This window comes from Hirundo rustica, chromosome 2 (genome assembly GCF_015227805.2).
Source record: "Hirundo rustica isolate bHirRus1 chromosome 2, bHirRus1.pri.v3, whole genome shotgun sequence".
NCBI classification, from domain to species: Eukaryota; Metazoa; Chordata; class Aves; order Passeriformes; family Hirundinidae; genus Hirundo; species Hirundo rustica.
Genome location: NC_053451.1, coordinates 13,031,350 through 13,175,528, shown reverse-complemented (window position 1 = coordinate 13,175,528; position 144,179 = coordinate 13,031,350). Strand labels below are relative to the sequence as shown.

Sequence of the window (144,179 nt, the reverse complement as noted above, 5' to 3'; positions counted from 1 at the left end):
TTTCGTTTTCTTGGTTGTTATTCTTTGATCTCATTTTCCTGTTCTTTGCTTAGTATAAGAATGATGCAGAGAGACCCAACAAAAGGAGAGAGACTCCACAAAGAAAAGCCAGCAAGAACTGGAGAATTAACTGCAAGACAGTTTTTGAAAATCTAAGAGTTCACCACTACCTACTGTTGTCAAGAGCCTTTTTTAAAAAAATAAAATTTCCTTGACAATTAGCATGCTGGGTTATTACAGGCAGAATTCTTGGTGAAATCTGTTCCTTAGTCTTAGGACATCTTTCAAAATTTTCTTTTTATATTCCTTTTATAATAACTTGGAAACAACTTTTTAGGCAGAAGAGACCTATTTCTATCATTTATAAAATGTCCAAAGAGAGTTAATTATCTAAAGCTACTACTTTACATTAAGCACAAATGTGATATTTCCATTAGTTTTAATTGTGAGGAGACATTAAAGAACTGCCTCTCTCTCCACTAGGAAAACATTTCAAAAACAACTAAAAAAAAAGAAGTCTGACAGATGGGGAAAAAAAAATCTCTTAAAGTGCTTATTTAAAAGTAAATGTTAGGTCAATATAATTAAGAGATTCAGCAGCAAATTCATCCTTAGCAGTTTTTTTGTGGTTTTTTTTTTTTTTTTTTTTTTTTTTTTTTTTTTTTTTTTTTTTTTAAATCAAATATCATTATCGGAAGAACATGCTGTTCATACCTAAATAAGGAGCCGGAGTCTGCTTTTAATGCAACAGAAAACACAACATTTACCATGATAATATAACTAGTATATCCTAACATGTACATCCTAACTAATTATCGTTTACCATGATAATATAACTAGTATATCCTAACATACAGGTCTGGCTTGTTTCAAGTTTTAGAATAGTTTTATTCTGGAGACCCTGCACTCAGTGGAGACAGATATACCTGGATCCCAACCCCTAAGCATACAGATTATTTAGGATCAGTTATTAAATGGTGGTGTGGAAACATGTGTCGGTGTAGATATCTATATACATATAGATAGACACACATTTAAAAAAAAAATGCAATACACCTTTTTAGAAGGGGTGGGAGACTCAGAACTGAAAGTGAAGGAAACAAGAAAATAAGCACCTGATTACTGAAACACTGCTTCAGTCAGCAGAAGGCAAAAAGGAAGCTGTAGTGAAGGTTCAGCAGTTCTCCAGAGCACTCCCAGAGCCACATTAATTTTGAAGTCTTTTGAAATTCTATTCCACATTCCCATGCAATCTAGCAGCAGTTGTGAAAACATCTTTCAATCATTTATAATAGCTTTAAAATTATATAGCACCTTTCATCTAAATGGATGTGAAAACGGGCTTCTAGCTTTATTCACTAATTTTAGAATTTATTGTGCTTAAAACAAAGAACTCCGTTAGCTAACTTATAAATAGGCTAATTATCATGATGTGACCTAACTACTGTAAGTTGCCTAGACAGCAAAATATACAACTTTAAAGCTGCAAATCACCTGATTCTTTCTTTTATAAGAATCTGAGTTCATACACTTGCAGAAACACGAAGAAAAAGGAACGACATGCAGTGAATTTTCAAATAAGGGCTCGTTGTAGCCAATTCAAGGTTCTCTATTAAAAGGTTTTTGTTTTGTTTTGTTTTGTTTTGTTTTTTTTTTTTTGTCTTTTTTTTTTTTTTTTTTTTTGATTCATCAGGACCACATGCTGCAGGAAGACATGTCCAATCAGGCAGCAACAAAAAGCCAAGCAGGACTTAGATCCTTTCTGCTTTCACAGCCACCACGCCACCTTCCTACCAATTTTGGGAAGTGGAAGCTCTATCAACGTTTTCATTTTTGACTAGCCAGCGACGGTATGGGCCCCACCTTCAATCTGTCCTCATGTGACATCCCCAGGGAGAGCTGGGGCTTGGTGTGCCAAGGCACAGGGGAAGAGTCTTGTCCCAAGGCCCACAGCTGGAGGGGAAGGCTCAGCTGCCTCCCCTGGCACAGAGATGTCCCTCCCCAGGCAGCTCAGCCCCCTTGCCGGCAGCTCTCCGGCAACCAAACTTTGCTGTCTTTTAAATTACTACTGAAGGCAATCTTCCAAAAGGATTATTAATTCTAGGAACCCACTCTTCTGTGTTCCTTACATCGTTTTGACAATCATTACTCTTCACTTCTACTGTATCTTTACCACAGTCAGTCTCACTCCTCCTTCTGTTATGTTTGTCTTCTCAGCAGGAAGCAAAACTGAAGCAGGAACTGCTGTTTTTATCATGGTGCTCACCAAGCCTATCGCATGTGAGATTTCCATGGCTAATAAACTACCTGTCTAAACAAAACCTCTTCAACAACTCTTTTTCCTTCTCTGACAGCGTCCTTCAGACTGGAGAAACGAGTTGACAAAATGTGCAGTAACTAGATATGTCTGAGTAGGTCTTCATGCCAGCATGGATTATGTGCTTCTTTTCACAATTCATATGTTGTTTTGCAATGCAAAATGTAAAATGAAGTAAATAACAGCAGAATATTCATTCAGTTAGAATAGTGAGATCCAGGATAGGTATGCAGGTGAGCACAAAAACTATTATATTAACTGCTAGCAGAGAGTGTACGTGCTTAAATGAGTCTATTACTATAAATGCAGAACGTGCAAATTAATTTGTGACTGAGCCAAATTAAAATACAGCCTTGATTTTCTGTAAGATAAAATATTTGGCTTAATGCAAAATGTTTTGAACAGTTATGTTAGTAAATAAAATTTGCTATTGAAGTAGAAAGAGTGCCTTGACCAAAGCAAGACCTGTTAAAGATCAATATATATATATATATATATATTTAAAAATAAATAAATAAAAGATATTCAAGGTATGTGAAGGGATGAAAAGTAATAAGGTCTGAATGACTTAGTGATAGCTGTCATAAAAATCTGGCAGGGTATTCTATTTACAATATGTAATAAAACTGTCACACACAGAATTTATAAAAGCATTTGCCCTAGAAAGCTAAATCTTTTTGCCAAGGGCAAGTTAATAACCTCTACAGTTCATTTGAATATATGGGCAAAGAGATGTTTTGACTAATAGGGCATCACAAGGTGAGCGCTAGGCAATCTAAGAGATCTTGTGAGAATAGGATAATCCAAAAATGATGACAACCTGTTAGAATACTGAACAATCTTGTGAACTTCACAGCAATTGTGCTCTATCCTACTAAACGTGCGCTGGGAACATGTGTGCAAATGTGTGAGTTTTGCTGATTGGGGATTACACATGCAGCAATTCCATGTTAGCTGACATTAAAATAATTCCTCCTCAAATACTAAGAGAAGATGCTGACTTGTAAGTAACAAATTGAATGCAGAGCTACTACTCTTAAGATTATGCAGGGCTTAGTGGTTTGAGAGATTTAAGTCACTAACAGATCAGCTAAAATCCAGGATTTTTTTCCCTCATAGAAATCCACACTTGTAAATCAACATATTTTTAAATTCAAGCTGCAATAATACAACTTAATTTAACTTGGAATGATGTCCCACATTATAAATTATGAATCATCCAGGAAAATACTTGGCCAGACTACAAAGCCGCATGCAAGTTCATGGGGAACAAACAACAACCCAGTCCCACCTTTTTTAGGTGCAAAACTATATTCAGCAAGATAATAATCACTGTATTAGAAAAAATACATTTGCTTCTGCCCAAGAACTAGGAACATTTTTCTGTCCTAAGCACCATCGTGCCACAGATTACTATTTCTGCCTGAGCTAGCTAATTTAAAGTTTATTTTGGATAGCTCTAAAACATGCTGCCATCACTGCCGTGACTGCAACTTAGACTCCGTGACAAGTTATATTAACTCCTCAATATATTTGCTGTGGAGCTCTGATGAAAAAAAAAAAAAAAAAAAAAAAAAAAACAGAAAAACAAACAAACAAAAAAAACCAAACCCACAACCGATTCCATTAGACCTACATGACTATAACCCCGCTGCCAGGCAGTTCTTTGTGAGACATTTGGTGCTCTTGTATGGGGGAAAGGGTCCAAATAAATGAGATGAGTTTGAGATTAGGTTTTAGCCATCTTCCCAATAGATATGTTGAGGCAGCAACTATAAAGTCCTTCTGCCTCTGGCTGGTGGCCTATCCCCATGACACAAAGGGAATTTTCCTGTCCTGCTAATGAAATGTCGTGCCTGTGTATCTGGCTGTGCGGATTTTGCTGACTACGAGTCTGTCCTGTAGCAATGTTATTTTACCTTAAAATTTAAAACCTTTACATCAGAAACCAATTTGAAAGTTCAGCTATCATATACCTTTTATAAATGTCACTAACATATCATAGAAAAAGTCACAAAGCCAGAATGAGATGATTCTCCACTCCTGTAGTTCAAATTACTTGATTTATACCTTTCTTGCACTCTTCTGTGCAAGACTGATATCCAGGAGTCTGATGAGCATTTGCTGTTGAAATGATATTATTAATCTCCCTACTTCTTTCACTCCAATCCGTGGGAGAAACAATTATGGTTGATATTTTATTCTTTTACTGTCCTAATGGAATTCCATTGCATGTAATACTGTCAGAGAGGGATGTATCAAGTTTTCTTTAAACTTTACCTGGGAAAAGTGGCAATACATGTGGCCATTCAAATTTCCTCTACATCCAGCTTCAGCATCTCACCTACATGAATCTATAGCTTTTTTTTTTTTTTTTCTGGGAATGTAATAGTTCAGGACAGTTAATGGCAAAAGCGGAACAGGCAATGCCTCAGAGTGATAAGGCGGTCCTAAAGAAGCCATGATTTGGCAAAAAAAGATTAAGCAGCGCACTTATTTGTGAAGTGATGCTGAGTGATGATTCTGTTACTATCAGGTTGTAACATATGTTCAGGTCAGCAGCGTACATATTGCATCCTCAATTTCAAAATTAATTTTTTGGGGAAAAAGATCAGCGCTCCATTTCTGAAAGCCAAAACTTCGGCTGTTTGACTGAGAGAAGCTGGCCCAGGTTGAGGGAGATTAGAAGAAACGTCTGCTGTGACATGTCTGCTGCCACTTCTCAGCTGCCTGCTAATGCCCTGTGCCACACAAATTTAGGAGGGAGCACAGCTGATGCTGGCAGCACTCTGTGATCCCTGTCCTTGCCATGTCCTTGGAATTCCACACAGCCCTCCCGAAAAGCTGTGTCACTTTGCGAGCCCTTGGTCTCAGCCATGGCAGAGTCCCCGCTCCCCAGCAGAGCCCCAGCCCCGTCCTGGCCAGGTGGACAGGGCTGACCACACATCCCTGCTCTACCTGTGCTTCCCATTACAGCTACTGGTGCAGCAGCACCACCCACGAGCTGTGTGCCATCACCCTTTGGCAGCTTGCTCCTAATCAACCAGCCCTCTCCAGCCAGCTTTCAACCTGCTGCTCTTGGCCTGCTGCCCTGTTATCTCTCTGCTTCTTTCCTCCACCAAGCAGACTAGCTGTGGTCTCAGAAAATTACCCTTATTTTTCTCTACTCAGGGACTACAGACCTCTCAACATGCTGCCAGCCACGCGCTCTCCTCACTGGTGAGATGCTCTTTCCCTCACACACATTAGAGCTATGAGTCTGGAGAAGATACTGTGCCTGCAGGGACACAAAAAAAAAAAACCAAAACAACAACCTGGGAACCAATACAGCAATAATAGTAATAGCAACAATAATGCACTGAATGAATCCATGTAAGAAGTGACCTGAAGTGCTCTAGAATGGATAAAGAATATCAATCTTTGATTTATTTTGGATTTAAAGCAACAACCATGGAGCTGTGCAACATGGACATACCCCTTGTGATCCAAACAGGACTGAGCTAAATATAATTTCACAATAAATGGGAATGAATGAGGTTAAAAAATTATTGCCATATCACAAAAATCACCCAAAGCTATCCAGAAATATGCCACAATTAAATGGATATTGGGGAATTGTCTGAATTCATAGACAAATTGCCATAGTACCCCAACAGTTCAAAAAGCAGTGAAAAATGCCTCACATTTTTCTCCTGTGTAAATGCAAATGTGGGTACATATTGCCAAGGACTAGAGGAAACTGCTCCTGCATCAGTGTCACCCTGTTCTTGTGTTAAAGGCTCAAATTGCAGTAAAGTAAGAAACCGTCTCACTATTTAAACAAAACCACAACAAACACCACAAAAACAACTGTTAGACCAAATCTAAAGGTGGAATGACATGACATCAGTACCCCAAACTCACCAGAACCAATGGCCATGCTGGGTGCACCACAAGTTAATGCACCAAGAGACGTAAACTGATTGGAAAGATAGGAGTCTGCAATGCTACATTCAATCGCAGGAGTTTTTAGCACCGAGTTGTTAATTTTTGCTGTTACTATCGTAAGTTTACAGCAGCTGTAATGGAGAGAAAACATCCACCAACACACTCCTTGATGGGCAGTAGATCAAAGCAAAGAAGAGACCTACATTTATGACAAACATTCAAACAAAGTTTTCAATTAAACAATACTGGTAAGAGAGAGAAGGAAAGGCACAACTGCCCTAGAAGGCATTGTTCTGTTGGCAGAAAGCTGTGAATCCTGCTTTCACTGGGGTCACAGGTCCATAAAAACTCAAAAGATTCTCTCTGTACTAAACAAAAGAACAGGTAAGTTCAGGCTCCACATGCTGTCCCTTACTTTGCAGCCAGAGGAGGAGATTAATGAGAAAAATATACCAGTCCCATTAAAAAAAAAAAAAAAAAAAAAAAAAAAAAAAAGAAAAAAAAAATCTGTAAAAGCTTTTTTATTTGGTGGGAAAAAGCAGGAATTGAAGCCATTCATCTCGAAAGAAAAGAGATGAAACTGAAGAATGAACACTTCTTTACTAGGTTTTAAACTAGGTAAAACATTTTGTTGGTTTGTTTTGGTTCAAGAAAAGGAAACTTGGAATCAGATTTGGTTCAACTTCTAGTTTGCTTCCAAACTTGGTTTGCTTTTCAATTTATTACAGATATGACTGCAAATATACATATGGTCATTTTTTATCCTAATTATTGATACACACATGCAGAGGCTATATCTTTAAATAGCAAATACAACAAAAATGATATAAAATATGACCTTTTAAATTAAAGTGCCAGCTTATGAAACGATAAAAGAGAAATAATAGCTATTAATCTGATTTTTTCTAAGTATGACAAACTAGACACAGTGAAGATGCTTGGAGTGGATCAGAAAGAAGATCCACTCCTAGAAAGGAGAAAGAAAAGGATGCTCAAGGGGTCCCAACAGGGGATTGTAGTGAGGTGAGGGTCAGTCTCTGCTCCCAGGCAACAAGACAAGAGGAAATTCTGTGACTCTAAGGTTTCTGTGGTGACAAGAGTGACTGTGCATGTTCATGGGGGTGATTTCATATAGAGGAGACATGTAAAAAAATAACCTCTGCAACATTTGGAGTAAAGAATGGGGAGGAGGAAGTTGGGATAATGTAACTGAACCCAGACCTACAGGAACATCAGCATCTAGTGGTGTTTATTAGTAGGAAACCCTGCATTAAAAGCACTTCCAAATAATTTAAATGAACCTGCAAGGGTTTTTTTAATATTAAAAAGCTCCTCTGCTTTTCCCTTTTTGGGAGTTACTTCAGGGTCAGAGTCAAAACAAGCTTTTGTTTATTTTTAGAGCAGAGATAACAAACAAGCTTCAGCAAATCCCATAAATCCCAAACATAAAACTTTAACTTCAACGCTTTTTATGTTTTCATATTTTAGTTCTACTCCTGCCACTAGAGTTACTGAATCAGAATTGCCTTTTGCTGTTTTTCTAATATATATGAAAAAAAAAAAGGAAAAAAAAGAAAAGAAAAAAAAAAAGAAAACTGAAAAGAAGTAGCTGGAAATAATAAGAAGAAATAACTGGCTATTCTAGCAGAATTGTTCTCTCTGCATTTCAAGAAGCGAAACACAAGCAAATAGTTTGTTTCATGTAAAATTCAAAGCCTTCCTTTAAGCAGGGCTGGGTACATGGATGAGTGATCCTCTCTCTTGTTTATGCTTCCCTGACTCAGATGCTTTCCAAAGTCCAGCTTACACTCCCTTAAAGTCACCCACAAAAATCCCTGCTGGTTTTCATTGGAGCCAAATAGTACAACAAGATTACTCTTTCCACTTGAATCTGGGACCAAGGTAATGAAATTCCAAAGCATGACCTTGAACCCACATATTTTACATGCTGAAGAAACACCTGTGTCTAAACCAACTGGGAAGTTGGTTTGGATTTTTTTTTTTTTTAATAACTTGATATATGTTTCTGAAATGAAGTTTAACTCATCCTATGAAAGCAAAATAAAATGAAAGTCTCATAAATTATTTAATGCTGGACATAAATATTGGCTCCAGCTACACAGAAAAAAAAATCCACAAAGCCTGCCAGGCTGTGAGACAAGAATCTTATGGCACAATATGTTCTTGTTCATTAGTTTTCAAAAACTACATTAACCTTTTATATTCTCATTATGTTGTGATTTGTCTTATTTTCTAAGATTACAAGGAGTGACACAATTGGATTTTGCTACATCTCTTGTCCACTGCTTCAGAAGTATTCAGCATCATTACAAATTAAATGACACAATAACACGGTCGGTATTTCATTTGCTGCTTCACAGCTGTTAGAAGGTGTTTCTCTGATCTCAAACATGAGAGGGGCAGCCAAATCTCACTGGTGCCTCTTGGCTGCAGGTTATTCCAGCATACATGGGTTATTGATAATATATATTTAAATTATCTGCCTTACTATAGCTTAGATCCAATGCAATCTTTCTCTGAAAGAAAACAGTTGGTAAGTATTTTCAAGGATATATTTTTTTTTCTTTTTTCAAGCTGGATTTCATTACTTTTTTCCCAAAAAATAAAACAAATTTTTGATAAATCCATACCAATGGTCCATCAATAAATACCAGCTTATCTCTGCAAGGGAATTACAAAATGAAAGTACTTGAAAAACATTGGTCATGGTATGGGCCTACCTTTGCTCTTGTGAGCTGAACCAGAGTCAGGCAGTTCTAGTCTGGAACTAACAGGTGTGACCCCAAACTTACAGAGTTGCACAGACCCCTGCCCCTCTTCTCTGAATTGACAACTTGGTCAGATCTCCCCAAAATGTAAAATTTCCTGAAGCATATGAATATTTCATAAATGTCCATGACACAGAGGTATTAATAAACCTGGAGAAATGAAGGTAAAGCAAAGGTTCCTTAGTATGTTATTAGAATGAATAGGTTATTAAATTATAACTTTTGAATGCAGCTTCTAGATCCATTTCCCCTGCCCATTCTAAGATAAAGCAGGGATTCTAGAATATCTTTACAGGTATTCATATGCATAGGTACCCACCCATCCATGGAATATTCCTTGTGGTTATCACTACAATAATGTGACCTATTGCACTAAATCAGTACTTTTGTGCTCCATCTTGCAGACTTTACCGATATGGTGTGACAGTTCCAGCATCTCTTAAACAGCCTTCTAATCTTTATTCGTTTTGAATCACACATGAAAATTTAATTATGTGCAATTCTTCCATCAAAGTTGTCCTAATCTACTACAGCCAATAATGTAATATTGTAAAAGGGAAAATCATTAAATTTTACAAGATAGGTATTCAGGCAACCTTTTTTTTTTTTTTTTTTTTTTTTTTTCTTTTTCCTGTGAGATATTTAATCATTATCATAAACTCATATCGCTATCTGACAGCGAAGAGAAAGCAGCCCCATCTTGTAGAATCACGGTGTTAACAAAAATGCAGAGGTTAAAATTGGAGCTGATTGTGTCAACATCCAACCTTATGAGGATTTACTGCCACAGAAAAAAGATTAGCAGGAAATTTAGAATCTGGTCTATATGGAAAGCTGCTTTTTATGATAGCACTTCCTCTATAATAAACATCCTGAAGCATTCCTCTCAAACGCAGAAGATAGAGAAAGAAAGTCAGAAGTCTCCATTTTTGTTTCAAACATAACTTTCACTTCTTGAAAGCAAACTTTCAACCAATACAGCCACTTTTAGTAAAATAGAGCAATAAATTGGATTATGGAGTTTTGATAAAGACTTTCATATCCTGACCAAAGCCTTTGTGAAGTGTTACACGACCATGATCTAAAGCAGATACCAAAAAAAATTACGTTACCAAAGATAACTGTGCACATGGACATTCTCCATGCTTACATGTTCTTTCACACTAGTCTTTGCAGGAATTACAGCACTGATATCAGGGACAGGGTTAGTACTGCCACATTGTCACAATCTGCTTTCCTGCATCTAAGGACAGAACACCTTTTTTCATTATGTCAGAAAGTGTAGAGACAATATTTCCAGGAAATAAAAAAGGAATTTCAACTCTCTGCAGCAAGTAGATTTGTATCAGCTTGCTAAAACAAAATTTCAATTGTAAAAAGCTCCAAATAAAAAATTCTAATAATTCTAGGGGTTTTTTTACCACTCCATAGGAATTTTGGTACAACGAACATTGATCATGATCTGTTCTGCTTTTTATTAACATGCAAAGTATGTGAGATACACTAGCCCCTCTCTCTGGAAAGAGAAGGACACTGGGTAAAGAATTCCTCCTGGAGTAACCCTACACCCCATTTTTAGAAGTCTGAACAAAGGTATTCTATGCAGGATTACACAAAGTGAAACAGGGCAATTACATGTCAAAGCAAAATCTGAGGCAAAGTCCAGCAGGGAAATAAAATCAAGTCGCTCATTTGTGCAGTTCAAAAACCTGGCCTTTCTGCAGTGCTAATGCTCTGATGTTTTCTTCCTGGTAGTTAAAGGATCTTAGCATCCCAAATCAGTGATGAGAACACGATTTTCATTAGCTTTTACTTTTTAAAAAGGTTTTACACTAATATATCAAGTGGTAAATAATCTATTTTTCTAAAACCAGTTATTAGTTTCTCAAATCAGAGATGATGACTCAAACCAAAATTCTTTAAGCACCCCTAGTTAGTCACCAGGGCCTTTCTATATTTTATATTATTGAGAATAGTTTCAAACATGTCATTCCAGAATATCAGTGATAGATTAGAGTGTCAGAGCCATCTCAAACATCAGGTTTTACATATTTCCTATATCCTTCGATAATGAATTATCTTTTTGCTTAATGACTAAAAGTTTAATTAATTTACTGAAAACAGGCACAACTAACCATTCCTTTAATTAAGAAAAACCAATAAAATCCTCAATTACCTTTGAAACTGTTAGAAGTTTAAATGTTACATTAATTTATAAATGCTAATCTTTAATCAAGTTTAAGAAAAATGACAAAGTATTAAGTTAAAAATGACAGAAGTTATTTCAGGATTTCTTTTATGCAATGAACACTGTATTTTAGCTTTCCTTTTATATTTCCCAAGAGACATGAGGACTCAATGCATCCAAGATTAATATCATTAATTAAAACCTGGCACTATTTACTAGCCACAAGTTTGGGTGGTTTTGTTTGCTTTTGTTTTACCCAAAGGTTTTTTTGTTGGTTGTTTTTTTTTTTTTTTTTTTTTTCATATGCAGGAATGGGTGGGGGAAAGATTACAAATCACTTGCACATGTATTAAAAAAATTAAGCATGTTCAGTTGGGCAAAGCTGATTTCACTTTTTATGAACACAGTAAAACTGCTCATGAGTACAGGAGTACATTTCACATCCTTCAGTTTTCATTAGTAACTCAGATTTCATGCTCTGTTTTTTTCTGGTAATTTGCCTCTTCCCTTTCCCAGATACCTGAATTTTCTTCTAAAATAAAATAATTTTTTTAAAAACAAAAAAAAAAACAAAAACAAAAACAAAAACAAAAAAAAAAAAAAAAAAAAAAAAGGCAAGTATGTATTCTTGTTATGTAGGCACATTAAAGACCTGAGTTTAGCATTATGTCCCCTACCCTGAGGTCACTGTTTGCCAATTTACTGACATGTCAGAGAAGGATGTAGCACTGGTTCTACTGAAGTTGTAGTGTAAACACAAGCAGGGGAAGTTCTAACAGAAGCCAAAGACTTTAAACCATAAGCTTTTTCTAAGAGTAAAAACTCAATCATTTTGCCCTCCTAAATGCTGTGAATACTCCTGCTATCTTCCAGTTACACTTGAGCTGCACAGCTACTGCTCTGTTAATGCGAAAGAGAGCTGTTTCCCCTGAAGCTTGAAAACAGCTGAGAAATCCCTAAAACTGGGAAAGGTCCAGCAGTCTATTAGACTGGTAGCTGCAGCAGCAGTAGCTGACAGCGCCCTTTAGCACAGTGAGACACCCAACACTTCAGGAACATGAGTGAACAAAAGTCATCTCAGGTCACTCTTGAATCCTGGTCTGACATTAAGAGCTTGGGGGTGGTGCGAAAAATATCCTAGTTTGATAGTCCTGGTAACACTATTTTAAAAACTCAAGACTTTTTCTCTTTTTGGTCCAGCTTTCAAGTATTCAGAGAGACACTGCCAAAAGAAATACGTCAGAAGTGTATCAAGAATGCTACTGGTTAAAGGCATCGTGAGGGAGTAATTTATTTTTGAGAAAAAAAAATCTAAGTGCCTATCACTTACAGAGTGTGAGATGCTTCATCTGTTAAAATATAATGTGGGGGAAAAAAAAAAACAAACCACCAACAACAAAAAAAGCCTTTTCTTTGAAAGTACAATTCGTTAACATTCCCTGAATTGTACATACAAGCCCTCTGAACTGCTGTCAAAAATTGTCAGAAATTACCTGGAAAATGGAGCAAAAGTGAGATTACAAAGTTAGTTATGGCTACTTAATTATATTTAGTGTCAGTACAATCAAGGACTACCTACAAAACATAAAAAAGCTCCCACATTTCCAGATGAGTCAGCATTAGCATGGCAGAGGATAATCACTGCAGATGAATGGCCCAGTTTGGTCAGGCATCAGGGAAATGTATTCAGCATGAAGGAGCCTGAGTTTGGGCATTTATTTGATCAGCCCTTGATGAAAGAAAGCAATTTCTGGTGTTGGGATTTGTAAGCAAAGCCCAGAGGACAAGAGAGGAGCTGCCTCTGTGGCAGCCTGCACAAGTCAGTACACAGCCACAGGTTGGATGCAGGGAGCCTTTGTTTTTTCTGCATCTCAAGAGGATGCATATACAGAAAAAAAAACCAAAAAAAAAAAGAAAGGTAATCAACTACATCATGAAGAATAACAAATATCCCTGTGATCCTTAAACCTGGAAAACAGATCCTGAGATATAGAGTTGACAGAAGTCAGCCAAAGTCACGAACGGCAAAGAGGAGGACAGCAACTGTTGAGTCCATCCTTCAACATAAGAATCAGGGGCATTACATGAAACTGAAAAAAAAAAAAAAATATATATATATATATATAAAAAGGTTAAAAAAACAGAGATGGATTTCTTCACACACTGGAGAGCTCTGCTGTACCCTGACTAGCTATCCAGCATTATCGCATTTCACATAATTTTAAACTGTATCTGAAGATGCTCTTGGAAGAAGAAGACAGGTCTTTAACTTCCTGAGCTGTAGATTGATAGAGATTGTGAGAAAATTCCAGAAAAATCTTTTTCTACCTGCTCTTATAGTACAAAACTAGAAGCAGGACAGTATGGCTGATAAGTCTGAGGCCTGATCTAGTATTCTCTAATAATCCTAAAACTACTCAAAAATGAAACACATTTAATAATAGCTATGGATTAATTTATTCATAAAATCTATTGTTGCATAAATATTCAGCAATCTGAAATTGTGAAATGCCTCAGCATGCAGGCAGGCATTGAAAACCTCCTAAGCTTCAGATTAGCCAAATTCTTTGACACAGAGAGGCGGCAATAAGCAGATTTCTTTTCCTGTGGCAATCCTTATAAATCTAGTGCAATCTCAAGTTCTAGCTCAGATCAACAGAAGTTTGGTTTTTTTTTTTTCAATATATTTCAATAAAAGGCAAACTTTTAGAAAGCAACAGCAAAACACAGAAGTGCAGATGTGTAAAATTAACAGTATAAACTCAGAAACTGAGTCAACCTTTTTTCTCCTTGTAAAGCATAATTCAATGTTATAAATTTAAACCCATTTGGAGCTCTTTTTCTTTACCAAAAGATCTGTATCTGCATGAGTTCCACAGGTTACCATGCTATTTTGTTGGATTAATGACAAAAACTCCATGCATGTATAATCAGGGTAATGTGGTAGCACATTTCAGTTTCTACAGGTCATTTATAATTTATGCAATTTGTTCCCTCTTTTTTAATGGCAACATTTTTCATCCAAAGTTGTGCTTCCCTCAGCTGCAAAATGGAGAGCCATTCTTTTAATGTATGCAGATGGAAAACAGAAAAAAGGTCAGACAAATTACAGCCTTGTATTTGCAAGAAAAGTAGAATTCTACAGCCTTCCTGGAGAAAACACTCAAAAATATACCTCAAAATACTGCTTAAAACTACAGCAAAGATATTTTTGAAATTTTTTACCCAATAATTGTGTTGAAGTGACTTGAAAAATGTTGCCACTTTCTTTTATGGACTCCAGTGTCCGTTCTGCTTGTTTTGCACTAATTTTGGTCTAAAAGAAGAAAAGCAAAACCACAAAAGCCACATTCAAGATGAAAAATAACGCAAATGCTAAAAGAAATTAAAGGCCCAAATCTCAAAATTATGTTTATTGTATAATTACGAAACATATTTTGAGGAAATATTACATTTTAAAGACATTCTAACTAAAGAGTAATAGAAACTTCTAAAAGGCCAAATTAACTTATGAATGACTAAATATTTTCCTGCTTTAGTTTTAAAGGCTAGTTCAATATTACTGATATAAACTAGATACTAAAATACTTAGTTTCATTTTTATATTTGCATCAACACAAAACTCTTTAACTGATTTTATGCTCAATCAAGATATTGTTAAAGGGTATCAACACCAGATTTCTTATTTTGAATAACTTGTAATAACTTTATCAGAGCTGTCAACTGATAAAGAAAATTACCTGGGTATATATTTATTATATTAATACATTAATGATGTGAAGGAAGGGATATCTGTTTCCCTAAAGCGTTTTTAAAAGGCTTAGTTGAAAATTGTAAATGGAACCCAATCATTTCCATTTCACTTAAAAAAAACCCCCAAAACTCTAATCATAGATTTGTCCATAAATATACTCAAGAGATAGACTTTTCTTTCCCCCCTAAATAGAGCACAGCTTTTCAAAGTTGCAAAGCCAATTGTAAGTCTTCCTGTTTGACTCCTTATTCAGTGGAACACACTGCAAGGATTACAGGGCAAATCTCTGTCCTCATTTAGATCCAAGTTTCTCAGTCACCTTACAGAGAGCATTGTTACTAATATAGTTTTGTTATCTATTTGCAATGGATCAGCTTTCAGACATCCGGTGGTTTGATTGTGTTCAATGATCTTCTCAGAGAAAGGCATACACGTGCCTTCAGTCAAAAGTTTCTTTTTTTTTTTTTTTTTTTTAAATATATCCCTGTTCAATTCCAAGGAGATAGAGAAACAAAGACAAAAAAAGAAAAAAAAAAAATATCATGAAAGAACAGCCTTTTTTAGAAAACTGAAGTTTCTGCACTTTTTTTTAGAACAGAATGCATTCTTAAGTTTATGAAGTCTAAGAAAAGGGTATAACTCTACTGAATCTACACTTTAAATAAAGCTAAGCACTAAAATAAACTAAAAATACAGTAGCATTTACATACTTATTAGCATAGAATTATTGAGCATTTGTCAGCAAAACTGCTTCTGTCAAAATCTTAGCTATCATCCTTTTAAATTTCACTAGTTGCATTTAATGTTCAAGAATTGTGATTTTTTTGGGGTTACAGCATTTAAGTGGTATATCCAATAGTAAAGTAACTTCATTTATAGCTCAGAGATGCATTTCTGCGCTCACAGAATTCTGCCAAACTAGAAGTCAAACAATATTTTCACCATGAGAAAACACCTTCTGCCAGTTCCTCACCATACCTTTGAAGCTATTTGATTTCCTGAAAAAGTGCATTTCAGCTCAATTTTTTAAGTGATTCAGATGAACAGAAGCAGAAGAAAAAAATATCAATGATATTCAAGAATTTCTGGGATGCATTAACTCAACAGACACATGGACTCTGGAAGGTTATTTGCAAAAACATCATCAAGGCCCTGAAACACTGTGGTTTGCTACTAAATATATATATATATATATATATGAAATTAATCAAATTTTGTTTCTGCTTTCTTCAAAATAACAGCTTAAAATAAAATTGCCCATGTCACAAGTGAAGGTAGTTGTAGTCACCCCCCTTATCTCTCGTGTCTACTCATAAAATTATGGTGCAATGATAAATTCCTAAGTAATCCTTCTGTTGTATTATTTTATGAAAAAGCTTCACATTCAGTAAGTTTGACTATATATATATCTTTTTCTCATGTTTAGCGTATTCATTTTCCAAAGATTATATAAGCTAAAATCTCTGGGAACTTAAAAACACTTCTCAGCAAGCACCTCTCCTTCTTAATATTTAAAAGATGTTTCCATTGTCATGTACAGAATTTTGTTTTCTGTTGTTCTGTTAAAAATTTCATGACATTATGCTATGTTCAGAGAAGGGCAAGAGTGTCTTGTTCAAATGGATTGAACCCTGGCTATCTATGAGCTCTTATTCATAAATGGGGTGAGATCCTGTTCTGTTTTGTTCAATTTCCTTGCTACTACATAATTGTAGAATGGAGTACGAGACACGGGGCTTTTGCCTTTCAAAAGAGGTATAATTGTGAAACATAAAATGGGTCCTTGAGAGAACAGGAGGCCTGTGTTGTAATGGCTGGATCTGAAGGGATCCTGACTTTCCAGTTCTCCAAATTCAAGGGATTAGCAGAGTCATTAACTTTGCTATCAGGTTGCAAGCAGATAACATATTCTGAGAAAAAGCTCGTCTCTTGCAGAGTGTAATGTATGTATTCTGGACTTGAAGGTAAAAAATGTGTAGCAGGCTGATGGAGGGAATGTCAGAACTCATTCTCTTTGCCCCGAGCAGAACTGTTGAACTATCAGAAAGAGCAATTCTGAAGTTGAGCCTTTAATGGGCCCCATACTACAGGGGTAGCTGGACTGGCAACGCTGTGCCAGAGAAACCTGGAAATCCACAAAACCGAGCTCTCAGCTCCTTTCTCTTCAGAGGGGGGAAAGTAGATTGAAAGCAACTAAAACGAGAACAGGCAGATGTGTAAGTCGGGGTGTCAAAGAGTGGAGCTGGGAACTCTTCCTCCTACAGAAAGTCTCTGTGATTTCTTGAAATGACAAAATATCTTTAATTCAACAACTAACTGATAGCACGTAAAGAAACTATGAAAATTGCTCTGATATGACTGACTGATTTTTGGATCTGCTGACTGAGATCCATGTCTGATTAAATATTCATGATGTTATTTGTAGGTTGCATTGAGCATCTCAACAATAAAACCAATTCATTAACTATATTAATAAGACTACACAATCATTAAGAGTAAATTCCATTCGAGACAATCTTACAGTAGCAAAATATGTGACTCTTTATAACAGCAGTTAAAGGACTGGGGACTTTTTGAGGATTCACATTTATCACATGTCAGTTCCTGAGATTTAGTTTTATATACAGCAGCATGTTGTTCTCAAAGTAAACCATTACTAGACTTTCAAACTGGAAAATAACATCCATTTGTCCTTGTATAATATTTTCTAAATGTTTGTCCATCTCTTGTGTGAAGCATGCCTTATTTACCATATTTCATTAGGCCTCTCATCTACATTTTCCGTAACAAAATATGTTAAAATTTTGTTCCTTTTTGAGAGGCTTAGCATGATTTTTGCCTTCCTACTCTTTGTATCACTCAAGAGGATGAACATGAGCATTAAACACATTGTTTGAGCTCATTGTGGATCAAACTGTATGCCCTATGCATATTGGAAATTTAGGTCACCTCACTGCCAGGAGTCCCAAGGGGCCTTTTGGGACAGCTGTAAAGTTCTGTAAAACATCATTTCCAGCAGAAGGAAGGTCTGGAAAACTGGCTGCAGGAAAGGCTGAGTGGGAAATTTCTTCACAAAGGTTGTCCTAGTAAGAGCCAATACTTTTCACTGCCTCTTGCAGAAGAAACACAAAGTGACCATGTTAGAAAAATAAAGATATTTCAGTATCTTAGTCCATATCCTGAGAGACTTTAACCCAAACATCCAATATTTTTAAAAATTATTTCAGTACTCTTCATAGGCAAACTCCTCCGGTTTCCTGGCTTTTGTATGTTTGCTATGCCAATAAACACAGACATGAACCACAGGAATTATTCTTACGACTAAATAAAAGAGTAGCCCAAAAGTATGATTCAAAGAACAGAATTGGTAAACAAAGTCGATACAGAGCTGAGACCTCAGATTCACTGCAAGGAGCTAACTTTCAAGAGTTTCTGTTGTCACCAGTGGGGCAGTTTCAAAACAAAATCCCATACAAATTTTTCATGATTTTGAGAATTTGTCCCTATTTCCAGTTAGTCCACCACAGGCCTTATTTTTATAAAGTTCATTTACTGCATGCACGTTTATAAAACAGTATAAATCTGTTTCTGCTGTGTGAGTGCACACATATGGTAGAGAAGTGAAATTATTTGATTACTACCATTGGCCAGCTGGGTAGTCAACTCTTCTAGTGCTAATTCATTGTTATATCCGTACCATTGCTACTCTGATTTTGTCCGTGTCAAAAAATGGTGGGTTTGGGTTGGTTTTTTTTTTTGGTAAATATTTATGATGTTCCTGACATTCATACTATGTGCTAATTAAGGTGGAAATTTGAACGCAGACTGTTAAACTACAAAGTTAAGCATAAAATAAAAACTAGTTACTTCTTTCTAATCGGTCTAGTGTAAAAGTTTCATTAAGCCAGGGCAGTGAATCAGAGCTCCTTCCACTTCAGTTCTTGGGTTTTGCTTTACTTGCTTTTTTCACAAGGAAAAAAAAAAAAAAAGGAGAAAGAAGATGCTCAGCAGTTCATTAATATAATTAAATTCCTAACACATTTTAGTTTTAATAACTAACCATAATTCTAATCTAAATTTACTACAGGTAGCTAACACTTGCTTTTTGAATAAAGGTGAAGAAAAATTAAAACAAAAGTACTTGCTTACTCTAAAAGTACAATCACTACTTTGGAAATACAGGTGCTTTAAAATATAACTGTCCGTGTATCACCTAAGAGTTTCAGGGTTGGGGTTTTGAGTGTTTATTTGGGTTTTTTGGTCAGTAGGGTGGGAGGGGGGGCGCAGAATGTGTGGTTTTGTTTTTCTTAATATTTATAAGTTAGTTAGGACTTTGAATATTCATTGATTGTTGTAGATTTCTTTTTGTTCAGCACTGATCTTCAGAACACACATGCTACTTTTTTTATTATACTCCCCTAGGGAGCAATTTCTAAGAGTTAAAATCCCACTAAAAATGGTGCCTCGTTATCCAGTGATTAAAGTTATGCGACATTCTAGAGTTTCACAGCTGGTCACAAGACAACACAAAGTTGTTAGTAAGAGTGTTTTAACACGTATATTAAATGTTCCAACATGAAAGACTTCAATACAAAAGCTTGGTTTATATTCACATCTAAATGATGAAAAATATACATAAATTGCCATGATCTCTTGCATGTGTTGCCAGTTGGCTGAGGAGGAATTATGATGGATAGGCATCAGTTCTTGTACTGTCATGTTTTTGTCAGTTATCTTGCCAAGTATTATAAGTTTAGACAGGGAATATTTGTTTTATCTTCAAAATATATGTATTTAGTAACACAGAGGACAAAACTAGATATTTTATTCTCTCAGGAAATTAGAGAGACTTGTGACTGATTTTGTTTTGTTTAGTCAAATGTCTCATTAGTGTTGTTGTTTTGTTAACTAATTATATTAAAACCAAAGGACCACTTGTCTAAATAACACAAGTTGGGGTTTCTTTGGGTGATTTCAAATACATCATAACCTGAATTTATTAAATTTTTACTACTTATACTAAAAGCTACTAGTTACTTACCAGTGGCATAGTTTTACTATCTTTCTTGCTTTGTAGTTCTTTTACTTCTTTCCCTTACAAAATGTCATGTCTTCAAATCAATACCTCTTAGAATCACTATGCCATGGCATCCTGGCAAATGATTAGCGGGGCAAATTAGTTTAGGAGGACACAAACGATTTATGGACTGATTTCCTGGGCTGCAGGACTGGGTTAGGATGAGACAATGCTAATTCAGCTCTGTTCTTTCACTAGCTAATGTGTTGAGCACCCCAGCCAAAACACAGGGTCTACAGCTTGTGATGTCTTTCTCAGAAAAATGTTTTGCTGTCAAAGGGTCTTGATTTTACATATGCAAACGTGATATGGAGGAAAGTTGACTATTCAATTAACTGTATTTCTGATGGAGTTAACATCTTTTTTGATCTACCATTGGGGTCAGAACTTTTTAACAGATCATGGAACTTGGCATAACACCTTTTCCATTTGCATTGCAGGCATTTCCAGGATCTGTACTTTCAGAAAAAGTTTCAAATCTTGCTTTAGCAGCTATGTCATCGTAACATTTGCCTTTCTTCCATTCCATGAGTTACCAAAGGCAGTTTTATTTTTATTGACAGATCTAAAGACAGAGTGCTTGGAAAAGAAGAGTAGCTGTCAACTGCCTAATTTGACTCATCACTCATTTTGCAGTATTTTGCACTAAAGTATAAGAAACTATCGGGCATCCTGTATTGCATCTTGATAAACTTAAAATTTGACACCACCTTTATATGTTTAAAAATAACACACAGGTATAATTTCACCAGGACCCAAGTAAATTATTTAAAGAGAACACAGACACCACTTACATTTGAAGACGATTTATCACATTATGCATCTTGCAATGTTAGGCCTTTTCATATCTATATAGTTACTTCATGGTTTACATTTAAGGGTAGAACAACCCCAGTGGCTTTCAGGGCACTAGGCACTGCATCTGACATTAAATACCTGTTCACACCTTTGCAAAACTTTATTTAATCCATCCTATCTTCTACCAGGTTTTGAGACAGAGGAGTCACTAACAAGAAATTGTGGCTTTCTGTATGTGCATAACAATATAGATCTGCTTGGAAGGCCCAGGACTTGCTGTTTCTTCTACTTAGAAAAGCTGGAGGATCCTTCCACTTTTTTACAACTGCTCATAACTTCAGTGTTTAGAAGGGATATCTTCCAACTGTTTTTCTTAAAATGTGAATCACATGTTAAGCACTGCATTTCAGAATCACATCCAGATTCAAACACAGAGCATTTCAATCATCTTTGAATTAGCCTAGCTTTCCCAAAGGTAGCATGACCGTTGAGAAATACAAGTCAGCTTTATAACCATCAATCCTTAAAAGCTGTATAATAAGCTACAGACAAAAAAAAAATCTATTTATTTTATTTAATTGACATATCTTTTACCCTCATAAATATTCCAGTATATGCTGAAAATACTACAGCTCTGAGAAAAACACTTTTATAATTTTGCTATTATTCTTAGCCTTTGACTCATTCTATGAACCTTGGGTATGATTTCCACTTCCTTCTATTTAAAATAATCTATAAAGGTATTAAAGCTTGATATAACACAAAATAATATAATAAACATTTCTAATTATTTTATTGTGCAGTTATCACAAAATGTTTTATCAAGTTAATTAAATATAGTGAAGTCGAGATGGAAACAGATAAAGGAGATTAAAAAAATGAACTGGCTTGTTGTACTAACCGAAAGCAGAACACAAGAAATAAGAATGATATTCTTTTATTCTCAAATTCTACTTTAAGAATGAATCATAAGTCCAGTAGGGGAAAAAAAAAATCTCATATTAATTGACCTATATTACATTATTATAGTTGGAGCCCCAACACACTTCTTCCCCTAGCATGTAGGCAATTTATTTAAGGCAATTCATTATCTTTAAATCTGAACTAAATCCCTGTTTTATTTTATTATTAAAAAAAAAAAATTGCAAAACATTAGTCAAGGACTCATAAGACAACTTCAACTTAGAAACAATATATTTGGTAATATATATGGGCTTATTCCAACAAGTTTAGTCCTAATACTACAAATGTTAAGAAAGAGTATGATAGTTTATTTCACTGAAGCAGCCAAATAAATTAACAGGAACATTTTTGTGTTTGCGCTGCCTTGATTCAACATTCCTATATACAATTTTCTGTGTCAGCCACCTCACTGTTTCTGAGGAGAGGGTGGAAGATAAGTGGGCCCTTCCCCCACAATACCAATTTTTGATTGCTAGTGCAAGGGATTTATCCTAATAGGAAATGTCTAACGTAAAGGCATCTTCCTTTCTGTAGATTTAGAATGAAACCTAAGTGGAACAGAATGAATATTCAACATAAAAAAAAATAAAAAAAAATCATCAATATATTTTAAGACAGGCATAGTGTGAAGCTGCCAAACAAATTATGCTAATTACTGACCATCCCTAATTTTTAGAGCAGAGAATTCTTGTACATACTTCTTACACATACACTGCTCAGTAACATCAAAGGATAATCACTGTGATGAACTGTAAAAAATATTTTAGATGAGAGTAAAACTGGATACAGTTAAATTTCACACCACATTTCACACAGAGGTTGTTTAGTGCACTGAACTGTCTTTAGGGTTGCTCTCAATTTCTTTTCTTCTAACTTCATCTTTTCGTTCTTGCTTTCCTGTCATTGTGCTGCAGAACTGCAGCCTTGAGTCATCCAACACACTTCAGTTTTCATGCAGAGTGCCAAGGACTGGATTTAGCCCCATTCCTTCAAATTTTCATCTAGCATTCGTTTCAGAACTACCCCTAATAAATCCCCTAAACAGCTAAAAAGTAAATCAATACTTATTTCTGGTTCATTTGTTCTCCAATTATCAGCAAGTACTGAAGCAAATAAAGGATACTAATTAAAGGGAAAAAAAAAAAAAAAAAAAAAAAAAAAAAAAAAAAAAAAAAAAAAAAAGAGAGAGGGGGAGAGAGAGAGAGAGAGAGAGAGAGAGAGAAAGAATTCAAATAAACACAAATTCCTGAAAAGAGCAAAAACAAGCCGAGAGCAGCAAGGGCAGCAGCCAGAGGTCACACTGCTCATCCCAGCTGTGCCAAAGGAGATTGGGATCCAGCTGCCTTGTCAGCCAGCTCCATATCCCACTAGAGCTGCTCCTCTTCACCCCAGTTACACTGAGGGGAAGCAGCAAGAGCAGTGGGTGGCAGAAATTAGAAATGTTTTTTTGGCTTAAGTAGTTCTGTAACCAGCATTATGTGGAACAGCAGCTAGCATAAGCATGATGCCTTTGGACAGGACAAGAGCTAAATAGGAACTTATCTCTTGTATATTATAGTTTTTTATTCAAAAAATAATCAGCCCTAAAACAGCTGTTAGTAGCTTACTAACACCCACCCTGTTGTGCTCATTAGTGTGACAATAAAAGCACAGCATCAAAAAATTCATGATCTGCATAAATATATGTTTGCCTCTGTCACTAAAAAATTATAGAAACATAAAAAACCCACCCCCGTCTATCCCATCCCTCCTCTGGCAGATTAAAAGCATGCCTGAAATTCATTTGAAGCCACAATTAATAGGGCAAACACCAGCAGAAGGGAGGATGTCCTTTCCAGCAGGGCACACCCCATCCTTGAGCACCAAATGTCAGCAGGGAAACCCTGAATTACCAGCTGGAAATTTGACTCAGCATGTACAGAATTAGCCAGCTCCCTGTTGCTGGTCAACTGAGACAAAAGTTCTTGTTTCATCACAACAAATGCTTTTCTTAGCATGACTCTGCAAGTCCTTTAAAAATGCGTTTTGCTTTGATTCTGCTATGGGAATTTCCCTTTGACCTGTGAAAAAGTGCATTGGCCCCTCAGATGAAGTCTTCTTGTTCTTAATAGGAAACATCAGCTGCATCACTCAACAACTGAAAGGCATTTGCTCCTGTGAACATAATCCTATTGTTCAGTTGACTAGAGGAGTAATAGATTTTCTATGTTTCCTTCCCCTTGTAGCTAACTATTGTTGTGGCTCACAAGAAAACGACTCATTTAGAAAACAAGTAGAGCATAGTAATTCCCAAACCTTTTGTTTTCCTTCAGCTCTATACTTTCACTGCATAGCAATATCTACAATATTAAATTCACACTTCTTCCACTTCTTAAAGCAAAAGAAAACAAGCAAGTGTAACCCCAGAAACTATATCTAGGGTAATTAAATCCACATGCAAACTATGGAATCTGTACAATTGCACAAAGAATTTTCTAAGGAACCCTTTGGCTCTAATACATTTCAGCATGGCCTCATCAACAGACTGAAGTAGCTTTTTAAGTGGGGAGGAGTTTTTGGCTTTAATATCATATAAACATGCCACAAAATCTTTCTTTCCTACACGCTCCTCTCAGAACTGAGCCAAGTTCACAGCGTGACTGTGTCAGCACCTCTACTGTACATCTTTGTTTTGGTATAAAGGGAAAGGAGAGAGCTTCAGTTTCCTCCATCATACCCTGATCACAGGTTCGCTTTTTGTCTGTTCTGGAAATTAAGCATGCTCCAGCTGAAAAATGCTCTTGTTCAGAGTGCTCATTTTACCCTTTTTCCACCTGAAGGAAATACACATTGAGTGCACTCGGACCGTGCTCAGCTGAGGGCTGCAAGGCTCCAAGGTCAGGTACAAAGCGAATCTGTACCTTACAGCAAACCCAGCTGCTAATGTAGTCACACTCTTCATGAGCCAGTGAATGGATTAAAGTCTAATAATAATGTCAAAACCTAGAAAAGAAGTGCTAATAGTAGATCAAGCCTACAAATGTTCAATAGCTCTTTGAATAATAAAAACATTTCTTTACTCTTATCTACACACGTTCAAACTTAAGGTACAAAAGCTTTTCTGTGGGAGTAAGCACGTTGTAAATAAGCACATTGAAAACAACTATCCCTATTCCACTTTTACTGGTACCTTGGCCAACCAGGGTTTGTTCTTCATGAAGAAGACAGATAAATGTGTACATATTCAGGCTACCACCAGCTAGAGCTGCAATTCCATTCAAAGCTGACACACATCTCAATAAGCTCAACAGCATCCCATCCTCACAGACTGGAAACTCAGATTAGAAAGAAGCAATCCTCCCTGTATGGCTGTGCCTCATGTATTTATGGATAAATAAGATCCTTTTCAGTACTCTGCTTCACTCTGCTCTTGAGGGAAATTACAGATGATCACAGAAGGTAAAAAGCAATGTCACCATGTACTCTGAAAGTGCTTCTAAAAGGCAAGTAAGGAAAGCCAAGGGATTTTTTGTTGTTGTTTTTGTTTGGTTGTTTTTTTTCAATTAGTCTCTCCTCAGTCTAATTCAGAGCACATCAACAGGAGAAGAAAGAGAGGGGGCAGAGATTTCACAACCCACTGATCCTTTTCCCTTGCTGATTGTCACAGGATGACACAGCCCACACAGGAGAATAAATCAAGGTGCTATTTACCATATATTTTGGAACTTGCGTACAGATGCCTCTGCCTGCTAATTAATAAATTAACAAATGAGCAAAAATTTTGCCTCATAGAAATGTGTTGTTCATTCAGTTGGTGTAAGTTAATTTAAATTATTTATCTGTTCACTGAATGCTAGTTTATATGCTAAAATATAGATCATAAAATAATAGGATCCTCACAATGACAGAACACTACAGTAAGGGCTTCTTGAATCTTTGATAAGAAGTGTAGAGAAAATTGTATGCATGTGAGCATAGCCCAACCTTGCTACCTTAATTAACCACACCTTTTTTGTATTATTATCAATGCAAAACTGGATGAAAAATGAGGCAGGGAAACGGTGCAGACCTTAAGTTTCATAGGTAATGCTGTGCCATTCTATGACATTAGACATAATCCACCCTATATTTTACCCAGTATTTTTGCTTTTCAAAATTTGAGAATTTTTTACAATTGTTTACTGGAACAACAAATTTGAAAACTTGAATTAGATTTCATTTTACCCCAAAGAAGTCTATTTCTATGTTTTTGTAGTCCAACAAGGCAGCAGTGCACTGATCCACCCAAAAAAACTATAGAAGAACCACTGAACAACAGCAAATTCCTACGCCCTCCTCTTTCACTTACTGCAATGCATTTGGGTCACATTTTCTTGGTGCATATTCTCAAAAAGAGATACAGGACATGAGTTCAAAACAAGTTGTGTTCCTTTAAATCTTTCTGCTGCCATCTCCCCTTGTGTTCTATAATGGCAAAGGTCCACAGCTAATTGTACGTAGGTGTCCTTCTGGTGAATTACTTGACCCTCCTCCCTGCAAATTATTCTCCACTCACACATCTTTCAAAGCACTAATTCCCTTCATACCAAAGCAAACTTCAAGTTATACCTGTTCAGCATTTAAACTTTAAAAAGTGCATCATGAACACCTGTTTTAGTTGATAGCCATCTGTTTTCTCAAGAAATCAAAACCTTAATAACATGGAATTAACAGATGGAGAGAGAGGCCTAGACTGAGCAGGTTACTGTGTGTGTCAAGATAACATAAAAAGTGGTATTTTTAATGAATCATTCACATCGTCCACTATTCTCTTCTCATCTATCTGGGATGATAACCCATCACCATTCATTTGCTCCTTAAGGGACTTGCCATTCAAAGGCAATTGAAGAACTTTTAGGATTTGGCCCACACTAAATGGATAATTAACTATTGAGAATGCTGCCTGAAATAGGCAATTTCAGCAAAATCCCCGTGGCCAAATTAAAAAAACTAATTGCACAAAGATTTTAGAAGGAGCGTAAAATTGGGTGTGGATGTCTATGTGTGTCTATGAAAAAAAAAAAAAAAAAATTAAATAGCCTAATATACCAGTGCACTGCAACTACATTTCCAAAAGAAACGTCTTCAAACCTGACCGCATCATAGGAAAATCTGCAAGCAGACATTTTCGCTGTAATAAAAGCACCTTTATTTTTTTTTCCTTCTACATCTGTCACTGCTTCGATGACATAAGACCCTCCACAGTAGAAGAGCTTTGATTACCTGGATGGGAGCAGTGTGTGCTGGGCACACTGGAAGGACAGGACTGAGGTGGCAGGAGTAACCCATATGCAATATGGGCCAGTGGCAAGAGGCATGTGGCCAGTGCCACCGGAGCCATTGGCATCTCTTCCCTGGTGCAGCGGCAGGGGGACTGGGACCACGTCTATGCAGCTCCAGTCCAAACAGCCAGCTCAACTTTTCCTGCTCCCACAGAGCAAATTAAAGCGCCTTCAGAAAAGTTCCATTTAGAAAAAAATTTGGGGAAAGTATTGATTTGCCTTTTCTGAATGCTGAGGTTAATGCTGGATGAATTGGAGCAGCTGGCAGAATAGGTAGAAATCAAGGCAAACTTGAGTATTATGCTAAAATTGTGTTCACTGCAGTCTTTAGAACAATGAAACAGACTCTACAGTGAAAAATTATGGTTTAGCTAGATTGTAAATTCTATAATGAATGAAATATAGTTTCATTCTCTCTATAAAGAGAATGAAAATACAACTCACTCCACTAAGCTAGGTCAACTTTAAAAAAAGGGGGGTTTAGTTTGTTAAACTTCCCACAGAGTATTTCATTTCCAAAATACTATAAATTTCAAACTGCTTCTAGTCCAGAACCCAATTAGCATTTGGGTACTTGAATGTCTACTATTGTCGTCTAGATTCCTGTGTCCAGTTAAGTCCTGCACAACACATCAAAATAACAGTTATCAGCTCAGAAAACTAGGACATAAAAAAGAATAGGAACATCATGCATGTAAACACCACTTTCAAAAACACTTTCACCAAATTGATTTTTTCCAATTTAAAAAGCCTCTAGCAAATGACCTTCCTTACCTCACCAGTGTTTTCACTTACAAAAAACCCTCAGGTAATTAGAGCATTCTAAAATAATTTGCAGTTTTTCAGTGGCATATACGTTTCTAAATTATCCATTTGGTTTTTGTTAATTTACATGCCTGCCAAGTTTCACTACATCCTAATCTGTTGGGCTTGTGGTCTACACTTAGCCATTAACACCATTTAACAGTTGTTAAATAGTATTATCGCCTGTTGTTATCCTGATGTAGATTCAATTCCAGTGTTAATTGCTCTCAATGTGCTGCTCATAAAACCCTCCCATGCTGTATTCTGTGCGCTCTACTTGGAGGAAATCTAAAGTGAAATGGACTGTATGGTGGTACCTCAGTAGGGAAATTCAGTTTAATGAAAAAGCCATACACATAGGAGAGTTATGAACTGAATTTTGATGTGATCCCGTTTTGAAACCTCAAAAGAATTACAAGGCAGATTTGGGGTGACTGTTAAAAGTAGGAACTTGGTTTCAAGCCAGCAGTGAAACTGCCCATCTGTTTTTCAGTGATGTGTTAGGAGGTGTCCACACAATCTATTCTTATCACATTTCAAGAATTGAATGGTTTGAACCCCAATTTACCTTTATCACTTTTTAAAATTATTTGAAATCAAAGTTCATGCACTTACTATTGGGTTAGAATGGTGGTGTGGTCTCCAAGTGGGTCAGTGCCCACTGCTGGAATCCAACACCTCCTTTACCATGATGAGAAGTAGCTGCACCAGTGCAACAGCAAAACTTGAGGAAGGAAGATCAAATCTACCATAGGAACAGAAAGTAATTATTTTTCTTCCTTCTACATAGCTGAACACTAGATCCTCTTCTGAGTTTTGACCAGAAAGTGAGAATTAATGGTCCTTCTTTAAAGTTCTGATTCTGTTCCCTCCCCAACCTTTAAAAAAAAAAAAAAAAAACACACCAACTTTCTCCTTATTCTTCACAGTCTTTAGGGGAAATTACTGCTGCCAACACACTTCCCACTGCTGCCATCAGGCAGTTTTGATGCAGTAGGATAGAAAAGATGTGGTATGTGCCTCTAAGATCAAAAGAAATGCTAACTGTCTCTTGAGACACAGATCTTCCAACCCAGTTCCCCTCACCCTGGCCCTCTCCACTGCACACTCTGTTGTTCCCTCCAGCAGCCAATATTGGCTACTAAAGTTAATGTGCTTCTGTGGAACTGTACTCTCAAATGGCTAGACTACAAGTGGGGATTGAAAGTGAATGAACACAACCAATTTTTAAGGAAAATTTCCTTTATTAATCTCTCTGAAACTTTAAATTTTAGGTTTGCTTGCTTGGCTATTACAGTCACAGTAATGCAATATTTAGGACTTTATGAATTTAGTGCTCAGACCTGTGCAATTCCTGTTCTTTTTCTGGGCCTTACATAGAAATCTGATGGAATGACATCAGCATTATTAAAAACACATCCCTTGATGAAATACAGAATTTGGGAAATTTTCCTTAAAAAACCCCAAAAAACAAAAAGAAACACACCCACAAGCATGTTGAGTATACACATAAAATCCTTATACCAAGAATTAAGGACCAAAAAGTAAGTACCAAAGTACTTTTCAAAACTAACTTTAATTTAAAAATAGAAAAGCCACCACTTCCTCCTAGCATACCTTTGCCAACTTAACAACATATGCACATCCAAAAATGAAAAACAGAAAAAGAAACTTATTCCCTTGGGAAGGATATTGCAATAATTCCTAAAGTACTATTTAAAAAAAAAAAAAAAAAAAAAGGAAGAAAAATTTCTACCTTCCTCACCAATACATCTCTGTCCATCCTTCTATTTTCTACAATAAATAGATCAGTCAAGCTTTAAAGATGAGGTCCTGAACTCACCACAAAAAAAAAAAAAAAAAAAAAAAAAAAAAAAAAAAAAAAGGTAGAAATCATTTTGATTTATGACAGATACCTGCAAAAATAAGATATTCCTCAAATGTATTGGATAAACTCAATGAAAACTTCCCCTATTGGTTATTTATGAATTATCTCCAGGTCTGTATTTCTCCATCACTTTAAACAAATAAGTTTCTGGACAAGGATAACAAAGATCAGACCACATAGAGAAATTCAATACGATAAGAAGTTTCATTTATTTGAAGTTTAATTTCCTTGAGGAAGAACAAAAATAGATTTGAGGAGCCTCACTAGGAGTGATCATCTGAAGCAATAATGAGAAGACATTCTGTCAGAAGTGGGGCACTCTTCTGTCAGACTTGTAGGAGAGCACTCTGCTCTGCTGGAATTCAAAGAAAAGATGCAAAATCAGGAATTGTGCAACCGCTGTAACACAAAATATTTGTCACATACACTGAGTGGCATTAATACACCTAAATCCTAACACTGACATCTGCATCCTTTTATTGCTAAAAACAATGTAGAAAATATTCGCATTATTATCCAGTATTTTCTCTCCTTGTAAAGCAAGTGCACAACCCTTATAAGCATCAGTACACCTGTATGTCCAGAGCTATAATTATAGCAACATGCTATGAAAAGACATAGCAGGAAACAGTAAGAAAGTGAATGGCCTGGAATTTCTCATCTGTTCTATTTTTTCAGGGCAAATCCAAGTTTTCAGTTAAACTAAAAATCTGTTTGAAGCATCTGGACATCTGTATTTCAGATGGTACACTTAAAATGATAGAAAATACAATCTTGTAAAGAGAAAATTATTTTCACAAATGTTTTGAAGACAATAATCCAACTTTTTGAGTACCCTTCTGTATTGAGAATGATAGTATAACATTTATAAATAAGCAGATTATGTGATTACTAGGCTGTCCTTATATTCAATTTCTTGGAAAAATAAAACCAAAAACCAACAAAATAAAACCACTTTTGTGTTCCGGGGAGGCTACAAATGATTCTACAGTAGAATCCACTCAAGTCTTTTGCAGCATATATACACATATGATTTAAGAAATAGAAGGAATGCTGGGCTGCTGCCAGCTATAATTTTTTGTAATATCTACGTGCTATTAAAATTATGATCATCTGGAAATATCTTTGAAATAGCTACATTTACTAGACCAATAAAAAGGAGGTATAATCATAAATAAATGTCTAGCCCCATATTAAATATATATCACACAAAGTATCGACATATTGATTTTAAATAATTTACAGTTCCAGATAATTGCAAACCTAGATTCCAAGTTGCCAATAATAGCAAAGTAATGCATTTTAAAATCCTTGTATAACCAAACTTACCCATTGTTCTAGCTTCAATTCAAGCTATTAAAGTAACTGAAAAAATCCACACATCTCTTTTACTGCTCCATACTGCAGGAAGAAAAGAGACTTCATTACTTTTCAGACCGGCATGTCAATATTTATTTAAAGAACTTTACAGTTGTCAAGAGAGTCCTTGAAGAGGCATCCAGAACTATGAAACTGGAAATCTTATTACACAGTGAATCTCTCGTTAGTCATATCCTGAGTTCCTGCAGAAATTCCAGTTTCATTAGGAGAGTCCAGCAATGAGATGGGGAGCTACAATGAGACAATTGTCTCTTACACACAGAAAAACTGAAAGGAAGCAGAATCACCATTTTAAAGAGAAATTTTTTTTCTAATTATCCTGCAGCAGTCTTTCCCACTAATGATTTGTGTCTGTTATCTAAAAGCAAATACAAAAACCACCTAACAATATGACAACAACATCTTCTCAAGTTTTATGTATCACTAAAAATAGGGAAAGCAGGAGAAACTTCTTTTCTTTTTTTTTGGTCATAAGGGTTGCATAGTAATATCAGTGCATTTAGCCTTTTCTACTCCAGGCTGAACAGTTCCAGCTCTCTCAGCCTCTCCTTGTAGGACAGATGTTCTCTTCTGCAAGGATCTTTGTGGCCCTTCCCTGGGCTCACTCCAGTACCTCCCTGCCTCTTGTACTGGGAGCCCAGTACTCGACCCAGCACTCCAGGTGTGCCTCACCACAGCTGAGAAGAGGAACATCCTCTCCTCCCTTCCCTGCTGTCAGCACTCCTAATCAGGGTTACACCCAGATCCCCCTTCTCATTCCCTCAAAAGTTCCCACTTTACTGCAGAGCCCCTCATGTTAAGATGTGCTATTTTCTGTCTTGTGTTATGGATTTTGTAACAGCCCAAGCTACCTCTCTTGGAATTAAGTTTACATTAAAAAGTAATTTTCCTGTTGTGATATCATTCTTTGGTGCATTTCCAATGCATGTGTGTATATGCTACCTATTTCTATTTGAATAAAATCATCCTTTATGTATTAAATTTGCAAAAATGACAAGTGTAACTTTTTTTTTTTTAAGTGCTTTTGGGTTTTTTTACACATATATGTATTCTGAGGGCTTTTAGCATTTTGGAAGCTCACTTGACATCAAGTGGCACTACTGATGCCTAGTCAAGCAGCTGTTTCTCACAATTTCTCCTTCCTAACACAGCAGCATTTAGTGGGGATGGTGGGTTATTAAGAAAAAAAAAAAAATAGTAACTCTCTCTTTCACTCAAGATCGAAAGGATGTCACAAAAAGTATTCCCAACAAAGTTAGTGTGTTGTAGAACATGCAGTCACATTCATTTATTTCACCTTTGTAATCAACAACTGCATAAAAAAAAAATAGTTTTAGTGTATTCATACTAAAATATTCCTCTGTTATATACTGTATGTCTTCAAAATGTTGATGAAACAAAAATCATAAAACTCCATATCAGCCACTTAGGAAACAACAAATCATAAATAACTAGTAGCTAATAAGAATCCAATACTGAAAATTCTGCCCAGACTCTACATTAGTTCATTTAGATACAGAAAGGACAGATTTGTTTCACTCTTCACAGGAAAACAAAGGCTCTGGCTTCAAAACCCTTGGCCACAATAATCTGTTTCTCTAGGAATGTAATTCTCTTTCAGGACTCTGTGTAAGCAGCAGTGTCAGTGCACGGTCTGTGCTAAATTCAGACACCACCAATAGAAAAGGGAAGAAATGGGAAAAACATGAACATTAAAAAAAAAAAAAAAAACCCCACACTCAGGATTTCTCTTTCCTTTCTTCCTCCTATTTACCCACCATGCTCCCAACTAGTATTCTCTTTTAATCAAAATCCCCAGCATGAAGAATGACTGACCAGCACTGTTAAATAATCTTCGTATTACACAAGTGTGGCTCCCATTTTATAACACCTTGTTTATGAAACTGTTGGTTGCTCAGTTATTACTTGAATACTCTTCCTTGTTGCAGCATGAAAATTTACTATTGTATTATTTTGATCTACTGTTGCTGAACCATATTTAGATACTCTAGCTTCACTTTTTTTATTCCTTCTCAACTGGATTTTTTTAGATTAGACTGCGCAGATGCCCTGTGTTGTTCCAACTCTTGGATCCCAGCCCTCCCAAACGCCACACACCTCTCTCTTAAAGGTTTTCCATCAAGCAGAGAGTGAAAGACACAAGCAACATGAAGCAGAGCCACTGTCAGTGCAGAGAAGCACAGACAGATAGATAACAGATCGGAGGGTGTTAAGTACCCTACAATTTATTGAAGCAAATAGGGGAGAGTTGAGTGGCAAATTGCCTACACTGTTCACAAACCAGCAGGCAGCCCTGTTTGCCAGCCGTCCAAATTGCTTCTGGGCAATTTGGCACATTTCTACGAGGTTGTGCTATTTCTTATGGCATGACTTTGAGTTTTGATCATTCCCTGTCGTGCAAGATCTTTCCAAACACTCGTAAAACTTCTAAGAGTGATGGTAGCAACAATGGAACACGTGGAAATCATTATCCCATCAAACAAGCATTGAAAGTAATTTGAATTCAGACAGAAAAATAACTGTTTTCAAAAGGATTCAGAAATGCATTAAATACCAAAAGAAAACAAAATAAACTCAACAAAAATAAAACCCAACAGAACTCTCTACCACAGCTGAGAAGAGATTCCTATCTTGAAGAGCAGAGCACAGTAAATTTGTAAGAAAAGTGGTATGAGGAACAAATTCTTCTTTTGCATACTGAAAAAGATGAATGCAGAGGAAAACACATAATGATCCAGGGAGGATAAAAACACGGTTTCATTTTACAATATTGTTTCTTTTCTTCTTGACGCATGAGAAGTTACTCTTAAATTACAGCAAGAACTCCTGATAAATTCCAAGTCAGGAATCCAGGAAAAGGAATTTCATAGCTAGAGTAGTGTTGGACCTGCTGATATTTCTCAGCACTAACCTGATATGCACTTTTGTTCTGAGAAATTAGAGGAAACTGCAGTATATGAAGCCAACTCCACTATAATTGTGTGATTAATTTCTATGCCTAATACTGCATGTGTATTCATGTTGATACCAAAATCATACATAGATTACAGGAGCAGGTAGACAAAAAATAAGCTGTAATGGCAATTAATGTACAAAAAAAAAACCCCCAAAAAACCGGACAACTGTCTTCAGAAGATAAAAAGCCATCTAAAAAGATGAAAACACTCGGACACAAAGCAGAGTGTATTTATAGACGCTGTACTGGTGGCCCAATGGAAATGCATTTCACCTGTCCAAAAAGGTTTATGAGGATGATAAGAGACACTCTCCGAAACACCAGGTAAGAAAGCTTTTGGAAGTAAGAAAGCCATTTTGCAGAAGATGAAGTTATACCTAAATCAAGCAATAGAGAGGATTATAAACATTGACAGCTTAAATGTAAACACCAGGCTAGCCCAAAGGGATTGAGAAATGATCTGAAGAAGACATGAAAATTAGCAAGCAACCATTTTTCTAAGTAAAGTAGCAATGCTACAGAAGGCCAACAGATGACATCTAAAAGAAAAATAAAAGAATGAGCAGATAAAATAGAGCACCATAAGAAAGCTGAAGGATTTTCTCGTTTGGATTTATGAAGGAGACTGCTTATGTGCTAAATTTTAATTTTTTTAGAACAATGTGTTTGAGAAACTCTTTGAAATTAAAATATGAGTACAAATTCCTGTAGAATAAACTGACAGGTGGCACAGTGACTAATCACTATTTGCCTAAGGTCTTTAAAAACTCGGAGATAAAATATCCAAGCTACTAACAGTATAAGGAACTTATCTCTTAAATTGCTTTGATGGCAAACATGTAGCAATTTTTAATAGGTTTAGGGAAGGTCCAAGAATGAGGAATGCCCTAAATAAAAAATGTAGATTGATATGATAATTAAGAAAGAGCTTAAGAATCTTCTGTAAAGGGAAGTCATGCTTTCCAAATATATTTCTCTGAAGGAGTCACTGAGCAAACAGACAGAGGAAAGTAAATTATATATTCTATTTCCATATTTAAAAGACATGTAATAAGGTCTCTTGCTAAAACTCACTAAGGAGCTAAGCAGCTATACATTCACAAACCAGGCCAGATCTGAGCATTCTACAGGTTCACCTGTCATGTGATTGAGTTCCACCAGGAGCTGATTTGGTGCCACAAGGCTGATATTATTTTGTCAACAGTTTTAATGTTTGTTTGGCAATTCTTCTCCTTATAGCGACATTTATGTTTATTTACATTTATGATGTAAAATACACAAGTACAAAAACCTATGGAAATTCTCTCCTTAACAAAGCTTATGCTTTTCCAAAGCATTCCTTTGGCTTTACTGGCACCCCCAGCTATGCACCAATTTTCCATAATCCAAACCCATATGTATGCAATCAAGTCACTGTAGCCACTCAAGAGTTTGGGAAAAGGAAATAATATCCACGGCGAACAATAACACAGAGGAGAAAATTACAAACCAACCATCTCAATAAAAGCAACAGGCTGAATGACAAAACCAAAATATATTACAGGCAACACATGCCAAAGACATAAAAGAATATAGCACTAATTAAATTAATCTACCCTGACAAAAGTATGGGATTGGACCTGAGGATATGGATATTCCTTGTCTAGGTAAAAGTAGCTGGATAAATTAGCTAGTTAAATGTCAGTGCATGGCAATATGATTTTGCCACACACCGAAAGGGATCAGGAGGAGACCTGCTGGCTAAAGGAGTTTGTTAAGAATCAGCTGCTGTTTTATTTTCAAATAGAACTGGGTTACTTTCAGCATAATCCTGTCAAAGTACCCACATAAAGGATACACAAACCATTCATTTTGCTTAGGAGTCACACTAGGAGTTGTTCAAGCAGCATCGTCTCTGGCAGAACGTAGCCAAAGCAGCCAACCCCCCACCAAAAATTATGATATTGTCAGTTTAACACACTTCCACTGGCAACAGAAAAACTGTATCATAGTTGGACTAGCTTCTCTTCAAAATCAGTACGTTGGAAGAGGAAATTCAATCTTTGTATCAAAGCCGAAAAAGCAGGCAGGGATTTTGTCTTTCCATTTAGCATTCTTAAAATGCATCCTTTTAGCACTGCCAAATCATAGATTTCAACATTCTAAAATAAAAATTTCAATATTCTAAAATAAAAACTCCCTCTCTCTTGAGCAGTTCATTGTTGCTTCATTTCTTTAAGAACTTTACTAGTTCAAACCAAAACCAGCTTGGTTTTAAAATTTTTATAAAGCTAGTTCAAGCTTTTTAACACAACATTAGGTAAATATTACTTTTACCTATATTAGTGAATACAGAAGGGGAAATTATGCTTCCACTCCTTTATTCTACTTCTTGTGGTTCTTCATAATGGAAATGCGGAAGGAAAAATTTATATAAGCACACACATATAATATATTATATATGTATATCCAGTGGAAAATCTCTCTGACCATAATGTAGAAAGAATGATGATTTTATATGCTTTAACTACAACATATGCTTTACATCTCTAATTTAAACCAGAATATCAACCCATAAATAAAGGGGTAAGAAGAGCACTGGGTGAAAACTTGCTGAATATTCTGGCTGGTCTCTCTGCTTTAAGAAGCAAGCACCTCTGCCTAACCCATGCCTGACTGAGACAACCATTACTTTTTCTTAAAACTCTCCTATACTGGTGGCACTCCAACATCCTCAAACTGGTAGTAAAAAACCCCAATTGTTCCTCATGTTTAATATGGATATTTTGGGGTTCAGTGTAAACCTACTACACGCCTTACCCCTTGTTTAGTATAAAAGAAAGAAAAAAGTAATTTCCTTCCACCCTTGTAACCACTGAGGAGCAAGAAGGAATAATTCAAGACTTACAAACTCCGTATCAGTCACTGCTCTGCATCAAAAAAGACTTTGCTACAGCACTTCCAATGGTCATTTTTTAAACTGGTACTTCTTAGTAGACCTCATCCCCTGTCTGTGTCAGAGCAGGGACCAGGTTCCACTCGGTGGTGCCCAGCAATGGGCCAAGAGACAACAGGAAAAACAGAGGCACTGGAAGTTCTGCCTGAACTTCTGAGGAGCAGCTTCTCTCCTGTACAATGACCGAGAACTGGAACAGGTTTTCCAGAGAGGGTGTGGAGCTCCCTCACTGGAGATACCCCAGAAGTTTCTGGGTGCAGTCCTGTGCTCTGTGATGACCCTGGCTGAGCAGGGAGGCTGGACCAGATGACCCACTGTGGTCCCTTCCAGCCTGCCCATTCTGGGTCTCTGTGTCCTCTGGCTTGCACAGGTGCAGAATATAAATATGGCACAAGGCTTTTCAGCTTAGAAGTACGGAACAGAAGCAAAACTTTTTCTCATGAGAGAAAGTATAATGGAAGTACAAATACAACGCACTGCTCATTTTTTTTACCTGAATCTTACTCTATCTTTTTTTTATAAACTTGTAATCATTTTTATCAAGATTATTTTAAATCCCAATCCTATTTTACAGCACATACAGCCACTCTACCTATTCCATTTGTTCTCTTAATAACCGTATATTCCAATCAACTACTCAAACTGTTAGCAAAGCTACTCAACAATAACAGATCCTAAAAAGAACCAAGCTGAATCCCACTTGTAATTCATCCAATTTAAAACTCAAGTGTTGATAAGTCTTCTCTAGAAACAGTTTTATATTAATCTATTTTTCTGGGAACAGACTTTGGTGAGACAATGATTGTCAGGAATCTTCTACTGTTTCAATGTTTTAGCTGCTGTCACAAACACGTAACAAAATTGACAACAAAATGGAATGCTGCTATTTTGATATTCCCACTGGCCCTAAAATTCCCAGTTAGATATACAGCAGACCCTAATATTTTAGGTGTTATACAAAAGTGGAACAAAGACTAAAGAAGAAAATAAAAGACTAAAAAAAAAAATAAGGAACAGAAGCTGGATACAGAAAAATGTGTTATTCCTGCAGCAGATGCTTGTCTCACTGTATGATCCAACACTCCTGTGAACAGGTTGCCCAGAGGTTGTGGACTGCTCATGTCTGGCAGTGTTCAAGGCCAGGTTGGATGGGGCTGTGAGAACCTGGTCTAGTGGAAGGTGTCCCTGCCCATGGCAGGAGGGTTGGAACAAAATGATCCCTAAGGTCTCTTCCAACCCACTCTGTGATTCCATCAAGTCTGATGAAATAAAGAACGCTGCATTACCAGTCACAAAATCCAGATGATGGAATTTCACATTTACCATGAAAGGATAACGTGACTTACTATTTCATGCAACCTTATTAAAATAAAATTTCAACCACTTGCATGCTTAAACTGTTGTATAATTAATTCCATTTTAAAGAACTTGTGTACAACATGCATATTTTTCAGAGAATTTTCTTGGGCAAAACATACCTAGTTTTTGTCTAGGTATTGGCTGAAAATATAGGAACATCAGCTTCAGACTGAATGAAAATGCAATTACCTCTCCCCCTCTACCTTTTCTACCCAGAAGGAGCTAATTTGGCACCTGTTTATGCCGTTCTTCCTACAGCTGTTACTTCTTGAGATAATCAAGTATCCATCCCCCCAAAACCATTTGCCTCTCTTTCATCTTCTCTTGGCATTGTTGCATTTGAGAGAAGACAGTGCAATGCCAGCACACACACAGCAGCACTGCATGTATGATTTGGTCTCTACCATGATTTCTCCATGCAGGAGAGATTAAAATAATTTCTTTATTATCAGTGTGATTAAAATAATAGCACTGTTATCTCAACACATCTACACATGCACAATAAATTCTGTAGAAAAGTATCATTTCTTGATTTTTCTACAGTGATACATAGGATTTCCTAAGTACCAGATTTAAATAAGTTGCTAATGATGAATAATTTATTTCAAATTATTAATAATTTATGGTATAGCATTTTATGGCATGTCTGTATATCATTATTCCAAGCAGTATTAATTTCAAATAGAGAAATCTAATCAATAATATCTGTTCTTTGAGACATGGAGGCCAAATAGGAATCTAGTAACTGCTTGGTAAGTTCTGCTACTCACAGTATCTGACAAAAGAGCAGAAAGCACCCAAAACAAAAGTAAGGGGGTTTCAGCTATAGACATGCCACCTAAAAAACATCATTAGCTCTGGAAAGAAGTTTTATCTACCTCCTTTTTGGGCTATGATGGTTCTTACTTAGGTGACAGCACAAGCAAAATTAGTAGCTAATCAAAAGTGAAAACAAAGTCCCCCTCACTCACAGTGACAAGAAAAGGCATGCTCACAGATTTGCAGCTTGAAATAATACCATAAATGTATTGTTATGTGATATAAAATAACAGTCTGTGAAGATGTAATGCACCTGCTAATTAGTAATCACTATGAAAAAAACCCTGAGATTAGTAACCATCAAACTGTGGAATGTTTGCTTTGAATTCTGGTCCCTCCCTTGAAAACAAGATCCCAGATTTTTAGTTCTGTGATGAGCTCAGGAACAGTGGCCAAAAATCTGGGATCATGCTATCTAATATTCAGGGTTCCTTTTTTATTTGCCTTGTTTTAGCAAATTATGACAATCATTTAGTTTCCTAAAAGCAGTATTCCTAAAAATGTGCTCTCAGTTTAACTACTCAGTAGCATACATAAGGAAAGCACATAGGATAATGCTGACATTCTTGAGAAGACTGATTACAGTTTCCCTCATTCTGGTGCTTATGTAGAAGAGTAGTGTAACTAAGAGACAAGAAAAAAATCATCCAAGGTATTTTTATTAAGGATTATTTTTATTAAAGAGAAGCATTAAATCATCTCTTCTGCTACCGTAATGCACTCTTTAGACAAGGGACATTTGAAAATCCTTGCTTCATATAATTTTTGACTCTGCAAAATCACTGACTGACTAATACATTTCACAGTCCTGTTGCAGTGCCTTATGGTTAGTACTTTATAGAGCCCCTGACTGCTATTATCTTCATTTATATGTGTCTATTGCATGAACTTGGCTATTCCTTTAGGCCAAACAAGTAGATCTTCACTTCTGGAACTATTTTATATGGTTCTGTTAGGTTCACCCTTTGGAAAGAGTAATCCTAAAGGACTCAGATAGAACAAATTGCAAAATATGGCCAGACAAGATTGTCAGATAGGAAATTCAGACACTCACTCCAAGTACCAACAAGCTGGTGTAGGTAAAAGAGCCTAGCCTAGGTTTAGTAGGTAAACCAATACTTTCTTTATTTCTTACTTAACTGCAGGTCTGTACACAGCATATTAAAATAATTGTTTAAGAAACCATGTATTCCAAGCAGCTTTTTAGACAAGAAGAATGAATAATGGCAGTATTTCCTAAGTGAAAAAATCCTGTTTCTATGCAGACTTTGTGTGTGATTGGCTGTGATTTGTAGCTGAGGTTGCTGTTGCTTCATTCCTTTTTTTTTTTACACACACAAATTCACAGGCATGCAGATTTTTAATAACTTACATTTGTTCATCATGTAGACCAATTTAAAGCAGGGAGGGGGTGGGTTGAAATTCATGACACTCACACATTCTCTGTCAGTTTTCATACCTATTTCAGTACTTTATTTGATCTTTATCAATCAGGAATCTGAAGTTGCTTCAAAGCTTCAGCTTCTCAAAAAATAATAAACCAGCCATAAAGGCAACAGAAAAATCTATCATTGCTGAACAATGTTACATTCATACAACTGTCATCCATTTAGTTTATCTAGCAAAAAACACAGGAAGAATAATCATCTAACATAAGTTAGACTACTAAATTACAGCTCAATTTATACTTGACATACATTTTGCTGTAGTTAAAAAAAAAAAGGTCTCTTGCAGTGGAAAACATACACCATAAAAAACCCACAATGTGCCTGATGCAACTGCTCAGCTTCATTTGAGCCATGGCATATTTCAGTTATAATAAAAGACTGTGATTATGACAGACAGCTGATATACCCACTAAAGGGTCTGAAGAGCTCTTCGCTTTACAAAGTTCCAGAAGAAATGGTCTTGGGATCCTGTGAGGCATGAGTGCTACAACACCCTTGTAGAAAACTTACCTTTACCCAAATACACATATAGCCAAGAGGAACACTAAAAACTTAAAATTTTGGTTTGCATCCGAAGACCTCGTTGTGTTTTCCCTCTGCACGTGCATATGATGACATCCTCACTTATGCTAACACCTCTGTACCATGAACATTCTAAGCAGTAGAAGACAAGGTTATGTAAACTTGATTGAACCCTCTAGAAGCTGGAATAGGAGCAAAATGTAGATTATACCTTAGATGTAAGGTTTGCCTGTAAAAAGGGAAAAACAGAACTAAACAGAAATATGGAAACCCGAATAACAAATAATCAATATAAGTCCATTTTGACAAGGCCTCTGTCTCTACACATGGGTTAGAATAGATCAAATATAGCAGCATCTCTCCAACAAGGTGATCTGCCCCATTCGCTGAACAAATAGATATTTATCAATTTTTTCAGTTTTGTCTGTTTGGGATATGGGATAGTTGCAACTCATTACCCTTATTTAGGTATCTAATGATCCATCTTGCTGTCCCAAGGCAGCATTTTTCCTCTCTATCTTAACAAAAGAAATAACTGAAAACCCTGAACACAACTTGATAACAGTTGAAATAAATTTAAAAACCTCAACATCCAGGAGTAATTTATGTTATTTCTCTACTAACCTACCATATATAACTAATGGCAGAACAAACCTAAGGAAAGAAGTGAGCAGCCACTCCCTAACACCAGAATTACAAGCTGTGAGTATGAGCTATGAAGCTCTTAACAAAATAATGCAGTAACTCAAGGTCAACATGTCCAAAGCTGTACAAAGTTTCATGTCCCTTAGAAATAAAGCTTTTTTGGAGTTACTCTGCAATCACAGGGTCCCAACCACAATTCTCTAGTCTGCTGTGTAGAATGGATGCTACGGTAAGGCTGGAAGAAGTATACCCAGCCCAAATGAAGGTATAACCCTCACTTTGGGAACAGCTGCACATTTCTCCAATTCCAGCCCCTGTACATTGTGCTATTGCCTGGTAAGACCAGATCCCCAGGTGGCCAAAGCTTTAAGTAAGAGAGTCTTTGCCAGGATGAACCAATCTAATCAAAATAGACCTGAAGGATTTTAAAATAAAAGCAATAGACAAGGGTTTGGTGGGATATTAATCAGAATAATCACCATTTTTTAAAGGGACAATTCACCAAACCAGAGCAGGTATTTATTTCTACACGGATTTTTTTTCCAAGTTCTAGAAAAACTTGCCTAGGCCTCTGTGGTTCAGATAAATCTGCCATGTCCTCTGTGGATTCAAGGGCTGGTCCTCACACCTTCCTGCACTTTATGTCCATTCACAGAGACTCCTACTCCCCTGGCCTCTTACACTCCACCATCCCTCTCTCCATGGCACCAGATCAGTTTTTGCCCAAGACAAAGAAGAGTTTCCACCTCCTGGGAAATCACTCCTCCCTACTGATTCAGACAAAACACTTCTTAAACTAGTAAGAGAAATTGAAATAGAAAAAATAGATGCCATACATCATAGAGTATTGAAACCTTTCAGTCTGTGGATATGAATTTGTCCAGGAAAGCCTTGATGTACAAACTAGTGGGGTCTTCTGCTGAGGAGGGATTGTTTGCCTGAGCAGCTGAGAACTACTTGTCCTGTTCACAGCCTGCTCCAGACATGGAGCAGGCTGTCAGCTTTCCATGAGAGAACGAGCTCAAGACCGCAGACAGGCTCTGCAGAACCAAGTCAGCACCTCCCACCACTAAGTTAAGCCAGCGGGAAGGGACCGCTGTTCTCAGCCCTTTGTGGCTGCTGCAGAGAATGAAGAATTTTTCCTTTCCTGCAGTTCTTGCCCTGGCTCCTCATCTCAGGACACAGTTCTAATATGGCTCAGTCTGTTTCCAAAATATTATCCTAAGAATCTTGCTTGATTAAATCTCCAAGGCACTATTATAACCCAAACAGAAGTAGCACTTAGTCATGCTGCCTATTTTCCCCTCTGCTTTACCTCAGAGGTACAGACCTTCTCCTGTCAAAAGTGCTGTTGAATTTGCTGTTCGCACTGTGAGGGGTCTTTTATCATTATTATCATTCTGACAAGGGCTGACTGCCTGCGGGCTGCCTAAAGGCTAAGAGTGTTGGGTTGCCTGGGTTACCTTTTCTTCCAAAACACAACTAATGCAGAAGGACATTGGGAAAGAAGTGATAAATATTTTTAGTTATATTAAACGTGAACACCCAGGGCTCTGAGAAAATATTTTGCCTGGAGGTGCATACAAGTACTAGTGTTCCTGTTAAACACTCTACTCAAATTGGAGCCTTTCATGAATCGCAAATAGAAGAAATCCTTGCAGGAACCCTTCTGTTCTACCCTTTCTCAAGAGCAGCAAGTGTCCATGGGGTGGACACCGATCTCCTGCTGCTGCCCTACATCCATGGCAGTACTGTACCACACAGAATGGAAACATTTCCTTAGAAATCAGCAAATTACGTGCCAAGCCCCACTGCATGCACAGGCATTTGTGCCCACACACTCAATAGTACAACGCTGGATCAATAGGACTCTGTCCTGCTAGAAAACTGTGTAAAAGTCAGTCACCCATTAGGAACCCCACAACCACCAAGTGATTCCCTGTTCATTTTGTATCCAGTTTCAATCAATAGCCAGACATTTCCAAATGCATTAACCCATTTGGATGGTAGTTGCACTGCTCTGGTCAATATGTAGGTTGGTGCATAAGTTTCAACGGACAGACACATTTCACCTTGACCTGTACGCACCAAATCCATCACACAGGGAGCAAGAAATGAAAAAAAAAATATGGTAGCTTGGCTCTTGGCTGAGCTTTTATTTGATTAAACTTGTAAATAGACAAAACTACTTGATAAAACGTAGACATTTGATTAATGGACACATTCCACTCTTCAGCTTTTGTTATATTCATGCCCTACTGTTAGCAAGGCAATTTGATTGTGGGACAAAAGTTTGCCAGCTGTTTCTTTTTTCCCCCTGAACCTTCAGTCTTCTCTGTGCTTGTGATATTAAATTCTTTAATTATACAATTACAGATTTTTTTATTATTATTATTAACTGCTAACTCATTTTCCAGAGGGAATGATATTGTCTTGGAATAAATGAGATCAGTGTAGCAATAAAAGCCATATCAACAGCATTCTTTCCTATTAAGGATTATGGCTATTCCTGTTGAGAATGATGATTACAAGCAAAAAGAAAATGTAAAACTGAAAAGAAGAAATAAAAAGATGGCTACAGTGGAGGTAGGTCTCAAGAACTGGATTCTTCAATTACATACTGCTGTGTAAATTTAGGAAAGTCCCTGAAATAAACGGGAAAAAATTATCACTATTTCTTAATTTGATTTGTGGCCAAACCTTGATGTCCATCTGCTGAATAGTCTCATCAGGAAATTGTGTTAATGCCACCTGATTTCACTGACTGTTTCACAATGCAAAGTACAGTGAGATGTGGTCAGAATTTCAGTAATTCAAAGTGATGCCCATTGGCTTTCTGTCTTATCACCTCATAGCTGACACAAAACACCAGTAATTATGCTACTTTGACTAACAAACTTCTTGTAAAAAAGAAATTTTTTGAAGTCAAATATTAGAAACAGCACATGTAGTAGCAAAGAAAAAAAATCCAGAAAAAAAAATGGAATTTCACCTTCAGAGCAGGATTTGAACAGTAGCCTAGAAACAGAAGTGAACATATGGAACTAGAAAGAAAAACCAAGAATGAAAAATGTCTGCTCCTTAAAACTACTTTGTACCTCAGGTAAAGTAAAAGACAAAAAAAAATATACACTACTTTAAAACACTTCAGAATGCAAACACTTAAGGAAGCCTAGTCTTGCTTTGCCTTTTGAATACTCACATTTGCATTGTAGGTACAACATTAATTTCCTTTTCCTTGACTTTGAGATTCAATCATACCATTTCCAGTGGAAAAGGGATGGCATTTGACTGAAGGAATTTATTTTGCTTTGAGTGCTAATGCCCCATTGCCACTTTATATGGACAGTACCAAGACAGCATTTTCTTCTTCTGCATGTTCAGCAAAACACATAGTGCCTGTACTCTGGATGTCCAGGTACAAATATATCTTTTTCTTTTGTCAAATAAGTATTGTCTGTGCTCCATAGTGCCATTTTGATGTGGTGGTAGAGGGTGGTAGCAGAGCTGCCCTTGAAACAGGAAGATGTTTCTTACAAATTCATCCAAGAGTCTAAGTTTTAATAGATTAATTAAACTTGTCAAACTCTTTAAAAGCATTTTTCCCCAAAGAAATTTATCACCTATGAAGTAATGAGCTAAAGTGCAATAGCTAATTACCTGCAGAACATCAGAAGTACAGAGCCTTTCACTGTAGGGTTCACCCTGCTGCATTAGCCTATGAATCTGAAAAATAACCCATCATAATGTAGGAGAAGTATTAAGGAGATATCCTAAAATAAGACTCCATAATACTCCTCCAAAAACAGTTATACTATAAGTTTTAGAGAAAATAAATTTGCAGTAGTACAATCATATCTGATTTCATTTTATCTAAGTTTTGTTGCCTATAAGCATCCTTCTTTGATAGCTTTCAATTTTTTTTATGCACAGAATTGCAAATTATATGTGCAAACCTTCTGTACTTGGTTCCAGCTTTAGGTCTCTGTGAAGAACTACAAGAGTTTTGATTTCTGAATATATTCATTGCTACTTTTTCTTTTACCGCTTTCTGTAAAGAAAACTTGATCAATATAAATCAAAACATAGCCAGACTACATGCTAGGAGTATGCTTCAGCTACAAAACCTCCCTCCCCCCCCCAAAAAAAAAGCCCAAAATACAAAAACCAAACCAGAAAACCTCCAAAACTGAAAAATCACCTAAAAAAACCTAACAAAAAAAATCCCAAATCAAGTAGTCTTGTTGGCTTAGTAAGTGCATTTAAACCAATCACAATATTTCAGGGGCTGGCTTAGTTGATGCTGTTGGGTGGTCTTCATGGAATACACACCCAAGTTTTCCTCTCAAAGTTATTTAGGATTTGCACATGTTTAAGGCATCAATAGGTTTAAAGATAAAAGGATACATAAAGTACATCTTATTACTGTTTTGGTTAAAAAAATAAATCAAGGATTATATGCCAAAACAACCTGTTTCTCTCGCATTAAATGTAACTTTACACAAAGTATACGTCATATAAGAACATCTGTCACTTTTCATATTTTTGCTTTGACAAACTAGCATTCAAATGAAAATTAAATATTTTAGCAATTTTACTAACTTCATATTTAGTAACTGTGTCAAAAGGGCTTTTTCTTCTCTCAGAGATATTTTAGGGATTCTTAAGCTATTCATACAACAGATACACTTTTCATGTGGTCTAATAAAAAAAAAAAAAAAAGAATTCCTGAAGCAACTGCTTCATTTTTCATATCTCCCTACATTTCTGATTTAACTAGTACCAAGCTATTGCCAAGAAAAATATTAAATTTTCATACAAACTTCTGCTATGCATTGTAAAATGTACTTGTGGGAGACAGACATTTTAGTAAACAATGTTTTACCCAGTATCCTTTGCACAAAAGGATAGTTTGAACAACACAATCTCTTAGCATTCTGTTCAGACCTACTGATATTTCCTTGAGTGATGTCATTAGTATCTGTTGTATTTTTCCATACTGTAAGTTAGCTCATGCTGTGTTATGTAATAACCATTTTTTTGCATTGTTTAAGCTCCAAACGATTTTTTTTCTGGATAACGAAACACAACACACACACACACACACACACACACACACACACACACACATACACACAAAAAAAAAAAAAAAAAAAAATCCCCACCACTTTAAACCAGCTTCTTCATGAGAATAGATTATTCTTTCTGTCAATGGCAAGCGGAAAGACCTCACAGGTTGTATTGCTGAGCAAGCTTTAAGTGCAGCAGGTTAAAGTAGCTCTACTATCAACACATGCTTAATTAAAAGTGTAATCCCATGCAATGTAATTTACTGCAAACATGAAGTTTTACTATAGGGTATACACAACACTATTTACAACTTCTCACACGAAGCCATTTAACATGATTAACAAAGCAGATGCAAAGTTTCCTGCTCTAGCCCCTAACCAAGAAAAAAGCAGTAGTACATAAAGCAAGCAGGAACACCAGCATTTGACGAGAAAAAGATCATTGCTGCACACAACTACTCCACCAACTAGGAGATGATGGGTTTAGTTTGGTTTTTTTTTTAAACACCTTATCCAAATGTCCAAGGAGACAGAGGGATTTCATGGAGACAATCAGAAAATCAGCCTGAAGACATGCTACAATAAAATGGGAAGGAAAGGGAAAGCAGCAAGTATAGAACTGAAACGGTTAAAACCAAAGATGCATAATGTTAATGTCAGTACCAAAGGAACAATGGAAGGATGATATTGGAGTGGTCTCAACAGTTAAGCTCAGTAACTCTGGTGGGTACAAATGGCTGAGGTTTTATTGTATGCCCCAGGTATGCAATATAATAAAGTCAGCTGTGAATAAACTGAGGCTTGAATTACAAACCCTTCCAAGTCATCCATAAATATCCCATTTCCCTACTTGGTAAGTAGAGGGCCCTTCCCTGCAAGAATATTTTTTTTTTTTTTTTTTTTTTTTTTTAATAGCCTTCATCAGAAATATGTGTATCTAGCACAGGATATCTTCTTATCTCCTTTCTATATAAGTGCCAGTATCAGTCTGGCTTTTCAGCAGGAGCAGATTTAAACTGCTGATCCAGAAACAATTTCATATGTTTTTCCAGTGTCTTCTAATAATGCCCCTCACCTATTTTACACACATTTTTTTTGAGCAAGAAGAACCCTATAAACCCCAAACCTTGCTTTTTATTTAATTTTTACCTTTTGACTCCCAGGTCTCACAAAAACTTTCAGATACAATAACTTCTTCACTTCCTTTTCCAATAAAAATCATACAAACATATGTGTTTAGAGTAGCTACCAGATCAGGTATTTCTATCATTAAGATAAACTGGAATTACAGGTGTTACGAGCAGATAGGGAAGATAAAGAAGGGGGATGGAGTAGGGAGCAAATAATTTATCAGTCCACTTTCCAGACACTTGTTTTATGACTGAGATCAGGCAACAGCGTCCAAAGAGATTGAAGTAAACATGGGCTGAAATAGTGGAGCATGTTGGGAATGCCATTCCTCAGGGTATATGTGAAAGACCCAATGCACTCTGATTGTACAGAAGACATTGAGATGATTTTGTTTTATACAACTTCAGGTTGTTGCTGACATATCAGAAGTACCACTGGAAATAGAAAGGAAAAAGGCAAAAAAGCATGAAAATCCTACTCAAAAGCCACAACTCACCACAAACTGCTCCTACAGACAAAATGAAATTAAGTTTATAACAAAGAATTAAGATCAGAGTTTGCAGAAATTAAAAAACTTGGGGGTTTTTTTGATACATCAGCTTATTCTTTTGCCTTTCAAGACTTTTTTTCCTTCTTCCTGATATTGAGGCAAAACAGGATCTTGGTATGCTGTTTATATGAAAACAAAACTGGAACGGAACACATATATATATCTTCACTCTGCTTTAATAAAAGGTATTCTCTAAGTGGTTTTTTTTTTTTTTTTTCTTTTTTAATCTCTTCTCACAAAGAATAGACAGAAATAATGTCTTTTTATTCAGCCATACCTGAAATGTACATGGTCATTTCTGCATTTTTAGAATGAGTTTCAAAGTCTGTCCTGTTTTTACAAGGTAAGAGCCTAATGGGAGAGAGAAGGAGGTCATGAAATATCTGTGCTTTTCCACACAAGTCTCCAGAGACCTGATCTGGCCTCAGCATTCAGATCTCCAAGTGTGCAGAGATTCACACCCTTATCAGCATTTCATGCAGACAATCAAATTCAAATCACCTTTTGTAATTACATTTTGAAATAATGTAACCTACTTTCTTCCTTTCCTTCTCCCCTCCTGCCACCACACTGAGCTGTTAATGTGAGGACTTACTTTAATTGAGATTTTGGGAACTTTACTCTTTCATAGCTATCAAATCCCTGACACTTGGCTATCCTTATGGACAGGAACTGCTCCAAGCAGTGCCGTTTGGAATCAAAAAGCAAAGTGTGTGCCCAGCTGTGGAAGTTCTTCCTCTAGTCACCCACCACCCCTATTTACTTTGTGTACGCACACCAGGCACAACCTCACAGGGAATTTTGCAGGACACTATTTCAACATTTCCAATAAAACCTCAAAGTTAATCAATCTACTTCTTTTCTGCAACAACTGACATGTCTCTTCCTCCTGAACAGCTCATGAATCTTACTAATTGATGAAAATTACAGGGATGATGCATGTACGCAGAGCTACTTGACATGAACAAGGACAACCAATAGTACCCAGAGAATATGCAGCACCTGGGATAAGCATAGTTTTATTATATTCTATTTTATGAATTTTCTCCAAAAGAATATGCAGTCATATCCACTAATATAAGCATGTTTTGCAGCTACAGGTGTACATCGAGCAAATACACAAAGCCAATAGGTCAAGTTATTTACCAAAACCCTCAAATACTAGCCCAAACACAATTTTCTGTGTTAGCTTTTCAGTATGTCTACCATTCAGTTACAAAAGACTAATTTTATTTCAGGCCCCTACATCTAAATTTGAGTATTTAAGTCTAGAAAATTCAAGACTTCTATTTATTTTTAAAATTGAATTCTAAAAAACTCAAGAGGGACATTTCAAAAGGGTCTGTATAGGGATAGGACAAGGAGGAAGGGCCTGAAACTGAAGGAGAATAGGTTTAAATCAGCTGCTAGGAGGAAATTCCATGCTGTGTGGGTGGTGAGGTACTGCAAGAGGATGCCCGGAGAAGTTGTGGACTCATTTCTTGAAGTGTTCAAGGCCAGGTTGTGATGCCTTGGGAAGGCTACCCTGGAACAGAGACTGGACAGAGATAGAGAATAAAGTAGGTATTTATTGGAAGGCCTTTAGGATACACCTTGGGCAGCACAAGAGCCTGGCCAGGGCTACACTCAAGGTGGACCCAAATGGTCACAAAATGGACAACTGGTCACTAGGTCTCCCACTTTTATAAATTTTGGTCCATTTGCATATTGGAGTTTAATGCCCAATTACAGCTTCAGGTTGTGAGGTCCCATCCTTCTTGTTTTCTCTCTTCAGTCCACTGTTGTTTGTTTTGGGCTTGAAAGTTGTACTCGTTGTCTTTGGTCTCCAGCAGGAAAAGGATTTGTTTTGACTACCTACTCTGTGAAGAGAGCTTACTAACACCTAATATGAGACTCAGAACCATACACCTAGGCAGCACAGAATCTGAAAAACATGAAAGCTAAAACTTAAGGCATCAAGATGTATGGGGCTTTGAGCAGCCTGGTCTAGTGGAAGGGGCTTGTGCACAGGGATTTTGGAACTAGGCGAGTGTTAAGCTCCATTCCAACCCAGACCAGTCCATGATTCTATGGAAACAAGTTAGATGATCCTAACTTTAGTTTCTGCCTCAGTGATAACTTTCCAATCGAAATCAAGAAGCAATTTTAAAGCAGCAAGTAGAAGTCACACCCATTTACTGAAACTGCCTTGCTTATCACCCATTCTCCGTTAACTTGATGATCATGTAAACATTACTTTGTAAATCACTTAAAACTAGCAAAAAACCTTCAAAAACTACCCCAAAACCAATAAAATATATGCAGATTTTTCTGTAATGGATGTGAATATTTCAAATGCTTGATTCATAATACTACACACAAGCTGTACACTAGATTATGAATATTCTTGTAATATACAATAAAAATATACAATGCATATAATTTTATCATTATTATATATTATATAGTTAAGTAATATAGATTTCTACTCATACATATTTGTGGGAGTTTCCTTTGCATATATTTGCAAATTAATGCAAGCATTTACAGGCCAAAAAATTAAAAGTACATATCAAAACACACTAGTCGACAACAAAAAAGAAGAGTAAATAGCCCCTAAGTGGAAAGAAATCCATTCTAAGAGCAGCAACTGAGTGAAGAAAAGACTTTTTTCTAGGAGGTCTAACATCAGGAATTGTTATCATTTAAATACCTGCTCTAATACACTTAGTGCTTTGTGCTACGCTCAACAAGATTAAGCGATCATGCAATCTTTCATCTCAGCCCTTTATTGGAAATCTCACAACAAGCCTCTTTCTTGCCAAAACATTGTCCCATGGTTCATGCATGATGCTAATTCCAGCTGAATGAATACATCTGTTTACCTAGGCATAACAGGAAAAGTGCTGTTCATCAACCAAAGGATTCCCCAAGGAGCATCTTCATTTTTTTCCTAGATTTCTACCATTTTTCTAAACAGTTGCAACTCTACACCAAAAGCCTGGATTATGACGTTCTAGGACATTCTTGAGGCCTTTGACAGAATGGATAGGATTGGAAATATTGCTAGCTTTACAGTCAAGGAGTCAAAAATCAAAGCATCATATAAAAGGCCCCAAGTTCTAAAAGTATTAATTACAAAACATTTTTTCTTTTTAAAACTTTTCTAAATGATGACTAGCAGGTAGGAAAGACTAGAAATTCAAGCGGACTGAACCTAGAGATCTTCAGAGCACAGCCAAATAATGCACTCACTAAATGTGAAAACAATAAAAGCCTCCCAACATGTGGATGTGTGCCAACCCCTAAGTTACATCAAGAAGCAGCATAGGTGGGTATAGGACCCCATTTTTCAGTTGCTCATGACTGCAGAAAAGACATTCTACAATTATGACACCAGGAAGTAATTCATCACTTTTAGTGTGTCTTTAGCTAATACATATCTTAAACTAGTTTCAACCCAAAAGCACTACAGCCCTGCCTTGGCTGCACCTGGACTTACAGCGACAAATCTTCAGATTCTAGGCTGGATACAAGAATTTTTCAAGTCTAGTCTCTTGCTGTATATTACAGTCTATTTTTTTTTTTAATTGATTTTTATGCCAATAAGTTTAAAGGTTCAGATTTACCATTAGGTTACACAGGAATGTATGGGAACAGCAACATTGAGGTCTTTGGAAAAAGTAACCTTGACATATCAGCATTAGCCAGGGAATTTGTCAGCATACTTCAATGTGAACATCAGTTGTAGATAAATGATAGTTAAATGTCTTTCACACTGCCAACACAAGTGACACTAGAAGCTGAGCTAAGCAACAATTTTCTTCTGTGAAGTAAAAGCAGGGTAAATACTATGCTGTGCTCTCTGCAGGTAAAATTCAGGTTAGTGTAAACCTTCTTCAGCTAATGTCATACTAGACTTTGATTCTAACACAAGATCTAAACAAGACTCCCTTTTTTCAGGGTTGAGCCTAAACTAAGGTATTGAAAAAATAGTCCCTGCTAGCATGCTGTTATCAGTGCTTTAAAAGTCAGTTCACCTACCCACTTTTTAATGAAGGAAAACTGCATTTAAGCTTAGATATCAGGCATTCGAGAGCAATTTCCTAATCCGTAATAATGTATTAATTCAGGGGCATTTTCAGTATAGTTACCTGGAAATGGGTTCCAGACACTGCTGGAACACTCACTTGCTATACAAAGGGAAACCACAAACATTCAGAAAAAAACCCCAAATAGTCTGATGATTTTAGCTGCCTCTTTAGGAGCATGCTTATTTCCAGACTACTGCATAAAGGGCAATGACACAGCAGCTTCTCAACTCTTCTCGTGTACCAGGCTGAGACTGCTCAAGTGCCAAGAATAAATTTAGTTAAAACCCAAACTATCTTACGTCTACTACAGTTTAGACAACACCTTTTCATATTCAGTCTTTCTTAAATAAAAGCATAAATTTAAAAATAACAACAAAACACAAAAGTAGGGATTTTTGTTACTGTTTGTATATTTTGGGGTTTTTTGCTGATGGGAGTTTTTTTTGCTTTTGTGTTTGGATTTGGAGTTTGGTTGTCTTCCTCCCAATTGTATGAATTGTATGCTAGATCTCTGAATCCATCTTCACACACTTACTAACTAGAACACAACAAAGCTCCAAAACCAATGAGAGAAACGTTTAGAAGCAGCTATACCAGAAATAGCTGTGGCTGGTATTCTGGCCTTGATTTGGATAAATTCTTCTCTTTCTCTGAAGAACAGGCATGGGACTAGGATGCATCCTGTTATTTTCAGCTTTTTCTGCAATCCGAACAGACCTCCTGGTCTGGCTCATTTGCCAGGATATAAACCTCTAGGTTCTTTTAACATCTCTCCTGCTAACATTTTGGAGAACTCTTCAAAGTTAGTTTCTTTTTCCAGTTATTTTTCCATCCTGTACTATTATATTTTTAATTAAATGAATTATATTAATCAGCGCTATAAAGTGTTCTTTGAAGAGTTTTATGACCTCTTCAATCATCAAATTATGTTCTTCATTTAACAGCAAGGTTTCTCCCGATAGTCTAACATTTTTATATTATTCTTACTGTTTAAGTGTTTGTTAAACAATGCTTGCTGCCTATGCTCCCAAAATTTCCCTCAACAAACTAGTGCTGAGGCTGCATCAGTTGTGCTGTGCTTTTCGAGAAAACCTTTCTCCTTTTTATAGCTTGAGGATCTAGGATGGAGAAAAGTATCCAAGGTTGAACATATGATTTTCCCTGCACCAAACCATTCATGACCCCAAGCCCAAGAAGAACATTATGCAAATCTCTGTGGTACAAGAAGAAATTCCTCTGAACACTTTTCAACAGATCATTTCCCTGGAGTCGGTTTCACAAGGCAAATAAAAACTTTTGTCCGTGTCTCTGAAAGTCACCTTGAGCTGAGCTCAAGCTGGATAATAGCATTCCTCACTATTACCTGCTGCTCCTCCACTTTGCTTCAGCCCCTGCTACAACCTGTCTCAGCCAATACTCCACTGAGATTTTGACTTATGTAATTTTTGTTCCCTTTTCCTACACATGGGTCTTGATTTTTAAGTCACTTGCTTAATTTTGTAAGGCTCTTCTAGATACATTTGATCTGGAAAATAGTGGTACTTAAAGGGGTTAATATACTTGGTTTATTTAGGGTTGTGCTTTTGTGATTTTTTTGAACTGGTTTTGTTTGGTTGCCTTTTTTTTGGTGGTGTTTTATTGCTAGTATTGGTGTTTGGTTTTTTTAGCTGTTTTTTGTTAAGTTACGAGACAGAATGATACTTCACCTGAGGCCTCCAGTCCAGAAAAGCAACCATTGCCTGTCATCCATATGGATCCACCTGTCTGAACAGCCACCAAGAGAGGCTGCTTCCATTGCTTCCTGATGCACAGGTGTTGGAATCAAAACAATCCAAGCCCTGTTTCTGTGACACGGTTGCCCAAAGAGTTATTCCCCATTTGATTTTCAAACAAGGGTCATGTTAAGTGACAGATAGTAAAACAGTATAGTATCTTCACCTATCTTCCTTTTAAGTTTTGAATCTACAGAGAATTAGGAATGAAATTTAGATGTGAAAATACCTAATTTAGAAAACAAAAGGGTTTGTGAACTCCCAAAGACAGAAAACCCACTGAATATAAGGTATTTAAAAATATTATTCACTTTATATGACTACATTTGGAAGTATAATTCAAGATGGGACTAAATAGACTATGTCAAAACCAAGCTAAAACATTTTAAATCTTCAGATATATATATATATATATATTTAATTTACTTGAACCATTTCCAAATGCCAAATGCTTGGCAAACTTCATTAAGTTTCACTACCCCTAAATTTAAAACTGAGTTTTCCCTAGAAATCCTTACAAATTCTTCCAACTTTAAAAAAACTTCTTCAGGCTTTCATGAGGAGCTTTTCAACAGGAAGGAATCTTGCACCAAGCCACTCTGGGACGAGTCAGAAGAGAGTAACCCTATACCTCAAATGACAACTCATTTTTCCTTCACCAACAAGTGTTGTGGAACAACACTTATCTGATGGAGCAGCATGCACCACTCTGCCTCAGCCTGTCAAGTCTGAAATATTACCATCAAATATATTTTTACATTCAGAAAGACTGAAATATCATAGGTTTTTTTGGCAATCAAAAGATTTCAACTTAAATATCAACTTAGATTTGAGTAATGCCTGTAATATAATTTCAGAATCACATGCTATTACTTTTTTTTTTGTAAGGACCTGATAAATATTGCTAACTTTTAGATTTCAAAGTTACACAGTTTCACCAAGATACCACCTCTTTTTGGATGTCTTTGTCCCAGCATCCTGACAACCAGCACTTAAATGCAAAGAAGCAATTGGGCTCCCTGAAAAAAAGGAAATCTAAATCCCATGAGAATGACACACTAGCAATAAAACCCCATTCTGCAAGTTTACTTGACCTAATGTGAAAAATGCAATGAAAATAAGTAAAGTGATTTTCAATTCAAGTTAGAACTGACTTCATACGACAGAAAAACACCACAAGTAGTGTTTCACAGAGCAGCAGAAAGTCTATTCTTTTCTATTTGAAGTACTAAATTAGGAAGGCAAATGCTTTGGTTTAAGACAATTTAAGGAGGACACTCTAAAATGAGTTACATACCCTTTAGTTTAACCAATCCCTTTTCACCAGTATGGAAAATAAAATAAATACTAGCAGTGATAAGTGAACAATAAGAGTTTACAGGAAAAAAAAAAAAAAAAAAAAAAAAGAAATAGCAACAGGAAAAAAAAAAAAAGTAAATAAATATTAGATACATAATTATTACATATTATCAACTCCCTGGGAACAAAAGGGAAAAACGGTGGAGTAAGTTGAGTTACTCAGTCAAAGGATGGAATTCCACTCACTCTGCCCCCAGTTCCACTTCCTGGCCACGGGCTCTTAAGAAGAGAGCAACACTTTGGGGCACAGACAGATATGGAAAGTAACAACATTTTGGGGAGCCCAGGATGGCAAACAACCCCCAACCTCACATCTGCTGTTTGGATGTGTCAGTGGAGTCTGTTTTAGTTCCCCGAAAAAGGGATGTGCCGTTCCACAGACGCGGTGGAACACACAGTGTACTTGGCAACGAGGGTGCTGAGCAACAACACCTCACAAATTTAGCTGTGCTAGTGAAAGACATTATCGCCTTCAGCTGCCCTTTTTTTGCCACCCTTCTGCAAGAGGTTGCTGCCCCCACAGCATAAGCCAGGGGAAGAGAGCACACTGCTCACCTTGCCCACACACCCCAGGGTGCAAAGCCTGGAGCTGCTGCCAGCTCCCACTCATCAGCATCTCAAACTCTGAGATCGGCTCTGCAGCAGAAGAGGTGCAGATCCAGATCCCCCAAGAGGCTGGGGGCTGCTGAGCTGTCCCTGTCAGCATTGCTGCTGTGGCTGTCTCTGCCCCATGGATCAGCTGCCTGCTGACAACTCGCAAGGGCAAGGAAGACAAGTTTTAGCACATTTTCCACCCGCAGACCTTCTTCATGGAACACTAATCAAGAACTTTCTGTTTCTGTGAACATCCTCCAGCTAAACACTTCCTTCTGTAACTGGTCACATCAACAAAAAGGCAAAACAGAGGAATTTTAAGGCTAGTAACTTTTTAGGATACGTTAGCATTTATATGAGTATTTCCTTAGCACCAAATAAAGCCTAATGAAATCAGAGTTAATCGAATCTGAGTTTCATTTGTTATCCTCAAAACCCCAGTAGTCTTCCTCTATTATATTATACTATGCAATACTATAACAGTCATATAGTATACACTACTACAACAGTCTGTACCCGATAAAAATAAACATCTGCAAATATATTAGAACTTTCTTTGTGGGTTTTTTTTTTTTGTTTGTTTGTTTGTTTTTTAATGCAAACTAAAATCTAAGTTTTCCCATGGATAGTTAAATTTTTAAGACCTCCTTCACTTTTTCTTCACAAACAGATTTTATTTACCTGCTGATGCATGAAATATGAAGCTGAGCTTTCTCTAAAGCAATATTTATTACAAAGAAAACTTGAAGGTTTACTTACAAGATATCTTGTCAGATATGTATGCGATATTAGTAGCCTATACCTAATTAGTGACTGTTAAACAACAAACAGATTTAGTCACTCCAGTTTTGCAGGTGGGTTTTTCAATAACTTTCCTCCTGAATGATCTGTGGTACCTGCCTTGTCCCCTACACACACAAATGGTATCAACAGCAGAGAAATGACTATGAGTTAGGTGGCTACATTTTTATTTTCCTTAGTTAGTCACAAATGCAGTAATGACACAGAAACATGAAAAGGGAATAAAGATTTTTCATCAATGTCTGATTTTTTGTCTCTAAAAATATTCTCCCTCTCTTCCTGGAAGAGCAAGTTTGTAGATCAGTTTTTAATAAGACATTGTTATCTAGTTGATTGGATCTTTGGAGCAGCCAAGAGACTGTAGCTGCAAGAGATTCTCCTGAAGCTCATTTTGAAATTGAAAATATTTACTAGAGAATTGAAATAAAATCATGGAGCTGAGAGAGATTCATCTATTATCTCCAAAGAATGCAATCCTAAGTAGACTTATATTTATTTCATATCAGTCACATTGCTTTATCACTGTGAGAGATGCAGAGTAAACTTATTTTAAAAAAAATCTCAGTCTCCCACACACCAACTATGCTTTCAAGAAAGCAGCCTAGTACACACATACTTATCTAAGACTAAAAATGTATTGTTCTTGTCTACCAAGCTGGAGACTGACTAGTCTCAAATTCTCATTTGGAGATGGAGGAATGGGGTGTTTCTGCTGTTCATACAGAGATGTGACTGAGAAATGTACCACAAGTAACTAAAAAAGTTCTACCACACAGTGTGAAGACCCAGATCTGCTAATAGACAGGGAGAGGAAGGCACAACTGCCTTTTTCCAGGCTGTGATTCCTTGGCAGCCACAGGCAGGCTCCCAGCTGCTACTGTGATCCTTTCTGTCCCTAGCACTTATCTGTCAGGAGCTCTTTGAGTCTGCTAAGCCAAGCTACTGACACAAAACTAAGTTCAGGTTTGCTTTCTGCTCACTCAGTGAACTGAAATGACTTATTCAAGGTCAAAGAGAACAGAGTGAAAGGAGGAGAGGCTGCATTAAAGGTCAGTGTTTATTCTTGGCTCGTGCCTTTTGTGGGGTGATGGTCACATCCTAAGCAAACAGAGATAGCAGGGGGTGGCACAGAATGGAAGGAGCCCATGGCACAGCACACATGACATAATGCACCCCAACATTGCTGCTCCTCAGACATGCTTCTGATTCAGATTTCTTGTTACATTGTCTGGTTTTCCTTTAAACAAAGGACAAACAGAGGGGGGGGAAAAAAAAAAAAATTAGGTGCAAAAACTTCAACAGCTCACTTTGCATCAGAATATGACCTCCTAATCTGATACTCATGGCACAGCACAATAGAGGTTTTTAAATAGTATGAATGTGCATGTAAGTAGATGGTCCAGGAGTTTACTATCTTGGACTTTTTTCCTCCTACTGCAAATGCCCTTTGTTTCCAGTACTGGTTGAAACTTTGCTAGGCATGGAGGAACACAGACCTAAAGAAATTAGTTAAAAACATAGATGTCACCTCCCCACAGACTTCAGAAACCTTGTGTTCAACACAACTCCCTACAAAGAGATTACCAATAAATTCACATATATTGCATTTATGATGCATCCACACAGAGCAAGCTTCCTTTAGCCCTGGTACTAGAAGGATTAGTGCTCCACAGGAAAGATAATTTTGAAAACCTAAAAAAGGTTGTGCTGATTCTGATTCTTACCACCACTTCTTTTTGCAGACACTCGGGGTTACCACATGGTCTCCCAAACAGAAGTCCCAAAATGCATTTGGGCCACACCCACAATAGCACATACATCCATGCTCTGCAGCATCTCTCATGTGCACTGCACTAAGGTCCCTGACCCCAGGCACAGGAGCACCAGCCATGCTGGCCCCAGGCTCTGCCATCCCCCAGAAATGCTCAGGCATTTTCTGTGGAAAAGCATACAATGGTTTGGTTGGGAGAGGACCTTAAAGCTCATCTAGTTCCAACCTCACTGTGCCAAGGACAGGGACACCTGCCACTAGACCTGGTTACACAGAGCTGCATGCAGCCTCATCTTGAACACCTCCAGGGATGGGGCCTGGACCAAAATCATGCCATGGATCATCCTGACAGCTAATAAAGAGACCAAATCAAATGCCGCTTCTCCAACTACAATTAAACCATATTTTTTTGCCAATAAAGACATATCTTGGTGCCTGCATACTAACAGTAAATTCTATTTTGGCAAGCTAAAGTGTTGGGTTTTTTTTTTTTTTTTTGGGGGGGGGGTGTTTTTGTTGGTGTGTTTTTGTGGGGTTTTCTTCTTTTTTTTTTTTTTTTTCTTTTTCTTTTTTCCTTCTTGTTCCTTCTCTTAAAATTTTAGAATGTTTTTCCCCACTTTAGCCATCTTCAAGGACTGATATTAAAAGGCAAAGATATCCCAGATATTTACAACTGAAGAGCATCCAGTTAAGTTCCCTCCATGTTTTACTTAATTCATTCCAAGGAGGGCAGGGAAAAAAATAGGACTGAATCTGGTGCTTTTATCTGCAGCATAATCAGGGCTTTTACGGTACACAGGAGTGAAAAGCACTAATGTCTCACCAAAACATTGCAAGCTCCTACAGCACTCAGCAGTAAATTCAGGAGCTGATGCAGTGGGTGACTTCTATTGCCGACAATTAAAAGCACAGCAATAGCTACTTTCAAGTAGTTCCTTTGAAGCCACACACTTGGACCTCTCAACAACGGCTGGTTTTGATTTCCTGCTGGTCAGAGTCATAACTCCCATGTGTGTAGCAGATCTGATCTGTAGAAACCTTAGAGCCTACTTTGCTGAAAACAGAAATCAATGTAAAACTACCACTTGAGAAGATGGTTGCACTACAGATAATCAGAGGAGAAGCCAAGAGGTCGAAATGGAATTAAAAACAAGCATTTTACTAAAATGAATACACAGAAAAGTTGTCAGTGGGCTATGGGGGGAAAACCATTAGGAATTTTTAATCTTAAATATTTACCCTCCCATTGTATTAAATAGACTATCAATCGTGGTCTTTGAGAAACTCCCTCTTCTTAAACAAGTTAAATATTTCTCTTTTGGTACCATCAACATACTATAGCAATTGTAATGGACTGTTTAGAAAAATAATTTAAACTAGTAGGGAAAAATTAGAAGATTAAGACTGTGCATTCCAGTACCAGGTGTGTTACAAAAAGGTATTACTTTCCTGCTAGACATGTCCAGAGGCCAAAACTCAACTCTCCCCACCTCCCCCTAACATTACTCAGCTGAACATCTTTTCTCTCATCAGGCTTATCCTTATCACCATCAATAATAATTTTCTGCACAGCAGAAGTATCACTAGGCTTGTAATCACTGCCAGGCTGCTCTGGCAGAAAAATCACTCTCTGACTCTAACAGCTTTAGAGAGGCTGTGACAAGCATGGCAGTGATGTGTTGACAACCATTTTGAAATGTGAAGAGCTTGTTATGGACATACACTGAAAGAAAAAGCCATTTACTTTCCTGCTTTAAAAACCATTTATTTTTAAAGAAATATTATTCCTAGTTAAGCCAGTTTTAAAAAAAGAAAAAAAAGAAAAAAAAAAAGCTTTCCATCTCTAGCAAAGGAAAGTAGTTACAGAAAATGATGGAACATGGACTATGTTGGTAGGGTATTGTAAAAAATTGTATCTAGAACTAAATGACGTTGGCTACTGCACTGCAGGGTCCAGGCACTGCCTGGGTACAGGAGGCAATGCAGATTCAGGAAGGAACTGAGAAGCATCATAGCCTGCAACAGTCACTGGCTCTTTGCATATTTCAGACGGAGGCAAAATAAAGATGATTTCTGTAACAGAGCTGAGATATGTGCCACTACAACATTTTCAGAGTTTGGGAAGAAATACACATCAGGCTATCAATCCTGTACATCCCTTCATATTTTGGGCTAAAAAAACCCATAACCTGTCATTTCTTCTAAATGAAGTAAAAGAAAATTTTAAAGTTATGCTGAGGTATAATATCTTATTCTGTCCTGTATATTGAACATTTAACAGTATGAATCATGAGTCCATACCATCAAAGCCCTTCAATAACACCACAGGTAATTATTTCTGATTTACCACAGTAGGCAGGTCTTTGCTGAGCACAGCAGAGTGTAATTAGGTTTTGGAGAAACATCTCTGGGATAGGTATGGGCTTAGGCAGTGCAAAAACTGTGTAAAAACTGGAGAAAAGTCAAGTATGAAGGGTCCATCAGATGTATAACCATGGCAAAATTCATCTGCATAGCCAAGCACAAGAGAAGAAAGACTCTTTGTATTTATATATATTTTGAATAGAAGACATTCTATTACCTTATATAACTCTTCTTGCAAAATGTCAAGAAAAACAGATTTCCAAGTTCTCCAAACATACCCAACCTACACAATAACATTACGTAAAGATGACCTGAAGATTCTTTCAAAAAACTACAAACTATTTTAAAGTTCTATTTTCTTTCATTTAAAAGATGCAATTAAACTCCAAGCCAGACAGATTTATAATTTTTTCCTCCTTTTCTCTCTTTCTTCTCACTTCTTAAATTTTTGGTATCCCAGTGGAAATAGTATTGAACATCCAGAAACTCATTATACCACAATTAAAAAAAACTTTCATTACCTATTTCTCACCATATGTTCAAGTAATTACAATCAGTGTTAAAATCTTGTAATTATAATTTGCAAAAAATTAACTGTATGACAGATACTTCTTTGCCTCATATTTTAGTAATGCCAGTTATTAATTATTTGCACTTCTGCAACGCCCAAAGGCCATTTCAGTAGTAAAAGACAGTAAAAAGACAGACCATGGGGTTTCTCTTTTAAAAACTGGGCTGTATTTTTCTTAAATCCATCTCATCTAAGATCAGAGACATCAAGCTGTATAATTACCATAAAGCATTAGTAAGCGGTAAAGTTAGATTCTAATATTTCCATGCTTTACCACATTTAGTTTGAATTAATTCTCAATTCTCTGACTTTAATACATGAAGAATTAGAAGGACTTAGACCCTTTAGGCTGCTTAAACAGGTATATTTCTCTCCTGGCCCTTAACTCTGTTGGGACTTTTTCCTCAAATTAAAGAAAAATGTCTGTCTCCTGCATGCATTTCCTCATTTTTTATTTTGCTTCCTTAAATTCATGTTATATTTATAAGAGTTATAATAAATGGGTGGGGGGGGGCGGCGGAATTTTCCAGATTTGGAAAAAGTCTAAAACAACTACACCTATTTGTATATATAGCACTGCAGTATATCATAGCAACAATTATTTATTATTCCATAAATAAATGGAATTAACTTTCAGAGACTCCCTAGCAGAATCAAGAACTCACTTATCTTTTTGCACTCAAACTAAATAGTAATTAAAGTCTTTAGTGAAGATAAAGCATCAGTGACCATCATGAAGTATATGTTTGTTTCTAACAATCAGAAGTTTTGCAGAGAAATCCTTATGACATCTGGATTCATATTTCAGTATCTTTGTTTCATGCAGATGTTTTAACTGGTACTTTGTTGTGGTAGATAACTCACTTTTAGTGGCAATACAACACAAAATTACATCCTCAGAGTTTCTGATTTTTAGCGCAGACAAGTTGTCCCAGGGGATGAAATCCCCTTCTAACATTTTTCTAATTCTTATCTAATATTTATCTACATAATCCGCATTTCCCCCCACCTCCAAAAGTGGGTTAGAAGGGTAGAAGGGAGTGGTGGTTGTTTTAGCCTTAAATGACAAATGTCCAGAAAGAAATTTATTTTATTTTTTTTCTGATATACCAACTTTTTCTGAATTATTTAGTAAAATTACCTTAACACAAATGCATAAGAAGGTAACAGCAAAAGTTACCATAACACCTCTGCATGGACCTGATTAAATTTCTGTACACTTCAAAAAATGAAGCAGCATTTTCTAATCCGCTTAGTCTTAGAAAATTGGTTCCTATGCATTGACCACATATTGGCATATTATTGCACACTCTTCTGCATGTTTTCACCACATTTCTAGCAGACATATTCTTAAAGCTGCACATTTACATATATGAATGTACATATATAGGGTCCAATCACAGCAGAAAGGACAATGACTTCAAAAATAAAACATCTTCCAAGTTTTCCATTCTGAAATGAAGTTAACAAAAGATGAATCAACTGAACTTTCCAGTACCTCCAAAGACATTTCCACCAAAACCTGTTCTTCATGATGCATGATAATTTTCAGTCATGACCTGATCCTGTAATCCTCCTGAACTCTGAACTCACAGCAGTTCTGGGTACCAATGTTAATTTTCAGGCTTCATAAAAGACCCCTTGAAAATAGTTTACAAATTAAAAATTATCAACTAAAATTTAAATTCTACCTTACATATCTTATCTACACCTGAAAGGTAGGAAGCAAGCTCCTCAATCCTTAAAAGATACACCTTAAAGGCAACACATTTAAAAGGCACCAAAATAATTTGGTGCATTGCTTCCAAGATGCAGAATACATGAGTCTAGTCTTATGGTTACTTTATAAATAACCCCTGTGCAATTAATAATTATTCACTATACCATGCATTTATGTTTAAAGCCTTTCATATGCATGAGGTTTTCTTTTAAGTATTTCTTTATTAAGTCTAATTTCATTTTCCCTTTGGAGCGGACTTCAGAAGCATTTATGACTGTTCAAGATGGGACTAGGGGGACCCTTCTAGAGAAACAAGCTAAAATGAGTACCAAAGAGGAATCATATTCCAGGGAGGAAGACAACAGTGGTAGGGACATAGTATGGAACAGCACAGCATCACTACATGGCTTTACTCTGAGATGACCCCGTGTCAGTGTGGTCAGGTCCACTGCAGCTCTTCGACTGAAACAATTTACTGTGGCATTTGTTTCCTACAGAGAATTTCTCAATAACCTCAGAGTCTAGGTTTTGACAGATGAAACTCAGTTCTTGAAGTCAAAGACATCTCTGGAAATTGAAGTCTAGCATAAACACTGCAGCTCCTGGCACTGCAGACAAAATAAAAATAGGGAGCTGCCTGAAGGTCTCCGTCAGAGTCCATGGCTGCAGGGCTTGTCACCCTGCAAGAACAGAATCTGTGATGAGGAATATTGGTATTTTGGGCTTTTCCATCTTCTTGCCATCTTCATCTAAGTAGAACTGGCCCTTCAGATGTTTGGTTCTCATCCTCTCAGACAGCAACAGGATGATTTCTGAACTTTGTTGATGGTTACTGAGTTCTTACATAGGAAAAACTGCACAGAAAATCAAAGTGGGAACAGTGAAGAGCATTTGAAAGCTATCCTCCACAGCCAGTAGTACCCAGGTCACCATTCCAGTGATATCATAGGGCTAAGGTTACCCAGGTAACCGTGTCAGAAACACCAAGTTCGGATTTACTAAAACTGGCATTGGGGGGGGGAAAAGTAACTATGGATAGGTTAACTAGGGGAAGGACAAAGGAAAAATACAAATGTGCTGAAGAGAGAAAAATAAAACAAAACAAAACAAACAGTACTAATGTCCCTTGTAATCAGGGCTGTCTGAGGATAAATGTGGCAGCCCTGTGCTCCATCCCTGCAGATTTAATGAGCACAATAAACTAAGCCTGCAGTTCTGATAATATGACAGGCGCTGCACCCATTTCTGCAGTCAGGAGGCAGATGAGCATGGCAAGAGGAGATTCTTTCCCCCACAAGCACAGGACAAGCACTCTAGGGGGGCTGATGCAGCATCCTCTTGTCACCTCAGAGGGATCAGTACCCTCAGAATCAGTATCTTGTCAGTCATTTTCCAATACACTGCAGTATTCTGTCCACTTTTACGTTCTATATCTGCTAGAAGTCACACTTCAGGGAGGAGAGAGATATTACTTTAGTTAAAGCTGTTATGCTGTCACTATAAAAAAAAAAAAAAGTATAATTAGATTTTCCATTTGATTTCCAAACTGATTTGACATTCAGAGCATTTTTCTTGCTTTGGTTTATGATGGGTTCATACTATATAGAATTGTCATTCAATGAATGACAGATTACTGATTTAGTTTCATGATATTTTATTGGGTTATATAGTCAGGAACACAGCATGAATTTTATGCCAGCTAATGAAGTATCTGGTCTATTAAACAAGACTTCAGTTAGGATTTCCAATTTTTTAAGACTACATAGTTGAATTCACTTTCAATTTACTTTTTAGTTTACTGTGCAATTATGGCTACACTTTTACCTTAAATAGGTTATTCCTGTATTTAATGGACAACACATATGATCCAGATCCTACAGTTTGCATGTTTTTCCTGATTAAGCATCCATAGATGTGAACAATCTGCTGACTTGTTTTGCCAAAGATGAAGGGGATTACTTTGTTTTCTGTTGCAGATACTCTCAGGATGACCCTTTCATTGTGGAGTTAACCTATCTGAATAACCAGCCCATTAAATTAAATGAACTGTCAAAGCTGAATCTGACAATCCTGTACAAAAAAGCCATCCATCAAGAGATTTGCAATGCAAGCGAACAATGAGAACTTAAAGTAGCAATATTAAGGTCTGTAAAAGTAGTGCCAATTAGTGCTGTAATATTTCTCAATGTCATACTTTTGTAGCTCTTAATAGTGCCATTCATTTAACGTGTTCTGTAGAACATGGGCTTAACCTGAAAGCTTTATGGCAAACATCATGGGCTTTGATATAGTTCAGACTGCAATTCTACCAGTTTGTATTTTCAAAGATTAGCTAATCCTTCTATAAATTGCATGCTCAAATGTAGCCTCTTAAGTACATGGACAGAAAACTCCCACAGCTGATTTATCCTTCAATATCCAGCCATAATACATGTAATTCCCACATAAATCTGTAGTAACTCCAGCAGCACATGAACTCTCCTTCTTACTGCCTCTCCCCAGAGTGGTTCACTTTGTCCAAAGGTGTCTTCAAGACCGCTTTGCTTTGTTTGAAATGTGGAAGCTACAAGCAGATGGAAAAGACCCTACACCTACATAGTTCTTGACCTCTTTTCCATTCAGATATCAAAAGTAGCTCATCTTCTTACTCCTGATTTTACTGCCAGCCTCATTCAAAGACAGTGTCTCAGTCCTCCAGGTGTTTGTCTGAAGTTCTCACCACCCACACAGTGCATCCTGTTGGGAGTCAGCCCCAGGAGCTGTAGGGTTTGGTCACTGCAACCAAGACCATGGGCAAAGTGATGTTTTCTCATCACAGACACACATGGTCCCTGGGAACTACCACTCTAAACATCAGTATTCTCAACTTCAGTACTGCTTTCTTCCCTTTTGGTCCCCCAGGACACTCAAAGCAGTAGATATCAAGTATTACAATACAGTTCCAGCTAACAAAAATTAGGCTATAGCACTGAGTGTAAAATCTCACTCTTATTGATAACTCACTCTAACACCGTGGATGTCTCTAAGAGTTTTTTTTTAAGAGGAACTGAAGCACAAGAGAATAATCTTGAGTCCTGACTATGCTCTGAAAATAACTATGCATGAAAACAATGTTAGTGATACAAACTACTAATAATTCTCACCCAATTTACTTCAGTGGCAACAGTCTAAAATTTCCTAGAGAATATCCAGCACAAGTATCAATGGCCCTGCTTCAATGCACTTGTGAATGATACACTGTGTGATTGAACCCAGTGAGGAATGACAGGAAAATATTTAAGATTTAATCAGGCCACATTTTCCTTCCTGAGATTAGTTCATTAATCTCTGCATCTCTTCAAAATTGTCACAACAGAATTTGCCTTCTCAACCGTTTATTTGTTTAAAGAACAAAGAGAGACATATAAATAATTATTTTCTTTTTCACTTCTCCCCCCAAGTTGTCCAGAATATTTATAGGTTCTTCTAGATGAGACAATGTGTCCTACAATCACTCAAGATATGTCAGATAAAGTCATCCTATTAAACTTATGCCTTTACATGCCAGTAGGCTGCTTTGGCAAACTCAATATAAAACCAGACAATAATTTAAAAAAAAGCATTAGTCCATTATATAAACAATGGAAATTTTTCTTTCAAAAATTCTGAGCATTTCAGGAACATTTTTCAAGTGTTTGTGATTTTTTTTTTTTTTTTTAAATTCTGAGAAAATGTTTGATTTAACATCAGAGACAAGACAGTTTCACACAGAACTCATGAAAACACCCGATACAAATTCCACAAGCCTTGTTCCCATCTGGGTTCCCCAAAGACTTAAACATAAGCTAATGGGATGATTTTGTAAAAAATACTAATAGAATAAGTTTTTAAAAAATCATCAGTGAAAGCAAACTTCTTCCTTCTATTCATATTACAGGAAAACTCTGCTTATATTTACTATTGCCATTTTTTTGTCATTAAACTACTATTTATTTTATTCTATTTCTCTGTTTAGTTAGCAAACAAAAAAGAAATACAGAAATTGTTTTTCATTTCAATAAATCAGTTAAAAACTTGCTAACTTTCTGCATAATTTAATATAGAATATTTATAGCTCGAAATGAATTAATCACACAGGCAAATTACAGACATCATTAGTCAATTATGCATACCACCACAGGGCGTGCAAATGCAAGACTCCAATCATACAAGATGTCTTCAAGTGTTACTGAAAAGAACATTAAAAACCATGGGCTAAAGTAAGACTTGTCACAAATATCTGAAATTCCTTTAAGTTTGCAGTATTGCTCTCCAGTGGAATGAAACAATTTACCCACTTACCTCTAAGCTTTTTGATAATTTTATTTCTAACAAATCTGATCAGTTTGTAAAATGTAAATGCAATTAGCTCCTCAAGTACAGATTGTTTGGGGGTTTGGGCACCAGAAGTTTTAGCCGTATATTTGATTAAATAATTATGTCCTTCACCTGCTGCACATTCCAGTGCAGTGGCAGTTCTTCGGAGAAAAGTGGGGTTTGTGTCAGAAAAGATTCTTTAAGATACCCAGTAGAGCCAGTAACTCGTGTTTCAATGCGTGCAATTAAACAATCTTTATCTAAAGGAAATAATTTAAAAAATGTTACTACTGCATTAAACTCCAAAGTTACATCCTCAAGCAAAGACACTTAACTTTTCAGCATCACAACAGCTACAAGAGCTGTACTCCACTATATATAATCAATCAGATGGGGTCAGCAATTCCCCTGCTTGCTTTATGGTGTTAAAATGTCTTTGGCTCACAGCAATCAGACCCAAAACCTGCAGTGCAGTGGTTGCTCATCCAGCTCGCAGCAGGGTAGCGGCCGCGTGGCACAGCAGCACCGCACCAGCGCCCAAACCTGAGGCCACTTGCTCCAGCACAGCCTCACACTTGGGCACATCTACTGCTTCTGAGGTTTTGTTGCAGCCACATGATTTATTTCTGTGTCAGATGTGCTGGCGTGGGCAGGGTGCCCCATGGCAGGTGTCCTGCCACAGCACCTCTCCTCGGGGTTGCCTTGCACTCCAACTACAACGGGGAATTCCGGCAGACTGACTCTCCTAAGAGGCTGGGAATGGAAAGGACATCGAGACCTTCACAAAGCACATTGTATGCAAGAGTAAACTACCTCATGAGCAAGGAAATACAATCAATCCCCACAGAAAAAAAATAGAAATAATGAAATAAAAGCCGTGTTTTGCAGTGCAACAGCACTACAAAAAGATGATGAAAGAGTAAACACTGATTCACAACTAAATTATACTACAAAACTTTGACTAGATTATTTCATTTTTTTTCCCCACATTTGACCTTGTTGCCATCATCTTGATCCTCACAAAAACACAATTAAATCCTTCCTGTCTTTAAGTGACCAAATAACCTCTGCAAGGAAAAAATTGTAGAATCACAGAATCGTCGAGGTTAGAAAAGACCTCTAGGATCATCAAGTCTAATTAATGCTGCATCAAGAGAGAAAACTCACACAAGTAAGCTGAGATAGTCAGGTTGGCACTGGCGCTGATCATCTAAGCTCTAAGACAATACTAATCCTTCATGTTTTCATGTTTTTCCTTAAGATGTTTACATCAATATCCTCATAAATTATGCATTTATTGAGCAACACACTGATTTGTCTTAACTTGTCTGGAGAAAGACAGATCTGTGTTAGTGGAAAATTCCTATTATAGTCTTCTTTTAGTTATTCCTCAAATCCTCTCCTGTCACCACAGAAATAATTCATAGTTTTTCAGTGAGGTTAAGGTCAAAACACCACAAAGCCACTCTGTCCTAATTCACTCTATAGACTACACTTTTAACCTTCTTATTTTGCTTCTATTACTCAAACTCAGATGAGTTTTAAAACAATGATGTGGTCTTCTGTCTGTGGCAACAATATAATTATATTGAATCCAAAGCACAAAAAAACCCTCAATGAGACTAGGTTTGGTTCTGTGTTTAATCAGGTTCACAAGGAATAGATTTTTACCATCTTTCCTTTTCTACTCCCTTCTTTGGATAAGTTTACTTTTTATTTTCTCCCTATTATTTATATTACCAGCCCTTTTCCAGTCAGATATCTAAATGTAAAAAGATAAAACAATGAAGTTAGTATCCATCTGCCCCGTTCAGCTTTTGCATGAGATAGAATCATGAAGGTTGGTTACATTGTGTGCCTTGGCATCAGCATCTAGAAAAGCAACTAAGCATTACAAGGGATTTATATTTTTCCTTTGGTTACTTTTCTCTATGCACAGACTCTTTCAGGTGTTTCAGAGTGACCAGGTAGAATATATAAACCTGCCAATAGAATGTAACTGATTTCTAAATTTGAAAATGATACTACAAAGACAAAATTTCAAAGTTTTCTCCTCTCATTTTGTGCATGAGACAATAAACCACTTAACATTAAATATTAGTCCTCCTAACTGTGCTGCACAGGAAGACACTAAATAACACTGCAACAATAAGTGTAAAAAATGAACTGGTTAAAGTTCACAGGAACAAGAAATTGAAGGTTGATAGCCGTGCTAGTACCGAAACCCTGCACACATCCATCTTAGAGCACAGCTTAAAAAAGGCTAAGCGTAAAAACAAAAAATATTGTTACAACTGCAACTTAATTATTTTATGAGGTGTTTCCACATTACATATTCAAAATGAGATAAATCTACTAAAAAGTAAAAAAGAGGGAGTATATCTTAAATTTGCAGTGTTGTACCATTACAGACTTTGAAGAAAAAACTACAGTTACCTGTTTCATACAAATTTTCTAAGTTTTGACTTGTTTTAGGCACAATTGAAAGCACACAGCTAAAAAATAACTTTTTGTGACATCCATTCACAGTGGTGAAATTCACTATGAAGCCAAAAGTCACTTTAATAAAGAAAGAAACATGAAAAGATTAAAAAGGAAGCTCAATAAGCTCCCACTCCAATTTGACAGATATTACCATGTTGACTTTTCTTTAAGGACAATAGTTGATGGAAAGAAAAAAAGAAGGAGGAAAAAAAATTACTAGATGGTGAACTAGTGAGATGGTAAACTCACTTGGGAAAGGTCCTATATTATGGCCTTCATGTTTGCAAGTACAAATTATTTTTTTGTATTACAATTAAAAAAATTAAATTTTAAAATCTGCAAGCACATATATTTACAGGGAAGGTACCTACCCTAATATTTCCATGGAAGTTTGTCTTATTAAATAATAATTATGAAACAGAACCTTTCTTTCACGGTAAACTCAAACTCGATCTCAACCAAAAATGTCACCCTATCAAATATCTAGGGTTCTATATTGCAAGTTGGAGTGTTTGGAAATTTTAAGCTCAGCTTCAGCAATGAAGACCTTGAAAATCTCCCTGCAATACCAGCTCGCATGTTGGAACCCGGTATTTAATTTAACTATCGACCAGGAGATGGCAGCAGTTCCCAGTGAATTTATTTACACGGCTATCAAATTGCAGCATATTAAATCCCAAACAAATATGGAGCATATGCAAATTATAAACATGAAATCATAAATCCTTCAGCTGCTCTTAAAACACAATTCTTCATCAGGGAACTGTATTATATGTGTATTTCTATTTTACTTGCATGGTGATCGTTTGCTTCTGGGTCACCTTCAGAAATGAATTAAAAATTGATGTATTTTCATATGTGGTGGCATATTCTTTGCCAGTCAGAAACCAATGATTTATTTCTATTATTTATAGATTCAGTAATAACACACTGCAGAACACGGAGTGATTTGTGGGTAGTGGTGGATAAAACTTCTAAAGTGTGATTTACTGCTGGAAGGAAACATCCACAAGTCAAGGATAAAGGTAGGATACGAGTCCCAGGTATGAGGCTGTTACCAGTCCAAAGGAACTGGATTGGGGCTCGATAGGGACAATAGAACTGTGCTACTGGAAATAAGAGGTCTAGAGAAATTGTGAGGAGACCAAAACACAGGACAAGGGAGGAGCTCTGTAATCTCTCTAAAAGTTAAAAGCTCAAATAAATCCCCAAAAGCTGCCTCAAATCATGACCAGAGTGAAAAATGTGAACAAGAAATACAATTATTCCACAAAATTGGGCCAGCTGGCTTAATTGTGATTTTATTTTTCCACCTCTGTAGAAAGATTGGCAGCACAGTCCAGCTGGACCAGAACTGCAGCTTTGTGACAAGTGGGCACATGGACCAAAGTTTGGCTGGCAAGATTTAATGCATCTCTTCCCTTGTGATGGAAGAGCAAGAACATAACTGACCAAAGGCCTTTTTCTTCTGCTAGCCCCAGACAGATAACACTGCCTTCTCTCTCATGCTGGCTGTTTGAAGGCAAAGACTTCTGTGGATCAGAGGTAAAGCCATGCAAAGAGAACAATCTGCCTTTCAACAAGGGAGCAGCCCAAAGGCAGCCCCCAGCTCACAGAACAGGGGCTGCTGCCCACTGATTCCCCATGGATAACTCTGCCGTTGTGTACCCAAAGCATCTGAACTCTGCTGATTCTCTACATGACTGCTCAAGACGTGCCTTGGTATCAGCCTCTCACTGACCTAGATTTGCTCCCATGATATTCAGTCTTTTCTTGGTTAGAGCAGCTCTCTCAATGCACTAAATTTATGAATTCTAGGGAGGCGGGGGGAACCCAAAACAACCAGGAAAGAGCTTTCTTTGTTGCAAGCTGGATCCTAGAGAACACCAGACTGGAGAGTTTGTCTGCTACTTGTGGAGACAAATGAAAAAAGGCAAATTACCAGAGAATTTGGTGTGTAATGTTTTAGTTCCTTCCCTTCTGGCTGGTACCACCTTTTTGGCCCCTCGATTTAAGAAACTACTAACAATATTAATGTAAATGAGAACATAGAAGTCAACTTTTAACAACTGAATGGTCTCACATTTTTTCAAATTGTAGGCAGCAAGATAATTGTGTCTGACATGGGCTGAAAGGTTTAGCCATATGTGCAGGTGTTTTCTGATGAAAAATTATATCTTCAGGATGACAAATCAGCAGTCACCTGCATTTTCTAAGGGTGCCAAACCTCCAAAAACTGCAGAATAAAATCAAAAATATATGTCCAGATCCCGATGTCTGGACTTTTTTAATCTCTTTATTTTAAAATCTGAGAGTGCCTAATCTGTCCTACCTGATGAGGCTGAAAGCTTGTTACATTATTCCTCTGCTAGTTAAATGAAGCAAACAAATGAAGAGCCTGTTATAACGTAGGCTAGAAAACCATCAATAATCTGACAAGAACAAGTTTTTAAGACCTCTTTGGCCTCATTATTCTGGCAGAAAGAGAGGCCAAAAGAAGAGACAATTGGCTGACACAGAGTGCTGGTAACAGGAGGGTCACTGTGTGGACAGGTGGAAGCATTCTGAAGAAGGGGCAGAATTTACAAACACCACTTGTTAATGTGAAAGCATCTGCCAGTCCCTCAGTAAAGCAATGTACATCTCTGTGCTTGTCAGGTCTGTCTCAGCTTGTCTCTTCCCCTCCTAGCCACACAAATTTATGCAACAATGAAATTTTACATTTACAAGGCAAAAATACCACATATGCTTTGCTTTGAGATGAATCAGCTGCAGTGTGCTCGGGACAATCCATAACTCCTGCTCCAGGTGGGGGAAGCAGAAGCAGCTTCACACACAGCTCTGCAGCTCTGCAACAGGTATCCACTGAGTTACAAGGGAAATTAAAGCTCACAATTACGTATCATGGACCAAGAAGGAGCTGTTGATACTTTATCATGTGAGATAAAGTTGGCTAGTTTTTCCCAGAATGCCAAAATTTTTCTCCCTATGAACAAGGTTTTTTTTTCCATATCCTTACCCCCAAATTTACAGTAATTTAGAATTATCTTATACACTGACATGGACAAGAATTAAGAATTCTGAGAATTTTTGCACTGTGACTTTCTTGCCAGAAATAGAATTTTTAAAGGAAAGCTAATTTTCCATAATGCATTTCACAATGTTCTCATCAGGGGTTTGTAATGACATGATTTCTGACACCTGCTGTTATTTGGCTTCTGAGGTCAATATTTTCCATTTATAACTCTTTACTGAAATCTAAAACAAAAAAAATTATTTTCTACTAAAATATTTTGACTGTTTATTAGGCTAAAAATCTGATTTCAACAGAGCCTAAGACTTTTAAAATTTCCTCTATTTGTTCTCTTGAAAGACTAAATATACTATATTAACATATTCTGAATCTTGACCACTTGGTAACAAGAAAAATCTACTACATGTTATTAATTTTAGTAATTGGGGCCGAGACACAGAAAATTTTGATAGTTTTTAAGTTTGTATTTTTCAAACATAATGCTAAAAAACTCTTGTGTTGGATGCGGGAGCCTACCAAAGTCACTCTGTCACTCCTCTCTTCAGCTGGAAAGGGAAGGAAAAACCTTCTCCAGCCACCATCACAGGCAAAAAAAGTCAACTTTGAGAAAAATTATGCAAATTTATTACCAGTGTAGGTTAATAACAAATAAAAATAAAGCTCAAAAATCCTTTTCCCCCCAGCCCTCCTTCCTAAGCCAAATTTCACTGAAAATTTTCTCAGCCTCCTCCTCCCCAGAGGCACAGGAGAACAGAGATCTGTGGTCAGTTCATCACACATCTCCACTGCTACCTCTTCTCATACTATTCCCCTGCTCTAGCGTGGAATCCCTCCTAGAGGAGACAGGCCTCCACAAACTTTTAGAATGATATGCAAATATTCAGACTTCCATGTCTGGGCACTTAAAAACTTTAAAAACAAAAACAAATGCTTTAACTTCTGTCTTGAAAACCATGGCACTTCTCTCCTTCCATCACTCTCCTCTCAATAATAATGAACAAGGATCTTCAGCAGCTTTGCCTTCCAGCACCTTGATGTAATGAGCCCAAGATCACAGAGATGCTCAAATGGAAAAATAATTTCACCAAAACCTTAGGAGATCAATAGCTAGTTGTTTGCTTCTCTTAAGTAATGTGGCAAGTGTCTGATTTATTCAAATGTGACAGGTAAATGAAAAGGGGAAATGTCCGTGGTGAAACACGCATCAAGATTTTTCTTTCGTGAGAGACAACTGCAGATATAAGCAAGTGACTCAGCCTCCTGCTAAAAATCTATCTCCAACCCTGTTTTTCAAAAGGAGCATTTTGTACAAAATCCTCACATCATTCAGCTTTACTGAAATGAAAAATAGATGCCCACTGTCATGCAGCTATATTGATTATGAGTGAAAACGTGATCATTTTGCTTTAACTTGCCCCACAGCACTGGAGTTCCATCAAAGCATCAGAAGGAAATTAATGCTTTCATATAGAGCCTAAGAAAAATATGAGTTGTTGCTCACTTCGCCCTCTAGACAAAGAGGTATATGCCAGTAGCTGAGAGGTAATAGCTTTCAGAAGAGAACATGAACTCTAGACTTTTATTAAAATCATTATTTAATGTGCAAAAAATAATGAAGCCACAGCCTTGGCATTTAAAACAGCTATTTGTAGTCATTACATCTTAGATCATGAGGCTTATTTTGTAAAAAGCCAGTCTTTCTCAAATTAAAAATTAATCATCAACTCCCACAGATTATGTAGTCCTTTAAATGATGCCATTTCATACAGATTTATTCCAGCTAAACAAAGAGCCAGTAAAGTGGCACACATAAAACATCAATTTCACTGCTCTCTCTCTAGAAAGACCTTTCTACTCCTTAAAATCTTAAGAAATCTCACAGAAGGGTTAACTGATGCATGGATATTTTAGTAATTTCACCTTCCAGGGACATTTTATATCTTAATTTGTCATTCTCCTTACCCCCACTGTAGATTGAACTGTAAAAATAACCTTCAACAGAAGGTTTCTTTCTTCTCTTTTCATACTTAGAATGGCAGTCCACAAAGTGAATGACAGCAAGAAGACATCATCTAGCCTAATTGATGCCTCTAACTGATGAGCATTTTATCCATTATGAATATTAGATTTTTGATGGAAAAAATAAGGAGTTAAAACTTGTTCCTCTCCAGTAAAAATCTTCTTAAGAACTTGCATAGAAAGATGATGCAGCCCTACATAACTGACGCGCAATTAATTCTGTTTGATTTTCTTTAGACAGAAAGCGATTTTTATCAGATAAATCCTTTGGTCTGAAAAGAACTTGCAAGATCACACACCCTATGCCTTACTAGTGGAAGGTTTTACTCAGTAACTTGCAGAGGTGTAAATGAGATTTACGTGTGTACCAGCAAGAGAACAAAAATGCACTGCACGTTTTCTCTTTCCTGCTTCAAGACTTCCTTTAATTACCATTTGAGCTATAACGGTGTCAAGAAGTTGGGATGTCTTTTGAAAAGAACATTCAAAGAGTCTGTTCCTCCCACAAATTATTTTAATATACGGACCTGAATCAGCACGTAACACCACCTGTAATTTAAATTTTGTGTTGAACAGGCAGGCTGATTTCAATCCCACTCCCTCTTTTCAGCAGAAACAATACGTGTAAATTAACGTGTTGCAGAGAATGTCCTTTACTGTCTTCCAAATGTCTACTCAAAACACCTCTCCCACAGATGGCAATGCAGCTTTCTCTACACCCTTCTGCAAACTCTACACCTACCAGATAGATTTTAATTAGGGGCTAAGCAAGTGGCTAACAATGTTTTATCAAGGGACTACAACATTTCAATTGTTTCCATACTTTCTTTCTAACTAAAGGGATTCCTCTTCAGCTGTATCTGCCAACAGCTCTATCCTAGACTTACCTCCAAATGCCTGGGGCATCAATTTTCTATTAACCTTAGAGAAAAAATTTTTACTCAAGTTTTGCAGAATCCTTAAATGTTGTATGAAGCTTCACAAGAGACCAAATTACATTGCAAAGCCAACAGAGCCCACACTCACTAAACTGTTCTTTCCCTGACATTTATACAAAATGTAATTCAAATTGGAAAATATTTTTTTAATGAAGAGAGAAGAGTGTGGGAATCTAGAATAGGACTACAATATATGCAGCCTGTATTAAAAAAAAAAAAAATACGGTTTGATACATGCTTTGCTTAAGAAGCAGGCTGGTGTGCTTTTCAAAACAACCATTTCAGGAAGTTAAAAAGAAAAGAAAAGACCATCATGACAGATCGTTCGCTGAAAAATAATAAAATGAGGTCTCTGATAAGTTCCTGTAATCAAATTACGCCAATGCCCATCCAAAACCAAAGTCTGAAAATCTCCTTGAGATGCTTAATGAAATATACCACTTGGAGGAAAAGTGAAAGTTAGGAAATTTAATCAATGTTGCCAATTGGAAAGATATAATCTCACAGTTACTCACTATACTTCAATTTGAACAATTTCAGAGTGAAGCTGACAGAACCCTGCACAACCTCAGAATGCTACTCTACAGGCATCAATGAAATGGAGCTCCATGCTTTATTAATCCTGCACCAATGAATCTTAGTATCTTTAAAGGAAATAGCAAAATCACAAATTTGTATTAAAAAAAATCATAGCAAAATTATGAAAATAATCAGTATATTTAGTCAGGAAATGCTATCATTAAGAGTTTGCTTAAAACCTTAAAGTCTAAAGTTTCTAGCCCCAATTTGTCCTCAACAATTCTGACACCAATGGAAGCGTCACCTTCCAGTATTTGAACTGCAGAGCTGAAAAAAAAAAAAAGATGAATATTGACAATCTGTAGGATAAAAAAGTCACCTCATCTGAAAGAGCCAGCTGTCCTGCAGGGGAGACTGGCAAGCTTGCCCCACTCTCAGAACCATTTGGCATGTTTCTTACCCCTACACCACAATGTCATCAAAAAAACCCCAAAAAACTCAGAAGCCAAAGCCCCTCTCCTGAATATATCTAACTGAATGCTCCAAGATAAGCATTTGTTTAAAGATTTTACCTGCTGGTCCTCATACACACCTCCTAATTACCTCCAGTTATATCACCACAGACTGAGGCAGGCACTTGTACAAGAAGGTTGCTGCTCATTTTCTAAAAGAAACATCTTTATATGTAATCCAAACAGCAAACAGATGAATTTTTCCTTTCATATTGCATGTGGCTTTTTGGGTACTATTGCTATGGACTTTAATGCTTAAATTCCAGCTAAATATTAAAAATCAGGCTCTTTTCAATATAGGAAGATTTATTGTGGGATTTTTAAGCATATAAACGTGAACAGCATTTATAGAGCTGTGCTGTTTCAAAAGAAAAATGAAATTATTTTAAAACCATAAAAAATGGGTTATTCATTAAAAGTAAAAACACTAACATGGTCAGGCAGGCTTTTATTTTCAGTTTATTCTTTCTACATTGAGCTCACTCACCTTTTCTCCCACTCCCAGCAAACATTTGAAATTATTATGTATTCAAGAACAGTGTATTTGCTGAAAGACAGACATACTTCTTTAGCTTGAAACTCAATTTGTGGTTGAGTGATTAATGTCATCTAGGTCTTACAATTACACAATTTTGGATGTCACCCAGGGGGTTCAGGTTGTCATGCCAGAAGAAGTACCTATATTTCTTCTCAGTTCAGTGCACACCAGGGCATGTTTCCCTAGATGGAGTACAGGCTCCCAGGCTCCCTCTATAGCTACAGTCTCACAGACAGCATTGCCTGGACTGACTGCAACAGCTGAAATTTGCATTCCTCTTTCTCCACAGCAAAGCAAAAACATGAGCAGCCATCCCTGCATAATCTGTTGTATCACCTGCCTTCCAATTATTGCTCTCTGATTCCCGTCACAACTACTTTTTCAGAGGGGGTTGCTAAATACTATTCAAGAATAAACCACAATAAAAAGTGATTAATCAAATACAGAGTTTATATTTAGTAACTTCGATCAAATCTTGCTTCACATTAACATTTCAGATGAACTCTTCTTTTATTGCAGGCTCATTAATATTCTGTTATTATCATCAGCCTTAATTAATGAGCAGTACATAACTTTTCTTCTCTTCCCCATGATTTACTTTTTGTTTTCACAAAGTGGATAACATACTATTTGCATCTTCCATAACAATCATGTGAAAACTTGTCACCCCATTAATCTATTAGTCTGTCCCAGGCCAGGATCCCCAAAACCGACATCTGGCCACTCTAAACCAGGTGTTCTGCTCTGCTGCCAGGCTCTGACTGCTAACAGTGGTTGTGCTTCTAAGCCCAGTTTAAAACTTAAAGTGCAGAGTAAACTGCCTTAGCATGGCTTTTTTTTTTTTTTTCCCAGAGGGATGAGTTCCCTGCTCACATTTAACTTGCTGACCTCTGCACTTAAAGTTCCCCTTACCATGCCAGGCAGGTGAGCAAAAGTGGTGGATTTGCACATGGCCACGCCAGCTGCGTTTGCAATGAGCAACGTGCAGAGGGACTGCAAGAAACACTGAAGAAAATGTTTCTTCATCTATATCCCACCTGCCCTTTACAGCATGAGTGCTCCAGTCCACTTTAATGCAAAGTTGCACATGCCAAGTGTTAAACCTTTTCTGACAGTTGTTGGCCTTTGCTCCAAGGCAAAAAATGGAAGCATGTGCTTAGTTAGGGACAGCTAAAAAGGTGTTTCAGACAATTCCAAATTCTTGTGAGCAATCCCATGGACCCTGAGGAGAGCCCTGGTGCAAAAGTTTTGAACTCCTCCCAGGATAAAGAGATCAGGCCTCTAAATAACTTGCTTGGCTTTGTCCTGCAGGGGCCTTAAAGGATTCACATGCCAAATTACTGGGTCTCCATGAGAAGCTAAATGCCCTCCTGCACCCAAGAGGAGAAATTTGGATTCCTTCAGCTCTTCTCTCCCTCCCTCCCAGCTGGTAGCACAGCAGTGTGTTAGCCACCTATGCAGATTCCTTGCCAATATAAATCTGCCCCAATTATCAAGCACCTCTTGCTAAGGCATCTCATATTTTAGGTGTTGAGGAAGTCAAACACCAAATCAAAGCCCAGGAAGCTGGTAAAGAGCCTCTGGGGCCACACCTAAGATAACACATCACTCTAAACCCCCAGAGCCTTGCAAACCCTCTTCCCTGCCTCACAAGAAACCTCCTGTACCACCAAGGCTTTTACCCATTTGCTCTCCTTTGTCAGCTGCCATGTGAGCCAGTAAATCGCTTCCACATGCAGACTCACCAGAGATATCTGAACAGAGTCCTCCTTGCTGGACAGGTTTTATACCTGAAGCATCTGCAGCAACACATCCACAAGGGACAAGAAGATAACTTCAGGCTCTGCTTAAGTTTGCAGTCCTGCCTGAAATGCTTATGAGTAAGAAATTTTGCAGACCCTGGTTAACCCTCTCAAATTATCTTTCTGCACTTTCAGGAACACCGCGGACACATATGTCACTTGCATGCAGAGCAGCAAGCAATAAAAGGTTTTGGAACCTCAGCAACATTTTTAAAGGGAAGACTGAACATAATAAAAAAAATTGTTTGAAATTGCTATTTGATTTTCTCCTTCACAATGAGGCAGAAATAACAACATTTAAGACTTCAATTATAGGATTACAGAATAGTCTGATAGTCTGCTTTGGAAGGGACCTTACATTTCATCCAATTACAAGCCCAGTGCCATGGACAGGGAGCCTTCCACTAGACCAGGTTGCCCAGAGCCAATCCAACTCAGCCTTGAATACTTCCTGGGATGGGGCAGCCACAGCTTCTCTGGGAAATATATTCCAGCATCCTCACCACCCTCCCAGCAAAAAAAAACAAAAAACAAAAAAACCCCTTTTCCTCCCTTCAGGCACTGGAAGGCCTCAGTTAGGTGCTAATAGCTATCCCTGTATTTACTGAGTGTGTCCATTTCACTGACGTCTGGCTACATTTATTGGATAGTGCAAAAGTTAAAAAAAGTTGCAAGTTTTTCTAGGCTCCAATCCACCTTCCCACCCAAGAAAAATTAAGCTCACTGAAAGAAATCCATTAATTTCTTAGCATTGGTGGGATTTCAACCACTGAAGAATCATATTTCCTTTTAGAAACTGGAAGTATAACCTACTTGTTATTCATATATACTGTAATTACCATTAAAATTATTATTGAAATAAAACCTATCTACAATACCGCTAACAATAACAAATATAAAAGTGAAATAAAATCTGATTTTGGAGTGCTAATGTGGGCAATGGATTAGTTACAACAAACAAAATAGCTATCACAATCAGTTTAATTTTATGACCATCATCCATAAGACATCATCAAATAATCACCAAAAAATCTTAGGGAATGACCATAAGACTATGTTCATTTTTATGGCAAAACAGCTAGTAAAATATATATATATATATATATATATATATATATCTGTCATCCAGCTATTCTAAAAACCAAGAGCTCAGCAGCAGTCAGCTGTCTCAGTCTCAGGGTTTTCTGTATTCATGATTTCTGCAACAGCGACAAAAGTTTCACCTTTACACACAAAGCACGGCATTTGTGCAGATAACACGACTCTGGGGAAGGGGCTGATTCACCAGAGGATTTTGCTGCCATTCAGAAGAACCTCAACAGGCTAGAGAAATATGCTGACCAGAACCATATGAATGGGAAATGCAAAGGATCTGACCCACGCATGCCAATACCAAATGGGGGAAGCAAAGAAGAGGCTCTTGTCAGTGGTGCCTAGTGACAGGAAAACAGGAGACAAATTAACTAAAATAGAAGCAATTTCACCTCAGTACAAGAAAACACTTTCCTCCTGAAAAAGTGGTCAAGATACTGGTAGAGGTTCCTAGAGAAGCTGTGGAATCTCCACCTCTGGAGATACTCAAAACCCAGTGAGACAGCCCTGAGCAGGGAGCGAGATTATAAAATCTCCAGAGGTGCCCTTCCAGCCTGAAAAAATGACTCATTAAATGGTTATCTCTGTTTACTCTTTTTACTGTCCTGACAATACTCACCAGCTAAAGGAAAATAAACAGACATGCACACACCACCACCACACAGGAAAAAAAGCAACGGCCACAGAAAAAAAAACAAACCAAAACAAAAAACCAAACCGCCCAAAAGCCCCCAAAGCGATAAAACAAAACAAACAAGCCAAGACCTAACCGACCAAAAAACCAACCAAAACCTCCTCAACTAAATGAAGATAAAATCCATTGAAATTCAGGAAAATTCAGAGAATCTTAGCTTCAGTCAATGAACTTTTCTATTCAAGGACTGCAACTGCTGCACCAGGACAATTAGCCCACAGATCATTTACACATTTGTAAACCCATATAAGCAAGCAAAAGGTATTTTCCCTACTGAACAACATAAATTGTTTCTTTTTTTCTTTCAGTTTTCTATAATTACAGTATTTGATCCAGCTCAAGAAGAAAAAGATTTACAGATGATCTGTCTTAACACTTCAAGGAAGAATGAACACTATTAGCAGCTAAACATAAGCCATAAAACCCACCAAGCCATCTAATAAAGTAAGAAGACTATTCTTGCTGTACATATCACTTTCCTCCTTGGGAACTTTTTCTACTGAAGCCAACTATAAAAACAGACCTGATACCTAAAATTAACCAACTGAGAATTTCTTCCTCCCAAAGCAATAAATTGGTTTTTCACTCAAAAACAGAGAAAGAGCTGTTTCATGGTTTGAACCTCTACTCTTAATATTTTTCTGTTTGCTTGGTGGTTTTTTTTTCCTTCGTTCTTGATTTCTGTTTGATGAAAAAGGTTGTAGAATCAGATCCATCAATGTGTTGATATTAGTAAGAATCTCCAGCTGATCCAAAACAATATTTCTCAATAATGACAGCACAAACAAACCTTAGGAAGTTGGGGGTTTTCAAAGAACATGCTCTACACCCAAGTGACCTGTTTCCAAAATATTGGCATCTAGAAGCATGATTAAAAAAAGATGAAATTAAATAAGTTTGCCTGCCATCCAAAGAAGTTTAATACCCTGAAGAGAGGAAAAATAATACAAACTCCATCAGAACCCCTCTATGCATTAGGTTTGTTCACTCCCTACAAGTACACAGTCCAGAGTAAAATTCTTTAGGCAACCCATGATGATTCATCTGTTACATATAAAAACCTCCTCTTCCTTCTAGTACAAAATTGCTAAAAATATTGTTTGCTGCTAATACCAAACACTTGTAATAATATTCTCTACTGAAAAAACAATCTCATGACAGCAAAAGCAATGATAATAATATATTCACTCTCTCAGAATTATCATCTTGAATCATCTAGAAAACTTCATCTGCAAGATCTATGTTGTTATCAGCATACAACAAAGAGCAGAAACCCCTAAAAATGCATAGAGCATTGCAGCAAACAGGTGGAAGGTGCATTCTTGACAGAAGAAATATTGGCTGTTCCTGTGTCTGGAAATGCATTCAATAATCTTCTTCAATGATTAATACATCCCATGTGTGAAAGCCTGCATAAAAGACCAAGCAACAGCCGTAATTTACTGAAGAAGGTAGGACAGCTCAGCAGCAGAAGCCATCCAAGTTGTAAAATGAGAGTATATTAGTAGTTCCCATCCATTTAATTACAGTTTAAACTTTCAAATATGACACAGTAATAAACTGAAAAATCCTGCATTACTGGCTATTTTTTTTTGTTTTAGACAGATGTTGTACATGGTATATTGTGGACCTTTTCCATCTCTTCCTTTCTGGCTGGTTATTGCCTGGCTAACAGGATGTTTCATTTTAATGAAAAATACATTACTGCATTAAGATAAGGTCATCGGTTCTTAAGTTAAATGCAATTTCTGTAATAAAATTAATTGCATAACCTACATAAAATTTTTTTATGTGGGTTAAACACTTTTAATTACTACCTAAATTTTGTTCAACTGAACATTTAGATGGGGTATTCACCTATAAAAAGAATGTATATACTGTGAAATGCCTCTACAGTTCTTCACAGCATGCCTTCTGTAGGTTCTACTGTAATACAGAATATTGTCAGCATTGTTAAAAATCAACTCTTAGGCAAGGCTGAGGGGAAAGAGGCAGAGAAGGGAAAAAAAGAAAAAAAAAAAAAAACACAAAAACCACACCACACCACACCCAAAAAACACTGCCAGTCTATGAAATGGCTTTGAGAACGGACCTGACTTCTCAGGGCCACATCCAGCTGGCTTTGGGGCACTTCTAAGCATGGAAACCTCACCATCTGTCCAAGTACTCTCAAATACAACATTATAGAGCAGAGAATCATAGAATACCCTGAGCTAGAAGAGAACCATAAAGCTTGAAGTCCATCTCCTGGCCCTGGTCAGGACTCAGAATCATACCACGTCTGGTTATTTGTAAATCCCGTTTTTTTCCACATAAGTAGCAATTATTTGATATAATTATCAGATTGCCACTGCAACAGGAGCTAGAGCTCAGACAGAAGCAATCTTAAACTGGTGCTTCCCCAGTAATGTTTGTACACTTAGCATGACGATGAACAGTTCTCTCACGAAAGACAACATTAGAAGGACTTTATCCCACTAGTTACAAAGTTCTTCTGATATGTGAAACAAGACAATATTGAATTCTCCAATTCATTCAAAAATCTAGAAATATAGCCCTGCGTAATTTATGCCTTGGATGACATATGACTGTTACCTGGAGAAATAGTCCTTTTCTAAAATCCTTACAGCATCAATTTGTATAGGCTAAAAGGCTGTGGGGTTTTTGTTTCTTTTGTTTGTTTGTTTTCCCCCCTGAGAAATAAAAGGTTCTTTACAAGAACTTCATTTTAATCAGGATTCAAACATTTTTTTTTTCTTTCAATTCAGCTCTTGAAGCTCCAAAAAAAAAAAAAAAAAAAAAAACCAAAACAACCAGGTATTAATTCACCTCTAAGATGATATTGAACTGTGTAACAATGGGTCCTGGGACATGCAGAATGGATTTATGGGTTCATTTACTACACAAACTTTTTTTCTAGGACATTTTTAGTTTTATACCTACAACTCAACGCATATTATTCAGCTAATTAATTTATTTAAAAAAAAATCCCTATACTAACATAGATGTGGTTCTATACTTCAGAATTAGATTAAATTTGACATTTTATGTTCTCTTCATTTTAACTGAACTGGATTTTTTCAACAGAAAAAAAAATTCAGAATGTTTTCTTTTTAAGAAGCTTTGGAAACACTTTCCTTTTATACGATCAAACTTAATAAATTGGTAGCTGTCGTGGGTTAGTACAGTTTAGTTTTTTAGTTATAGAAGAATGTAGAATAATTCTCCAGGTCAGGACCCGGGAATTGCTTTAGAAGAGACAGAGACCTATCAGGGAGTTAGTTGGAGTATTGGCATCTGTTCTGACCACTGAAATTGTTGGCTGTGACTTTGGGAAGTACCATATAAAATACCTTGATTTCCTGTAGGTGGGTCCTTTTTCTTCTTTCCTTTGGCCAGAGAGAGACAGGTAACATCGAGCTGGGCCTGCTGCTCCCCCTTTTTGGGGAGCTGGCCTGAGGCCTGGCCAGATTCCATCGGCTCCCGGGTGAAGGGGGGGAAGGAGAGGTTGCTGCTTTACAACAACTACTTTATCCAAACTTCCCTGGAGCAGGGAAAGATCCCTGCCGGGCCCCTGATAAGAGCTATGGGCACCATTTGGGCTGAAGCCACCCCGATTTACACCGAGGGTTGGGCTGAGAAGGCATTTATGATCCTGCCTGGGTTTTTTGTGATTCTGGACTGTTCAATTGCTCTGATCTCTGATGTTTCTGTGAGTTCTTCCTCCCTCATCAGCTCGGCCTTGAACATCTAACACCACGAGCTACAGAGAGAGACAAAGACTCTGAGCAGATTTAACTCTTTCTTAGAAACGTGAAGCTTCCAGAGCTTAGCCCTTCTCTGAGAGAGTAAGAAAGAACAGAGTGAACATAAAGAACAACAGCATGAAGTCAGTAGCAAGAGTGAAAAGACTATTGGGACAGAGGGTTGAAGAGTTAGATGTTCTATTCTTACTTAAGCCATGGAAATGAACTCTATATTTAGGTCATTCCTTTAAATCATGGGAAAGATATGCATTTGGGGAGATGATTGTTTTAATTTGTGTGTAGATTTAAGCAAAGGTGTTTGTGATGAACTAAGTAATATCCTGTAAGATGCTTGAACAGAGATAAAGATGAGAAGCTCTCTGTGCCAGTGAAGAAGTGAGAAGATATCTCTGTACCTTAAGGTGAAGAATCCTTTGCTTTAGAGTTATTCATCTTTAAAAGGTGACACCCCAGTATGCAAAAGTCTAAGACCCATGACCCATAAGCAGCTTGGGAAACTGCTCCTGGGAGGATCACAAGGGCAGGTTTCTCCAGGCAGTTGTTTTTGTGACAGTTTAAAACCCACAAGGGAACTGTCCTAAGTTGTCAGTGGGATCCATGACTCCAAGAGAGACTCTTCCCCTAAAGAATTGATGAAAGACTATTGTCAGATAGAGACAAAACTTGTAATTTTTAGTCACTTTATGTTGTTTTGTAAGAAAGTGAACAGTTTGTAAGGGGAGGGAAGAGTGTTTTCGAAGTTCATTCCGTTTTAGTTTCTTTTTCCAACTTTCTTTTTTTCTATCCTTTTAGTGCATGTTAATAAAACTATTTGTTAATTTTAAGGCTGAGCCTGCTTTGTTTTTCTCCTACTCTCTCTCCCACAAAAAGAATAAGTACTAAAACCAAATTTTAGTGAACGTGAAACCACTACATTAATTAGTGTTTCTGCCCGGTTTGAAATTAAAACTATGACAGTAGCTTAACTGAGTGAATGTATAATATTCATGTCAGAGAAGTGGATACAAGCCTCTTTACAGTATTCCTCATTGTACTTTCTAAGTGCATTCTAGGTATAAAAAAAAAAAACCAAAACAAACCAGCCTGTCCCAACCCAAAGATACAGGGGAATCTGACTTCTTAATCCTACCCAGTCTGTAATGAAAACTCCATTCTAGGAAATACACCTGGCAAATATCCCCAAACCAGCAGCAAACAAGCAACAGTGCTTATGTTTTTGTACTTTTCATGCATTTTTCAATCAATTAAACCCGTGTTTTCTTTCTTCTGACTTCAAGGCATTTTCAAGTTTTTATACTTTTTTTATACCTATAAAATATTTTTTTTAATGTAAAACTAGTGAATTTTCCTTGCAATCTCAAAGTTTTGATTATCTTTGACACACTGAATGCAAATTTGCATTCTATTGTCTTGAAAACAGGTATCAATTTTTTTTTACAGAATCATCTTTTTGGAGCTCCTTCTTCCTTTGGTTGACTCCTCTCAATAATTTAAATCAAATCAAAATCAAATACACAAGTTGGAGGTAATGGTTTTGAAATTTTAACTAAATTACTAAGTTGGACACTAATGAAATCAAAGCTTTTAGCAGCAGACAGTACTGCAATTATTAACTCTTAAAAAAATATTAGTCCTACATGACTTCATTAAGTTATTAAAACTCAAGTATTTTAAAAATTGCTTATAAATATATTATAAATATATTTAATAAGAAGTTTAAAGAGATTGTTATTCATTCAAAGGATTCAAAAAATTGCACCTTCATCCTTTTGGCTACAATACATTCTCATTCCCATATCAAATTATTGTCTGTTGGCTGCTTTGTTTTGGTCCCTTGCCCAGAATAATCTATCCATCAAATAAAATTTCACAGGCGCAAGATCTACAATGAGACACACATTTCAGGCATTTCTAATCATATACAAACTTTCACTCTACAAAGTTTTTAATTTAATAAAAAAGTTGGTATCCCCATATCTTTTTGCTTAAACTTGGATTTTGACCAAGTATTTAGACTAATTTCTCTCTTCCTCTTTTTTTTTAGTGAAGACATTGAGCTCTCTATTCCAAGCAGAAACATTTCAAGGCATTGCAGCTCAGCTTCACAGGGAAGGACAACATGAGCAATATGAATGAAGTTATATTTAAACCACAACTAACCTTGGTTTCACATTTTCTGGTGGAAATTATAACCTCTGAAGAGCTGCAAAATTTCCAAGAACCATGCCCAACACTTGCTCCTCAAACTTACCAGCTTTAGGCTTGCTTTGACTAAATCTTCCTTCACATGTGTGGAACTTTGCTTCCACTCACTTCAAATATAAATTACCAATGAGCTGAATACAGTTAATTTGTTTTACTTTTGCAGGACATAATTGGTTTTCCAGGGTAACAAAGCATGGTTTATCTGATCCAAACATAGTTCAGCTAATGTGCATTAAAATGCAGTAAAAAGAGTGAATTTGGATGCAAAAAAGTTGCAAAACAAACAGAAGCAAAAGTGTAAAATACATTAAAATGACCAAGTAGCTTTTCAAGTGAGAATCCCACCCAGTGCCAGTGACTGGATTTCCCACATACCCAGGGAAATCTGCTTCTGCTGTCAGACTGACAACACTAAAAGGCAAGGAAACAAGAAATCATGAGAGAAGATCCATTTCCACCGCCGCCTTGAAATACAAGAGTATCCATTTCCTTGGGTAGCCACTGTCCAGCTAGAAGACATAGTTCCAAATAAAATTGAAAGTCTTTGGAACCACAGAAGCTCAAAGAGCAGGGTCTGCACATTGTGCTTCCAGCAGGTACAAACATTCCAGCAGAACATCTCCTGATGAGAAATTCCAGCTGATCCCACCCTGGAGCTGATAGACCTTGTGTAAATTGATACATTAGTTCTAAAAGAAAGTAATAGTCTTCTTTAGAGATATGAAAAAATTTTACTCTTCTTTAACTTCACTCATATTTATGAACATATTTGTTCAGGACAGGACTACAAATCTATGTTTGTGAGGAACTGTTTTAATTTCTCCAGACTACAAAGAGCAGAAAGCTGGCAAACCTGATTGCCTCTGTCTTTGATCTTCTTTACTTGTAGACAAGCTGTAAGAGATTAAGCTCTTTTCCCTTTCCCATTACTTAGTCATTTAAAGTGATACTCTACGATTCCCAATGGAAAATGCATCAGGCTACTGATCAGTCTAGGAACTTTGGAAAAAAAAAAAAAGATTGGAAGATTTATAAAATACTGTTATCTTGGGCAGTTCAGATTAGACTTTCAGAAACCCTTTGATAATTTAGAGGGATAACTCATATTGAACCAATATCTAGGGGGAATTCAAACTTTAATATCATGTAAACTACTTTTTAAAATTATGATTCTTTCTCCCTATGTTCCATATTATGTATGTACTTACTTTTTAAAGGCTACAAGAAAACACATGTAGAATCTGGAAAGGGAAGAATCAGTGCTAAATTAAAATCCTTGATCACTGTCATGCTGTGAAGCAATGGCTAAAGGTTTTACAAGAATTGCACCACTCTTGTTGTCCCTACATACATCATATGTCCATGGAATCCCAGATCCAAAAATGGGAAGTCCTAGGAAATAATTGAATCCTTAAGGAAACTACCTTAACAGCTCCCAAGCTGTATATACATTTTTCAACTTAACTGCATTTTTATCCTTCCAAAACCATTAAGTTGTCCCCAGGGGGGCCATAGGAAGGCAAAGGAAGGCTTCCAAAGGAAGAAGGCTCTTTTTCCAATGCTAGACACGTTGACAACCACACAATATAAGGATGGCAAATATATGGGATTACTGCCAGATTCTTATCCAAGACACACTGATGTCTTCATCCAGTCAAATATGTTCTCCAAATAAAATTCTATTATGCAGAGCAAAATGAACACTATATAATGGATTTTGGCGTGAAACCACTGTGATTTTTAACTCAGTTGTGAATCAGGATGTTAATTGGCATATAAATTGTACAGATGTACATTCTGCATTAAGTGACCTTTTCCTTCCAAGGTCTTACAGAAACATTTTTCTCTAAAATGGCCACTATGAAAACAAAAAACCTCACAATCAGTACTGCTTAGATTACAAATATCTGTACAGCTTACTCTGCTTAAAGAAGCATTCAAGCATTTCCAATGGCTTTTCAAAGAGATCTTAATTTAATGCAAGAGAAGCTTACGTCTTTTTTACAATTCTGATTACATCACTAAAAGGCTGTCTTTGAAAGGTATAAGCAGATAATTACTAAAATGTGCACCTATAAATTCCAGGTTTAGTGCTTGCAATGGAAGCTGACACAGCTATTCCCTTTTCTGGCTCCCTTGGGAGAACAGAATCATTTGGAAACCACTGTCTTCATCCTTTGTAAATTTAGCAATCAAATTGTAAGATTTCACTAATGATTTTTATTTTTTTTTATCTGAACTTGAAATTTATCTATACCGAGAAAAATTCTTCATAAGAATGCAAGACACTTTAAGCCCTATCATTATTATTATTCGTTTATGTGTCATAATTTCCAGTGGTACTAAAAGGTTTTCAAAATATAAAACATACCTAAAACATTTTTATCTCCTGCAGTATTGAATGTCTGTCTCAATGAAGTCTTTGGTGAGGGAGAAAATGTATAGTCTTTATGGTACATTTTAGAACTGAGAGTTCTTATATGTCTAATAAATTAGTGTTACTACATCTCATTTAGCCCTACATTAGGAAAAACGTGTGGAGATGACAACTGCCAACTGCATCAGAAGGGAGTCACCAACTTATTGTGAATTTGATCTTCAAGAGGGAACAAGAGAAACCATGCCAACTTAAAGTAAATAAAACACTTTAAAGGTAAAGTTCCTCACTGTTAAAGACCAGATGTGTAACATTTAAAAAACTGAAAAACACAACAGTCTCACAGTAATACCAATGTAGTGTGTGTAGTGTCAGCTTCCAAACTCCAAGCAAACCTTGTGCTCTGCTGTTATTTCTGAAACAATTGAGCGGTCCTTGTGCCAGATATTTCTATGAAAGTACCTCAGATATTTATATGTCCTATGTCACTGATTTTCCACACACACAAAAGAAATAAAAAATGAAAACCAACAACTTTCTCAAATTAACAAACAAAAAACACCAAAAAAGGAAGGAAAAAAAAAAAAAAAAATCAAACCCCAGAAACCCCACAAAAACAACAATAGCAACAAAACCACTAAAGCCCCCTATTTCAAACCACAACACCAAACTATTAAGGAAAGATAATCAACATATTTCAAACAGCTAGAGTTGAGGAGTTGTTTTCTCTACTGAGTCTCTGTCAAATCCATTGGAAGCCACTCTCCACATTCAACAGTCATGCCAACTCTTCTTTCCTGCTTCAAAACAATCAGTGAGGGAAAGATGGAGAGCACACTTAAGTATATGAACTCACACACATGAAGTCCTACTACTCATTCAAAATCAGGTTTAAAATTGCTATGCCCCTTTAATCACTTAATTTTCCTCAAACACTTCAAATCTGATATGCAATATAGTGAAAGAGAACTTTTGGTTGTCTGAGATAATTTGTGAGTTTGTTGGAGGTGGGGATGGTTTGTAAGCAAATCAAACATCCTGGAAATTTAAAAAGCAGTCAGCAGAAACACACACACGTTCATTCACAAGGTGTTTGCAGCAATAAAAAAGAATCACATAACAGGTAAGGCTGGAAGCGACCATCAGCCTTACCACCAAACTTTCATGGAAAGTGCCAAGTACCTACCAAGATGCCAGAGTAATGCTAGAGGGAAAAAAAATCATTGGAAGGGGAAGGAAGGGAAAATAAAGATACTTTCAAGATGGACAAAGGTAGACAAACACCTCATTAAGATGATGTTAAATGAAAACTCACCTCCCCCCCACTCCCCCAGGAAATCCCTATCACTTTTATTCTACTTAGTGGATTTCATTAATTTCAGAAAGGGACAGTTAGACCTCACCTCCTTTCTGCCCAGACTGTGCTTCCAGGCTGAGATTCATTTCCCATGGTGTCTGTTCAAATATCACAAAGCAGCACTTTATAGAAGTCACATGCCTGCCCCAGAGACCATTTCAAGCAGAACTGAACTGCAACAACATGCTTCTCCTTCAGTTCCATACACAAAAGAGCAAGTGTTCCATTTTGATAATGCCAGAAAGTTTGATCCAAAAATCTTGAAGACATACACTGATAGGAAGATATTATATTGAATTATGAAAACAAAAGACACTTTGATTTTTAAACCCAGGCTACCACAGAAATCATAATTATTACTCTGGCCACTCAAGTGTCTCCCTTTAAGAGAGGCCAAAATTGAAATCTCTCGCTGTATTTTTTGGTTATAAAATGAGAACGCTATGTATTATGCTTAGATGAGATCCTGTACGCACTCAAAAAATCAATCTTAATATAATTCTTGTGCTCCTTAAAAACTTGTTTCTGTGTCTGAGAAACCATAATTTAATAAGGCTCTGATGGGCTGAGTCAAATAGATATTATTGTTTAATTATTTCTTTGTACTCTCATCTGTCTGCATCCTTTCCCCTTCTCACCACCTACTTAGAAGACAATGCAGATCAAGGGTCTGCATCAGATGTGCCTGGAGTACTTCTGCATGTAGGTAATTCTCACCACACTGGTGTCCTGCTCCCTGATTTGGATTATTTGGTTTACAGATGTCCATAAAAGCAAAACCTGCCATTTTAGAATTAACCACAGCATCACTCTAGAATGAATCAGTGTACGGAGTGGAGGAGGTTGGACAAATAAAAGAAAAAAAAAATCATAACCCAGAGGATCAAATAACTAGTGACTGCTTGCCTCATTAATTTAAGCTTTTTATTTCCCCTTTCTTTACTACATTATTCTCTTGCTGCTTAACAGCTATTGGTACGTAATAACAGGTACAGAGGAATACCTCTATTTCACACAGCCCAGCTCTCCTCAGGGTTTCACAGATATTTTGAATTAGCAGCTGGTTCCTTCAAAAGGCAGATGAGACAAAAAATAGTGGTTACAAATGGCTCTGCTCCCTGTTCATGTACTCTCCTTGCTGCTCTTTTACGTCTAGGAACAGCCTCACTACTATCAAGCAAATTAAAAGAAAATCAGCATCAGATTGGACCTAGTCCAGGCTAAGGGCCTCCAGTGATCCTTTATTCTCTGCTCTTGCATTCAGTCTATTTCACAAGAAGACGAGGCATTGCCAAAATAATCTCTTTTAAAAAGTTAAGTCAGCAGCTACCAGATAACAGCTTGAGAGATTTTTGATCAAGACCCAAACCAATCAGTCTATTATGAAATATTTCACACTAATAAGCTTCCCTTTTCAGAGGAGATCTTATTATGCTTGGATCTAGAATAGATGTTAAGACAATACAATTTTAACACTTTCTAAAATGTGACTGGTTTATTGTTCTGCCACATTATTTTTTGGATAACATGATAAATTCCATCCAATTCATCACATTATTCTATAAATATTGCAACAAATTATTAAAGCAATAAAACCTTGTGGCAGAAGTTTAATGAGATCATGTCACATTTGTCTTAAAGCCAAGTGATAAATTGCAACATCTGCAGTGGATGTCACCACCTTAAAAGGGAAAGTCTGCACGTTCTCCTAGCACGAGGCCAAGTCTAAATCTTTACTTGGAGCTACAAGGCAGAAAAAGTGCAACAAAATATTAAATATATATATATGTCTAGTCACACACTACTCTTCCTTCTAGCAATGTGGACCAATCCTGTCTGGATGCCATTTAGTATGAAATTCAAATATATGAAAATCCGGTAGTTTAGGGTAAGGTATATTTACCCTACAGAGATTTATTTACAAATTCATTGGGTGATGACTTAGTTTAACCGACTTCAAATTATTGATTTTTGAAATTTTTTTTTTTATATTATTGTTCCTTAATTTTCTTCTGCCAGATAAAGCTAATGGAAAAACAAATCACATATTGTCATACAAGACAAAGTGAAAAAAAAAAAAAAAATCAAAGCCAAAAAACATATTTCACTGGAAAAAAACCCATGGAAAGTACACAGAAAAAAAGCCACACTATTTCCTTACAAGTTTGGAAAGGAATTTATATTTTGACGTATTACATTAGATGACAGTTGGTGGAACTGCTTAAGGGGCTGGCTACTTTTTTTGTGCAGATGTGTTCACATGCAAGCACACACTTACTTGCTTCAGATGTGCTTAACAATAAGTTGATAACATTTCTGACATGCAGCTGGTATTTTTTCCCCTCTTTCTCAGTTATTTTTATGAGCAAAGGAAGACTGTGTGTCAGTTTTAATGAAATACTTTAATAAATGAAAGAAGATGATTTAATAGGTCTTACCATTATTCAGCCTGAGTACTAAATCTTTTACTCTTAAATGTTCTCCTAATTGTCTCCTGGAGGAGTTCAAAGTTCAGTGAGTCATTCAGAATCCCTTCCTAGTTAGTAAGAATCAAGTCCAGTAAAGGAGACAAAAGCAAACCATGTGATCTAGAGACCCAATTCTCCACTGACCGAACTCCATTTGATAGATGGGCTACAGTCCATTCATTGGTTAATCAACAAGGCTAAATTCACCTCTTCAGCCTTCTTCTCTTTACTAGAGTATAACAATAGAAAACTATCACACCTCTGTAAACTGATTTCTAAAATTGAGCATAGTGCATGCATGTACATGCACAATGCAATACTCAAGCAGCTATTAATTGTACATACCACAAGAAGCAAGTTTTTGAAGACTCAAAGACTTTGAAAAACTAGCATTCAGAGAAAAAAAAGCCTACAAAACAGTTGTGAAATGGCAGTACACAAGAAATTACACATTTAAAATTATATTCTGTATATTGATCATGCCAGAAAGAAAATATTAAAGAGCTTTCATTTTTATATGCAATTAAGAATTGTAAAGATCAATTGTACTAAATCTAAATTTCCAGATAAGTACTAATTCTAGCAGCAGGTTGGCTCTTTGTCCTACTCTTTTATCGAGGTAACACTGCAGCGTATTTTTGTGCATCACACTGACTACCAGCTAGCCCTGTCCTCAATGCTTTCAACAGAGCAGTAACTCCTCTACCCAAGAGCAAAACATCACCACCCATCAACAAAATTTTTCAGATGAGAGCAAAGACTGACAAATGCTTCATTCCAAACCAAGTTTCTCTTCCCACATCCCTAAGCAAAGCCAGAAATTGCAGCCATGAGGGATAAAGCTGTGGAAGTTGATTAAAAAAATGGAAAGCTGAGACATAGCCTCAGACAAGCCCGCTAGTACTTGGCCTCTCTCTAAAATCTACATAACACCACTCTCAATCTTACCGGAGTATCTGCAGCTCATGCTCTGGGGTTTCATTTTTTAATGTTGCCACCCTGTGGTCATTCATGGCAAAGACAAAATTGCTCTCCATGAAAAACGTGGAAAAAATATCTTAGGATTTCAAAGAGCAACACTTTATAGTTGAACAAGATGAAAGATAAAGGTTTTCAAAACATCATGTGAACAAACATATAGTATAAGAACAGTAATCTTATTTCTGTAGGAATATTATACAATGACCTCAGTCAAGCCAGAGTCGTCTCTTTGTGCATCTCATCTACAGCAACATCAGAAAATACAGCACAAGTTATTCACAGAAACACTACTTCCAACATGTAATTCATTGCTTTACTTGTGTCAGTTTTGTCATCAACTTTATTAACATGCATAAATGAACTAATAAAACTTCCTTTTGATTAACTTACCATCTCCCAAGAAAAATCAAATCTATACTGAGCCTTTGATTTCTTTCACTTTTTCAAACTAAAATTCCTTACTACAAAATATTAGCCATGGTCATGTTCGGTTCCCGTTCTGTATGCAAAGGGAGTTGATAGTCTGTCCTGTTTCAATAATTAAAAAATATATTTAAAAAAAAAAAAATTCCAATCAATCTAGGTATCAGTCTAATTGTACAGCTCTTTGCAAAAACCTAGAGAGGGACATTTAAGAGTTGTAGGTAGTAACTTTTTGTTAGGCACAAAGAAGCCTATTCAATTAACACTTATCTTTATAGTAGTTCCCATTAAGTTATTTACTGTTATTATAGACAATCAAGTCTATATGTCTCTATGCAAGTTTTACTTTTGAGATACCCAATTGCAACAGGAAGGAGGGAAAAACATCCCACAAAAGCTGACACCCAAAGTTCACTCCAACAGCAGTGTACACACCAGGAATAAACTAAACCAGCAGCATCCTTTTTACCCTCCTGATCTCCCTTAAAAAGGTCTAATGAAGAAAGATGATTTCAATAATTTTATTCCTCTCTTTTGTAGTTTTGAAGCCTTCTTCAAGAGCAGTCATTAAGAAAATGAGCTCCCTGCTAGCTGGCACATTTCTCCTAAGCATGGGAATGGGAACAGCCCTACAGCAGCAACTACGGTCCCTTCCAAACTGACCTGTTCTGGGATTTGGTTTTCCTATGGAAGCTGTAGCCACCATGTCAGGACTAAGTTTTTTGGGAGTGTGAAAAGGACAGCTGATACTCTCACAACACACACAAACACATTTATTTCAGCCTGGCTTGATGTGGTAATATATAAAGTTTTCCATCTACCTGTTGAACTGAAGAGTGACTCTCTTACAGCTTTACACCGTGAGTATTGTCTGCTGGTTCCATTGTCACAGCTTCTACAGAGTGACATGCGTGACAGTCTGCCACACTTAATTCGTAAATCTCTATACGAGGATGTGGATCATTAAATGAAAAGATCAAAAGTCAGATACTTCCCTTTCTTCATTAACACAAAAACCACCTAATTCCATCTGCATAGGTAGGCCAATTGAGCATCCTACATTTCGCAACATAAAAAGTGCACATAATTTTAGGAAATTTGCATAGAAAGAAGAATTCAGTGAGCTTTTCACAAATCAGAAGGACTCTTAATATCACAAAAGTAATAGCAGATTTCTTTTTAGCTGAAATCAGGTTAATAACTGCCTCTCCTCTCATGAATTTTTATCAACTCTAACTTTTTAAATATCTTCTTAATCCCCCAGTCATCATGAAGGTGCACTGACCCTCAGCTTTACCAAGCCTTCACTTCAATTATACTAGTCTGTGACAAAGTTAATTAGAATGTACTTCCATAGCAGTAGAATATGGCGGCAATATAAATGAGAACATAGAAAAATTAAATGATGTGACAGTAAAAAGGACTTTAAGAATTAATTAATCTGAAAACCACACAAAACTATCCGTCATTGTTACAAGATCAAATCCTTAAAATTTCCTTTACTTATTTCTGTAATGTCACCCATAAACAGCCTCCTGATAACTCAAACCTCAGCTGTGTCTTGGAATTTATTTGGCACATTGCATTCACATAATTCATTCTTTATTTCCACCTATTTTTCAGCCCTTCTCATTGATATAGAATAGAAACCCTCATTCAAAACGCTAATGAAGGGTACCAATCATGTATGGCTGATTAAGCTGATTGCTGAATCCAAATGAACAGCCAGCCAAAGCTCTGCTCCATATAACTGGATGAATTGGATACACTGGGAAAAAGAGACTGCATGAGTAAAAGTTTTGGAATTTGAGCCTCTGGACTCAGATGGTCTAAATTGTGTTGCCAGCAGATTAAGGATAACAGACTTTATCAAAAAATATTAGACGTTCCTGAAACACTATTGTGAAAAATTTCTACAAAATATTATCAATATTGCAGAAAATACCATGTAATTTACAGAATTCCAAAACTGTGCTTGAATAGTCATTTTGCAAAAATTTTGACAATAGGTAACTGCAGTCATTTTATGCCCCCCTTCCCCCTTTTTATCAGATTTTTTTTCCACTCTCATAACAGTACATTTTTCTCAGGGTAACACTGTACTTTCACACAATATTCTAGAAATTACTTTTTTCATTGATTTATGTTTCTGCAATTGTATATATACAGTACACAGTAACATGATGGATGCCCTACTGAGAACCCAGCTACATTATTAGATGTACTACATGCTGATATCACCAACTTTGGAGCAAACAGGCAGCTGAAAGCAAAGTGGAAGAAAAGGGAGGAAAAAAAAGCATCTGGTGCATTGAGCAGGCAATGAGACAAATGATAGAAGTTTAGTGTTCCCAGCAAAAATATTTTAAAAGAATGCTATCAAATTGAATTGTTACTTCACCAAGGATAGGAGAAAGGCAAAGGACACTTGGTGAACATTAGCAAAAAAAGCTGGCTTTAGTGGTGGACGACAGTGATCTACAGTTCTGCATAATAGGCTCTTCGCTCTATAAATCTGCTCCACTCCACAGCATTTCCCCAAGTAGGTGATATATTTCTAAAATGTTCCATCTAAATGTCACCCTGAAAGCTTGCCACGCTGAGGACCATTCTAAATGTCAGAACAGTCTCATGTGACCTATGACAGAATTTAGGATTAGTCTGTGCCACATATTCCTAAAACAAATTTCTAAGACTAAGCTACACCTTTGGAATTTGGATTCTGATCTGTGCAGTTATTCAGTTTCCTTGCCTTCAAAAGTACAGTTTATTTTCAGTTTATCTGTTTTCAAGGCTTAGTATGCTTGGAAAAAGCTGACATCCTTTGAAAGAATTAATGCGAATCATGGCCGCATTTTGGGTTTTAATCTTTGCACAAATACCAATTCTTTTACAGAATGCAGAGAAAAGTAAATTCCATTAGCTCCGTGGTACGCAGTATGGAACACGAAGAGATACAAAAAGGCTGGATCCCTATAGGTGTCATAACACAGAATCTGACACCATCTTTGAACACCTCTAAAGAAAAAAGTAAGTAAAATTCATTAGACATTTAAACTTGACCTAGCCAAGATAAAGAGGCATTAAAATTGAAGGCACTAGTATATAAAAGGGGAAAAAACCCACAGAAAGTACGTATGAAATTAAAAACTTCCGCAGTTCATATTCACATGAAGGACATGCATGCATTAATTTATAGGAGACCACCACTGGTGGTCAATTGATTTATAAAATACATAAATCAATACATAGCTAGAAATAAATATATAATATAGAACTTATATAAATATATATAACAAATATATATATATTAATTTTCAATGGATTTAAAAATTATTCATACTATATTCACATTTTAGGGCTCCATTGTCCTTAGCACTCATTTACTCTTTAGTGCCAACTCATTTTGTTAGTTATTGGAGAACCAAAGTAGGGAGAGAGCCATTGACAGAGGAATGATTCTTGGTATACATATAGGATACAAACTCTAACTGTTTTCTGTGGTTTGCTGCACTCAAAACTATTTTTTGATTCATTATGTGAGTTTTAGTAAGACATAAGTATTAGCTGAAGCTTCATCTTGGAGAAAATTGATGCTCTTTTACAAAATACATTCACATAACTTGTAAGACACTCACAGCAAAAGTATCGTTATCCAGAAGGACAATTAAAGTTTAGAAGGAAAAAAAACATTGATGAAAATGACAGATTTAAAAAAATGCTTTCTGGTCCACATCGCACAAAAATTTATATAGACTACAAGAATGCTTTATTACATAACATAAACCCATATAATCCAGGAGTAAATATTGATGCACATCTCAAGGAGCAGAGTTGGAAATTATGCAATAGGCAACTTCAGCTGCAGCAGCATCTGACTCATGGCTACAAAACTATATAAATATAAAGCACGTGGTTTTCTGAGGAGTTGCTCTTTTCTTGGAAAAAGTTGTTCAATCTGGGCAAAACTAATACAATAATCTAGTCTGAACTTTAATTATTATACAAGATATGCTAAATAAAACATCAAGCTCAGGCTTAAGTAGGACTTGAGGCAATCATAAGCCATACGCTGGCCCTCTGAACCAAAATTAATTTCATCTTAAAGGCTGTATAGGTCATTGTCATAACAGTTTGGATGAGAAAATTGAATTGGGGGCCAGTATTCATCTCATACTGCTAACAGTAGTCCTTATCACTTATTACTGTAATAAAAGGTAGCCCACAAACTAGAGAGGGTATATGAAAGAGGTTAATAGCACAGTCATCTAAATGTACAGTTAGTACTCTGCCAGATTCACTGCATCACAATTTTATTTAGTGTTACTTTACTGCATCCTGCCTTACCAAGTGTAAAATAATACATTTTTACAATGCACTGTAACTTTTTTATGACTTCTATTTATTAGAAATACTTTTACTGTTTTCAGATAAAATATATAGAAACACTCAAAAAAAGTACACATTATTCTGTCAATTTTGTTATAAAGTACTTAAAACATACTTTGAAAATATTTTAAATTTACTTTGCTTGTTCCCTTGCACATGTGCACTGGGTTAAAGTGATAGTTAATCCCCCAAATTTTACCTGGAAATCTTATTGTGTTGCTGCAGAAATGCTGTCTGTGGAGTTTCACAAAGCCTTCAAGATTTCGTTTCTGTACTAAACCATTAAGTGGCTGTGCTTTACACACTGTCACTCAGTCAGCATACCTGATGGATTAAAAAGCTCCACCATCCCAACTCACCTTAAACACATTAAGCTTTAAGAGAAACTGAAAGCAGCATTTGTGTTTATGCTGAAAAACATCCCAAGGACAACTCAGTCACTGGTCACAGCCAGCACAAATCCATGAGAGGAAAGTCCTTCTTAAAACCTTAATTTCCTTTTATGATGAGGTACACTGGGTAATCTGCCCAGTTATCAAGAGAAGATGGTTGATGAAATCTTTCTGGATTTCAGTAAAGTTTTGATACTGTCTCTCCCAGGATCCTTCTGGATAAAATGTCCATCCACAGCTGGATAAACACGTCATGGGATGGGTGAGTGACTGGCTCACAGGTCAGGCACAAAGGGTTACAGTGACTGGGGGACATCGGTCTGGTGACCTGTCACTAGTGGGGTTCCATCCTTGACTCTGTGGTTCTTCAACATTTTTATAAATGACCTGGACTCAGCACAAGAAGGGAGTCTAAGCTTGCCAGTGGTACTAACTTGGGAGGAGCTGTTGACTCCCTCAAAGACAAGTGCTGGATCCTTCGCCTGGGATGGGACAGCCCTGGATTTGCACGCACACTGAGAAAAGAGAGGATGCAAAGTCATGCTGTCAAAAGGGCCAGTGGCAAGGTGAATCTGAGTCAGCAGTGCCCTGGCAGCTGTGTTTGGGGCCTTCTATTTATTGCTTTGATTGCTGGCAAATCTCAGCCATCACACTCCAGTAATCCTTTTCAGTAGGGGGCGGACCCCTGCAGAAACAGGGAGAGCAGGTTGCAACAGAAGCGGTCAGCATCCCGCTGATTCCCTATACTTTCCTCCCCCAGACCTCTTAAAAATCACAATCCAAATTTCTTCTAGGATACTGTTGGCATTGGCACCTACACATTAACAAGGCTACAATCAAATGGGAGGGAGAATAAATCTTCTTGTCTTTGCTCCTATTAACAGTGTCATAAACTAATTTTAGCAGCACAGGACTACAGCCATGATAAAGCACATAGAAAGTGAGAAGCTGAAAAAAATGCTCTCAGAAAATTGACATAAAGCTTGTACAGACTTTCACTGGGATTAGTTCATTTTCAGATATTACTTGACCCTCTTGATGCTTTCTGGGTGTTATGTGACAAGACATGCACAGAACGACTCTAACCTGTCAAGTTTAACTTGGGAAGATGTTACTGAAATGTCCCTGTTCATCAATCCATGGCATTCATCTACCTGGGGACCCAAAGTCTGAGAGTTACAGGTCACATTACCATACATGAGCACATGATCCATGCAATAGAAAGCATGCAGCCAAACCTACCAATGTGTGAGCTGAAAAATAACCTCTTCCTGTCTCTAAGAGAAAAACTCTGAGCAAGTGACAGATGACTGACAGTCCAGATCATGTACAATGTATTTTATGCACCCTTTTTTTTGTTGGATCAGCATGAAGGTTTCAAGTATTTGCAGGTAAAAATCTTAAATATTTTTTAACTGTAACAGCTAAAAGAAACAGGAATCCTTGCAAAGTAAATTTTCAGTACGTATCTCTTGTCGTGTAACAGGAGCCATCCCACAATTGATCTGGGGTCACCCAAAATTGTCTTTCTTTTTAAACACTATGAAAAAAGAGCACATGTGCATCAGACATCCGCACACTTCGGTTCAAAGCAGAAATTTCAACCTCACTACCCCAACACAAGCCACACTAGCCAAGCTATGGGCTGTAGTCAGGCATTTTCCCCCTCACACCACTCCCCAGGTTTTTCTGTGAAAAGTCTATCACACTCAGATGAAGAAACAATCTTTTTAAAACATACTGATTCGCACCACAAGGTCTTTCCTTACTAAACCTGTATTTTCTGTGGAGTTTTAAATTCCCAGCTGGTTTTGGGGGCAGAGCGGTACATTTAAACCTAGTACTTGCATTTACAGGAAAATATTTGGATGCTAAATTAAGGATGGGCTCAGTAAGAGCTGGGAGGATCTGTTGGGTTTTTTTGTTTTGGTTTGGTTTTGGGGCTTTTTTTGTTTGTTTTTACCCTGCAGGAGCTGCCAAGACCTGGAGAGCCAGAAGACTCAGTTCAGGTCTCTACTCCATCACCTATTTTTAAATCCAAGGAACTCCAGTACTTCAGAGGAATATTTTTACTGGAGAAAAAAGGAGAAAATCCATGCTGTTTTTAACCAAGGAAGCAGAAAATCCTCTTTTGCAGAGGCTGATGTTTGAGGAGTAGTGACTACATTTTCCTAAGAGGCTAAATACTGCCTGCTGGCCATGTTCCTGACAAAGCAGCAACTCCAGCTTACTCCAGGGAAAAAAAAAAACCAAACCATGCCAAGATGCCAATAATTGCAAAGTGGAGGCAGATAACTAAAGTGAGGGGGGATATTTTCCCAGTAGCAGCGGTGGGAAGCCCAGAGATGTGAAGCTGAGCCTGGGACAGGGAGCTTGCTGCTCCTTTCCCTGAAGGAAAGGCAGCTCCCATCCCTGGCTCCCTGGTGGGCAGGGCCAACCTCAGTGGGCACCCCGGAACTGTGGCACCCCAGGCCCATTCTTGCTCTGCTGGGCACTTCAGGATTTCTCAGGCAACAAAGGCACCTTTTCTACCAGGATAAAAAAAAGTCATTTCATCTCAACCACTTCGTTTGAAAGTAAGCATAATCTCTTTTTAAAATCTCTTTGCTTTTTTCATCAATTTTTATATTCCCTTAACTTCTTTCTATATTCTTCCCAGCTTTTCTTGAATCTTTCTATCACACAATTTTTTCCCCTCTTATCTGCAATCATATTTTTCACTTACTTATTCATCCACCTTGGCCTTCCCCCCCCGCCTTGCCTTCCTACCATACTGCAGTTATAGCTCCATAATACACATCACCAGTGGGCAACCATTAACTCATCTTTCAATGCTTTGTTTCTCTTCTTGTTCTTCCTTTGGATTCAATAGCCACCCAACATTGCACTCATGAACTTCACCTGTCTACTTCTTTATATTGCTAACAAAAGACCAAACCAAGTTTTGGTTACCACTCCAGTGCATTTCCCTATCCTACAAAGCACTGGTGTGACATTTCACTGTGCTCCCTGCCTGAGCAGGTGCCTGCAAGAGCAAACCTCTCCTCAACACCCTTTGCAATGCAAAGGAGATTCTGCATTGGCAAGTAAAAGAGCTCAAGAAAGCAAAGAAAGGTAAAATGTATAAGAGTGAATATAAAGAAAAAAAAATGGAAAAGCAAGAACTACAAAAATAACAGGCTCAGCAATATTATTCTTCAAGCAGGACACATTTCCACATTAAAGCAAAAACAAAACAAATGAACAACAAGAAATAATAATAAAAAAAGAACCCATACTATAACTATGTGTGAAAAGGCAAAACATAAAAAAACCACTGTAGAAATTATTAATTCAAAAACATTTCATATTTTAAATTTTAGAATTTAGTTGTAACACCACCAAATGTGTGTCCTGCCAAGCTACTGCAGTACCCCATGCTAATGACAACTGGGTATTTGGATGTCATTCTATGCTATGAAATTTTGACACTCTGCCAGCTCTCCCCATGGGGTGCCTCTGACCAGCAAGGGGCTCTGGCCTCTTTGGCCACCAGCCTTGAGCACCACCACAGCTGTCACCTCCCACAGCAGCTGTACTGACCCAGCCTCAAACTCCCCAGCAGCCAAAAATTCAAACCCAATCAGTTCTGGCTCTCCTTTTAAGTGCTGTGCAAACTATATATGGACATTTCTAAAGAGAGTCTTTTACACCAATTCACAGATTGCCTATTTTGGTAGAGTTTGGTCATATACTCAGATGCCAACCAAGCTTCCAATTTTTAGCAGCTCATACTTGATTCCTATTGTTGTGGCAGGGAGGAGTAATGAAAAAGTGACTATTCCATCAAATCAATTAAATAAATACTCCAATTTTGCTTCTCTCTACTTCTAATTATCCCAGTCTGCCAATGTCAGCACAGCTTCACATACCAGATCATGATAATTAGCAGCACAAACTTCTGATCTCTGATAAAGGAATTTCCACCAATTAACAAGTTAACAGTTAATTAGGCTTAAACCAAAAAGAATCTCATCATCTGGTGCTTATGCAGCCTGAAATTCTCAATTACACTATGGTAGTTTACTTGCAAGGAGCAAGGCAGGTGAGGAGCTGTGAAACCAGGCAAATTGGGAACTCCAGCATCTGGGAGATGCTGTGAGACAAAAGACAGATCCTGGCATTACAGCTGATAATGATACCACAGAAATAATTTTCCCTTTCCTTAAAGGAAAGCTCCACCCATGGTTAGCATTCTAACTGTATTCTGTGTTCTACTATATTTATTACATCCATCTAAAGGAAAAAGCTGTCTAAACCATAAGCCATGTAAGAAGATTCTTCACAATCAGAAGTTATTTAGCTGGAGATACCTCAAAATGCCAAGAATCAATAGTGAAATGTTTAAGGTCCTATGCATTTTTACAGCAGAAGTCAGAGGAGGGCTAAATGAATGGAAGTGGCAAGCATTATAAAAAGGCTAATTTATCAGGGAAAAAAAAGAGATGTTTTCAGTTTTATTTATAACTTGAATAGTTGCATTTGTCAAATATTAAAAAGGGGGTTTTTTTTAGTTTGTGAAATCTATCCTCTTTAAAAAAAAAAATCAATTACATGACAGCTACTAAGGTGAGTGGAGGAAAACAGTTCCACTACTACCTCACAACCAAGTCATAATAAAGAAGACAAAGCAGCAGGCTTAGTCAATCCAGCTTGGGAAGCAGCTGTTCTCTGCTGGATTTTAGCAATATGAAAAGTAAGACAAAAAAACCCATGAAACAAGTAGCTCACTCCATCTAATTATTTCTTTTCTTCATGAAGGAATTTAGACATGACTTTTCCTGGCAATGACTGGATTTCCTCCAGATTCAGAAGGCTGCTTCTCAGGCACTCTTTCCTTCCCTTTAGGAAGAAATAATGGGCTCACATATTTAGCCTAACTTTGGTGTCACTTTACAAATTCAGTAACTTCATAACACAAGCAGAATTTCAGTAGTTCGCACGCAGAGCCTTAGAGCCACCACACTGATCAACCCCAGCACCGTCTGCAAAGGGGCCCCAGCTCCAACAGGACTGCAGTCACCTATCTGATCTCCTCTTTGTGCTCCTGAAGTCCTCGTGCTGTGCCAGTAGAAAGGCTATGAGCACTCCCACATTTTCAGAGTCTGTTTTGCCAGTGATGTTTGGCCTTAAAGAAGTACAGCCTACTCAAAAAATACCCCCACAACCCATCAAAATGTTCATACCGTACGGTATAATTAATGACGCCGTTTCTGTCCTTTAAAAAAGAGCCGAATGGCATGATTTACAAGGTACCACAGGCATTGAGGCTTTGTTCATTTTTTTCCCAATTCTACTACTACAAATAGGACAAAAAAGGAGGAAAGTTCTCTGCATGGCAGCTGCTGACCACCCATGAAAGTGGTCTCCCTCCATAACACCTCCTGACACACATGTGAGACAAATGAATATTTCAGGTCCCCAGTGTGAGTACACAGAGCTTGGGTTGCAATGAGATCTGCCTTCTGCCAGTGCCTAAGGGATGATGCCATGATGAGTTTCTATTATCATAGTTTCATCTTCAAGTGGGGTCTGCTTTTAGACAATACACAGAAACTTATGATTGTTATTTTAGCAGCTGCCTTGCTAGCAAATTATAAAAGTAGCTTTCCACTGTATACCTTTGCAGCTATCATCACACAAAGGACCTGAAATTACATGAATCTGTTAAAGTTTCCAAATATAGGAACTGGTTCTTTAAATTCAAACTGCTGATCAAGTAAAATGTTCCTCTTTGGAGGTCCCACAGCACTATGACAGCAGCTATCATGTCCATCCAATCAAAGTGAAAGACAAGGGAAAATAAACCCCATAATCTTAGCTCCAAATTAACTTTCAACTTCATTTGGAGGGGGGAAAAAAAAGGGAAGAACTACTCCCTTAATTACAGACTTTCTTTCTTTCTAATTAACCAGAATAATTGAAGCATGACTTCTTAAAAGCCTCTTGCCTAACGTCTCCCACAGTGGAAGCTTTTTGCTATCTGCCAAACAATATTAAGTCTTGAAAAACTTCTGGCTGGATAATCTGCTGGCTAATACTACTGCACAGGGTACACAGTATCTTTCTTAAAAGCCCTTGTGACTTCAAAAAGTAAAATTAAAATTCTGTTGGTTTTTCAACTCTGAGTCTTCCAAATAGAATAACTAGAGATTGCAAAAGAGAAAATATTGTCTCCTGATAATTTGCGATTCATAGAAGTACTATTTAAAATCTGCTCTCGTTATGGCTTTTCTACATTTTTTTTTTTAAAAAAAGCAAACCTTAATGGTAATGCCATTATTTAATAAAAGCTTTTTTTTTTTTTTTTTTTTCAGGAACCCATATTTCAGTCTCAGCATAGTTTTGCATCATCCTGTTCAGTAAAATGTAATAGTTCCATCCAGTGGTCTTCCCCTGCATTGCAGAACCGAGGCCAGAAAGTAAAGTGAGGACATTTTTACACCAAACTAATTGCAAAAATGACCTAACATCAGTGGGAAGGGCAGAACTGACTGACTGAACTCACTCAGTAAGTGCTTAGTATTGTAGCAGCATGATCAGATCAGTTAGATAATAGGTTTTTATTTGTGTGGCACATCTGACAGCAGATTTGCCTGGTTACAAGTACTTTGAAATCATAATGCAAAATAAAAATTTTACTTAATTTCTTAATTTGCTTTAAAACTCCTACTTCCATAGTCTGAGATTATAAAGTAATTCTGAATGTCAAAAACCTGCTTTCTCTTTTCTAAATTTCATAACATTCAGCATCCAGAGGATCCAATACAGAGCTCACGATGCTAAAAAATACAAAAGCACAAAGAGACTCTCTCCTAGGAGCTCTCAGCATTGTTTATGTCCCCCAAATGTTTTAGCTGGAAGTGTCAATTCCAGATGTATTGGTCACAGATGACTGACAGCAACTTCTGTAGCTCAGATACAACTGGGGGAAAAAAAAGGCAAAACATTTTTTTATTGTCTCTCTGACCCACTGTTCCTTCAGCACTTGGAAAAAAAAAAATGAACAAACAAGTCAGTGGAGTCCATCTGGGATCTTAAACGACAGGGAAAATATTTGTCATGTATGTGCATATGCAATGGTCACAGACAACACCAATGAATTTTACCAAATTGCCCACAAATTAGAAAGACAGAGCAGGAGCTGATGATGAGGTTCAGGAGGCACACTGCACATTTTGGTGTTGTGTTAGCAACTTTCACCACTGCATTCATAAATATTAACTCTTTCTGGTGTTCTGGATAACCCTCCTCTGACAGCGACTGCCTCTGCTCGCCCTGTTCCAGGTCATTAAGATCAGTCAAATTCACGAGACAGAGATCTTGGCCTTGTCAAATCCATTCATTCAAAAGACAGCTTCAGTTTGGGAAAAAGCAGAATGTGAGCTGCTATTTTCACGTTCCCTATGCACTGGCAGAGACACAGTCTTTGTTATTAAATAAGCATTATATTCCCCACACACAACTGGGCTTCTCTATTCCAGCAAGCCCATATGGCGCCGCTCATCTTTCCTCCCTCTCATCTCCTTTTGTGCTGTTGCAAAATCTTAAAATCCAGGCACAAGATGCATTATGAATAAAGCTTTTTTCACACTCTTTTTTCAATATAAGCCCTGGCACTAATTTAGAAACCATTTCCCGATTCAAAAATTGTCAAGCAAAGTTCCCCAAGCAGCCTAACCCCACCAGTGCTCATGCTTTCATATGAGCAGCTCAGCTCAGAGCAGTGACAGCAGCTGCTTGGATTACAGGGCTGCAGACACATCTCTTTCAGAAGACAGCCATCAAATGAACAGCACAGTCTGCCCCTGGCTGCACACTGTATCCCAGCGGCTTGTCACCATCCTAGATTTTACATTAGGGGCTACAGCACACCAAAGCAAGGTAAAATTCAAGGCTACTTTAAGTTCAGTGTGACTTTTTGGCTTGAGAATCTAGATTTGCCAAGTTCAGCCACTGGGAGGAGTGTAGCAGTGCAGGTTTGAGCAGCAGGGAAATAGGGAGAGAGCCTGAACTGCTGAAGAAAAAAATTATACCACAAAAGCCATTAAAAATTACTAACTGCTCTCTTCTCCAGAGTAACCTAATTAAGAATTAAATAAATAAAAAGCTATACCTATACCAACAAATCCCTATCAACAAGGTGGGGCTGGTGAATTCTTGAAATTCAGAATTACAGGAAGATCACCTCAGGACCTAATTTGTCCTACCAGTACAGCACACCCTTTTAGGAGTAGCTTCCCATGGGCCCCAAACTCCATTTGTTAGTTCATTCCAAACCCCTGGGGTCCCACCGCTCTGGGATCCAGGCACCAAGCAGCCTTTGCATTTCTCATATTTGTGCACTGCATCCCCAGCCCAGTACCTGGGCATTTTCTGCTCTCACAACTACCTGTGACAGAAATATATCTACCAAGTAGAGTATTAGGCACAGAGATATTTAAGTGACATCCACAAAGGGCACATTAATTAAAACACTTAGAGCTGACAAGTCTGTGTTTAAGCACCTAGCTGTGAAATGTGATGGTCAAAAAGCATCAGAGACTTCAACAATCACTTGTCTGAACAGGATTTTACCAGGAACCTCTAGTAAGCATGTTTGAGCCCTCCAGATGTTAACTTGCACATGTGTTTCAGCAAAACTGACCTACAGAATTGAACCCTTACCTATAACCATACATCTGTCTATAAAACAAGGCACATGAACACCTCAAAAGCTTGAAAAGCATAAAGTCTTTAAACACAGAGCAGGGGGAAGAAAGGGGACACACACACACTTTTTAAATACTACCACTATTGCTGGATGCAATTCAATAAAAATGAACTAAACTTGAAACAGGGATTGAGGCTGAGTATTTCCTAATGTCAAAGGCCCAAGCCATAAAACCTACTACCTTTAACTCAATCTCACAATCCAATGTATATTTTGAAATTCCTTTTTATATAAAGCACAATAGCTTTCATAGGCCTAACAAAGGGGGCAGCCAAAGGGGTTTCCTGAAGCAGCACCCTGTGAGGGGAATCATTTTAGGTGCACACAATTAATACCAGGAAAAGCAAACTCTGGGCTCCAGTTAACAAGACCACCAAGCTCGAAGCTCCACTGGTGTATGATGCTGCATATAAATGCTTGTGGTTTCATTTTAAATTTAACCTGGTACATGTCAGTAAATGCATAATTTATCTAAAGGTTTCCAAATATGATTTTTATTGGTAAGTTAGTAATGAATCAGCCCTATAAGGCAAAAAGCTGGATTTATCAAGCAATGAGATTCACCCAGGAAGGTATCATCTTATTTAAGGCTGACCAGGTATTCCAAGATGCTCTTGGAATTCAGTGGGTTGAGTAGCTAACCTTTCTGTAGCATGTACCATCATTTAATTTGTTTCCTTGGATTAAAAAAAAAAAAAAATCCTATCAACATCATGAAAAAAATTTTTGTAACAAATTGTCTCTACAGTCAGGACTTCTAGACTGTTGCTCTAGAAGTTGCTCTCGGATATGACACTGAAAATTAATTTCTATTCATACTGATGTTTTGTGTTCACTCCTTAGTTGTTTGATCAAACTAGTTCAGAGACAAAGTTCCACAGATAATTTTTTACCTTCTTATCAAAACGGGAGTGAGCAGCCTACAAATGATTAGAAATTGGCAATATCTGAGCATTAAAATGACATATAAATATCTATGAATTAATCACCTATTTGAATTAGGGAGCACTCATTTTTATTCCCTTCAAAAATGTGAAATTCTAAGTTATTCTATTCTTTAAATAAAACTAACATAACTACTGATAATAAACCCAAATAATAGTACACCAAAGAATGTCACTTCAACCTGAGTTTATCCCTTCCACACCATATAAAAAAGCACTAAAATTTGGAAATAAAAGAGCAAAATTTAATGTTGTGTACCCAAAAAGAAACTGAAAAAAGTGACCATTCTGACAGTTTCTTGGATGTCTCAGACTTGACACTCTGCAAAGAGAGGAGACACTTCTTCTTGATCTCAGTCCTCCTTTATTGCTTGTTTGTAAAAAAAGATAAAACTTGCACAGCTCAAGGGTGTCGTGAAGGTAAATTAATTATTTTGAGAGAAGCTATTCAGATATTACAGTGATGAGCATCATGAAAAGCCCCCGAGGAAAAGAATCATTTTGTCTTCATGGTAAGGGTCTGAATAAAATGCAGGAAATGAGGCCTGAGGCCACATGTTGTACAGAACAGTGAACATCTGTTCATTAAACAAACTCTGTTCATCCAAAAACCTGAATAAGGCAAGAATAGTTTGGAACAAAAATAGCATGGGATAACATAATTAAGTATTACTGTACAGCATACAACTGGAGGCAAACTTCCGTTGCAAGAATCATTAGCCATACTTAGACTATAAACTCCTCGTTTTTCTGTGAATAATATTTTTATTGCATGCAACATCCTTGTTTACTTTTTCATAATTAAAACCAAATTCCACTTCTTTCACAACCAGTTTGTCCATCTATAAATTCTTGAAACTCATGTACAGACTGGAAGAATAAATGGTAGCAGTTGCTACCCTGTGGGTTTTCAGGGATAGAATTGGCCAGAACGATTTCACACATTTGCTGACAAAAAAAGTCAAAAGTGTGGAGCATTGCTGTGGGCTCTGGAAGCCAACATGCTCTTGTGGCAACAGACTTGTCAAACTACTCAGCTCCCCCAAATAAACTTTGCCTTTTACCACAAATCTATATCAGTCCTGCATTGTTTTTTACCACCCCCCCCGCCCCACCCCTTCTCAAATCTCAGTTTTCCTACTCCATGCTTCTTATTAAAAGTTCAGGATTCCCTTCCAGTCTAAGTCTACCCCACTCTTTTGACCTACACCACCTAGCTCTCCTGTGAGATTCTTAGTTCCCTCTCGTGCATTCCTCAGGCTAGATACCTTACATCCACCATTTCAACCTCCAGCAGTATCTGGAGGTTTTTTTGCTCAGCATTTGTTCACGTCGGTGCTTGCTCTGGGAATCAACGCTCCTAGCTTCAGTCACACAAGAGTTTCCATTTATCGGTCTTGAAATGAAGACATGTTTTCTTTTTCCCCCCCAAGTCCTATGCAACTGCATTATCTCCTTATCTCAGGTATCTGACAGTGCCATCTGGGTGCTGCTGTTTATTTATATTCAAGATCTAATTCAGAGGCCATTTCAAATTAATTTCCAACTCATCTTTTCTTCTCCTCCCTCTAGATGTTTCCTCTAGTCTGTATTTGTATGGAGATCTCACACAGTGCAAGGTGTTTAAAGATAAACATCTTCCACCTGAGTGCTGAAGTCAATGATTACCTCATTATCTTCAATATTTATTAAAATATTTAACTTCATTTCTGAACTAAAAAAAAAGAAGAGGAAAAAATACGTCTCCTCTCCCAAACATTTAAAGATAACATTTAAAAATCAGCTAAGAAGTTAAGCTTCCACAGAGGAAATATGTTCAAATTCACAGGACTGTTTCACCAACACATATAAAACCTGAATTTTACTGATAGTTTTCAATGAGCAAACACAGACCATAAAGTGATGTTATCCCAAATGCAGCTGGAAATGTCAGAGCAGTAGAGTTGACAGTACCCTATCCTCGCATGATGCTAAACCAAGCCTCAGAAGGAAGATGCTCTTGCACAAACATCACTGCAGCAGCTCCTGGGGTGTGCGCTGCTTTCGCTGCACACCTGGCCCTGTGAAAGGTGCCTCCAGGAGGTCCATGGACCACCCAGCCCGGGTGAAAGCACCGTGCACTACCTAAATATGCACAGGACACTGTGCCAGGACCTTTTGCTAGAGGACAGAAAGCTCAGTGCTAAAAGCTGGTGGGAGCAGGGAGAAAGCAGGCTTTGAGCAGTGGGAAAGTCCTGGGAGGTCCCAGCCCCTCGACCATCCTTCCCCTCCTCAATGCCTAAAGCCCATTTTCCAAGTGAAACACCTCATCCCTTTGAGTGGAAAAGCCTCCAGGAATCCACTCTGGGAGACAGCTATGCCTTTTCTATGCCCCTGCCTAGGGCAGAAGGAGATTCCTGCTGCTCATCATTGTCACACAGCTGTGACAGCCAGCAGCTCCCAAACAGAGCCCGGGGAAAAACCAAAGCTCCTAAAGGAGTTTCAGACAGTGCAGCAGAGGAATGTTGATAGGGCATATCAATGCCAGCTGCTGTCCTGCAGAGGCAATAGCAAGCACTGCCTCCAGGAAACTCCTTCAGCTGCTCCTGCAGATTCCTGGATTTCACAGGATTTAACCCGTGGTAGCATCAGGCATGACCAAATCAGATTAATATTGTGTTTCAGAGCATTCTAACATCTTGAAAACAAATTTTACACCTTTTAAAACAAGAACTTGAATAACTCTGAAGTTATTTAAAGCATGACTTGGTACAGAAAACAAAGTCAAAGAAAGTAGATTTTACATTCTGCAGCTCATACCACTAAGTCAGCTGTTTCTCTTTAATATTTTTCAAGAATTAATTTTTCAACTTAGATGCATTAATCCCACATTTCTTTTCAGGATCTCACGCTAAAACTTTCTCAAGTACTGTTTCGCACCTATGGAAACCTACAGCTTCAAGCAACCCAAGTAGTTTTGGTCAGGCATTTAAAAAGACAGTGTGAAATCCAGGCCGATAGAGAAAAGTTTCAATAAGAGAAATTAAGAAGAAAGACTGTGTTCACACAGCTTGTACTCAAAGTTCACAGAGACTTCATTCACCACAAAAATTAGTCCTCTAAAAAAAATATGAACCTCAATTTACACGGCAAGTTTTTACAACAAGCACCTTAATTTTCATAACTCCAAATTTTGGTGGGTTTGATCTTTTTCCCCTCCTCCTTGAGAAGTATCCTTTAAAAAAAAAAAAAAAAACCTGGCTGAGAAAGCTGTCCTAATTAATATTCAGTTCAGTGATTAAGCACTCTCCCAAGTGACCTATATGTGTAATAGCATCAAGTACCACCTGCTCAAACTGTTGTTTTGCAACGAAATATTAATCCCTTGTACCTTCTGTTACCAAGCTTGGATGCCATCTGAAACTCAAATGGGAATGATTCATTGCAGATGCTTTGCAAACTCACTGAAATTTGTATAAAAATGTAGCAATTATGGACAAATAATTTGAAATAATGCAGTACACAAAAGGCAGGTTACAGAACTTTAGATAATTTCTCCCATTTGAAGTTCATTTCATATTACATGATGTATAAACTATTTTTAAATGGAAAGCAATTCTTCCGTTTTTTTCTTTTAAGCAAACATTGCATATTTTCTACAAACAAGTGTAATGAATATAGTTCAATCAATTTGCTTGTGTCTGTTCTAAAAGGTGTCAAGACAATGTTTCATAAAAAACTGTTCTTTCAAGAGTGCTGGTATAGAAAGCTGCACTTTATGTGTTTGAATTTGTAGCTAGAACAAAGCACATGAATAACTAGAGCATATTTTCTATGTGCACTGTGGGTAGAAAGATCGTTATATTTCTGCCAACATTATACCTCTCATGCAAGCAAAATTGCATACTTCAGACATGTGCTCTTGAAGGCACACAAGTGGAAGGCAGAAAAGAAACAGATTCAGATAATTGGCAGCTCAACAAATCCAAAGGTCAACATCTGACTTCACTGACTTCAATTGAGAGTCTTCCTATTTTAGACAAGTGTTTATTAAAAAAAATATATTCTCACATGCTTTCCATCTTTTATCTACATATCTAAGAAACCTCTAGACCTCAGCTTCAGTAAATGTTGGTAAGCAACCGATCTTAGAGAAGATCTGAAGGTAGGAAGTGAAACAGTTATGGGTAAAAAGGAAACTCCTCAAGCAACCTAAGGAGTTCATAATGTAGAAAAAAAAATACTGAAACTTCTTTGAAGTATTCTCAATGTATTCCTAAATATTTGTGCAGCAGCAAAGCCTTCCCTTGCCCTCTGTAAGCTGGGGGCCAAACAGGGGCAAATTAACTGTACATAAATTATACACAAACAGAATTTTCAAGACCACAAGTTCTGTTTTTAGAGACTGAACAAATTAGCAGCATAAAGCAACATATTCTATAGTAAGAGAACATTTATTGCAATTAAATTAAAAAAAAAAAAAAAAGTACCACCATTTCTAAGATGACTCAACGTAATGAGAGGGGGCTGCAAGGCTCAAAAAGATATCCAGACTACCCAGGGGAGCTTGCAAAAGGACTCAGTTTGGGGCTTAGCACTGCCAACAGCATTGATCCACCACAATATGGAAGACAGGTCCCAAAAACCTGTACCAATATCACTTCAGCTTCTCAGTTCTCCTCTCTAAAATGGGTTGCCCTGTACTTTGCCGCATGATGGGACAAAGCCTTAAAAAGGTTTGTGATAGATTCTGGTACTGCAGCACTGCATGCGGTGTAAGTACCTAAGCCTTGCTGTATTAGTGCCATACATCAGGGGACACGTTTTCTTTTTATAGCTTTATCTTTAAACAGTTAACCTTTGGGAATTGCTGATGAAAGTCACCAAAATCTTGACAAGCAGAACAAAAAAAAGCAAAGATTCTATGAATGCTTTAATATTATCCTCCCTCCACCCAACTAATGCGTATTGACTTGAGTGTTCACAGGGCTCTAAATTTACATGACTTTATAGAGGAAAATTGCAGGCTGGTTGCAAAACACATGCAAAATTAAACTGCCCAACAGATTTTTTGGAGCCATGTATTCAAATGCATTTTTATAATTTTGAATAAAAGCAACTGAATCAAATTAATGAGATGTATAAAGACTTAGTTTTGAAAGACATGAATGGGAATTACATAGACAGCTCTCAAAGGTTAATTGCAGCTGAATCCTTAACTATTTTTCCTTTTCTGTGCTGAGAATGGCAGTGTCTGTACGTTCCCACAAACTAAATGTATAAGGAAAGCAAAGGCTTGGCAGAGATGGGGTGAATCCTTTCAGCCATCCCCTCTCTTTGCTGAGCAACAAACAGCTCGTGAAACAACCCTCACTTCTGCACTTTTGCTTATACCCAAAGCATTCAAGGTAAATCATGCCAGCTTCAGTTCAGCTAAATAGCATGTTTTAAACCACAGAGGTTGAGACAGTGAGATCCCTTACTGCCCATAGTCATTCCAGCAGAAGGGACAGTGAGACCCAAATTCGTTCCAAGATTCACTAAAGCATTGATTTTAGGAGTATTTCCTGTCATCTCAAAACGGACCTACTTTTTGTAATTTTTTTTTTTTGACCCTGAATAGCCATATTATCCTCCAGCTACATAAATAGTAGACATTCTGATTTCTGTATTAATAGCTAGGCAAGCTTATTTTTCAAGTAAATAACACCGCAATATTTGAAGTTTCCAGGCAGTAGTGGCTGATGGAAGAGGAGAAAGTTTTGACCTGAAGAAGCCTCCAAACAATTTACTATTGAAATATATTTAACCAATTGATAACCAATATGGACAGAAATTAAAGTACAAGAGAAATAAAAGCATGTTTAATTATTTAGTCAGTGGGTTAAAATTAATTTTCTTCCCAAGATATATGAAATATGTACTTTGAACTGTCAAACTTATTTTAGTAAAAACTAGAACTTGCAAAGTACATATTTAATAGAATAGGAGGAAAAGAGATGGGAAAGAAAAAGACCAGTTCTTACGTATTAGCTCATGCTGCTGCTTTCTTTATAATTTTATCTGAAAAACTTATTACAACTCATACTTACTATGCTAGGTTTTATGAATACTAATTCAAGCAAAAGGCTTTTCTTTCAATTCAATTTTCCCTTCTCTGTGCATTTTAAAGAGTCAAAATAGAAGTAGTTCAGTTTTCAAATAAAATTTAGATGCTGAAATGGAATCTTCTGGAATATTTTACCAATGTTGATAACTAGACAGTTCTGTTCAAATATTTCTAGTAGATCACCAGTTGTCACCCAGGTGTATGAAAACCATTGCAGCTATTTAAAGATGTATTACATTATTCCTGTCCAGTGCAGTTATTTAGGTATTTGCATTACCCACTGGAAAGGCACTGACCTCTCAGGGATGGCACTAAACATATCAGACTATACAACCAATTTTATCATTCAGAAGTACAATTTTGCTACGTTTGTGTTTGTGAATAGAAGTATTTTTTATGATTGAGTCTGTTCTACTGCTAGTGTCAATCTTTCCAATCCAGTAGTGAAATCTGAGCAAAGCACTCGGTAATGAAGTAGGAAAAAAGCTTTTCCTCACTCTCTGGCTCTCTTGGAATGCTGCAAACACTCTAGGAACATAAATGGTGTCACAAGAGTATTACTCAAATGCAACCTGACACTGCAGAGTTGTAGTAAGACTGTGTGACTGCCTCGAATAAAAGCTGAAACTTCTTCAAAGCTCTCTTTATTACATTAAGAGGGGAAAGGGGAAAAAAAAGTCTGACAGCCACTAGCTGCTGTGAAGATATTACAAACATCAGGAAGGACACAAGCTTAGAAGCACTGAAGAAGAGTCTTTTCCCTACAGTTAATGCATGACAGCTTTTCCTCCACATTAAACCGAAGCATATATTGCATAGGTAGGATATATAGAGCTTCACAAAGATGCATACACTCTAATATTCATCCTATTCCTAGTGTCTCACAATAACTACTACAAAGTTCAGATAGGTCTATCGCACGTATTTTCCTGTATGAAAATTTAATCCAATAAGTGGGCTTGAATTTCATATATATATATATATATATAAATATATATATATAATTTCCCTGCAAAAAAGATCCAACACCTCAGGAATACTGATCCTACCAAGGGGCACATGCTTTAGTGCCACTGACATGGGTCAACCCCAAAGATGGCTGCTGTATTTCATCTATAAGCCTGTAATTTGAATTCATTTCATGTGGATAAATCTTAAGTCTTAATATGCTAAATCATGTACATTAAATGCAAGAGAAGTCACTGTGACAAGCTATCAAATTTTTTTCAAATCAAGGCCACAAAAGCAACCCCATTTTCATACTGTAATAACTTTACAGTGACTCTAAGTGACCATTAACTGCGTGAAGTCAACAAAAAGACTCAACTTAATTTAATGGGATGTTTCCATACCTGACAGAGAATCATTAGGATGTTTCAATGAAAGTGGTTATCCCTTATTCCTCCCTTTTGTAAAAATAGGTCTTGAAAATAAAGATGACCCAACCAGTCACTGAAGTTTCATGACTATAAATAAAAAATTATCAAGTTCAAATTAAAATAATAAACTTACAGAAAAATATTTTGGCATGATTTTTTTTTCTTTTTTTTAATTTTCCCTCCAGTTCTTAGCCCTTTGTAATGGACCATTTGCATAACATTTTTGTACTTTCCAAGCACTTGAACGCATACAGTTTTGACAAAAACTAAGGTAAAACGAATGTGTTCAGTGCTACTTTTTCCACCAGAAACGCACTAGAACACAGGGAGAAGAGCTAACTCCCAGACAAGTAAATTCACCCTACTGAATAAGATGGCACTTGCCAGTTAATAGAATGTCCCTCCCTGCCTTATTACAACTCCACATTTACTTACTGAAGTCCATATCTAATTCAGTAAAAAAAAAAAGACACCAAAGAATGTACCAACTTTCCTTGCTCACAATCAGTTTTCATTTTCCAAATTGTCTGTACCACTTGCTGTCCAGTGAATGCTGATCTTTTCTGTTTTCCCTCTTTCTGCAAAGGAAGGAAGAACTCCACTTTCCTCCAACATTAGGAGGAACCAGTGCATCATAGCACTGAGCACTCAGCTGCTGCAGAACACTTTTGCATTCACCCCTCAACTATCAAGTGTCAGGAGAAATGTATTTGTGTGAAACAGGAGAACTAATTCAAACCAGCATAAGCAATTTGACAATCAATTTGGCTGCACACTAGGATTCATGTAGCTATTTCTCTCAAGGCTTCTAAACATTTACCCATCACTTCAGTTTGAGCACCTGGCACGTATAAAACCAACAACTGAGCAGTGCAGGAGTCCCAGAGCCACACTCACTGCGTGACTGTTGTGGACCAGCCACCCATTCAGAGGTGCCAAGCTGTGCTCATCGTGTTTACTATTAGTAACACAATTCGGTTTGATTTCACTGTCTCCAGAGCAGGGGTCAAAGCAGATGGTGTACAAACTTCCCAGCACCGAAGGTGATCTTCAGAGGATGCGTTTTTAAATTGCAAAGTTTTTCGATCACAACACACACTAAATGGAAGAAGTTTTATCATTCCTAAAGCAACCCTTGAAAATCACTCATTACAATCATAAAGACCCATTTTCCACTTTAATCTAAAATTCCAGGTAATGCACATATTAGAAGTGCATTAAAATGCTCTTAACCTGATTGGATTTTTAAAGGGGATGAAAGGTGAATAAATGGGTAAAACATGGTACAGAGAAGTCTGAAAATTGAAATTCCAATTTTTAAATTATTTATGGAAAGTAGCATAGCAAATAAGTTGAGTAGCATTTCTTTCTAACTTGCAAAATCAGTCTCATTGGCAATTTTTGCAACTCAAGTCCAAATCGACATTTCCACCAAAGCAACTTCTCACAAACTTCCCACAGCTCTGATGCTAAACGAAAGACCACATCTCACACAAGACTATGTCCTTTTGCTTGGCGTTCGAGGTGGATACAGATCCTTGATGGGGAAAGATCCCCCACATTACAACCAAGGCCAGAGGATGCCTTACTGCTCAGTCACCAAAAGAGCAAACCCCAAGAGGTATCACAGGCCACTGACAAATGCCCTGAAAGTCCTTGGGGGTTTACATCAGGTGCAATAGTTACTAGCAGAGCTTTCAGGACCTCCACTTGCACTGCTGATGAAAATTGAGAATCAGTAATGCTAGAAATTATTTCAGCCTTTTTCAAAACCTGGATCTTCCTAGTCTGAGATAATACTTATGTAACACCTCTCTAGGAAAACATTTTCAAGCAACTTACTACCTAAAAATGTCATTATTCATTTAAAGATAAAACAGGCCTTGCTTAAAATTCACTGTGTAACACTGTGCTTAATATTTATTTTATAGTTTAAAAATTTTTTGTAAAGCTCTTTATCTGGAAAAGTCGGCACACAAAGTTCTGCATTTTGTTCCCGAGACTCGTAAAGCCTTTCTTTGCAAAAAAAGTATACATTAAAAAAAAAAAACCTCACTGTTAATTTTTTCATCAAGTAATACAATAAACTCTTTATGAGCTATGCTCAAATGCAAGTACCGTCAAATTTATATATCCTTAGCTATTTAAGATTTTTCATTTATTTTACTGCAGACAGATTCTGAATTGATCATAAAAAAGTCAAGTCCTTTTCCATTAGTTTCTGCAATCAGCTCCAGTCACATAAGAGCACATTACAACTACTAAAACAAGCTTTACATAGCATGATACATCAGGATTTAATGTGTGGAGAGAAAATAACTGGGAAAATAATACAAAATATGTGATATATGGATTCAGTTTTCCTCAGCAATAGTTTTTATTCTACTCGAAGATAAACTCCACTGGATTGCTTTATTGTGGGCTTGGATGTATAGAAGACCATTTTCTACTGTGTTTCAAACAGAAAGGAAGTATCTATGGACACACATCCACAACAAGAAAGAGAGGACACCCGAGGGAAATGTTTTAGAAATGACTGTATATTATCAGCTAGTGCAACAAGCTAAGTAAAAGCTGAGTTAAATAAATGGATTTTCAATATTTGTGGCTAGAGGCTTCTGAATCAGAATACCTCACTAATTAGCTCAGATGAAATTTAATTACTCATAGAATTACCAATGTCCTTATTAGTAACTGGCCCTTTGGTATGGATTATCACATAATTCTTTTTCCATACCATCTCTAATTGAAAGTAAACAAACCAAACTCTGGTGTAAACCCAGTCAACATACACAAATTAAGCCAGTATTTATGCTAGATCTTATTTTCTCTGAACTCCAACGCCCATTTACAGTGCCTAATAAAGAATCAAATGCGACAGTAATGCTTAGCTGGTCGCCTGCCAAAACGCTTGATGGTGAGTCCTTCCCTAACTTAAGGATATAAATTGATACAGCACATCCTCCCTGAGCTCCAAACCTGAGGCAGATTCTTTGCCCTAATCACAGGCTTCGTGTTATGAATTAAACATCAAGACTCATTTTCCAGAGAGAGCTTGGGAAGCTCCAGGGTGGCCAGGGGAGCTGTGGTGCCACGGGATGCCAGGTGTCTCCCTGCCCTCCAGTGCCAGCAGCCCGGTGCCACCCTGAGGGAAAGCCCACGCACAGGGAGATGCCCTGTTGGGAAGCTGGTGATGCTGGCAGCTGCAGCTGAGCCACTGCCACACAGTGTCCTCATGGAGAGGAGCTCCAGACTGCTGACAGATAGGTGTTGCTGTACTTGGGCAAAAAATCTTCGGTAGTTCTGCACCACTCTCTTCCCCCAAAATAAGAGTGAAACCCACACAGGGAAGAAATGAGGAGAGCCCCATGCCAGCTCCAGGAAGCAAGCAGCAACTGCCCAGTCTCAGGTACCAAGGGAGGCAAAAGGTGCTTCTGCTCCAGGAGAGTGCTCTAAACACCCAAGGCCAGAGTCACTACTCTCTGATGGATTGGGTTTGAGGGCCTGGAGAGAAATAAGTGCTGTGCCTTATTCACAACTTGGCCAAGTTGCTAAAACAGCAGCTTAGGCAATGGGCATTGCTCCAGGCTCTAGTACTGTGCATTCAGGAGACAGAACACAGCATTTAGTATCTTCCCAGAAATACAAGATCATTTCCAGGACTCTAACTTCCCTAAGAAACTAGCATACTTTCTTACCCTTCTACAGAAATAATATGCAAATCCTACACTTTGCACATTAATGGAGGAAGACAGACACATAGAAGGTTTATATTAAGATTATTTAAATAATTAAATTCTTCCTGTTCCTGGAGCTACCAATACCATTTATACAAGTGTGCAATGCAATAAAATGAATACGTGGGATTTTTCAGCACAATACAAGGAAAAGCTCCCCTGAAGAAGGGGCCTGCAGCCAAACTTAAAACAGAGCCACAGAATGGTTCGGGTTAGAGGGGGCTTAAAGATCTTCCAGCTCCAACCCCCCTGTCATGGACAGGGACACCTTTCACTAGACCAGGTAGCTCAGAGCCCACCCAGCCTGGCCCTGAACACTTCCAGGGATGGGGAATCAATGATTTCTCATGGGAATTTACGCCTCTACTTATTTCAGTTTATAATCCAAACATTACTCTTAAGGCAAACCATATTACCATACTCACAGAATTCTTTCTGCCCTCTAAAGAAAGGAAAACCCTCAAGCAGCTCCTTGTACAGAATGGAGGAATGATGTATAATGATGTGATGTTGGCACAACATATAGATTACCTCCACCCACATGGATATAAAACTTGTGTACTTCCACAAGGAAACTTCTAAGCTGGTGAGAAAAAAGTTTTAGAATACCCATCACCATCCTTTATGCGTATTTCTACTACAAACCTGACTTACTTATGTCTCGATTTACTTACAGAGTACTTGCAGCTTCCTTTGATATTAATTTGATTTTCTTTTTTTGCCTCCTCATCCTTGGAGGAAAGTCATTATTACCTCTCAGCAAGCTAAGCTAACCTAATACAAGTGCTCTAATGGAAATATCTGTTTTAACCTATGACAGTTATTACTGTGAAAACAAGAAGAATTAGAACCATTTGTTTTCATGCTTTTACAGTGAGAGGAGACTGTTGCCTCCAGCAAGCTTGTAAAGCAAGCTCACTGAAATGCCTTCTGGATTTTTCTGTGGAACTTTATTAGAATGCATTACTTCCCAGCACCACCCCAGCAAGAGCCACCTCTTCTAACAACTGCTTAGTAACATTTTCACAGTATTAATGTATTTAGATGATCTGTATCCAGCCTTAGAAAAAAAAACCCATGCTGCAAGTCCCTTCCACTTTGAAAAACAGATTCTCTTGAAGAGGCAAGCTAAAAGCTAATAATTTTATGCTGATTCTAGAAGTATGCCATGTATCAGATCTAGAAAACAGTGAGGAATATGCAGAATTTTCTCTTTTTAAGCAAAAAATTATTCAAACTCATGTGATCTGTTATCAGAAAGTCACAGGCTTTTTCAGTGGCTGGCCTTGTAAAGGACAAAGGACTCTATTAGACAGGATTCAAAAATGTTAAGATTTAGAAGCCAGCTGGAATAGACAAAATTAATCATTGCTTTCCCTCAGAGCTGATGTGAAGAAAGACTCTACACAGGGGACCCAAAAGTGGCCAAATGCTTTGCTATTAAATTACATTTTCATCAGGACTGTAGCAAATTTTACATATTTAGGCTCTGTTAATAAAAGTGTAGCTGTCCATCTTGTTTGAAGGCTTACAAAGTTAAATCTTGCAGGTGCTCACTTGCACATGACCTGTGTGCATGACTCCATCACATTTACCCTGCATGTCACTCATTTTCAGCTTGAAAACAGTCATAAAATTAGCTCTTTAGAAGGGTTTGGGTAAAAAAAGTAGAATTTCTCATGTAAAAAGATAGCATAAAAAGTCAAGGATTCAAAATGATAAAGAAATCTGCCATAGAAGAAATTAGGTGCATCAACTGCACACAAGTATTTGTGACTACTGAAGGCATATTTAATGTTTATACTATTAAAAACAGTAATAACACAAAGTCACATGCAATAAGGAGAGTTCTTTTGCATACAGATTTAATTTTCTTGACTAGTGGTTGTAAAGCTTTTTTTGACCAAGCTAAAATTCCATCAGACAGGGGGCCAACTTGGCAAAATATTCATGGCTTCAGAGATCTGAACAGAGCCAGAACACCTAACTTGCCTGTTTAGCTGAACAGGGGCAGGCTGTATGTGCTATGAATTCGGAATGTCTAAGCACACTGGAAGCTAAAACAAAGGATTCCTCACAACAAATACTCAACTCCACACACAGGGTCTATAAAGACAAAAATTTGGAGGTGTGGGGGATTCTAAAGCTTCCATTGCATTTCAAGTCAGAGATAATGACAGCGACCTGCCAGATGAAGTTAGCAGTTTCCCAGGAAGCCTGTCATGCTTGTGTTTATTTTTCTTAACAGACATGCATGAGCCCATGCTGTGTACAGTGGCACTTCAAACACAGCATCTGCCTCCTCATTTGTACAAGAATGAACATATTTGTTAAGCTCATTCTGCCATTGATGGACAGCCCAGTGAAACAATCACAGTTTGCCTGTCACACACACGCAGAAATTAATATGCACGATTACATTTAGAATTGCAAATGCCCTCCCCCTCCTATTTTTAAGTTAGTCTAGAGGGCAATAATAATTCTACATCTCCCAAATATTTGTATTGCAGAGGTGTTTGCACAGGCTCCTGGGCTGCCTCTGCTAGCTGAGCCTGCTTTGAGCAGGCAGGTTGGCACAGATGACCTTTACAACCTCAGCCATTGTAAAAACACCTGACCACTTTCTATACACTGCTCAACATCTTTTCTGCTTCAGCTGAGATTTTAAGGAAAAAAATGTATGAAATGGCTTTACACAGGACACTTGAAGTTTCAGACTCAAGTGGACAGTGCTAAGTATAAACATGGTGAAACCTGAAGCCCTTATTTCTCAGAGTTCTCTTAGGAACTTTATACTAGTCTAAAGGAAAGCATCTAAAAGTTTTATAACATGTGATTTATGAGTCTTACCATTGAAGACAAATTTTCAAAGTGCACTACACGAACAGATCTCTCACGTAAATGGGATTATTCATTCTGTTCAAGTTAATAAATAATAAAATCTTGCAGCAAATCAAGCCAGCAGAAAGTGATCGGCACATACACGTATATCTGTATCTGCAATCTTACAATATACATGAAAAATAACTGCCCTAGGCTACTTTTCTATCATAGAGAAATATGAGAGATTTTATTACTGGTAATGATCAATGCCAAAGTTTTTGAAAGAAAGATTTCAGAAAGATCATAAAGAGCATGGCATGCTTTGGCTTCTAACTATCTAACATAGCATTTCTCTTTTCAGCAAAATCAGCAAAATAAAACTTCAGTTCTTCTCAATAAGGTTTTGCTCTTATGGTTAAAGCATTTCTGTATTATTTGCCTGAAATTAGCAACAACAACAACAATCTATCACATATTATTTTCCCCTACTTTTAACACAGACTGAGAAAATTGAAAATATTCATTTTCGCAGTGATAGGTTTAAACAGATAAGAAATAATCCACATTTTCTACTACATATTAGAATAATGGAAACAACATTCTTCCCCATGTATTTTTAATGATATGACCCGACAACTATGAAGCATAGTCACAAAGCACTGAAACATCATTTAGCAAGATGAGAAAGCTGTGACTTATTTTATCTGATCCCAAAATGAGCTGTCAAAGTTAAATTGTTATGTAATTAATTGTGCATTTGCTAGCAATTTTTAAACTGTGAATGAAAAACTGTTCTGAAATTGCAAATCACTGAACACTTTCATCTAATACATGAGATAATTCTTTGAAGACCACCTTCCCCGAACGAAGCGTTAATGAGAAATTCCTCACTTTAATAAAATGCCACCCAATAAGTATAACCAAACAATTTTGTTTTTTAAAAAATAACATTTCTAAGACAGCCCTCACTGGATGGATTCCAGAACTGGTGTTGAGGTACAGAAAGATTCAAGACCCCCAGATAATTCACCTCCAGAGTGAGCACTGAAATGTCCTACTTACTTCTAGGCACAAATTGCAATTGACTGAGTCACAGGCAAGACACCGAATAGGACACTCTGCCTTTATATTCCTACAGACCTAAATAGTCTTTAGTTGCTCTCAAGTTCCTTCAAAGCAGAGCTAGAAGGGCTACTGATGACCTTTAATCTTTCCTTCACTCTTCATGCTTCCACCTCTCCCTCTCTCCCTGCCCCTTCTCTATCCTCACAGGATTCAGTTGTTGCTGACCATCACTTGCTCTGATACATTTCTAGAGTTTTCCCCAGATTTTTTTTTTTCTTTTGGAAGCTGATAATTTGGGTCCCAATTACCAAGAGTAAAGTCAGCTTGAGAGGACTTTTACTGGCTTTCTTCCAGTGAGGATTTGCCGTTCCAAAATCTTTGCCAGGATTTGTTTCTCCTGGAGAAGCGAGGATCTACACACAGATCAGCAAGTGGCAGCAGGAAGGAAAAAAAAAAAAAAATAGTATCCATTCCCGAACATCACACAGCCAGCACAGGAACTGAAAGATGAGAAAATGATGGATTCAAAGGAAAGTAGTTGTTAATGCTGGAACCCAGGCTTGACATCCTTGCTCTAACAAAGCTTTCACAGCACTTTCTCAAGGAGGGATCTGTTTTTAGAAAGGCTGAAATGACTTTGCTGTTGGGTTTGAGTCTTTTTGAATTTTGTTGTTGAAAGAGATGAACCCCAAACAGAAACTGAACAGAAAAAGAAATCTTAATTAAAAGCAAGTACATTTCAGCTCAAGATATCAAAAAAAGCCTGTTTGAACCTATGAGCTTCCTGCAATATACTTTTAGAGGTTAATTTCCAGTCACCAAGCTTTTATAGTTCATGGTTATGGTAACTTTTACAAATAAGTGCATAAAAAATGAACAAAGACAACTGAATCCTGAAATACTTTCATTTAAAATGCAACATAAATAAAACTTCAAGCTCTATCTCAATACGTATACATTAGGACACTTAGTACTTGTACACGTTCCAAGATAAAGTGTTTTATATTACATGCATTGTATCATTCTCCTTACTGCCAATTTTTATTATTTTTTATGAAGCTTGCTACCACAATGACTGCCAAGAACATTTTTGAAGCCTCATACATTCTGTTAAAACATCAAGAACACCATATTTTCCGGAATGAAAGACTTTAAATTATATAAAGTGAAACTTTTTAAATTGTATCAAGTGGTGGCTTTATTCATATCCTGTCATCTAACAAGTAAATTTGCTTTTTGGAAAGGAAAATAAAAATTTGGTTTCAGTTTAGTGCCAGGAAAATTATTAATTCCTACACAATGGGAAGCGAGTCCAAAACCACCTGGAACAAAATTTGCTATAGCAGCACCACCAATTATCTGCATCTTCCAAGTTTGTTTCTAGGTGATGACAACTGAGGTTCTCATTTACACACACACTCATTAGAAAGTTCTCACTATTCAATACTAAAGCTTCCTGGAAAGCCCTTCTTGAGGATTTAACCTGTTGTAAATTGCAAACACTGAGCCCTCTACATAAAACAAACCAATCACATAAAACACACACCTGATCTCGGAAACATTCTCCCTATACAGCTGTTTATGGCCCAATAAATAGCATGATGTTAAAAAAAAAAAATCCACATCTTGAATTGTATGAGGCCATTAATTTCAGCATTTAGCACTGAAATTGTTTCAGTGTCTCCCAATTTTTCATGTAATAAAAATAAAATGTTAATTTTGCAACACAAGTTCTACTAGGAAGGTAAAACTACCATCAGCACCTTCTCTCATCCTTTTTCACTCAACTTTTGGGTGTTTAAGTTATGAGAACTGAAGGCCAGCAGAGTTATCTGTGCTCTTTCTGTATGGAACAGAAGACCTTTTATTATTCAGGTGTTATAGTCATCTCCTACACCAGGTCTAATTCCCTATGCATTGCTCCCCAATATGGAACAATTTGTTTCCTGCTCCCCATAGAATCATTTCATCGAAAGCAGGTTTTTCACCTCTCAAAGATGCCGGCTAACAATCCTGGGTGGAAATAGCAACAGAAGACACAGTCCACAGGAAAGAGATCTTGTTCAGGTCACAAGAGCCATGCAAATAACCTTAGGCAAATTCATGCAGATTACTCAGGAGGAAACCCTGAGTTTATACTTAGATAGTTCACATTTTTCATGGGTATTCTCAAGCCCTTTTATCAACTTTATCCCAAAATTTTCATGGGTTTTTGTCACTTCAGTAATAAGAACACTTTTTTCCCCTGGCTACTTAGCACTATTACCACTAATTTTCTACTTCCTCATTAGTAATAGCTATTCTACTCAAGTTATACCTTCCTGTACTTTATGCTGAAATTAGTCTTTCCTTTTGTTGCATGACTTCTGAGAATTACATTATAGTGGAATCTATAATGATGATGCCTTATATTTAATTGTTTACTGTTTGAGTTACCTTGGATCTCTCTGAAAGAGGCAAGACATGAAGTATTTCCTGATTATTGGCCACAAAGAGCAATGTCTGCATGCTTAATAACTCATACTTTTTGTGAAAGTCCATGAAGATTAATTCTACAGAAAAACGCAATATTTGTATGTTGCCTGCAAGAAGGACTTATGACAAATGGAAATATAATTGATTGAAAGCAAAGAATGCTTTGTGATCAAATTTAAATTCCACAGCTCATGCAGAAGTTCAGCTGCATTACAAGGTGGTATGAGCAGTTGCCTTTTTCCAGATTTCACTTTTCAATTAGCCAGTACCTGAGGCAAGAATACCTGAAAGACAGACTCTCCTAGTTTCTTTTCCATCAAGAGTTCCTGCAAAGGGTGTTGCCTTGACAAATTAGGACCTCTTTTTAAAAAATGTAATATATTATCCGTTAACAGGGTGGGGGGTTTTTGGGTTTTTTGTGATTTTTTTTTTTTTTAAGCTACTTGCCAATTTTAAAGTGGCTACTATTAGCCGTTCCATTAAAAACAAAACAAATCCTCCCTCAAAATACAGTGTTGCTATCCATTAGCAAAGCTGCATAATGTACAAGAGAGAAAGGTTAAGTACTAAATCATGTTCAATCACTATAAAAAAAAACTACTGGTACTTTTGTAGGGTAAAGGTACATACTGTGCTTTCAACTGTATTTTGAGGACATTATTATGAGACAGGCAGCCGTCACTTTGCATTAAGGCTGATGCCTCTTTCACTAAAGCTGAAGCTCTCCAACACAGGCTGCTGAAGTGAAAACAAGACTTTCGGTTCAGCCTTTTTCTTCAAGCACAGCTATACATACAAACCACTCTTCCACCTAGAGCATCCAATTTGCATAGGCAGAAGTGAAGACATGGATTCTAGGTGTACTGTTCACAGACATTTCCAGCACAGTACATCTTGGCCTCAAGAACAAAGGTTTGGGGTTTGCTTTTTTCCAAAAACTCACTCAAGTACCTCCAAGTTCCTTCACACACCTACAGTGAGGATACAAACACAAGTCTAGCCCCATAATTACTTAGCTTCTTTATCATTTAAATGAAGAGATTTCAAATATCCACTAGAATTCCACAGTAAGGAAGCACCAAGACAGAAGGAATAACTGCAATTTAACACAACATGCCTGGAGAGCTTTGGTTGTGCTATCCTAAATTAGTCTCACTATATCACCTGAATTTTTAACAGGTAGTAGTGCAAAAGCAAAAGATTACTTAAGCTTGTCACCTGGGTTTAATCTAGATTTGGATCCAAACACAGGTGTGTCAGACTCAGTGCTTTTTAAGCGTTAATACATTACCTGCACCTTTGCACATTCATTTATTTAAAGGTGAATTCAAAAGACTGATGTAAAGAGGACTGATTTTCTGATAGCAGAAGTTACCATTAAACCAAAAACCTGCAAGTCAACTCACATCAGACACTCAGAACAAATCTCAGCTTTCCTCCTCTGAGCATGAAAACCCATCCTTCCCTGCTGGGCTGTGCCACAGGCTCTGGATGGGCTGGGTGACCTGGGATCTGGATGTGCACAAGGCTGGTGCGGGCAGCACCCCTGAGGCAGCAGTGCCACCTGGATCCCATTCCATGTCCCAGTGGGGTTGCTCCTGTGCCCACAGGGAGACACAAGCCAGGTTGCACGCGTGCACTTGCCAGGTTTGGCAGCGCCAAATGCAAATTATGGCACCACAGCACCCATGTACCATTGCAGGATTAGCTGAGGCGTGAAATTTGGAACCAGTTCCAAGACTCTTGATTTCTACACACAGTTTTTCTTTCTCTGGTTTTACATTTTTTAAAGCCAAAATCACTGCCAGTCATTTAGTACCACAAAACCGTATATGTGCACACATACACACTCTATAGATACAAAATACTTTTCCTTACCTTGTCAGAGAGACAGCTGGGCTAGAGAAAGATACTGACAACACAGCTGCTTTAGCCCACAGCAAAGTGCAGTGGTTGGAAATAGACACCACAGCTTAGTCTTCACAGTCAAAACACGTTACCAAGGATGGGTTTGGCAAGAAATCTCAGGTATCCTCAGTCTGCCTTCCTTCCCACTATTGACAAGGCACAGTAATCTCAGAACCGAGTGAAGACATTGTTATTCATTGGTTTTAGAGTATGTTTTGAGGAACATTTGGGCTCTGTCAGCATCACAGACAAAAGAAGGTGAGATTGAGTCAGTTTGAATGCTTGTCCTCAGCTGTAAGCACCCACCTTGTGACTGAAGTCCAGTATATTGATATATACTCCTGTACATTCCAAGCTAGCTATAATGCTGCCTCCTTTATCAGTGATTTAAGTTACAAAACACAAAAAGAAACCAAAAATATCACATGCTTACACACAACACTGTTTAAAATCAAAAGTTAACCTGCTTTTCCCCCATTAGGTATGTGCTGGGGGGAAAAAGCTCCTGGAGGCAGGGGGTCAGAGCTTGGCCAGCCAGGAACACCCACTGCTTTCTAGCACATCATCTGAGCACTGAAGCCTCTCGGCGGTAGCACATTGCCCAGCTTTTATGCTTGATCATTAAATAAAGCAACCTGTCAATACTGTACCCTGACAGCTCTTTGGAAAAAAAAAAAAAAGAAAAAGGTTTGAAAGGCACCTCTTGGGCAGGGAGCATGCACCCAAGATCACCAGCACTACTCTTGTGTACTTCAGAGAGCAGACACCGTTTTATCTAGCATCTCTAGAGCTTCAAAGAGAGCACCTGCTTCCTCTGTACCACAGTGAAATGCCAGATATTAAGCCACATTCACTTTTTTTACAAGTCTGAACATTATTAGATTCCAGGACTCCTTGTTCATCCTTCTGTCTTAAATATCAATGCTAACATTATTTGTGGATATCACTGGACAGTAATTGCCTGCTCATTGTTCAAGTAACTTCAGACTTCCAGATATATAATTTCTAAATTCATCAAGAAAAACAAGTCTGTTTCAAAATACTCTTCAAATTACTCAGGGCTCAGTGTTAGAGATAAGTATTTTTCTGAATTTACTTCAGTGTACAAAATATAGGCCAAAATATATTTACTCCTCTGAAGACAGAGGAGTAAACCTGCAGGATTCAGGTAAGTGAGAAAAGGAGGATTGATGTAAAACACTAAAAACTACACATTTTCCTATTGTGCAAGAGCACAAAATAAATTAAAACAGTTTCTTCCTTACTCAAGTCTCCACTAAACACTGGGTAGACTGAAGTATTTAGTCCTAAGCTACACATAAATAGAGGAAGATGCAGCCCCATGGACTTAAAAAAAACAGAGAATTCTTGGGTTGGGCTAATGTGTAAAAAGAGAAGGATAGAAAGAGCTGTTGAAAAACAAAGGGTTTTCAATTTAAGTTTACTATTCCAATTGGAAATGGAAGTGTAACAAATGTTGATTTCTTTGTAACTTCCATAGCAACCCACTCACACTGAAGTTATGTGACTCAGAAGCTGTTTTCTTTAAATGCAGCCATATGGCTTTTAAACGCTTTTGGTTCTATGCCCAGACACAGAATCATTATTTCTTCATTGTATTGTCCTGATAGACTCCAAATAACCAAACTTTATAAATAATATTAATTTCACTCAAATTAATCAGAAGTTACATTTCTCAGTTTCCTGCAACGCAAGCCCAAAAGGCTTTACTTTTTACTTTAGAAAAATAAAGTGTTAACAGAAACCCACAGCAAAATTACAGATATATCCAGAAACCTAAAGGTTTTGCATTTTTAAAATACCCTGTGTATGTAATTATACAAAAAACCCACACTTGTTCCTTGTTAAAAATTTACTCCTTCATTGCCATTAGAAATTCACATTTCTCAAGTGAACGTTCAAGCAATGCACAGCAGCTGAAGTAAGTAGATGCTCAAAAGTCTACACTGCACTTCCATCAGGGTAAAAAGTCTGCCACAACTGAAACACAGCCAGCTGTATTATGCTAGACCTGCTTAGAGGTATTTAATGTTCAAAAGCTGTGTAACAACCTAGCAAAGTTATTTTAAATTAAAGCAAAATAACATGATTGTGGTCCATATCCTTTTTCCATTAAGGGTTACTGCTAACTTTAGGATGACATTTCGCCTTCTAGAGTGTTTTGTCATACTAGTTTCATTTTTCTACAATCTGGTAGTTACAATTTGGAAATTATTAGGAAACAGAAACACACAGAACTACATACATGGCTAAAAGTCAGCTCACAAATCAAGATTATCTTGTCATCAGCCAGAAACTCAGAGGGTTTAGAACCATGTAAAGAATATTTCACAGGTGCCCCGCCATGACCCACTTTGAAAACAAACCCTTTCAGGATTCTGTATATCTGTGTTTCTTTCCAACACCATTCACCAGTATTTCATAAAACAGAAAAATTTACCATACCCATCACACTTTAACACAATACCACAAAATAGTCAGTTCTTCAAATATATCTGGTTTTCCAATTCAAAGACTACAATGTCAAAACAGACTTTAGAAAAGCAACGCCCCCTTTTTGTACAAACGCAATTTACATCGCAGAAAAGCTGGTCACTACCTGCAAAACACTCACAACGCTTTCCTGCTGAAGTCCTACATAGGCTGCCAGGTTGGCTTTTAGGATCTGTGGAGGCAACACACAAGTCCCACAGAAGTTCCGAGCAGAACTGCAGTGCACAGTTTACATCCAATTCCCAGCCCTAGAACTGCACCAAGCAAGAGTTGAGCACCACTGTCCTTCCAACAACCTAGAACTCCTCCTGTGGCCCAAACTGCCTGGGAGAAAGGACCTAGGACAGACTGCACACACTAACCAGCGTCATGCTTGTAGCCAGTCACTGGAGCAATAAAGAACAGAGGCTCTAGCAAAAAACATACAGCATTTTCCACACTTGAGGAGTAAATCAAGGATGTGGAAATCTCAGCCCACGCGTTACATGTATTTCCTGAAGGCCTGATAAAGGAATTCCTCAAAAAGGAATGCCTATCCACTTCCCTTTAATTTCAGTGCCTCAAAATGACATTTTTCCCCTTTCCCGGTTTTACACAACACACAAACATCTTTTATTCTAAATATATATTAAAAAGTGCAATAGCCTGGTTTTACCTCTCCTGTTAGCAGCCCTCAGATGAGAAACATGCAGTAATGGTTCATTTTTCAAAACTTAAAATCCAAGAAGGCTTTTTCTTTTGCCTGTCTGCATCCCTACAGCTGTTATTATGCACCACCATCAGCGAGCGAGACAGGAACGCAACAGGGAAGTTATTTATAACATGGCCACAAAAGCCTTTGTGAATATTGCAGCTATCACAGCCAAACAACATGAAGTATCCATGTCTTTAATCTCTCAAACAGCTACTTCTCCACACCAAGAGAGCCAGCCAGAGATGCAAAGGGAAGATTTATTTCAAGGCACAATTCAATCACTAAGCACATGAAAACAAATTCAAGCACCTGGCTAATCCCTGTAGGTACCAAGACATCATTTTCCAAACAGAATTTGACTTCTCAACTGAAGTCCTTCAGGTTTTTATATCCCTGTTTCTTTCAGCTGTTCACAGAAGTCCAGCCCTTGATCACACAGCCTTCTTTCTCTAGCCACTGCTATGCAATACCATTCCAATAGTAAATTGCAGTAAATGATCTTCACTTACCTTGTCCTTGCCCACTGATCTGGTGACCTCCCAGCATCAGAATTATTACCAATATCCAGTGCATCCGCCCAGCTACTCTGCCACTTCCTTGTCTTCCAGCCATTGCATTATTGGATGCTGTGCAAAGAAATATTATTGAATGTTTTAGTTATAACTCTTGGGAAATATACCTTAGGGTGAGGGAAAGCAAAAACTTCCCATAAATTTCCTCAGTACACATCTATAACTCTACTTTAATAAATACTCACTGGTAAAAATGCTTTTTCATTCAGAACCTCCCTGACTGTTTGCTCAATGCTGTCACCTTACAGGCTACCACAAAATGAAAATAAGCTGGTTTGAAAACGCTTGAATTTTCCTTTCACACAGAAGGCCTGAGCTTCACCAAAACACTCCCAGATCCAGCCAGATTTAGAAGTCCTGAACAAGCAGCACTTCACTGAGTCTCTTAATTGTATTGCACAGAAAATTTCCTGAGCCAAAACTCCCTAATGTCCTTAAAACTTCATTTATTTTTTTTTTTTTTTTTCAATCTGGGGTTTTACAACACTGAAGTGTGCTAGCAGTTGCTTTTCATTGTGGGGTTTTAGGGACCAACTGTGTCTTCCAATCACCACGTTTTTCACATTATAGAATGATTTGGGTTGGAAGCATCTTCAAAGCTTATCTCTTTCCAGCCCCCTGCCATTGGCAGGGACACTTCCACTAGACCACGGTGCTCAGAGCCCAATCCAACCTTACCTTGAACATTTCCAGGGATGGAGCAGCCACAGCTTCTCTGGGCACCATCACTGGCATTAGCAACATTTACCTGTTTATTATTCCTCACCACACCTCCTGTTATTGCATTCTGACTCAGATCTGCTCCATCAGAAGAGCTGTTTAACCAAATAGTGATTTGTCAGAACTGTACAAATTACACGGGACTGGCTGGAAAATACAGCATTTCATTTCTAGTCTACAGCATAGGCAACTATCACAAAAATTGGTGTATGAAGATTTGGGAAATTTATCTAACATGTGGGAAATCTTGCAGCAATAAGTAGTTTTTAAGAAGATGGCATTGTAAAGACTTCTTGTGTCTTGGGGTTTTTTTCCATTATAAAGAGCTATAAAATCTTTGTGAACAGAACAATACAAAAAGCAACTTGGAAAAAAAACAGGGATAACACTACACCAAGAGAAGGGTATGTTTACATATTGTCTGATTAAGCCTACTTTTATTGTTGATATTACAGTAATTTTTATTTTTAAAGAAGCTACTTTCCAAACTCATGGATGCAGCACCCATCCATAACAAAAGGTTCAACTGAAATTATAATCCATAATTCTCAATTCTATAATCTCCAGTGAAAAATACTTCTGCTTTATGCAATTTAAAACCCCAGTAACATTTACAGTGTGAAAACCTAAGGAAGATTACAAAAGAAGACATGTAGGATACTATACTTCTGTTTCTCCCTTTTTCACCTACCCCCACCTGTGGAGGGAAGGGAGGCAGTGGAAGCTCCTACAAGAAGGGGCTTTGGTTGAATGGTTAAAGGGAAGGGGTAATTTTTCCTGTTTGCTGTGACCCTCAAACTTTCACTTTTGTATTTAATCATTGCTTTAACCATCTCCCCAGTTCAGAAAGTATCTGCCCATGCAATTCCCCTAGCTGTTCAGAATGAAAATTTTGGTTTGCCTCAAAACTGGTTTTTGAAGGCAACAGTTTTGCATAGGGGAACTTCTCCATTGTTACAAACACTTTGATTTTCTTGTGAAGATCTTGTTTTAGGCCCCCTAGAGCTGCTGTTATTTCAGCAAAGCAGTGCCCTCCCCAGCCAGCACACACAATTCCTGTCTATCCTCTCTCAGGCATATGGAGGGAAGAGAGAAAAGGATGCTAAAACCTTTGCATGCAAGCAACTGAAAATGGGAATTCCAAAGCAAAAACATAGAACAATAAATACAAATAAATGTCTTAAAATTATATGCACATTACCTCTGCAAGGCCAAAGAAAGTTTTGCAAAATCAGTATCTTGAAAAAGAGATGTTCAATTTCATGAATATTCTTTCCTCAAACTAACAGACACATTCTTGATGCTCAGCCCAAGCAAAGAGATGGTATTCAATTATTTACCTATGTTACAATTAATTAAAATGTCCAAGATAATTTTTGTTTTGACTGCATCTACAGAAAGCTAGAGTTCCACAAGAAGCTGGAATTTACATCTACAGCCCTTCTAGCTGTAGTAAAAACATTACAACTAAGAAAGCATTAAGATGCTTTCTAGTACCTAAACGCTTTTTCCAAGTGCACGTAGGGATAGAACAAGGGGGAATGGTTTCAGACTGTTAGAAAAAAAGTTGAGAATAGATATTGGGAAGAAATTCTTCACTTTGAGGCTTGTGAGGCCCTGGCACAAGTTTCCCAGAGGAGATGTGCCTGTCCCATCCTTGGAAGTGTCCGAGGCCAGGTTGTATGGAGCTCTGAGCAACCTGGTCTTGTGGAAGGTGTCCCTGCCCATGGCAGGAGACTGGAACAAGATGATCTTTAAGATCTCTTCCAACGCAAACAGTTCCATGATTATATCACAACCTCACTGGGAAATGTTTAACTTTTAAAACAGATTTTTGGCTTGATAGTTCATAACTAGTAAGCAGAGGAAAACAACCACCTTACTAGGGGGAAGCCTAGAGACCATATGCATAGTATTTCAATTAAGAGCAAAAGAAGCAAAAATGTTAAGGTTTTATTTTGGCTCCAAGAGCCATTTTCTTCACAACACAGGAACCATCCCTGAAAGAAATAGCAAGACAGAAGAGTCTACAGGGTCTGGGTGAAAGCTGTGCACCTCGCAACAGCACAAAACTCCAAAGAGAGAGAGGAAATTTAAGCTTTAAAGATATTATTCCTGTCTTCTATGAGATAATTTGTAAAGGGAAAGAAGCAAAGAACAGTAACTGACTCAGATGTAGCTTAAATTTCAAACTATAGCTTTCATTTTCCAAGGAAAATTCAACAGGAGGCTTTCATTATAGAAGCAGAAAACTGCTTCAGATTCAAAACCATTAATCCCCTCTGACTCCTGAGCCTCACTTTTCATACAGGTGTAGGCAAACAAGTTTATCTCAAACAAACACATTTTTTTTTTAATTAAAGAACATTTCTTTGAACAGAGAAGTACATTACAGTAAAAAAGCTTAACTAGCAAGTCTTTAATTAACCTTTACAGCATTTGGGCTTACACTTGTGCTGCTTCAGCCCCTGAAATACAGGAATAAAATGACCAAGGACAGAATCAAGCAATGAGTATGCCAAAAATCAATAGGAACAGCAGGTGCAACTGGTCTAAAGAAGCAGAGGGCAGAAAAAGGTCTCCTTTTTTCACCTTTCCTTTAGTTATCTTGTAAAGAGGTGAACAGAAATTACAATTATACAAAAATAAATTTTAAAAGCAAGTTTTTGTTGTTGCAAGGCCTGTTGAAGGAAAGCCATGAGATACACAAATAACATCCTCCAAAGAGACAAAAAAAAGAGAAAAATTAATTACTCTAACTCTAGAGAGAAGAATCTATTTTTATATTACCCTCCAAACCTTCTATGAGAGAAAAAAAAAAAAAATACACTGGACTAAGAGGGAAGTAAACACTTACCCATAGATCTTCCTTCTAAAGCAACAACCCTCCCTACACTGGCAGAAAAAAGACCAACCCCACCTCCCACACCCTTTTTCACCCATCCAACCAGGAGCCAGCTGAATTCAATAACATCTCAACCTTAATGCAGCTGTGCTCAAACATATCCTGCACCGAAATGCACATGGGGAAAAAAAAAATAAAACAGCTACCACCACTCTCTATTTTACTTTTTTTTTTTTTTTTCCCTCCTCTAAACCTGCGTGTATTATTCTACCTGATAAATAGCCCTGAGATTCCCCAGCTTCACAGCCAAGAGAAATGGCAAGAGGACTTTCTTCACATTTATTGACAATTAACTGTAACTAATTTAGAGTGAATCAGGTGCAGTCAGTTGGCAGGAAATCAGGGAATAGGGATAAATCTGTCACATAAAGGACTCTAACAAAGCCTGAAGTTTGTTTTAGATGAGACTTCTGCTGAAGTAGTGTTGGCATGAAAAGCTGGGAGGCTTTCAGCTGCATTTCCAGAGATTTGTTGCTATCTAAATGGCACGATCCATTAAAATCCATAGGCTTTGCAGAATTTGGTTTGTGGGTGGCAACAACTTTACATATATTTTGCTTTCTTTCTGTTACTGCCTGGATTATTTTATCAGCTTTTCTCTTGTTTGAATCACTGATTATATCAACTATGTAGACTCAAGTATTCTTTTTAGTATAATTAATTCCTAAGTTTCTCTAAAAAGCTATATTTAAAAAAGAAAAAAAAACCTATTTATTTTATGCAAGTCCACACTTCATGAATCTCTAAGAAAAAAAAAAAAACAAAAAACCTACTTCTTGGAAAATAATGGTAATGTCACTTTCCCATAAAAGTGAAAGTTACCACTGTGGATTAAATAGAATTTAGCCACTTAACCATATTTAAAGAGCAGCTTTCCTCCTCTCCACACAGTACCTATGAAAAATCTGGTAGAGACATTAGGAAGGGATACATGGCTTCTCTGGCCATTGAAAATTCAGCCAGCCTCACATATCAGCTGGATCTCTCTGAAATGGCAACATGATACAAAAGTTTTAGCAGGCACATTAAATGTTAGGAATCATGTAGTAGTGGAAGAAAACAAAACTCAAAAATACTGATAAAAGACCACCAAACCCACAAAATAGCCTATAAATATTTTGAATGCTGATGTGTAATGAAAGTCCAAGGACAGACTAAATTTTTATAATGCAAATTATGAAGTCTAAATTGGATGCATTTCTACATCCCTGAGATAAGACTCTGACCTTCCTTGCATGCATAAAAGCCTATGGAACCAGCAGGCCTGTTTATATCCATGTTACTGAAATCAGAACCTGGTCTGATGCATTTAAAATAATTGAATTTATCACTGATGTCTTACTTTGCCTGCTACAAAGAGACTATTTTTTAACCTCATTTCTGTTAGTGCATTACCAAAGACATTATGAATTCAAGCTCCCTCAGAGGGCCATCTGTGGAACCAGATACTATCTGATGAGGACTTCCCTTCAGTATCAGGATAGTTTTGCCTGTTTAAATTCAGATGCAATATAAGAGTAGTAAAAACAAGGTCCATACCACACCAGAGGTTTCCAGAGCTGCCCTCACTGGGCCAAAGCACTCCTGCTCCTCACTCCAAGCTGCCAGAAACCGTCTTTGTGCACAGAAGGTGAAAAGCCATGATTTCCCACCCAGAGCTGAACAGATAACCTAGGACATGTCTTGGCTTGGAAGTTGCCATGGCTCAGCTGAGATGGCAAATCCATTGCTGGAACACAGGTTCTTATGACATCAGAACAGGGGCCTCAGCAAATAATGGAACCATAGAACCTTAGAAGGTTTTGAGTTTGAAGGGATCTGCTATGGGCAGGGACACCTTGCATTAGACCAGGTTGCTCAGAGCCCCATCCAACCTGGCCTTGGACGCTTCCAGGAATAGGGCAACCACAGCTTCTCTGGGAAACCTGAGCCAGGGCCTCACTGCCCTCACAGGCAAGGATCTTCCAGTATTTAATCTAATTCTACTCTCTCAATTTGTAGCTCTTCCCCTTGTCCTGTCACTCCAGGCCCTTGTAAATAGTCTCTCTCCATCTTTTCTGTGGGCTCCCTTCAGGTGCTGGAAGGTTGCAATTAGGTCATCCCAGAGCTTTCTCTTTTCCAGCCTGAGCAGCCCCCACTCTCTCAGCCTTTCCTCACGGCAGAGCTGCTCCACTCCTCTGATCACCTTGGTGCCTCCTCTGGCCTGGCTCCAGCAGCTCCCTGTCCTTCCTGTGCTGGAGCCCAGAGCTGGATGCAGCCCTGCAGGTGGGGTCTCAGCAGGGCGGGGCAGAGGGGCAGAATCCCCTCCCTGCCCTGCTGCCCACGGGGCTTTGGATGAGCCCAGCACACGGGGGTTTCTGGGCTCCCAGCGCACACGGCCGGGCCATGTCCAGCCTCTCAGCCACCAGCACCCCCAAGTCCTTCTCCCAGGGCTGCTCTGGGTCTGTTCATCCCCAGCCTGGATTGGTACTGGGGTTGCCCCAACCCAGGTGCAGCACCTTGGACTCAGTCTGTTAAACCTCGTGAGATTCCCATGGGCCACTTCTCGGGCTTATCCAGATCTCTGTGGATGGCCCTGTCCTTCAGGAGTGTAAACAGCTCCCCTCCAATTTGTGTCATCTGGAGACTTGCTGAAGGTGCACTTGATCCACTGTCTGTGTCATTGACAATGTTGTCAGTTCAACCTGCCTGCCTGAAACTTCTGTGGTGTAAGTACAAACTTTCCAAAACTTGTTATTAAGAGCGATTCAGAACATCTGATAGCAATTATTGATTATTCAGTAACGTACTAAATCATTAAGTCACTAACTTATAATCAAGTTTGCTTTCAGAACCTTTCAAAGTTTAAGTAACTATTGATTCTTCCATATTCTTTGATTAAAATTTAAAGTGAAAAATGTATCAGTTGCAATACTTTTAAGATTGAACTTTCTTAACATCAGATTTATGTTACAAAGAAAGCAACATATGTACTGTTAGGAGAAATAAAAATTACCTATAGACATATAACTGTGAATAAATGGTTCCTGAATGAAGGCAAATACATTTTAAGCTGGCCTTTAAAAACATAGGTTTTTTTCATTCTTTTGTGTATAGAAACTTATCAGTTTCACTTTTATGAAACACTATGAAGCTTCAAGGCAATTTTATTAAGACTTAAAAAGGTGGTTTTGTTTTTTGGTTTTTTTTTTTCTTTCCCCAAAATGAAAAACAACAACAACAACCCCAAAAAAACCACTTCCTTTGCAATATAAAGTTTGAATATTGGATGGCTTTCACTTACAAGATTTTTCATCCAGTTTTTAGATGATGGGCTCTGAGACAGGAATTGGCTGTATCACTACAGAGAGCAGAATATGGCTGTGGCAACTGAAACTATTTACTGCCCAAATGGTTAGATTAGATCACATGAATGGTCTGACTGGGGAATATGTGTGGGCTGCTCTGGTCAGTCTCACTAGGTTTGTACAACTTTTCTTACAATCCTAAAAGAAGAAGAATATCAGCTACATTCAGTTGACTGGGATATTTTAGTCTTAAGTTTTTCTGATTCACAACAGAATAAATCCAAGGAGTAAATAAAGCTGTGACCAATAAACATAAGTTCCCTAATTACAATCACTCATACAATTTGCTTTTGCATTAACGTATCAAAATTAATATAATTGACTTCTGTTCCATAAAACTATTTGTTTTGGTTCCATAAAACCATTTCTTTGCTATCTCATACACTGGGAAATAAACTTACAATCCATTAAGAAATTTCAGGTAACTGGCTCCATCAATACAGCATGAAGGATGAGGAAAAAGTGAGTAGGAGAGTAATACATTTTTCACAAAGTATTGGATCCCATGAACAAGTTAATGATGTTTTAAAGTGAGAAAATGTGAGGACCAAAAGTTTTCAAGTTCCTGAGTGATAATAATGGGGCTATCTATTGTGCATCCATCACTCTGAAGTGCCTGACACATATTTTGGACTGTTTTCATGCATTTTCTTTATGATGATTAATAGTGGCATTGTACCTCTGAAATAGCAGCCCATCACAAAGAAAAAGGTGTACTAAATTAAATTCAGATGATAACTATTTTGATATCAAACACACAGGAAGAATAATACTGAAAGAAAACAAAAAAAAAAAAAATAAAACAAAAACAACAAAAATAGAAAAACCTGAAAAACCTGAGAGAAAAACTCATGTCAAAAATGAGGAACCACAACAAAGAGCAAAAGAAAAAGGAGCAGGGCCCCAAAGCACTCTGCTTAAACATCAGCACTTCTCTGAACATTCATTGTTCTGATCTCTTTTCCTCACTCTACATTTACACTAGAAAATGGTGAGGTATTTTAAAACATATTTTAAGATTACATTATAAAGATGTATTAAGATGTATTTCTTGTGTTACACTTTGAAGAAGAAAGGGGGCACTACACTAGACAACTAAATTCCTGTTAAAAGGAATAAATAAAAGATGTTGTCTATCACTTGCCCACCTTTAATGTCCTGGACATGCTGCTATGGTCTGGTTTGTTTCTAACACACATCAGGAGCTCACAGAGCCTGATGTAACTTCCATTTTTTTCCTTCTGAGACTTTAAATATTTTGGCTAAAGCACCTCTTCACTTTCATTTTTAGTGGATGAGGAAGCAAAATTAGAATAGCAACATTCCACCAGTGCCTTTTGGTCTGGTGAGGCTGGAAGCAAGACTTCCAGGCTCCCTAAGGTGACCAAAGAAACATAAAGACTTTTCAGTGCCAGTGTGCTTCTGCTGAAACATTTTAGCCCATTGCTTAGAAGGGTCAAGGCACATACTATGGCTTGGCAGACAAGCTCTAACCCAAACATTTTCTTTTCAGTGCTGGAATTTAGCAGTGAAATTTTCAAGGTGCAGCCTCTGCTCTTGACTCAACAAGAAAAAGGAAAAAAAAAAAAAACAAAAACATCCCAGCTCCCATCAGAAGAGTGGGTATAATGATTCTCTGCATGAGAGTCATATGTATATTTAATGGCTGGAAACCACTCTGAGAGACCTGGATGCCTCATACACACACAGGAATGCTGAACTGCTGCTGGAACTTGCTCAGGAAACATGCAGTCCTGTGTTCTCCAGGAAGTGCAGAAGAACAACCATGTTCCAGCTCCCCCAGCATGGGAGCACGGCCTCAGAAATCGATTATTCAGTCTCTTACAGCAGCCAACAATCTTGAAAGTCTTCATGGAGAGCAGCTAAGGGGTGGGAGATACCAGGCTGAGCTGGAGATCTGCTCAGGTGCATACAAGCAGGGTGATGAAGTCTGAATAGGTTCGTCAAAGCCTGACACCTCCTCTTAGCACCAGGGAATGAATGAGTCCCAGTTGTGCTATTTCATATGTACAGGATTTCCAAATGTGCCTGAGAGTCCAACTTCAGTCCCTGCTGGCTTCTTCTTTTTTTTTTTTTTTTTTTTTTTTTTTTTTTTTTTTTTTTTTTTTTTTTTTTTTTTCAGTTACAGATGTTTGAAGTAATATTGTACAGGACTGTTTAGGAAAACTAAATTAGCTGGAGGTTGATCTATTGAATACATTCCAGTGAAGCATCGTCTACTATAGCTAAGAAATCTGATCATGATTTAATAAATTATTAAATTACAGTGTTGTCTAAATGCTACATATTTTTACATTATTACCACTAACAAGGAACGCACAGTTATCCTTGTAAACCCCCCTGCCTGCCCTAAACTAATTTTGATGGACTTGGGAAAAAAACCCAAATCAGGGCAGAATAACTGTGAAGAATGGGAAAAGTCAAAAAATCACATAATTTTTTGAGTGGGAGTACCAACAGAGATGGAAACAGTTGGTTAGGTCTTATTTTTCTGTTACGTTGAGTATGCAAAATCCAAGTAGGCATAAATCCCAGGGGAATGAGGCAGTCAATGTTCCACCCATACTGGCAATCATACCTTCATATGTTCAGAGAGTGTAAAATTTACCAAAAATTGTTTTGAGAGTAGTCTAGCAGTTTCTAATATTTATTGGAATTATGTTTACATCTCTTTTAAAGGATTTCTCCAGAGTTTAGCTGTTTGGGCTTCTATAAGGCAAAAAGCACAGTGGCCATTAAATTTTAAAATCCTCAAGAAACTCTTAGAATAACTTTCCTATGCCACAGCAATGTTGCATCTTGTGATTTTAAAGACCTTATCCACGAGAGCTAGAAACTTCTACCTTAAAGGACAGACACCCTCTGTGGCCTGAAGACATCTTTATTCTGACCAAGCTTTCTGAGAATGTGCCACCTTAAATCCATTGTTCATTCAATATTTGATAACTCTGGTTCTAGGCTCTAGTTAAGTGTGCTTCTGTGACAGAAATTTCTTGTTTACAGGGTGAATAGGGAAGGAAATGCTTCTGAAGCCATTAATTTTGATTTACTGCTGTGGGAGTTTTGTCTTCAGTTTAAAAGAAAAACTAGCATTGTTGGAGGCCCTTGGTTTTGAAAGCTATCTTAATGAGAGAGAGAAAAAAAAAAATTAGTTTCCAGTTTCCAAATCATGGTGGAAAACAGGTTAGAAAATAAGAAAACATTATACTGTGAAAATCAACATAGTTTTAATTTTTATTTTTTTTTTTTTTTTCCCACAGCCAAGGGCATGCTACCTTCCAGAAGCCCAGTCATGACTCCCAGTCAAACCCCAGGAAGTTGTGAGGTGCAAGGTAGAGCTGATGAAGAAATTCTGCTGATTGAGAAGCAGACCAGCAGATAAAAGAAAAATCAATGCCTGAGCATCAGTACAGTGTAATAAAAGCAATATCTCATTTTGACACCTTGACTGAGGGGACTTTTTGGACAAAGACCGCCGTTATTTTTCCACTTTCACTTAAGTTTAACCCCTGATGTCATGTTATGCTTTTCTGTGGCCACTGCCTCAGCTCCAGTGTGCTTATATCTCTCTTTCCTAAAGATACTGTTCTGATACTGTTCTGTTTTCTGCCAAGACTTTTCTCTCCCTCAGAGTAAGCTAAACATGCACTAGGAGGAGATCAGACTAGACGTTGTGACTGTGATACTCAGATACAGGTATTTGGGCTCCAGGGATTTTATTCCCTCCAAAGATGCAGACTGCTTTCTCCTTCTCACAAAATATTACATCAGTAGAGACTTCATAGGTGGCCATTTCTTCTTGCTTATAACTTCTAACTGACCTTGTAACAGTTCTCTATGTTCAATGTTTAAAGACAAAGCCCTTGAGCTGAAGGCACTCCTGAGGTTTTTCATTGAGCTGAACCGTGGATAAAGACTTAATCTGATGCCAGTTCCCCACATTCATTAAGATCAGTTATTCCACAGAAAACCCAAGTATTCCAAGGGAATTGGTGTCAGATAAACTGTTTCTCCACTGCCCAGATAACCAACAAAGAAAAGCAGTGCTTCAAAACACTCTTTAAATAGATGACTTGGCTTTCAGCTTTGTAGGCGTGCTAAGAGATTTCAATTGCTACTTGTGAAAAAGCCTGGTGACGTCTCACTGTTGGGAAACTTAATTTTAGCACAAACAAGAAGTCAAGGAGGGACAAAGGAAGGTAATAACGCCCACCTAGTACTTGAACCTGCAAAAAATTTGCATT

The 144,179-nt window shown here is 37.4% G+C and overlaps 1 long non-coding RNA gene across 1 annotated transcript; it reads right to left on the bottom strand.

Annotated features, from left to right (window-relative positions):
- Positions 1 to 30,032: 30,032 nt before the first annotated feature.
- Positions 30,033 to 136,643, bottom strand: LOC120749089 (uncharacterized). The gene is made up of 4 exons (XR_005699525.1): positions 136,520 to 136,643; positions 132,880 to 132,996; positions 31,135 to 31,206; positions 30,033 to 30,160 (listed from the first exon to the last, which is right to left on the bottom strand). It is a non-coding gene; the product is annotated as an uncharacterized LOC120749089 (long non-coding RNA).
- Between the last annotated feature and the right edge of the window lie 7,536 nt (positions 136,644 to 144,179).